The following is a 136857-nucleotide window of genomic DNA, read 5'->3' as shown; positions in this document are numbered from 1 at the left end:
TGTGCTTTTTAATCAGCTGTACCCGAAATGTCTGGCAACGCATTTTTGCGTCATCTCCAACACTATTTGAAATGTGACAAATTTTTTTTAAAGCTGGAAACAGCTGTTTTAAATTTTATTCCCGCTAAAATACATATGTATGTATATATTTTCCTGCCATTTGTTTGATTCCTGATTGATGTATGTACCTCAAAGCTGTTTTGGGCTCTATTGGCTTGAGTAAATTGATACCACGAAACCAAACTGAAAGAATATTGCCAATGCCTTGTTGAAACTGCTGAAGTTAATACAGAGGACAAACATTTTAGATGATAAAAATGATACTTCATAATGGCTGCACTGCAAAAAGTTACAGTAGTTTTAACAGGAACAAACACATTGCGGAAATTTGTATGCTCTGCAAGTTGCTTACTGTTAAGAGTAGCCCCAACCAGTTTTGATTAGCTAAATCTGTACATTAATATGCAATTATTTTTGTAAGCGGTAAGAAGCTTACTCAAAGTATTAATGTACGAACCAAAACTTCAGCATCAAACGACGTCATTGACGCTTCCCTCTACTTGAACCCTAGATTCATATAGTCTGAGTCCATATGCTCAGCTATCTTAAAAGCTATCGGGATTAAGTTATTTTTACCTGCGTGAGATCTAGTACGAAAATCGCGCCGATCGGACCACTATATCATACTGTTACGTAAGAAGAATATGTGAAGGAGCAGGAGTATTCCTATGAAATTTATTTTTTGTGATAGTTTTGTGAATAAAACATTAGATCGCACAATTTATATCCGATCGGATAAATAGAAAAAAAGAAACAGTCAATATAAATCGGCTTTGCGTCTGTGTGTGTGTGTGCATGTGCTCTGTTGATTTGATGATGACGTAGTAGGCAGCAAGCAGCGCTGCTGGCAGCGTTTGAACCGATTTATATTGAATGTAACTTGTGTTCTATATATCTGATCAGATTGAAATTTTGGGATCTGAGGTTTCATATCCAATACTATCATATTAGTAAATTTCATGGGGATACTCCAAATTTTATGAAAATGTTTCTTCTAGAGCTTTATGATATAGTGGTCCGATCCTGACAATTTTCATACTTTATTTTTTCTGGGTTATAAGTAGCTCAAATCCCAAGTTTCATCCCAATAGCTCTTAAGATAGCTGAGTAAAACGCATACGCACAGACGGACATGGCTATATCAACCCAACTTCTCATGCTGATCAAGAATATATATACTTTATGGGGTGGGAAACGTCTCCTTCTGTGCGTTGCAAGCATCTGACCAATTTTATAATACTTTCTGCAAGGGTATAAAAAGATAACGCGAGTGAATTAACTGGCCAAAAAAACAGTTAAAGATGGATAGAGTCCATCTCTTTCACTTTCGCTATACGGCGTTTCCCATCTCTTTTGCACGTCAATTGGTTGTGTGCACGCACACATATGCAGTTTATGTAGCGAGCGTCTGTATGTGTGTCTGTTCTGTTGGTTTCGAGCAATCGTGTAGTTGGCTCATGATCAAATAACTTGCAATAAGTGTAAGTGAAAAGAACATAGTATAGAGTGCGAGTGAGATGGTGATGTGATTGTTCTTGCCAGCGAGTAAACGTGCACTGAAGTTAAGTGTAGACTTCGGAACGCTTCGGCTGGCAGCGCTGTCGGCAGCATTTAGCCGAGCCGATTTATATTGACAAACATCATTCGTAAAATTGTAATCCGCACGCGGCCGCACTACTATTTAAAACACGGACGAGGATGGTTCAAATTGGAGGAAAATAGGTTTCATCTTAGCGATCGGATAAATTGTTGGCTCCTATCATTTAAAACACTGTGGCTTTTAAATAATGTAAATGCCTAACCTAACCATTTCTGCAAAACTTTCTAAAAATTATTTTTAATAATGAAGTAATCTTTAAATATAACCACAACTACAAAACAAAACACCATGGCGTGGAAGTTTATGGTGTTGAACTTCGAAAGGAACCGAGAATCGACTCCTTTCCCCGGCGCGTGCCAATATTCGCCGTTTTAGCAGACTTGCTCAATAGGCTTTCCACCTCGGCCACGTCCACTCCTCTTCTCGGCAACATCGAGAGGGGCTCCAACATGTCGTCTTGTTGGTAAATTTTTTTCTCCCTTGCTCTCTCTCGTAATGGCGCAGCGGGTCCGTAGCCAATGACTTATGACTGGCTACGTCCACAGTTCTCTTCCCGCGAAAGTGGCCGCATACGTCGCACATGGCTGTGTATCGGCCCAGTCAACGAAACACCACACATGTCACAAGGTGTTTGACCCGGTCTTTTTTGTATGCCTGGGAGCCACATAAGACGCATCGCCACTTTCTTGCGCCATTCAACTGAATGAAATACTGAGATATATAAACCTCAGTAAGGACCTCTTCTCGGAGGACTTTTTGGATTTTGCCACCATTGCTGTTATAAGTCATTAACGTTTAATTGGTAATTGAAATAAACCTCAATCTTTCAAAATATTGGTGACTTTAATGGTTCAGAGTTAAAAATGTTATCTCCATAAATTTATCCTTGCCAAAATTGTTATGGCAACATACGTGGATTTTTTGATTCTTTAATATGATATTCATCGCCATTTGCATTTGAAGTTATTAACAATATTAACCCATAATTTAGCTCGTGTATTTGAATATACATATAAGTTTCTTGAGTTTCCGATCGCGTTGTTTTTTTTCCCGCCCTCTCTTCTTAGTTATCAGGCTTGCCAAGTTGCAGATGCCATATCTGATTTCCCATCAAGCCCAGTATTCGATAAATAGGTTATGTTATCGATAACACTGCGATATGCAATAACCTGACCAAATCAACAGGGTTTAAAGTTCCTTGACTTACGGTTAATATGTCGAGCACCTTATCTGAAACTTACCGGAATAATCATTGAAAACTAGTTATTGGATATTTTCTATGAGTAATTTATTGGCCACGACAAATTTTTGCCTTATTTATATTTGAGTACTAAAATTGTCACTTGATTGTCCTTATTATGTAACATATTGACCAGGGTCTTTCTTTTTTTCACCGATTCTTGCACTCTTCTAATGTGTCTGTATCCTTAACACTTTAACTTGATCGCCTCATTTGAGCTATTACCTTCTTCTTAAAATTGCCAAGTACGGTCAGAAATAATATTAAACGATAAGATCTTGAAAAATTATTGCTAATCTATTTTCTTTTACTGTAATATTCCAAACTAAGTGCTAGGATCAATTTCGAATTAAGTCCAAAACAGCAAACCATTTTAAGCCGCGTCATAGATTTCTGTGATTATATTGAATAAGAACTTTTGTGTATTCGATATTTGAATTACATTCACATTCATGATTCCTTGAACAAAGTTGTAAATGATCACGACGTGAATTGAAATTACATCGAGGATTTCTCCTCCTATTTATTGAATTATTGCTAATCCGGTTTCTTTCATTTCGATTTCGACCTGTCAATTTTTCTTCTTAGCTGTTAATCTGCCGTCTTTGCGAATCAACTTCACCTCTGCTACTTGTATGTGTATCCAAATGAGAAATATTTTATAATAACGATAAGAAGCTAACAGTGAATTAGACACATTAGTTATTAACTAACGTATTCAGTATCCTGCAACTAAAAAACAACTCCAACTCCTTGGAATCATCATCCTAATTGGTCTTCGGTGCTACTGTAAAAGACCTAAACCAATTTCCAAATCGCGTCGGAATAGCGTGCCACAAAGAAATGGTTTGATTTCCGACCTGATGGTCGAAGAGTCTCAACATCCAAAAAAATGTGTACATTGCGCTATTTTGATACATTTGTATTCCTGGAACAATTGGTCACATTAATATTCCGTCTTGTGTTTTTTCAACTTTAGTATGTACGAGTATATAAACCAAATTTTATGTCTATATCTGTTATACTTTTTAAGAAAAACAGTTTTATGTAATTTCTTTATACATTTACATACTACACGAGTATACATACCAAATTTGGTGGCTCTATCTCTTATAGCCTCCGAGATCTGAGATCTGTTCATACGGACGGACGAACATGGCTAGATCGACTCGGTTGTTGATCCTGAACAAGAATATATATACTTTATGGGGTCGGAGAAGCTTCCTTCTGCCTGTTACATACGTTTTGGCTACTTTAATATACCATTTCCCCCTATGTTATCAAATTTGGGTTATATACTTGTTTAGTTAGCGCGCAGAAAATAATTGTTCCAACTTTTTGCCACGCCCCCTTCCGCCCTGGAATTCACATAACTCTGATTTTCTTAAAAACTATGACAGCTACCGACATTAAATTTGGTATGTAAGCCAGCCTAATAGACGCGCAGATATTAACTATTTAAAAATTTTGCCACGCCCATTTACGCCCCCGAAAATTAAACAAAACTGATTTTCTCGAAAACTAACAAAGCTAAAGTCACCAAATTTAGTATGTATATTGGCTTAGTATGCGCGCAGAATACATATATTTTAATATGTTGCCACGCCCACTTCTGCCTCCATAATTTAGAAAAAACCGACTGGCTCTTGCAATTTTTTGACCATCGCGATCAAATTTGGCAGCCTAATAAATCTTATATATTTCTATCAAACTACCAAATTTGATTGAAATCGAACTTAGAAACATGCAAAATATACGGGCAGAATTGGCCGTTGGCTAGTGGCGGCGCTAGAGTGCTCGTGTGTTTGTAGAGTGAGCGAGATAGCATATGGTTATGAGGCATGTTAAAACAATTTAATAGACATATATTTGGTTTTCGAAATTTTAAATATTTGTTTCACCTGGTGGATGGTATACCCAAGTCGGAGAGACGACTTACTTACTTCATTCATTTTGAAGTCAATAAGGAATGATAAAAATAAAATATATATAATTTTGTGCCATTGACATTTGCGACAACAATTAATAATATGATTTTGAGAAAATCGTGTGTAAATCTCAGAAGTCTCTTTAATGTGACCTTATAAATTTTGCTACATATAAATGTAATTATATATGTACATTCCGAAAACTTAAATTTCTCAAATTTATAACTTGAATTAACATTAACGAATGAATTCATTGACTAAACAACGTTTCGAAAACCTTCCAGACTATGCAAAAATGTTGAAAGAATTCAATGCAGGATCAGCAGCTGCCCGTGCTAAGTCCATCGATTTCTGCCAGCCTGACCCTGACCAGGTAGCCATTTTAATTGGCCATAAGAGAAATCAAGCATGAAACCAAACTAAACGGTAAACAAAAACCACGGGGCTACTGCTCTTTCTTTAATCACAACAACGAATGGGCAGGAGGAGGAGGAGGAGGAGGACGAGAAGTACTTAAGGACAGTTGCGGATCAGCTGTAAGTATTTCGATCAGCAAACGATAAATAAGGCATCAGCTTAGCTCATTGAAGTCGTTGAAAAACAAGAAATAAATACAAAAAGGAAACTTCACTTTCAACGCCAGCCAAGACTCTGAAACCCTGAGTCCTTGGCGAAGGATCAGATGATTGTCGGCTTGCTTTGAAAGACAACAGCATCAACTGATGCAGCAGCAGCTTGAGTATCGTTACAAAAGTATTGAGTTTCCTGCAGTTGTCATCAAACATGGTGATACTTTAATATCCTGCTCCTGTTCCTTCTGCTGTTGTTGTTGTTGTTGTTGTTGCAGTGTCTTGTCAATTTGCTAGACTATCGCGGCATGTTGCGGTATGTGGGCAATTTATTTTTAAACGATCAAATCCTTCGGACACATGATATCCTCGCTGTCGCTCTCTGTTCGCCTTGCGTCGTCTCAAATAGTTGCAATTACGACAATTTTTATGTTTCTCCTCACAAAATGGCGCTCATTAGCGTTTCCGTTTTCCCCACCTTCTCTGGCAGACAATCTGCATAATTATTTTGCTGACAACTTTTTGATGAATTAAATAATTTTTTAAGTGTTCGTAATGAACATTGCGGCTGTCAGAGCAGTCCTGGCGAAGGCCTTTGAATCGTCTGACTTGAGCGTCTGTTGAGCGGATTTAACTTGTTTAATTACCGCTGTATTCAGTCGTCGGTGGCTCATTACAGGGTTGGGTTCGTGTGTTCGGTTTCCTTGGCTCAGAAAATGTTGCCAGTTTATCAAGTGCATTGCCTTCTTTCCACCCGGACCGCTGCCCCTAGTCTAACTGTTGCCATTTTTAATACGTTCGAGTGGCAGGCCACAAATGAAATGAAATTGATTTTTCTTTTCATTTCATTGTGTTGCTGGCAATGTGCTTGATTATGTTTTATACGAAGGTGAGGATGTCTCTCCCTCTCCCTCTCTCTCTCTCTCACTTTGAATGCAAATACTCGTCACTCAATTTCATAGAGCCACACAAATACCAAACTCAAAAGGCCACTTGATAAATTTCATATATTTATAGCCCGCAGAGTGACGCTACTGCATTTGCACACTGAATGGAATGCCGTGAGTACACACACACACACACACACACCCAAGCAAGGACATTTTGGTTGGCCCAAAAGTGTACAAAGTAGATGGGGCGACTTATAAGAGTCCTTCATCCTCTTAGCGGCCCCTTTCCCATCACATCCCCATCCCGCAATTTCTCCCAATACTTATTTGGCTCCTTCTTCTTGTTGTTGTGCGCAGCTTGGCCAAACACTTGCTCAAATAAAAGATCTACTTCAACTTATTGAATTTTCGTTGATAGGAAACAAGATGTGAGAGTTACATACAAACCACATAAATATGTACATACTTATATCTACGAATTTTAACAAAAATTTCAGATACTCTTATCTTATCTTATTTGTGGGAATAATGGCGAGATACAGACAACGGATATTACAGTGTTCTAGTATTGCTAAGAATATTTACTTTGTTGATTCCGCACATTTTATCCTTTATCCAAAATTACGGACCGACAATTGAAGAAGAAAAGCATCCCCAAAACATAATGTTTTCACCTTAGTTTCTAACGGTCTTTAAAGTGTGTTTTGGATCATAACCAGTACTTTTTTGTCGTCTTACAGACACCTTGCCATCAGATCCAAACAAATTGACCTTTGTTTCATCCGAACATAGCACGTTTTTCAAATTGGCCCGAAGAACATGTTGAGTAGCAAAATCTATTCTCCGTTTTATATTTTGCTTGCTCAAGCACTGTTATTCCGGATAGTTCTACTCGTTATTGATGCATCTAGCTTGTTTTTGAGCTTTTCCGATGAAAGGAATGGGTTTTTTGCCCCTTCTCGCAAAATGACCTGGTCAATTTTCTTTTTTATATTTATAATGAATAGCTGAAAACACTTCTTTTTAGCAATTCATTAATTCTGCGATTTCTGCCATTGAAGGACCAGAGTTTTTTTTATTTTTTTGTAAAATATTAAAATAAAACCAAAAATTAACTTTTACGAGATCTAAAATGTTTTTGACGTGAAAAATACTGAGCGTTTCTATTATTTTTTCCAACCGAAACCACGTGGTAGTTCTACTAAAAAGCGTATAGAAGAAAAAGTTGCGCGAAAATAGGTGTCGAAATGAATAAAAATAATAGAACTACTATCCCACATTCTTGAACACTGGGATTTTCAGGTCGAACAATTTGTCCAACGTTGAAAAAAAAGATTTTAAAATCAAAGTAGGTTGCCGTTTCTATTATTTCTTCGAACACTGTATATCCAGAAATTACAAGTGACACAATTTATTAAGATTTGGCGAATTTTAGCAACCATAAAATGTTTTGTTTTTATACCATACAGCCATAGGGTGAAATGGTATATTAAAGTCGTATATGTATATGTATGTATATGTATATTCTTGATCTACTAAGATATGCTTGTAAAAAGCATGTGAACAGAATTTTTAAAAAATACGTAAATGCATTTATTATAAATTTGAAATATTTAGGTTACTGGTATACCTAAGTCGGCGAAACGACATACTTACTTGATTTATTTTTGAGTTTTAGTTTTTTAAATCCGAGCAAGTTACCTTGTATACGAGGTTATAATCCATTGATTACAGAAGACCCTAAAAGATTCGTATGTATGTATGTACATATATGCAAGGCATACTTAGTTGTTTATTTTTAATCTGATCTAATCCGATTTTATGGATCGGCCTCTAAGACATTAACTTAAATATATGTACAATAATATTTAAGTCGATTTCTTGGCAAAATTCATATTTCAAGTTACTATAGAAAATGCATATTAAAACTAATTTTTAAATTCTTAACTTTAATTTTACATACAACTAAAAACATTTAAAAAAAATCGTTTTTATAAAAAAATTAAAATATTATTATATATTAAACTATATTTTAACTTGTTTATTAAAAAACTTATTAAAATACCTTTTATATAAACCTAAATACCTAAAATATCTTGACTATGCTAATGAATAAAGCCACGTTATTCATATTAGCCAAATCAATGCAAGTTTGTTTAATACAAATTCAGAAATTGCTGAAAAGTTAGAGTATCTCAGCGTAACACGGAGGACAGCAGACTTTTTGCCGGATGTAATGTTCCTTTACCTCACACAAAAGATATTCATGGAAAAAAAAGGGAAGAAAAAAGTCAATTGCATATGAATTCCATTCAAAAGCTGCTTTGACAACTCTCTCGCTCTCTCTATCTCTCACTTGAGTGTCCTTCCTCCTCGTTTTTTGCAACTCTTGTCCTCTTTGCTAGCGACAAATCCGTTAAGTCGCGCATTTTGTTTCATCACTTCATAATATTAAATATGCGGTATTTGTGCAAGGAATTGCTGAATTCTGACCTGCAACGAAATGAAAATGTGTAAGTGTAATCAAATTCCCAATCCATAGTGAACGTAACAGGAACTTGACGGCGTTTTTTATTAAATTTGAGGTCCTTGCTCACAATGCATAGAACGATATCCTGCCGAGCGGTGCCGAATACTGTGCGAAATTATTAAAAAGTAATTATGGCACAAATTACGAGATATCAATATAGCATTTAGCTCCGCATGCGGCCAAGGCACTACAAAAGGACCACGAGGAAATTGCGAGTGAGACTCTCTCTCCCTCCACGGCGTGCCGTAGAGCCACCACCACTTCAATTTTTCCAATTTTTGTTGTATGTTCGAGCAAATCCTTTGGCTCACATCCTTGAGAGAGTTGCACTCGATGATGTTGGTAATGGCGATATTTCCTCTCTTACTCTTCACCCCTCCCTGTCTCTTTCACTTCTGTCTACTGTGGCACAATGTGATTTCTTCTTCTTATTATTATTGTTGTTCCCTTTCCTTTTTACCTTTTGCCTTTGCCGACGACTTCTTCTTCTCGAGTTCAGTTCTTTCACATGTTGTGCAACATTTCCTTTCTTTGCTTCTGCTTTGGAATTTGACATAATATCGAGATTATTATTCGATTGGAACTCCTTTGTTAGTCTTGCAATAGGAAGAAATCGCTAGGTCAGAGGGTAGGTACATACATTTGTCCAAACATAGGCAGCTCTGCAAAGATCACTTTCGACATAAGGAGTCATTTCGAGGTGGAAAAGGTCGAACAAAACATTGTAAACGAAGCGATTAATCGGTGGCGATGCACAGGATGTTTGCTTTATGAAGGAGAATTGAAGTGAAGTTCATCAACTCATGGAAATATCGTTAAGATTCAATTATTAGTAGATTAAAGCTGTAAATGGAATACATATATCCTTCCTTATTTTAAATCAATGTGTTATTCAATAGCTACCAGGCCTTTGAATTTCAAGAGTAACTACGTTCGTAATTTTATAATCAGGACAATAGCAAATCATATGCTCACCCTTTATAAAGATGATTTTGTCATCATTTTCGCATGAAATCGATGATATTAAAAGTTCCATCAAAATTTATGGAAGTTTCAAAGGACAAACAATTTATTTACTTTGTCGAAGTTTCTTTATTTTTACGACTAATGATAAGGGAAAAGGAAAAATAAATGTAAAACCATAAAAAATATAAATCTAACAAATAAAAATTTCACTTCAATATTTATAGAAACCAAATCAACTTGACATCCGTCATATTGGCTCTTCAAATGTCGATGTCATGCGATCTTGTTAATTTAATAGGTATTCTAATTCTTCTACTGCGTTAAGCAATGCTAATATTTTATCATTCCTGTTAATCAATCTCGATTTAAATTGCCTTTAAAACCAATAATATGAAAATACAAATTTTTTACATAGTTGTAGCCGAAGTTTTCTCTTTAATATTTATTTAGTTTTTCCAACCGGAATAACAAGTCATATAAAAACTTTAGAATTATGAAATGGAAATCTGCACAATCTAATCAGTCATGTTTAAAATTGCAATTGATTGAGATCCAGCACAATCTTAATGCGTAGAGTGCATACGCCTATCAGATTTATATTCTTTTATCTGGTTTATTCTTTTCATTATCTGTGTCATAAAAAATGAAAATGTAAAAACGGACTTCCCCGGCAATACTGAAGTTATATTAATTCGTTATAGCAATTAGGAATGCAGCGAGATGACCGGCTTCCTTATACCATGCACCAAATGAAACAACTATGCATTTTAAATTAATATGTTCATATCTATGTATTTGTGTGCAAGCATTTTTTTTCAATGGTCTATAGCAAATAAAGGGTGACTATGCAACTTCGAAATCTAATCTTTTAGTTCAGATATACTATTTCAACCTATGGGTGCATGGAATAATTATTCTTTACCTTTTAGCGACTTAATGATTCACCAACAGTCAGTCAACAATTCATTTGATTATCTTGAAGAGATTACGTGTATGTGAGGCCAGATACCAGATACTAAAATGACTTAACCAGTAAGTGAAACAGTCTGAAGTTGGTCGGCCATACGAATACCCGTTTCTCACACCCAATATTTTTTATCTTCCAATGGATACGACGGATAAAACCATTTTAAATCTGATGTTGTCCAAATTGAGTTGGCTTTCGGAAGAGTCTGAAATCAACTCGGTAAATACACATATTCAGCAAGTGTTAATATCGACACAACACTAATTATATCATTAAATATTAGATAATCGAATTATTGGACATACATTGCGAAGGAAACTGTAAGCAGAAGGTAAAATCCGTGTTGAAGGAAGCTGCTAATTCAAATGAACTGAAAGATCGCCAAATTGAATTGAAAGATCGCCAAATTGATGGTCTTATTACGACTTTGAGTAGCAAATTCGATATCAATTTTTCGGGTGGAAGTAAACCCAGCATCTTCTCAGATCTAGAACAAACAAAGACTAAAAATGAAGAAATCATGGCGCAAATAATATCAAAGTATAAAGATGAACTCAAAAATGCGAATACTTTGTTAGATGAGTCCTTTTCTTTGATAAAGAGCTTTGAGACTCAAAAACAGCAATTTGAGCTTCAAATAAAGAGTTACGAGGCGAAAATTAAGGAATTGGAGGACAAAATAAGTGCTGAAAATGAAGCCGTTGAAGATCACGACAAAGAAAGCCACCCCGACGAAGTTGAAATTTTTTTCGCTAATTATTGCTCGAAAATGTTTAAGATTGAAAACAGTTTAGCTGGTCCTGGTTGGTTAATCATACTAAACTTAAATAAATTAAATAATGGATTATGGGAGGAAAATATTATTGTTCCTCTACATCTGATTTACGAACTCGTCGTAAATCGGCCACATGAATTGTATATTCATTGCGTTCGCACGGATAAAAGCACATTTTATGCTCACTATGATAACCTCACTCTTGGTAAAAAAAAGTCTGATGATGCAGTTAATAGTCATAGTTGTGATGATGATAATGATGATGATGATGATGAAGATGAAAAGTATTTCATAGAATCGATGCATCTTTATAAAAGCTCAGTAAAAATTTATGGCGATTTCAAAGGACAATCAATCGCGGAATTTATCGCGAGCTTCGTCAAACAATGCACAAATTATCAACTGATGATAAGAGAAAAACTAAAATAAATGTAAAAATAAAATAACAAAAATTATGCAAAATTAAAAAGTTAATTAATAAAGCAATAATCGTTACTTTACAATAATCTACGTTACTATATTTCCCTCCCAATTAAAATCATCAAATATAAATCAAACCTTGCAATTTAGCCGGCTCGAGGTCAATCATTCAAAAGAATCATTATATATTATCATTGTTCATTCATTTATTTCAATATAATTTTACTTAATTTATTTTTGACACTTGCTAAACATATTTCATTTAGACTTTAGACTAAATCATATTCGCATAAGACTAATTTTGTTTTGGCCATAAGCTAAAGCTAAGGTAAATTATATCATATATTAAGTTTATACACACATATTATACAGATACAGATAAAGATCGATCCTGGGATCCCTACCCTATCATCACAAATTTGATTCTCAATCGATATTCCCAGATTTTCAATCATCACTCTTGGTCACCACGGAGACGGGAGTGGAGGCATTGCTGCTGCTGCCGCCAGCTGCACTGCCCATCAGGGGACTGCAGGGGGATTGGGCTGTGGTGGAGATCAGAGTGATGCCTGCAGCACTCGATGATGTGGGCGTCGATGGATGCGGATGAGGCACAAGCGTGTTGGGACTCTCCCTGGGACTGCTGTTACTGCACGGCGGACTGACCTGAGCTGTCGACGAACTGGAGTGCAGGGAGAGATTCTGCGGGTAGCCGCCTGCTGCGGCTGCTGCTTGAGCTGCTGCTGCCGCAGCTCCGGCACCAAAGATGCCATTGAGATTACTCAGACCCATGTACTGGGAGAGGAGAGTATGAAAGTTGGGCAACTTGTAGTGGGGCGCCATCAGTTGTTGGGGCAACAGGCCAGCAGGATTGAAATGCTGATGCAAGGCAAAGTGTGGTGGCCAGAATTCGGTGGGCAGACCAGCAGCCGGATGTCCTGGAATCGCATGGGGCGGCAGGGGAATGCCCAACGGAAACTCGGGCAGGCCTAAAAGATGAAGAGAGACGAGGGGAAGCAAAAAGGTTAATTAGGGGGGGCGTTATCAGGATTCCAAATCCCATATACACGTGGCGTGGCCATCACATAATTTCTAATTATGTTGCAATATGTGTATAATTCGGACTTACCTTGGTCGGGCAGCAGGTAACCGGCCTTATCCTGATTCATAAACTTCTCACGTTTTCGCCATTTCGCTCGACGATTCTGGAACCAGACCTGCAAAAGGTGAGAAAATTCACACAAAAGTTTCAGACTGAGTATGCAAATTTTGCGTATGTTCAATGTCTTTGATCAAAAATCTATCAAAAGTTCCTCACACTCGAAGGGTCCTTGCCATTTGTCACCCCTCAACTCGACAGATAAGTCCGAATACAATGGCATCCAATCGGAAGTTAGCCACCACCCTGTTCTCCTTTTCCCCCCACATTTGAGTCTTATGCATTTTCCATTGACACTTTGCCAACTGGCTAAGGAAAGAGGAGGCCAATGAATGGGTGGGCGAACAGTGGGCAAAAGTCAGACCAAGTCTTGGTATATTAAGAAAATTAATTGTTTGTAAATTGAAATCACTTGACAGCTGGCAGCTTAAAGAGTTGTGCAATTATAATCACCCTGTATTTTGCATAGTCCCACTAGTATCCACATTGAAGCTTTCATTTCAATCCTCATCCCCATCATCCTCATGATGAGGCAGTTTACAACAATGTGTTTAGCCGAGCGAGTAGTAAATTAGCAACGATTTCCTTGCTATAATTGCTGCCAATTATTGTCCTGTGTCTGTTTAGCACCCTCCACCACCCACGCCCCTTTTGCTGCCATCCCCCGTATCCCTTATCCATTATCCCTGTGTGTGTGTGCGTGTGTATGATTTTTAATTGTTAGTAGGCAGGCCAATTATTATTGTGGACAACTTTTTACATAATCATCGAGGCAGTAAAAGTTGAATTACGGATATCCGTTCAGCATTTATCACACATGTGCGATCAAAATGCAATGCAAAAATGTTTCCAAATATGCTTGTAAGAACAAGGACAATGGTTTTCTCTCTAATTGATGGTTTTTAACTTTACCAAAATGAAACCACAGTGTAAGAACTTCAAGTGAATTACAGATGGCAAGTATAAGTAATACATAAAATTTAATGCAAGATACTTTTATCTTCAATTACCCATTAAAGAAAAATGATTTAATATCTTAGGAAACCAAATATGATTAGGAAATATTCGCGATTCAATCAATTTTCTAGCAATTGTAACTAAAAGTCTGTCTTAGTCTTAACTATGGGGCAACTTGTAGTTTAATCTAACAATAAATGAAATTAAACCAACAAACTTCTAAAAGAAAATGAATATTTCATGCAATTTCCTTAAATCAACCCTTTAGGTTTATGTTTTATAAAATTAATTTTTTAAAATTGTAATTTGATCTAGTAGTTCCATGAGGCTTGTTCTGATTGATAAGTCGTAGCTTTAACTAAAACCTAAAGTTAGGAAACTAACTAAAGAGTTAAGAATTAGCATAAAGCCAATAAGTACCTAGATTATTCAATCTGCTAGAATCCGAATGGATTGCCAAGCTAAGTCGATACATAAATTAAAGAAGAAATAAAACTTTAATCATCTAACAATATAAAGAGTTCAATATATCAACTTATAATTTTGTCTGATTTACTCATAGAGATTTGTGGTAGAATAATTGTTATTTGTCCATGGACTTATAAATATAATTCTTGTAATATTGAATTTTTGAAAACCTTTGCACTTTATGCCCGCCAAATAAACATGACTAACCCCAAGTTAATTCCAATGCTTACTCCTTTTCCTTTTTTTTTTTTTTTGGATTTTGCATCAAACAAATCCCAAAATAATTGCCCACTCATCAACCCCGCCAAAAAAAGAAGCAACAAAAAAAAAATAAACAACAGGCGGGGATAAAGATACAGATACTTTTTCTATCTACTCATGACGGGCAACAAAAAAGTAACTGCAAATCTGTTACATGCGAGACGAGATACATATATGCGAATCAATGACCAATTACGCTTAATCTGCCAACAGATACATGAAGAACCGTGAAACGGACAATTTGTATGCAGAATCCTAGTCCCAGACCCACACCCTTTTCCAAACTCAGTCCTTGTTGGTCCTGTTGATGTGTGTGTGTGTGTGTGTGTCTGTAATCCCCTACTATGAGAAGCGATGAACGAAGTGCGCTTAGGTCAAGTTGTTTTACATTTTTCGGTATATTTTTTTTTCTTTTGTATTTTGTTCCCTGTCAACAAGCGAAATCGCTGCTCAATCAAAAGTGAAGTGTTTGAAAGCATTTTGAAACTGAAATCAAATTGCGCAAGGACACCCTAATTACATGTGCAGACGTGTGTGTGTGTGTGTGTGTGTGTGTGCCGCGTGTCCTGTGCACCCAAAGCCACTTTAATTGTTTACCCAAAAGTTGAGTTAATAAAAATACCAACACCATGTGAGCCGACGAGACCAATTTAATCATTTGGAAAATCACAATATCTAATGTCCTTGTGCCACCCTTAAATGGCAGGACAACAAAAAAAGGGACTACCAACCCTCCGCTAACTAGATCTCTAAGCTTGTTTATATACAAAGTGGGTCTTAAGTGTTTTAAAGGCTATTTTGTGCAAATTGAGATTGGGTTCAACTGATTGTTGCAGCGAGAATTTTGGAGCTAATTAAACAACTGCAATACAATAAACATTTCCATATTCTATCCCTTTCCCCTTGTGTTTGCTTCTAGTTTCTTGTTTCTAGTTTATATTTTTGGGCTGGTAGTTACCTGAACGCGTGCTTCACTCAAATCCAAACGCATGGCCAGATCCTCCCTTGTGAAAACATCAGGATATTGTGTCTTCTCGAAGGCTCGCTCCAATTGATGCAATTGAAATGTTGTAAATGTTGTGCGAGATCTATCAAATGGGAATGGAAATGGGAATGGGAATGGAAGACGGCTTATTAGCTGATGTTTTTTAATAGCCCAACAATAGGGTAAATACGATTTCATCTTATTGTCTAATGTTAAGCGGATTTCAACTCACCTACGAACTTTGCGCGGTCTCTCCATATCATTGAGATCATGACCATTGTTGAGACTGGAGGATAAGTCATCATCATTATCAACATCCAGGCCGCCTTCCTCAGTATTCGTTGGTGAGTCCTCTCGCTTTGCCTGCAATTGTTGTTGCTGGTGCAATAGATGTTGCTGCTGCTGTTGATGTTGCTGATGTGCCTGCTGCTGTTGCTGTTGCTGCTGGTGCAAATGATGTATCTGATGATGGGCATGATGGGAATGTGTAATAATAACTTCACTTGGCGTGTCTACTGCAAGAGAAGAGCGAAGAACAAAAAAGTTCAAGAGTTATAAGTTTAAAGTTCAAAAAGCCAAAAAGTTAAAAAAAAAAACCACACACACACACAAAATAAAAAAGGAATTCAACTTTTGCCAGCTGCGATAAATTGAAAAATCATTCAATTGTAACTCAAGTAGTAATATCCTGAATTTAACCCCCGATTCCCGATGAAAGAGGTAAAGGAAAAAACCGACAAAAAATACTTAAAGCTTGAAACGTTTCACATTTCGAGTGCCTCGCAAATTGATTTGGCAATCAATACACAAATAATTATATATGCACACAGAAATCCTATTTAAGTTTTTATCCTTAACGGTTAGTTGAAGAATTGGTTATCCCTTTTTCTCACTCTCTCCCACTCTGTTGCTCTCTCTCTCTCGTGTTGGGAAGCATGTAATCAAAATTTAATGAACCTCAAATTAATAATATTCACAATGCTAGCAAGGATACGCGTACGTTCGTTCGCTCAGCAGGACATTTTCCATTTTTGCCATGCTCAGCTTTTGTTATCCTTATCGTATTTCGTAACAATTCTGCCCGTTTTTGTTGTTATTGTGAGTAGTGAGTAGTGGTGCGGCGAAAAAGGTAATTTTCCCTAGCATCAAATTACCCGCGATGTCAGGAAATGTCCTGCAGTGCTTTGCACGTTGTCACCAAATTGTAACCTTTCGCTTCAGGTTGAGGTTGAGGTTGAGGATGAGATGGGTGCCCATTTTAGAGGTTCCATCTGCAATCTAATTATGGGTCTAATGACGCAAATGCTTCTCCTTCTCATTACAACCGAGTGTCCCTTCTGTATTGAGTTGTGTGATATATGTTTTGATATACTTTTTATTTCTGACTAACAAGCAACAGACCCACAACGACCTCTTTGGGTGCGGCATCATGCCAAGCTATAAACCACGCCCCTAACAAGAGTATATATATCACTACTACCGCCCATTGTGATGATGTTCCGTTCGGCTTGTCACGGCTAACTAACTATTTGGACCAGAAATTTGCATATACCCGCATAAGGTATTTGGAGAGGGCCAAATATTCGTTACTTGTTTCGCCCAGGACCTTTGAAGTGGTTTTTGTGGTCGTAATATGTAAACGATAAAGAACTTGTCATGTTTGTACACATGTTTGAAAAGTGCTTCCATCTAATGGACAGCCAAAACATTTTTAGAAAACTCATTAATATTAAAATTTAATTTACTTTTCAACTTTGCTTCGGTTTTTTTTGAAGAAAATATTAGTTTTGTAAATTAAAAGAATCCTAGACGCAATACCCAAAAGGAACGACCTTTTTTTAGCCAACAAATTTAGATTTTTAAATGTTTCTGCACATCGTTTTTTAAAAAATCCAACAACTTGATAAAATTCATAAGCATTTTCTTTTTAGAAGGATAAAAATCAATGAAAATTTACTGTATTTGATATGTAGATTGAAGTTCCTACTGAGATTTGTCTTATTTCTATCTACTATATTAGAATATCAGATCGAACTAAGTCAGAAAACACTTTTCCAGTTTAAAATTCATCGTTTGAAAAGCTAAGCCAAATAATTTTTTTTAACGAATATAATATTAAAATAGTTTGAGGTCTGGGAATAATAATTCTGGTTAGAGCATTTAGCACTTAAATTTGCTTTCTTCTATATCTTTCTGAAATTTGTTGAAACTAAAAAGTAAACTTTTTACCTATGGAGCTCTTTCAATTTTTGAAATCATTCTCATAAGTTCTGATATAAATATTAAAAATTTCCAACAATATAATGACAATAATATATATACTTATATTAATTATTTTATATTCAAATAAAACATGATCGCCGGCGGTAAAAATTGGTTTTGATTAAAGAAAAAATCCAAATTTAATTTCGATTACGATTACGATTTCGATAATATGTGTGTATAATATTTTATTATTAATTCTATATATTGATCTGACAATGTTGCACTTACCACTTCGTTTCGTTTGATTTCCCAAGATCTGATCGATGCTATAAACGGCTCTGGGCCTGGAGACAGGACTCTCTTGGACTGGACGCATGGCTGGTGGCATGATTGGATGTTGATTGTGATGATGCTGAGTTGTTGTTGTGGTCATCATAGCTTGACCAGGCTTCGATCAAATGAGCTGGCTAACTAGGCACACACACACACACACACAAGAGTCACACGATATTGATATCCCTTGTTTGGTTTTGCAAAATTAATGCACAATTAACTGAAGGGAAATTGTTTCTTTTTTTTTTAAATAATTTGTTTAAATATTGACTTAATTTGCACAAAGCACTTGGTCGACTGACTGCACGGCGACGATGACAACGACGATTAGGATGAAGAACGAAGAATAATGACGGTTATTATGGTAAGAAACGATATCGAGAACGAGAATACGAGGACGTGACGCTCGTTTCGATCAACAACCACCGACTGAGCCAGTTTTGGTATTGAGCCTGGTTGTTATATGTGTGGCAAGTGTCGTCAATGAAATGGGCGAGGCCGACAGAAACTCACTCACCAGTTTTCGCCCTTGGATATCCTTTAGTCGAATGTCTGCTATCTCGCTTGCTCGAGAGGGGTTGGTTTGCCTATCTGCGAGTGTGCGTGTGTGTGTGTGAGAGCAGGTAGCATAAGGGTGTTCCTATGACTCTCTCTCTTCCTCTGTTTCTCTCTCTCACTCACCCTCTGTGCTGATACTACTCTCTTCCTCTCTGCCTGATTTGTTGTTTTCTGTTCAATGTTGTTTTTATTCGTAAAATTAGTTTTTGTTTAACATTAGACAATTAAATTTTGTGTACAAAAACTTCAATTTATTTTCTTCTCTCTTTCTCTAGATTTTTATCGTATCTCTCTCTTTTTATCTCGCTCTCTATCTATCTAGCTCTCTCTCTCTCTCTCTCTCACTCTGTTCCTCCCCATTCTCTTTTGCTCTTCTGCCCTAATAGATGGTCTCAGCAAATCACAAAACAGGTTAGTTCCTACCTGTCCTCTAGGCAGCCATTTCCATTTCCGTTTTCCCACCTTTAAAGGCAGAAGAGTATGATCTGAGTAAGATTCATTGATTCAATCCTCGCAAAATGCTCAATGAATCCCTTTACTTAGGAAAGGTTCGAGCAAAGGAGTAAGTCTGGATTTCTACCTAGCCTAAATTCATTGATTAAACTGATCTCCATGGATTGAGAATTGAGTACAGTTGGCCCTTACCACCTGTAGGCTAGGTTGGAACAGTTTTCTCTACATCTCTAAAATTCTATATATGTATACCTACTTCATTTCAAGAACTTCTCTTCCTAATGGTCCTAATGGTTGCATAACTTAGCACTCTTGCTAAAATACAAAGGGCAGCTAAAATGTCATAGTCTCGGATAAATGGCGTATTCTGTTTTGTTGTAAGTCGTCGAGTCTCGTCGGACTCTATAACGCCGTGCTTTTGTCTCTTTTTGTATAATTTTGCATGAAAATCTTACACAATTCCTTTGTGATCTGATCTGATCTGAACCCAAACAAAGCCAACGAGAAGAATACACGTAATTTCCCGAGAACTCCGAACAAGTACACTCCGCAATCGCACTCGACAAATATGCGTTGACCAAACTCATTAATATGCCAGATGTGTGACGCCACACACCACAATACACCAATCCACACCAAAAGCAAACCGAAAAACAACAAAATATAATAATAGTGGACCAACCACTGAGCCACTGGATTAAGATCGCAGCACAACGCATTAGCGCCTAATCATATTTTCATAGGATGCGTTCCTTATGCAGATTTCATTCATTCAATCCGATTGCATGTTCGTTTAATTTAGAGCTCCTCGGCGGGGAGGAGACTTAGCCAAGGCGGAATTCTGTTCCCTATTCCCTGTACCTGCCCAGATCTCTGCCCCGTCTAATCTATGATCAAAAAGTGGGATGCCTGTCTCTCAACCATAATTTATGCACTGTCATCGATCGTAGGCACTTAGCACAGCCCAAACAAATGCTCTTCATCAATTTGTGGCCTGGATCTATTCATTTTCCTAATCACCTATTTAGTGTTTTTATCGTTGATTTCAAAACTTCTGACCATTTAAAGGAATTTAATTGCTTGATCTTAATTATTACTTTTGTTTTTATATTGGGCATCCTATGAAAACTTTGTATTCACTTATGTGTAGTGTATTCTCAAACAATCATATTATCCTAAGTTGTTATTCAGTTTAAACTCTTGAGATTTTATTTCATTAGTTAGGTACACACTTTTTATAAATTATGGTTTTCAATTGCACTATTAAGAAATTGTATTTTAAACGTTAATGACTAGCTTGACTTACTATTACAATTTTCAGATAATAAGCTCCCTTGCATATTTATAAAGTCACTTGAAAAATAGCAATATTTCCAAAACTACTAACTGTAGTTCAATACGGTATATTAAGAAAATGAAGAGGAAAAAGAAACAAAAATAATACAAAAACAATTGGCGTAATCCAAACTAACGGTACTTTGTTTATCGAATGGTCGCGAGTTTTTACTGTTGCATATTTATAAAGTCACCTTTAGAATTAGAGCTTTCTGATGCAGTTTGAGATTAGATTTGGCGGAGTTTGGACGAATTAATTAAGAAAACCATAAATTTGCGCAAATGCCTCGTGGACAATCTCTAAGTGATATTGAAAACGGCAAGATTATAGCCTTAAGCGATAGTGGTGTCAGTGGTCGTAGTCAATCCGTTGTCCGAAACTTTTTAAAAAATCCATCTTCGTATGGCTCTATAAAGAGAACTGGACGTAAAAGGCATCTCGACAAGCGAGAGGAAAGGCAAATTGTGCGAAACGCCAGTAACTCCTCAATGTCACTATCACGTTTGCGTTCGACAAATGGCCTTAATGTATCGCTTTCCACGATTTCCCGGACTCTTAAACGTTCCGGAATACTCCGGTATGAAAAAATGAAGCAAGTCCCCAATCTATTGGCACGTCATAAGACTGCCAAATTAAATTTTGCATTAGGCAATTTGAGTACAATATGGAATGAGGTAACCCCAAATCAAGGATATTTTAAACTCGACAGTTTTTAAGCAGTTTTTTTTTAGATGATTTTTTCTGACGAAAAAAAATGGAATTTGGATGGTCCAGAAGGGATGGGTGGGTTTGGATGGGTTTCGAAGCTATTGGCATGATATTCGGAAGAAACCACTTCAATGTGGCAAGGGAAATTTTGGTGGTGGAAGCATTATGGTGTGGGGAGCATTTTCCATAAGTGGTGTCCTTTCATTAGAAGTGGTATCATCACGAATGAAAAGCGTTGATTACATCCGTACTTTGGAAAGTAGTCTGGTACCATTTTTAGATGAAAATGGCTATGCACGACATACTTTTCAGCAGGACAACGCGAGAGTCCATGTCAGTCGGGAGACTAAAGCATGGTTTTCCTCCAAAGGAATCAAAGTTTTAGAGTGGCCTGCCTGTTCTCCCGATCTAAATCCCATGGAGAATCTATGGGGGATACTCACACAGAGAGTATATGCCGAAAATCGCCAGTTTTCAACTTTAAGTCATCTTAAGGATGCTCTTTTCGATGAGTGGGCGAAAATTAATGCCGGTTTGGTAGCTAACCTTATTGGAAGTATGCAAGGGCGCATAGAAAAGGTTATTGGCTCCCGAGGCGATGTTATTTGTTAATTAAAATTGTTTTTTTCAGTTAATTTTAAGCTACAGTAAAAATAAGAACAGTGACTTTATAAATATGCAACATTAAGACTTAGCTTAAGTGTATATTTAAAAATACCGTTAGTTTGGATTAAGCCAATTGTTTTTGTATTATTTTTGTTTCTTTTTCCTCTTCATTTTCTTAATATACCGTATTGAACTACAGTTAGTAGTTTTGGAAATATTGCTATTTTTCAAGTGACTTTATAAATATGCAAGGGAGCTTAGATAGATTTGCTACAATTATTTTGTAGAAATACTTCTAAAGTTATTTAAAACTTTATTTTAGTTCTTAATTAGTGCAATTAGTTCTAAGTATTAGTCCTATTGTAACAGTTAGTTTAGAAAGTGACTAGTGAAATTATCGATTGCTTTGTTTCGATTCCATAAGATGGGATCTTAAACTATATAAGGATATTACTTTTCCGTTCTCGCAATCAGATGTTTTTTTTTATAAACAAAATAGTTTGTAATTAGCTTTACTATTATATCTTACTGACCCTGTCATTTCATTTTCTAATAATTAATTTTTTCCCTAATGAGTCTTCGTTTTTTAAAAATATAATAATTTAACATAACAACATAACCTAATTTAATTTTAACGAATACATATTAGCGCATGCATGAAATTTATTGTTTTTCATTTAAATTTTTTTTTTTAATTTTTTTAATATTTATTAAGTTTTGGCTATTTAAAAATCAATTAGCCCCGTTTGTCGTACTATAAAGGATACAAAATATAAGATTTTGAAAGTAATCAAAGTAAGTTAAATAGCTTTTAATGTCCTGTAAAAATAACATAAAACACTCTCCAAAAATCGTTTAAACTAAAGCTTAATTATTTATTGTGCTAATTTTGTGTATAAATTTAGTTCAGAACACTTCAAGCAGTTGCTAATTTTAGTTAAATATTTAATTTCGTAATTTCAGTTCCGTATCCTTTTGTTCTAATAATTTCTCTAGTTGCAATTAATTTGCTTGAGAGCCTTTCACTTCATTGTTGTGTCCTCCGCCCTCCTTTTGGGTTCTCTCCCATCATCTTGCCTCTTTTGCTTTGGTCTACTTTGTTACCACTCCAAATTGACAACTTAAAAGCCAAGTGTGAAATGACAAATTGAATCAAACTCAAATTCAAACTCATTGAAGGCTGACTTGCACTTCATTGTAATTTCTAAATTAGCCCATCCAATGGACACATTGGGGGCACTGGGGGAAGAGAGAGGAGGCTACATGTATAGATGTTCTCTCAGTAACAATGTCTCTCGCATGCTCTATCTCTCGCTCTATTTCGCTCTGTATTTTTCTCTCTTTGGTGTTTGCCTTGCGCAGTTGAAGTGAAAGCTTATTGGTTAATTTCGACCTTTCACACTCATCCATGCAACTGCAGAGGGAGAGAGTAAGAGCGAGTAAGAGATAGAAAGAGAGATAGAGAGCAACTCAATCCAACGAGGTCATTATCGTGTTATCCCAGCTCCAGCTCCAGCTCCAATTCACCCTCCCCCCTCCACCCCTTCATCCCTTGCCATTGCGTGTAAACACATTGTGGCAATTCTCTCTGGTGCCATGACTGTGTTCACCTTTTAATAAGGTTAACTGCAACGACGACAACACAAACCCATTGTGTAAATGTGTGTGTGTGTGTTGGGGGTGAGGGGGTAGGTTAGGTGAATTGGCTTGGGGTGTGGTGCTATAGCTGTGGGCTAAGATTACTGGTAAGCAGTTGGAGGCAACATTTTTCTTAACCATTAAATCTAATATATCAAAGTAATAAAACGAATTTCACTGAGGATGGCAGTGTGTGAGTGTGGGTGTTGTGCGTGCGTGTGTGTGTATGTGTTGACTCTCTTTTCATCCACTCCTCCCCTCTTCTCTTAGGTAATCCAACTAACAAGTTTTCGTCTACTTGCAGTCTGCCTTCTCGTCGAACGCCCTTTCCTCTCCCCCTCAGTATCTGCTCCTGCCTGGCATTGTCTGCCGGATGTTCTTCCCTTTACGGAATGGCGGATCTGAGTCTACATTGAAGATGATAGACAGAGAGACGGTGGGAAAGAGGGAATGGGAGAGGGAGGGGATATGGCTTTTGTTATGGCATTTGGGGCAATCTATTTTCGATTTCGATACTCTTTCCTGCTGTTGCTGACAAGATTTTTGATAATTTCGCAATTAATAGCCAAACGCAGCCAAATCCTTTTTAAAGGACACCCTGTATATCCATGTATGTGGGATTGTACCAAAGTTAACTTGGTCTAAAATGTAATATGTGACAACAAGTAAGCAACTTGGCTAAAGTTGAGGTTGCCCACATGGAAAATTATTCAATATCCTTTGCTTAGTCAAACATGCGTCCCCCTCATAAGGACGATGTGTGGTATGGCATTGAGTGTAACTTGTTTGACATTTAGTTTCATAATTTAATATGCCAACAGTGACCAGGACATGAGGGTGAATGCGAGAACACACTAAATAAAGCCTTCCTTCCGTCTAGAGAAACCGCATATAAATATACCCAACTGAAGTTTCGTTTCATGGAATTTTTCTTCCTCTCCCCCTTCACATATCTTCTCTCTTTCTCTCCAATCGCCAATCGCTCTGTATCTCTATCTATATAGAATAGAAAATATATTGAAACGTTTATATTAAGCCCGGAGGCTGCTAAAGGAGAACAAATACCAGAAGGATACAGGATTGTTGGTTAGATATAGAGATATCAAGACTACATAGCACACTTCTTTCTCAGATTGATATCGTTTCGTGGTATATCCACATATATGGATATGTGCATATGCTAAGGCATTATCCTTTGGCCTACTCCTCGATAAGAAGCCACTTGAAAGTATTTTTGCCGAAACAATTTTCTAGATAATTATGCGGCACAGCTTCTGTCACCTTTTGTGCTCATCAGAGGGGAAACAGGAACAAGGATGCGTGTGTGGAATTCATTGGAAAACATAACACACACACACACACACATCTTTGCTGTGCACTTGAATTACATAAAAATGGCAAACAATGAACCAACAGTAGCAGCAGCAAAAAAAAAAAGAGAAAAAGAAAGGTGGACAAAGGAAAGATTCACATATATGCAAAACTGTAGCCAAACAAACAACAAATAACAGCCAAGTGGCCCAAAAAAGGACTCTAAGAGTCCAGGACAATAAGGCGCTTGATCGTTGTATGAACTCCTTCTGCTTATGGCCATATGTGTGAGTGTGTGAGTGTGTGGGCGTGTCTGGGCCAAGCCAAACAACAATTGTAATCACACACCTTTTGTTGTAAACTGTGTGAAAAGCGTGCCCCGAAAACGACAACGACAAAAACCAAAAAACCAAAGAGAAGAAAAATACTATAGTAGGAAATCTTGAAAGAAAAACCAAAAAGATAAATCTCACATACGTCGGCATTCGTTGTAGGTGTGAGTGTGGGTGTGGATATGTGTGTGTGTGGAGATTTTTTCGCCCTTTGTTCTAGATTGGCAAATGAAACAATTGAGAAATCATTCGGAATGATACGGAAATGAAAGGCTCATCAGCAGGCAAGAATATTGGCACCCATTCCCCTCCATCTCTCTCACTCTCCCCCACTCTCTTCTCGTCTTAATTGTGGTCTGATGGAAACTTGTTCAAAAATTTCATTAAAAACGGTTTCCATTTGTTATTGTTGCTTCGGTATCTCATAATGTAGGCGCGTAATAAAATAAAAAGTGCATATCTCAAAACCTGACATACCCTGCCCCGCCACACACCTCCTCCCCTCCTCTGCTCTCTGCTACCCTCTTAACCTCAGCCACGGAAATGTAACACACAATTGGCACCAACAAAAATAAAAAAAAAAATAGAGAAAAAACGAAGCAGAGGAAAAAATTTTTTAATATCTCAGGCAAAATTGCATTCAATTGCCACTGTCTGTGTCTGTGTGAAGAGGGGCGTGTGTGTGTGTGTGTGTGGATGTGTGTGTGAGTTTGCATAAGTGCTGTAAATTTCCTTATTTGCCTAGGCCCCCCAAAAAAATACATATATGTATATATCTACATACATATAAAAACTTGCATACAATTTTAACTCAAACAAAAACGTTGCAAAAATGAAATTTGTTACATTTTTTATTCGGTTTTGTTTTGTTTATTTATAACAATTGTGTTTAAAGGCGCTTAAATTTTGCCCAGCATGTGCAAATAACTAGAGAACCCCACTCCGACACCCACCGCCCCAAACCTCTCCCATATTCTGACACTGGCAAGTGCAATTTCTCGTTACGGTCTTTGTTTGACTTTTTCGGGCAACGAGAAAATGAAAACTAAATGCAATAAACGTTTGCGCCTAAAAGCTGCAACAAAAAACCAAAAACTGAACACAAAACTGGAAAAAAAGAACCAAAATCAACGCCCAGAGATTAGCACATACATATGCAGACGATGTGTGTATAGATGGCTTGTGCGGGCAACTGTTAGGGGAGTGGGGGCAGAAGAATCAGGGGTACAGTTCGACTCCATCTTTGTGTAGGGTAAGTGACTTTGTTTCAAGGCATATTTATGAGGTGAATCATTTGTGTTCCCAGAAACGAAATAGAAACGTTTTCATATTGACAGAAAGAAAACTGTTTCTCTCATGCTAATAAGTAGTAGCCAAGGAAAGTCTACAGGGCACGTGAAGCTCAACTGAGCTGAGATGCGTTTATTACATATCAGTCTATACTTGATGTAGCCAGCTCTTAACTGGACTTTCCCATCCCCAATGTTTGGGATTGGGAATTGAGTTCATATACTGAAAAGCTATCGAAACTTATTGTTAAAAACAGTCAAGATCATTATTAATAGGCTTCGCTATAGCACCAATACTTCGACGATCGAAGAAACAAGATTAAAATGAAAGAAATTTATAATGTCTCGCCTATAATTTTCTTAGATTACCTATTTTTAAGAAGTGGAAGGAACAAGTCAAATCATTAGCGACTTTAAAAAGCAAAAATTTAACAACTTATTCTGGAGTTCTTTGATTTCCAACTATCGCGAACTTTAATGTAGATTGAATGCAGTCGATGGACATTTAAGCAGAGCTACCCACATACATAGATGGGGTGCGGGGTGCGGTTATTTCTGTTACTTAAGTGTAAGCCAGAAGATTAAAAATAACAAGTTATGTTTATTGGGTGTAAGCATTGTCATTCGAAATTCTTACCAACATACATATGTACAGTATATACATATTCCACAATATTAATATAAATCGTTAGCATAACAAAGGTATTTAAATTTCAGTTTATTATAAAACGAATTGGACCAAAGATCTATAGTTTTCAAAGGCTTATTAAAGGGTCTTAGAGCTACCAATCGTAACCCAAGATCCCTTAATGAGAAACAAATTTGGCTATGCCTCCAACTAGTTACAGGGTATCACTAAGTCGTATTTTGGCAAACTCTATTGGTTTTTGTTGTTCCTTTTTGCCAGTTTAGCATTCATTTAATCTTTGTCTGAACTGCAGTTGTTGCCGCTTTTTTGACGTTGCATACTTTTGTGCGTCGTATTTGTTGCCTCGTTTTTTCTTTGGTTTTTATGTTTTTTTTTTGTCTCTGACAGAATTGTAATGAAATTTTTTTGGCAAAGCGGAAAGTAACAAAACGAAAGAACAAAAAAAAAATCGAAACATTGAAAATTTCATTTCAACGCAATTTGCCTGTAATTGTTTGGAAAACTGTGGTTGGTCGTCCGACTTTGGTCTTGGGTTGGGGCGGAGTAGCAACCCACCCACCGATAAAGTGAATTGGGGAACGGGCGAGCAGAAGGCTAGACATAACCCAGGGTGGACCTCATTATTGGTTTGTGAGGGAAAAACAAACGGTTCGTACGTTCAAATTTTATTAACTGTTGTAAATTTGCATTAACTTTTACAGATATCCTTCGGTTTCTGTTGGAAAAAATGTGAAAAAGTGTATAATTTAACATGGACATTTCATTTCAAGTTTTTGGTTCACATGTTTTACATGGGCAATTAAGTCACAACTCCATTTGTTTTTCAGAAATACTTGTACGGATTTAATGTCAGTTCCAAATGAGAGATTGAAGTTTTAATTACAAGAAGAACATACAACGCTTTTCTGCAAGAACAAATTTTAGTTATATTTTAATTCAAAAATGTCTCTACAAATTTCTCTCTATAATTTGCTGCAGAAATCTTCGAGTCTTTAGATGTTTATAAGAGGAAAACAAATAAATGGCAAATAATTCCGTTGCATAGAAATTGCTCGTAATTTTCTTAAACCATGCCTAAGCGATTCGTAACACTAAGATGGAAAGTTTTTAATTAATTATAAAATTTAATTATACATTTGAAATAAGTTTCAAATGATAATGTTAAGAAAAGCATTGTTTGACCATCCTCTTCCCTCCGAATTGCGTTACGTAATACTCATTCTCCTACTGAAAATACTAAACTACATTAAAGGAAGCTAAATTTTTTGCTCTATTTCACTTTCAAAACGGAAAAACACATTGGGATTTGATTAGTCAGTTTCCAGGTTTACCTTTAAAAAGTATTCCTTTTTTGGTTTATTATTTTGTGCCTTTAAAAATAAGTATTATTCAAAATGTTTCAGTACTCCACAAGTTTTCCAGAGTTTTCATAATTTGCGTAGCAATTCCTATATCCATTCACAACTAACAACCTTTTAATGTTGATGACATTTGACATCAGAATTTGCAAATATGTAAATGCCTTATAAAAAACTATACCTAAATTTGTTTTTGCGACTATTAAGGCAAAGGTTTTTGGGAAGATTTTATTTCCCATCCCCAAACATACTGTTATGACTAATGTCGTCCTTTACTCTCCCTCGATTTGAATCTCTCGAATTAATTGTAGGGCTAATCAAACTCATAAAAACTGTGTACAAACACATATTGGGTAAATCTTCTCTTAATCAAGATGGCCAAAGCTACGAGTAAACCCAAATCCCAATACCCTGGCCTTTTTTGATGGGCCCTTTCTAAGCCCAGGATTCGTAGTTCGTTTAAATTGAAAAAAATAACATGACCGCAGGCCACGCAGCAAAGAGAAGAGAAGAGAAGGACCAGGACGAACAGGCAGGATGATGCTTAGAGGTCCTGGCTGGTGTTTTTTTTTTGCACTGGATTTACTGCGGGTTGCTGCTTAGTTAAGTCGTCCTCGTTCTCGTCCTTAGTCGTCCTTGCTGTCTGCTGTCTATATTGACACAACATGCCAATTTTCTCGTGGCAGGTGGCGATGATGGCGGTGGCCTTGTGGCCTGCGGCTTTGTTGGTGTCACAGGCGGCAAAAAACGCCAAAAAGAATCCTCGGAAAAGGCAAGGCAAAGAAAGGAAAAGAAAAAACGAAATATGGGAGGGGCCAGTTAACTGCTGGGGGTGAGTGTGTGTGTGTGTGTGTGTGTGTTGGTGTGTGGCCATATCAACTGACAAAATAATTAATTTTATTCGAGTTTCGAGTTTAGCCAAAGGAGTCCTGCTTCTGCTCCTGCTCCTGCTCCTGCTCCTTCTCCTGCCGCCTGGCATACGCAATTAAATGCGCCTTACGCTTAATGTGCGAAAAAAAGCAACGTGAGAAAGAAAGAAAAGACATATCCCAATTGGATGACGGCACGGGGGCGCCTGACACGCCCACATTTGGGAAGTAGCAGTTTCAGTTTAGCTTTTTGGGTTGTAATTAGTTTTTGCGAAAAGTTTGTTTTCCTTTCTTTCTTTCTTTTTTTTGATTTGGATTTGTATTTGTATTTGCTGGTCCTTTTCTTTTCTTTTCCTTCTTTTTTATCATCATCGAATTCGTCTCTCGCATTTTATTGAATTTTCTTTTCATTTGTTTGTTGATTTTTGGGATTTGGCGCATTTCGTATGCACAACGGATAGACAGAGAGCCAAGGAGCTCCAGGACGAGATAAAGCTTCGGAAGCTTTCGGAACGTGAAAGATGGGGGAAAGATTTCTGTCATTGAGACAAGCCTCTTGTTTATCTAGCTTCTTCTTCATCATGTTGTCGTCGACTGAGGCTTCTGGTTGCCATTGCCTGTTTTTCCAATAAATTACTTAGTAATCAAGTGAATTCAAGTGCAAAAACGAGGAAAAAACCCAAGGACGAAATCCAATGGCAGCGGCGGCAGGAAATGTTCCATTTGGCTTTTCCAATGATAACTGCAATTTCGTGCTTGTTCTCTTCATTTAAATGGAATTCATACTTATTATTTTACCTACAGCACAAAATATCTAAAATGTGTTGCCTGTTGGAAAAAGAAAAGGTGACAAGTCACAAGAAAGTCTTAGATACTCCGGAAAAGAGCAAATAAAAGCTTTACAACTGATTAGGTCGGTTTCGACACGTCGACATTTTGATTCCCTCAACTAATAGAATGAAGCGATAAAGATTTCACTTTTCTGCACAAAACTCGGAAGAAGTAGTTGAACCACAGAAGATCCTAATATCAGCCCTTTACATCTTCTTTAGTTCTTTTGGCTTAAAATTCATATTTTAAGTGTATAGTTAAATACAAATAATTAGTGCTATTTATATTAAAGGAAGAATAAACAGATTATAAAAATAATTATTGTTCTTCTGAATAAACAGGAAATCAAAGACTATTAACACAATTTGAATTTCTGTACGAAAAAATTTAATGGCATATACACTAATGATAAAAATAATAGGTACACCCCTTAAAATTTAACTTTTTGAACTTTAGATTAACACAACTTTTTTTCTATTGCATTGATCAACAAAATATAAATGCACCTTTCTTTATTGAACATTTGTTTATAAAAACACATTGAATTGGTAAAGAAAAATAAATTTATTTAATCCTTACAACAAAAAACATGAAATTGCTGAATTTCGTGCTAGATGAAAATAATAGGTACACTTGAACTTCCTTTGTACCTATTATTTTCATCATGAGTGTACGTATATCATTAACATCAGTTTATATGTACATATGTATAATTAGCAACCAGCCATCACATTATTGGTTCTTTTCCGGGAGACTTACCGGACTGTCTTTTTCAATCACTTTACAGTGACAATCAAATCTATTTTGGATTTTTTTTAATACCTATTTAAACGTCTCAGTTAAAGTTTAAACGATAGTGCAAGGTATGAATAAGGGCGTTAAATACTTATTCGTCTACAAATTACTTCTAATCGCATATCCGACTACTATGTCCTTAGTTAATAGTTTCTAAGTTTAGCGACAAATTCTCAACGTCAATGTTAATACTTATTAAAAGCGCAAGCATTTTTAGCCAATAATTTTTAAAGAGAGTACGCATTTAGTATTGGAACAAATGGATTTCTGTATTTGAATATGATACTCATTAATGGGTATAGGGGCATGCTGTTTTAGAAATACCATCTTATATTCTGAAATGTACATATGTACATGTTAGGACTGGTCAATTTTTCGGATTCTACGAGAATTCTGAGATACTTTCACAAGAAATCATGTCTAAAATGAATTCCAGCCCACGCTGAGAAGCCTGAAGGGGAATATTTTGTTATTTTTATGTATTTAAGTTATTTAAAGAAAAAAAAAAAAGAATTAAAAATACCAATGAAATTTGTTGTTAAAATATGAATCAGAATTAAGTCTAACATATTTCAAAAATACGTTACTTTTCAAAATCTTTCAACAATTAAAGGCATAAAGGGCCCAAAAAGTTTCAAAATCTCTCCAAACGAGATACGTAACCCGCTTGATTCGAAAGCTGTAACTTTAAATTGAGGTTGATTAAATCTTCAAAAAACTAATCCTAAACCTTAATTAGAGCAGTTCCACAACTTTTTATACATTTTTTTTTGGCACGATATAACTATTAGCTTAAACATGACCACAAAATCACGAGTTTAACAACCTTAAAGTAGTAATGAAATGTGTGAAACCGTGAAACTAGTGATCTAATAAGTTGATTAAAGTATGTTTATTGTACATACTATGGTAGGTAATATGAGACTTTCTTATCAACTGTGTAAACAATTTAAAATATGATGGCCAAATGGTAGACAAAAACTGATACTCATTGTAGGTACATATATCTATGCCAGGATCACATAAATTACATTTCAATTACAATTTTAAAAAGGAAACTCGTTTTTTTATGTTCGTGTAAATACGAAATCTTTAATCAGATTTTAAATCTTTTATTGATTAGAAAGAAGAGAGATTCTTTTACCAAAACTGACAAACTTCTGTACACAAAGTTTTGTAAAACAGCGTTAAATTTAATAGTTTATTCAGTCACAGAATTAAGTATATTGTTTATAAACAAACTTCAAATAAGAAAAATGTGTAAAATGGAATTTGCAGTTCGGACAATTTTTGATCAAAAATTTACAGAAAATATCTTATTCAATGGAAAATCATCACCATTTTTATGGAGTAACTTTAAAATATGCCATTAAATTAAATAAGATTTGTAAAATTTAAAAATGTTTATGAAAAATTAAGATTTCCTGTTACTTTAGCTGTTGCTACGACAGTTATGATTTTGAAAGAATGAGTGATATATCGTTAAAAAGAAATATAGTAATATTCTTGTTTACCACAATCTTAATGTATGATGCAAATGTAAGAAAGGATAATGTTTAATAAGAGTAAAAGTAGAATTAGGAAGATGAAGGAGCAGAATAAGCAAGTTGGGAGGACAGAAGAGATGGGGAGTTGGGGGAAGGACTAACTAATCTGTCAGCGACAGATGCGGGCGCAATGATAAAATTAAAATTGCCCAGCTAGCATTGCAATTACCCTCAAATAAAAAGGCACAAGGATGTGCTATAGAAGACCCCCAGCAGAGAGAGAGAGAGAGAGAGAGAGAGCGGGAGCTGAAGAAAAGAGACTGGTGGAGAGTAGGTTTTGCCCGCTTTTAATGAAATAAAATAAATGCTACTCACACACACACACACATAGAGAGAGAGAGAGAGAGAGAGAGAGATGGAGGAGAAGAGGTAGAGAAACTCGAAGCAGAAGCAACAGCAGGTCGCCAGCATCAGCCGCAAGGACAAAAGGCAGTTGACATTATGGCATTGTTAGGAATGACCCCTTCCCGCTCCCCTCCACCACTACCCCTCGATCGTTTGCTTTTGCTGTATGCTGTTGATATTATATTACATTTTATAAATTACATTTTATGCGGCAGGCAAAGCTGATTTCGTCCTTAGCTTTTGTGCCATTTGCCTTTTGGTTTTCGTTTCGTTTTGTTTCGTTTCGTTTCGTTTGGTTGCATGCAGCAGGAGGACAAGTTGACATTTATTGTTGCTAGATGTATGTACATTAGTCCCGAGTCCTTGGCTCGAGTTTGACTTCAATTGCACAACGGAAATGCATTAAAAATCCCATCCCCACCCCTTTGTGTGTGTGTCCTTCAGGTGCATTGAACGCTTTTAAAAACGAACTGAAAGCTAATGCAATGTCTAGCCAATATTTTGTAAATGAAAATAATAATTAGTTCGAATGGGATTTCAGCTAATGGCTTACCATACAAACGAACACATAGATGACATTTTCATAAGTTTCACTCACTGGAAAATTTTAGATTGGAAAATCTATTCATAGCCCTATTTGTTGGTCCCTTTAACTGGCTAATAATATCAATTCCATTCAATACATGTATATGAATTTATTTCTGTTTATTTTTTTTCCTTTTTTATGACAAGTAATCCGCTTTCACAGCAATTGATGTCGGAAGGAGGAAAAATCGTTGTCACAAAATGAAAGTTAATACCCAACAACGGGCCTATACGACAATCAATATCATTATTATCATCATCATCATTATCATCCTCATGATGATAAGACTCAAGCACTCAACACTGGCATTAATATCACCAAATATATCTATGTACATACATATATAAAGGTCGTATTTGATGTTGTCGCTGGCAAAAATATATATTCATTATGATTGTATTACTCCAACACATATTTCGGCTTTAGCTTTAATATAGCCTCCACTTAGAATGAATGAGTGGGGAGACCCTGTCAGGTCTCTTATCATTAGTTGATGATGATGATGGCTGTTTGATTTTGTATTAAATTAGTGTCATAAACATAAACCAGCGAACAGGTAAGAGAGAACAGAGTACATGGACAACTGTTTGGTTTCCCACAGCTCTTTTATCAATGGAATTTTATTTACAATCTGGTATTAACAACTTATTAAACAATTTTATGGTGTTATACTCTATAACCATTTGATACAACGAAACCAGCACGGTCATTCTCCTACCCGAACTCCATCAGTATTCGAATGCTATGACATTTCCATTTTCATTTCCCTGATTTACAGTTGTAATGTAATTTCCGTTATGCATTTCCTCATGTCTACCAAATTGAGCGTAATTTTATTTATATAACGCAGTTTGCCATCATCATCATCATCATTATCATCATTATCATCATGAGCATCATCAGCATCATCATGACGACAGAATGTATTGACCGAGTTGGCAGTTGGCCAGTTAATTTCCGTTGCCAATTTGCATTGTTCGAGTGTTAATCCAATGATTGTCGGTCTCGTATTCCTGCACATTCTGACAGACATTTTCAACTGAATTTCTGTTTAAAATAAATAACCAAAAATATATATTCAATTGTGTTGAAGTTTATATACCCTTGACTCTCTTTGATCATTGAATGAAATTATGTTTTAAGGATGGCGTATTTAGGTACGTAAAATAAGGGGACATTTGCCCCCCAAAGTATGCAATGGGAAGTTGAAAAATGCGATTTTTCTAAAACTTTAAGAAACTTTCGGATTCTGTAATATTTATTTATAACTAATTAAGTCAGGATTGCTTCTGTTTCATTTCTCTCAATTGGATTATACCCTCTGAAAGTGTATGTAGAATACAAACATATATGTATGTATATTCCATCAACTTATTCACTAACGCCCAAAAGTAGGCCACAGAATTTTCAGCATATTGCATTCGAAGTGAAATTACCTGGGCAATATGATTGCAAAATGGATTTCTGGCTACCTCCCTCTCCAGTTCCAATTTCCAGTCACCTTCTCGTTCTTCGTCTTCTTTTGGCGCATTGTCCTGATTATGAACGGGTGGAAAATTGGCTTCAATTATGGCACAGTATGATGAAATTACGAAAGTAAGTAGCTGCTTTTGCTTTTGCGCTCACTTCAGCCAAATGTAATTGCCGCAATTTGCAGTCGCTGGCAGTCGCTAATAACGTTTATTAAAACCACAACAACATGCAACAAGAGGAGAATCCCTCACACACATACACACACACACACACACACACACAGATGAAGAGGTAGGGAAAAAGGATTGGAAGCTATGGATGGATGGGATGCATTCGCATGTGTAACGTTGGCAAATTATGCAAATCCTTGTGAAGCGCATTATCCGCACAATGACAATTAATCGCTGCAAATTAAAATGATGACAATGTGCTAGATTTTCTGTTCCGTCTCCCTCAGCCTGCAGCCGCTCGCCGCTGACTACTGACTATGCCCTGGCAAAAGGATTAGGCTTAACGAAATGAAATATAAATTACATTTTTTCATCTTTATCATTATTATTAAATATTATACAGCGTACTTGTAGTAGTTTAACAACGAAAAAAAAACCATATGGCATAAGTTTGTATACATATTTAAACAGGTGGAGGAGGATAATTAACATTATGTTCCCCATTCAAGCGACCCAAATCACGTTCGCCCTGCTCCTTGCGACGCTCCTCGTGATAGCCATCGAGTCCCACGCCTAAACGTTCAATGAATTTTGAAGAACGGAAACCGTTTTTCTGCAAATCAAATAAGAATTAGACAAAAACCTATCTGGCCTGTATCTGGATGTTCTTCATATTACCAACCTCAAAGTATATGGCACGCGCCTTTTTGGCAGCCTCCGGATCGAAATTCCACTCAGTCCGCTCGTGTGTTATGGGCTCGCCGGCTACATTATTTTGCAGAGTCTCTGTTATGAGTCTCAGGATGAAGCCATCAGCGGGTTGAGACGTCTGCAGGATTAACAGAATGCTGCACTAGAGAAGAGAGATTTAGTTCATACTACATCATTAATCAGTTACATCTTGAGATACATTTTACATTTCCCTATCTTCAATTAATAAAAGAACTAACGATCTGTTTACGATTTCTTCTCTAGTTTATGTGAACGCCAGGACCGCATTTTAGAAAACGTTAATCTTAGACTATAACCAATAACTTATAACACTTGTGTAATAAGGAAATTTAAATTATTAGCTCTTAAATGTGAAATTATCAACAACTACAGAGTGCGGAAAATTTGAAAAAATTTCAGAAACTTAGTTTGAGACAGAGATTTTTAGATATATGTAGTCTAATTTTGAGACTGCCAGAGGAATCAGAATTATAGTTTATTATGTGAATCTGTTAAGAACTCATTAAACTAGATAGTATCCTAATTTTGTTTTCTGATCTAAACGTTTGGGTAATTTTTTTAAATTTATTCCATACTTGTTGTGAATTGATGAAAAACAATCTAAAAATGAGAATGATATTAACTTTTAAAATTTTTATTTTGTATACTATGTAAAATTATATTGTGGAAAAAATGTTAAACAAAAAACATTCCCTTATTAAGTATTATAGTTAACTTAAGAAAAACCAAAACATATATTCGTATGTATATAAATTTACAGGCCTTTAAAATTCGACTTTAGCATCTTGCCTTTTTTTCTTATAATCTGGAAGCTCGTTCTAGAATGTCAAAATCAACTGTCCCAAATTAAATCTCTAGACATAATCCTTGTTCTATAATATACAATACAAATGCCAGGCACATTTTTTATATAAGTATTTATAATGTTTCATTGTCCGACTTAACTTTTTACATTTGATTTAACTATTAAATGTTAATATACATATATAAGCAGGCCCGGACTGGCCCACCGTGCAACCGGGCGAATGCCCGGTAGGCCCTCAAGGTAGGAGGGCCCTTATTTGAAAGATACGTTTGAAATTATATTATTTTTATTTTATTCACATAAACAATCATATTGATGTAAAACCTAAAAATGTGTACCTTTCATTTTCCTTGGAAATAATTTTTCAAGCATATAGTTTAGGGGGCCCTTCAACTTGTATGCCCGGTGTCCGTCCCTGTATATAAGACCCATGTATACACCCAGAAAGTGTTTCTTATTTGATACATGAAAGGCGTAATTCTTTATTTTGCCCAGGGGGACGTTTTAAAAGAAATCTGGCCCTGAGAAAAGCTGGACCAAATATATTGTAAAAAAGCTTAAATATGCTTTTAATTTCACTTTTGAGTTTTTACTTCATATTCCATCTCAATGTCTTTGGCCGTCAGTTAACCAGATTACCAGATTAATTGCAAGATTTTTGTGAAAATCGTTTGAAAAGGTTTACTTAAATTAAAGTAAAAACATGTCCAAAATTTACATAAAATTGACCCGCCTCAACACCAAATTAGAATCTAATCTAATTGTTGGATCTTCAAATCTAAAAAGCCTTTTTTACATAAAGCCCCAGAAAAATGCATAACATTTTTGCAGGAAATGTAATGTCTTGCTCATATTCCGAAACTTTGCAACTTGTATTTTGTTTTCTAAACTTACACAAGAACAAAATATTCGGTAATCCTAGATGTCTTAAAATGTCTTTTTTTATTTAAGATATAAAGTGAGATTTTGAATGCTAACAGACACTTTATTAAATCATTTAAGCTCCACAACAAGTATTGAGACTACACAAAATATTGTTCCATGTTTAACTTGGAACTTGGTCAGAGACATCCAAACAAAATATGACTTCAAGAGAGTTGACACTTGTCAGTCAAGTTGACAGGGCCGTTATTATTTGAACGCACACTATGGCCACACTGGCAAAATAATTGAGTTTGAAGCATTTGAGCAAAGATCACTTGGAAATATTTTGAGACTTACAGTCAAGATAAACACAACTCGCACTTGTAACATTTTGTTAAATTTATTTTGTTAACTTGTCCGCAACAAATTTGTAAAGCGTCGCCGTCAGCCGTTCGAGTCACTGGACCATTGATCACTGAAATCGGTGGATATAGAAACACAATCACATTGGAGAAGTTGCACAAAGCGCAGCCAACCGACAAGTTAAAAACAAAATATCAAAAATATGGCAATCCAAACATTTTGAGAGAGAGCGACAACGAGAGAAGAGTGGGATGAATGGAAGAGCAATAAGCAAGCAAATAATCCGTTAAATTTGACTTACAAATCTTTAACAAACATCAAAACGAACAAAATGTTGCTAAAACAGTGTTTGTTTGAATTTCCCCAAAAATGATGATGATACACACGATCTTTGACTTCAATGATGACCTTGAGTGAGTAATACATTTTTTGTTCGTTTAAAGTACTTTTGGAAGCCTTGTGATAGACATACATGCAAAACTAATTGTACGTTTGTTTGTTTTATTTTGTTATCTTTTTATGGCCATATTTAATGTCTTACCAAATTGGTTTTCATAGCAGACGGAACTAAAAGCCGCATATTTGTTAAAGGTTAGTGGCACTTGGCTTACAAAACCAAAAACCAAAACAAAAGAAAAGACGAGGAGGAAAAATTGTCGTGTCGTAAAGAAAGTGCGCTGGAGTTCAATAGAAATGGCACAACTGGCAGGCAAAAACTGGTTGGTTAAACGTTTGGTTTATTGTGGCAAAAGTTACATAATTCCCACCAACATCATCATCATCGTCATCAACGTCATTGCCATCTCCATCTCTTCAGCGGGCGTCATCGGGCCAAAAGCAGGCTGCTTCTCCACTTCCACTTTAGCAATTTGGCCTCAATTCGCCAGTTGGCTTATTTACTCTTCCGACAAACTCTTAAAGACCAAAGCCTACGTGAGCTGGCTCATGTCAAAAAAGAAAACTCAAATTTCCGGCAACTTTTGGGAAAAGACAGAAAGCTCTACGGAACAGCTGACTCCAACAGGACTTTCACTTTCACAAAAAGAAAACAATTAAAAAATTGTCTAGTATTTATTTTTGCAAAAACATTTTGCATAAACTCGGGAAGACTTAAAAGATAAACTCCACTTTGGGCCAAAAAATAAGTTTCAAAACTCTTAAGAGAGTGAAGAAGAGAAAAAGACCAAGCCAAGCTTGCGAAAGCTCTGGGCTTCAAGTCAAGACGAGCTTTTTGTGGAGTCTCTTTAAACCTCTGCAAAGTCAAATGCATTGCATTTCAGTTACCAATCCAAACGCCTAGAGCCAACAACTAACACCCCGCTTAACTAAAGTTACCGTTAATTTCGTTTTGAAATTTAACAAATAAATTCAAAGAAAATAAACAAACGCACATAGTTGAAAAATCATGGCAAAGTTGAATGCTCTGTTACTAGTGCCCGTGAGTTTAGTCGTTTCGATTTTCACTTAAAGATCTCAACAACTAAATATTTATACCCTCAATTAACATGGCCCAAGAAAAAGTCGCACGTTCCAAACGACGGACCACAGAGGTTGACACAATTTCACACTAAAACAGAAAAAGACGCAAAAGGAATGAAAAGAAAACTGTGAACGATCGTTGCAGTAGTGACTTGAATTCTCAATGAACTAGCTTCTTCTTCTATTTTGTTTTTGAGTTTGGTCTGTTTGGTATTGGATTTGTTTTTTTCAAATTTGTGCCAAATTTCAAGTGAAAGAGACCTTGAAATTATGAGCACTCTTAAACTGTCGCTCTCTCTTTCGATCTCTTTCTCTTTGGCCAAACAAATTGTGTCATAATCTTTGAGCCACAATAGCAGCAGGTTGTAATCAAGTGTTGTTGTTGTTGTTGCTGATGTTGCTGCATTGCATAACTAGCGGGGCAAGTCAAGCGTCCGTTAAAATCACGAAATTGCTCATACCACACACACACACACTTGAGAGCCTTTATTACAAATTCATGTCTTATGCCTGACACACTGAACTAATGAGCCGGCATTACCTTTGATTATTTATTTATATACTTGCAGATTTTATTTTTGTTAATTGCATTTATTGCCCACTCTGCATTTGCCACCGTACAGCCGAAAGCTCCAAATTTTCAATATTTTGAAAGGTAGTAATTTACTTATAAACCTTTTTTCTTGACTAAATATTTTCGTTTATTGTTTTAGACCCAAATATCGTTATCCCTACTATGATGAACATGGACGAGGAAAACTTCTTTATGGCTACGGCGGTCCCGAACTATATCAATATAAAACATACACTCCCCTAGAGGGAATACACTAAAAAACAGAAACTATAAGCTTTAAATATCTCTATCTGTATGTAATTTAGTAACCTATATAATTTATGTCAATTTTCAAATATAACAGTAATCATAAAAAAAATATGTGTTAATTACCCTATCAATAGACAGATGAAAGAAAAATGTGCTGTTCAATGTCTGAAGCAAAAGTTTATTTCAGTACAAACATCAAATATTTGATTATGTTTGAATGGAAAACAATAAAGTTGTTGAAAGTGATTGATCTTCGGTCGTTTTAGTAATATTAATTTGTGCCAAAATACAGTGTGTAATGTTTTTCTTCAATATATTATTAAAGGTACACATATGCATATACTTTACAGCATTATTGTTTTTTTTTTAACTTTTGTTGTACACTTGCCAGAATTAATGTTAAATAAATGCATTTATTAGATTCAACAATTGATAAAAAAAAGGAATATTATGCTTCTTCTTCTTGAATTTTCAAATATGAAAAGTAAGCGGGAATAACAAGGGCAGCACTGCCAACCGTACACAAAATAAAGTCAAGTTGGCAGTACTTGACTGCAAAAAAGTCGCCGTAAACAAAAATGTCAATTTCGCATCTCTATTCCTAGCCATAAAACGGCCAAAACGTCAGCAGCCATAAAAGTGTTGATAAGTTTGTTTTTGCCACCAATTTAGACAAAAATAATAAAAATAAAATGTCTCGCAAGGAAGCGCTCTCACAATTTATTAACCAAATCCACGGTCGTCCTGTGGCAGTCAAGCTGAATAATGGAGTGGACTATCGAGGTAAAGTATTATTTCATTCAAGTTGATCAAGCTAACCTTGCCAAAAAGAGAGATGGATTGCTAGGCTTTTGACCAGGAGATTGCATCTTAAAGAAGTAACAATTTAGACTATATAAACGTTCATTCGGGATGCTTTGAATAGTCCAGTCAGTATATGTGTCTGTTGGAATCCAAATTTGAAACCTAGTTTAATATAGAAACATTGTGTACAAACTGGTTATCCGGTTAGTCATCCCACTAAGTCCTTACCGGCATGGACCTAAAAAGATGTTTATCTCTTTAAGAACAGCATAAATAAACAGTGGGACGCACTTGCAGGGATTAAGAACAGAAAACAACCCAATTTGACCTATTTGGCTAATTCGAATTTTAAATGTTACAGGTGTTCTGGCGTGTTTGGATGGCTATATGAACATTTGCCTCGAGCAGACGGAGGAATATGTTAATGGACAGCTCAAGAATAAATATGGCGATGCCTTCATCCGCGGCAACAATGTGCTCTATATATCGACGCAGAAGCGAAGGGTTTAATATCTAAGATTATACCATAAAATAAATACAACAAACAAATCACTTTCTAATCCAATAATTCTCTTTGTAATCTCAACCTCAACTGGGATAGAGAGGATTGCCCGTGCCATACTCTCTTGGTATCGCACCGAAATAACGCAATTCCTTGATAGAATATCCCGAGCCCAGGGCAGCTATTAGACGCTCGCCACGGTGGCCAAATTTGCGCTCATAGGTGGGCTGCCATGCTCTTCCGAAATGCGGATCGAAAGGTATCTCGCTGGGCTGCTGGAATGGTGAGTTGCCCAAGAACAGACGTTCGATATAATCCAATACGGCTTTCTTCTTCTGAAAGTGCACGATTATGGGATTGGCCTGGGCACCAGTACGCGGATCCTGTGAGTCAAGATTCTTAAAGTACTCGAAGTTCACCAAATCCAAATTGGAAAAGTCAAAGACCTCATGGAAGTCGTGAAATGTAGCACGGACTGTGGGCGGCACTTGGCTAAGGCACTGGAATCAAGGGCAATGTTAATGTGGTAATTATTTGGATAATTTAATTGATTCCACACTACCATTATGGCCATTGCAATTAAGACAAATTTGCACATTGCAAATGCGTTTTCGAACCGACAACACGGACTCTTCCGACTCGTCACCAACTCAAATGAAGTTCAACTGATTTCGGCTGAGTATATTTTCGGCTCTTGTAACTCGGTGCCCAAATAATGTCGTCCAGTAATCAAAAGCCCAGCTCTTGTATATTTTTGTAATACCCCATTACCCAATCAATCCCGCATGACACACAGCCGCTGCACACACTCTCCACAGGTCGCTACATAGGTAATTAATTGATATTCATGTCGCATAGGCGTTCCAATCGAAGCACCCGTCGGCGTCTGGTCTGCTTCGGCAACGGCAAGCATTTCCACCTAGCTGACCACGACCCATTGTCGAGATCTGCAATCTTAATGAAGCCTCTTTGTTTTCTCGAAATGGGGCGAAACTTGAAAAGAAATATAACATTTTCATATTAAAAACATAAGTTTGAAAATTTTGCAATTTACAAAATGCAACTGAGTTGCATATTAGTAACCGGTTTCCGACTCTCTCTCTCTCTCACTTTCTGTTGGTTCTTGCCCTTATGGAAATTTAATATTGAATCCAAACGACGCTTGTCAATCATCTCTGAATTTTATGGAATTGAAATTATATGCTAATATATATATGGATATGTATGGATACATGATCAGGGGAGGAATCCACATGTGCTGTAATCCAAATTTAAGCATATAAAGAGACTATTTGGCATCGAACCAAATCATAAGTCATGTTGTCGCAAGGGCCAAATGACAAATGGTTTATATAATTTACAAATTGACTGTTCCAGGAAGTTAATTCAAGGTCGTTGGATAACATTAATGGCAACATGAAATAAAAATTAATTTAACTTTCTTTGAATAATGTAGGCCTTTGTACCTTTAAATAAAAATAATAATAACATTAAGACTAGAAAAAACTCATCAAAACGAGTTTTAATGCTTTTAAGAAATGACAAATCTAATTAAATTAGACACCGAATACATTCAATAAATTGAGTTGATATAGTCCTTCTCAACATAGGATTTTTTATCTGAACTAGCCGGAAATTACAAGATTACATCTTTATGGAAAGAAAATTCTATTTCTTGATCAGATAAATAAGACAATCAATAAGACTTGAATAATAAGCCATCCTGTTTCTTAAGACAAGTAGTCGCTGAATTTTTTAAGCTTTAAAGATTAAATTAAATAAGTATTTTTATTTTGATATGGACTAATTTTGTCCACATGGAACGATCAGATTTAATAATGTCTTATTTATATCAATCTAATCTAATTAAATCAATCAAATTGATCAAATTTTATTATAATAAATCCGTTAAAATCAGACTTACATAGAACTGTTTAAAATGTGTTGAAACTGTTAAAAGAATTAAAAGTCCGAGGTATAAAAGAGAAAAGCTCAATTTTAAATAAGGTAAATATTTCTAAAAACTTGCTCGATTCCAACATTTTTTAATATTATCATTCTACGAGCGTTTTTAATTCAAACATTCGTTGGGAACTTAACAATTTTTTAGTGGTAAAAATTAATCGTAAATGCATCGTTGATGTTGTAATGTAATATTTAAATAGAATAAAATTTAATTACCAATCAATTAAATGTATTACCCATTAATAGGGCAATATTTTTAAAACTTTTAATGATATCATTTCTTTTAACGTTGTAGAAATTACTTGAAATACTTTTTTAACTAGGTGACTGGGTCTACCATAGCAGCTATTTGAGTTCAAGAAGATATAATCCAAACTAAAGGTCATAACGTTACATGGATCAGTTGAATGGGTTTGGCAAAAAAAAAAAAAGATTGGGTAGTAGTTTTAATATTTTATTTTTGAATACTTGCAATTTCTTAATGTGAAATCTCTTCCAGGTGTTCAAGTACACTATGGTGTAGTATAGGGAAAAGGATGGTTTTGAACATCATCATTTTGCTAGCTATAGAAATAATCAGTGTCCTGTGGGGGTCCAGCTATTAGTTCTCTTCTTGTTGATGTATTTCCATCTATTTCCCCAGAAAACCTTTTAATATAATCACCGAATAATTATTTATTTTGAAATATGTGCCAGATTTTGTCGAAGTCAACTTCAATTCCAGAGTTACTAGTCCAAGAGAGTGTTAAATTAATTTGTAATAAGTTTCTTAGATTTATCTTTAGTTAAGGCCAGCTCTGACGTCGTAATGATCTGGGAATACGACATTGTACGTTTCTAGGTGAGCAAGAAGTTAACTTTAATTAGGTAATACCTATTTATCTAAATGGACTACAATAGACTTAATTGTCACTACTGTCCAATTATCAGATATCCAGATCAGATCTACGTCAATAAAATCACGACCAACAAAATAGATTTTATTCTAAAAACTAAAAGGTCCAGTGGTGCATTAATGGTACGTAATCCGATTAGGTATATTTGCTTAAATCTCGATAATCTGTACAATTGCTGCTTACAAACAGGACATTTTCCAATACGGTGGAAAATAGCTTCATTTATTCCAAATCGTTATAATGAAAAACCTCCTTACAAGCCCATTAGCCTAATTAAGCAGTTTCTCCAAAATATTTAATAAACTTAATTACAAACAATACAATTTTAAAAGGCGATTTATAAATCGGTTGAAACCGAATTGTAAATTGTACAATTCAATGACTTTTATCAATTATTTTTCAATTGAATAGTTTGTTGTTAATAAGTGAAACCCTTCTTATATTCCTTGTAAATAAAATATTCAAGTTTTTTTATTTTTTGGTATTTGTAATTTCGGCAAAACAAATCGGGAAAAACTCAAACTAAACTATTGCAAAAATACTTCGAAAAATATCAGAATATAATATATCAGTGAATGTTAAACATATTCAATTCTCTCTATTTTACTGCAAGTGGCCTGACTTTTATTTATTATTTATTTGTTAAATCACATTCCTATTTATATGTTTGTATGTAGCATTTGATAATTTCCTCGATATCGGAACTAAAAATGTTTGTTTTTTTGTTTTGTTGTTTTTTTTTTATATATATATACTTATTCCATAGTATTTGCATATTTAATTTAAAAACAAAACACAGGGCAACTTTGCAAAAGTGACGACGTTGGTGAAGTAAGAGGAGGAAGGGAGCAGCAGAAAGGAGGGAGATTTCATTATTTAATTGGCCCAGGACAAAAGCTGCTTCATGTCGGGATCATCTGCAAGGAGAGTTTTCGGTTAGTGGGAAATTCGGGAGAAAATTTATTAATTAACTAACCGTCCACTTCAGGGTCTGATACTTTTGCTGGTGTCTTCTTCTTCTCCTTGGCCTTTTCGGGCAAGTCCTCTGTAGGTGCCTCTGGTAGCGTGTGCGTTGGCTCTGGAATGCCAATAATTTCCTTATCAAAGTTCTCCTGTTCCAGCTCATCGAGTTCACGCTCAAGATCCTCATCATCCAGATCCGCGCCAAAGGCCACGGGATTTGAAATGGCATCGGATATCTCGCGAGCCACATCTTGTTGCTCAGCAATGTCATCCATCATGTCGTGAACCTTGTCCACATCCCTAGAATCGAACGAACAATCATGATCAATGATCAAATGGATAAAGTTAACTAAGATCAAAGGACGTACATATTTTGGTGCGCCGATTTGAGGGCATCGGCAGCATTCTTCATTGTGGTCAAGACGGCAGTATTCGTGTTGGCACTCTCCAGAGCCTCCCTCTGCATTTCAATGGTGGATAAGGTGCCATCGATCTGTTGTAGCTGTTTCTCCAGGCGCTTCTTCTTTTTCAGAGCTTGTAATGCCACTAAAAAGGGAGGAGTAGATGAGATTAAGAAAAAAAAAGAATGTATATATATTAATAATCTAACAATAAGCAAAACTAGCAAATTGTGCAAAATGTGACAAGGAATTAAATTTTGTTTAGCTCTCATTTTTGGTTTCCAATTACTTTGACAAATTGCAATAACATTATAAGTGAATTGTTTATATTACGTTCTGAGCATGGGGTTACGTCCAGGCATTGAGGCATCGAATATGGATTGATGGCAGGAAGAGAGTCGAAGAAATACAAATTGTTTTAATGGACAAAATTCTATTCAAGCGTTATCACTTATTAATTTATGGCAAGGCCTAAATCTAATGCTACAACAAAAGCAAAAACAACAGCAACAAACAATGAGTCATAATTTTTCCCCAACACACACATCTTAAGCCTCTATTAAGGCGGGGGATGAAGAATGTTATTACGGCGACTAGTGACCACACAGATTAGCGAGGATTGCTTACTGCATCCAACTCACCTCTTTTGTTTTTCGATGCATTCTTGCGTGCCGTGTTCAGTTCTTCCTCGATTTTGGACTCGAGGAACTCCTGCTTCTTGATAAGCATATTTTCTGTCTCTCGCAGTTTTTGTATAGCCTCGCCTGTGGATGGAGCCACCTCCTTCTTGCCCCCAAACATTTTGCCAAAGAAACTCATCCTGTTGATTCTGTTTTGTTGGATGTTGCACACCTGGTAATGAACTAGAATTTGAGATTTTCCTAATTGCGTGCTCCGCTCGTTCCTCTTCTGTTTTCTTTCTGTCTGGACTAGTGTGCGTCACCTTCACTCTTACACACACACAACACACACTCAGTTTTCTTTATGTCTGGGCTGTTTTTTTTTTATTATGTTAGTGTTGCTTAATTTTGAAATATGCAGTGTGACAAAATACTCTTGGAAATTAGAGGTGGCACCAATGCGAAGACGTTTACAACAATCGTGATCATGTATCATCACTATTATAAACAAATAACAACTGATTACTAAATTTCTGATCTTATTAATTTTGGATATATATAAGATTTGAGAATACATAAATAAAACTTTATTTTCCACATTTCTTAGTCTAAAAATATAAAATACAATGAAATTTTTAAAAATCGGTTACACTACCCAAATGGCGTTGACTGAGAAAACGACACTCCTCTCGTTTTATCTCGCCAGATTTCGTAGTTTTGTTAAAGAATTTGGTAAGTTTGGCTCCAGCGTATTTGGGTTTCTCCGAGTCTGGTTCATCGAACTCCATTTCATAGGCCTTATCCACCAGGGCATTCTCAGCTGTGGACCAACTGAACCTTACGAGACGCGGAAATCCAAATACCAAATCAATATTTTCGACAAGAAAACGTTTTGTCACAGGATCACCGGGATAACCACTGCCAAAAGCATTGTCCTTTATCACCAGCCCTTCTGGAAATTTCCAAACTTTTAGGGCATGATCACGAGTAACCTTGGCACAGATACTGGCTGCAGAAACAATTGGATATGTCGAATCGGCTTTTTTGGCCACTGTTATTTTAAAATTGGGAAATCTTCGCAACAATTTCTCCTGATACTTTTCCGGCGGTCCCACTGTATCTACATAGACTTCGGCTATTTGGACACCGGCGTCAATAGCCTGTTGAATAAGGCCCATAGCCGAGTCCATGGACACCTCGTTGAGGGAACACTTTGAGCGGCGATACATGCTTGAACTAATGACATTCGGAGAAATGATTTCAACAGCCCAGCCAATGCATTCGGTGGCATAGTCCAGAGTGTTCAACTCATTGAATATAATGTCGCGCTTCTCCTCGGTCAGCTGCTTGGAATCGGCGCAACCGAGATCAATTAAAGCCTGCTTGCTTTCCAATGGACAGTATGAGATGCCGTAGACCATGGGGCCCAGGACTGGACCACGACCGGCCTCATCAACTCCTAGCATACAGGGCTGCTCTTTGCAAATGTCAGGGACATCGCTGACATAAATTGTATTTTTACTGTTTTCACGGGCCGATATGAAGGGACCCAAAGACTTTAAGGATGTAATTTTATTGACATTTTCCTCCGTTTGATGCTTTTCTTCATCTTTTTCTATTTTAACTTCTAATTCCTCCTCAGACATTTTACGCGCGTTTTTGCACTACTCGGCAAGTGGGACTAGTGTTGCTTAACTCACAAGGGGCAAAAGAATTACCAAACACTATGCGAAACATTTTTGGTCTATCGGTTATTTTAAATATTTTAAATGTGGACTTGTGCCTCTAAAAAAAGTTAAATTAAATGATAAACAAAGATTTTTCAAATTAATGGACAAAAACAACTTACAAACTCAACTCTTAGTCATATTTGCGAAATTAAATTGAAATTTAAATGTTTAATTCGCAACTGACATCAGCAGACTTTGCAAATAAAGAGCCGCCAAATAAAAATAGTAATTTCTACAGCTTTTTCATTTAGTCTGTTTCTGTAGTTCAACGAGTTGCAAACAGGAATTGTTGCTGGGCTAACTGTTATCTATCATAGAGTTAAAATTATATGATAAAGATTCAATTATGGTGAACATTACTGATGATGAGCACTTAGCCACCAACTCAGATGATGCAACATACTCCGGACAATGGAATGCATTAACGCCACCTGCCGAAGAAGAGGAACCTTATCGTTATTTCATCTTAGAGCCCGCAGTATTCTTAATCTTTCTTGCCAAATATTTATCTGGTAAACAAAAAACAAATACCAATCTAGAAATAAAATGATTAATTTATATGCTCCTAGGGACTGTTTATCAAAATCAAATCCTTTACCAAACCTGTCTCACAATTTTGGAGGTCAATGCAACTGAATGTGAAGCTCTGAAGGGTCTTAATCGGGAGTCTGATGAGATTAAAGTAAGTTGTTTGAATGCATTTCTTCTTGATTATTAAATTGTTTCATAAAATAGTTAAGGTTTAATGAGCTTATTTTATTGTAAGTCGAATATGACTCATTGAAGAAATGACATGTGACGAATGCAAAAACATATGTGCATTGTTCTTAAAATAATTTGAGTTTATATTTTCAGAAGCTAGAGGTTAAAGTGCAGGAATACTCGGCAGACATTATGATGACTAACTCCTTATTTGATAGCATTATACCAGCCGTTATCATTCTATTCCTGGGACCCTGGTCGGATAAGTTTGGTCGTCGACCCATTTTGTTGACCACATTCTCTGGCTATCTGATTAGCTGCATCGCGTTAATTGTTCTTAGCTTCATAACTGAAACCACTAACATCAGTCCTTGGTGGTTTACTCTATACTCAGTGCCTTCTATTTTTTGTGGAGGAACTTGTGCCTTGATAACTGGCATCTATTGCTACATATGTGATGTGGCCAAAGAGAGGAATAGAGCTCTAAGGTAACTAGACTAGTGAGCTTTCTTAATTGATACTCATTTGCAATATGTTCATACAGAATGGTGCTAAATGAGGCGGCATTGTGTTCAGGAATGATGATGGGCAATGTGGCGAGTGGATATATTTATGCCGCAACAAGTGCGCTGACCCTTTTCATCATTGCTGGTTGCCTTATGCTGCTATCCCTAATCTATATAGTATTTTTTGTTCCAGAGAGTTTAAAGCCTGAGGATATTCAAACAGGGGTATGTTTGATCCTTTTACAATAATTATTATTTACATTTTCTATGTATGTGTTTTATAGTCCCGAATTCGCGAATTCTTTCGCTTCGATTTGGTAAAGGATCTAATTCGTACATGCTTTAAAACTCGACCGAATTATGATCGAGCTATTATCTGGATGACGATGATCGTATTGACCATTATGATTTTTGATATGGGTACACATTTACGAGGCATTGCCACATACAATCAAATCTCAATTTCTGAACTTTCTAGAGGGTCTAACCACTATAAACTATATGTTTGTTCGAGAAAAATTCAATTGGACCGTTAAGGATTTTAGCTTATTCAATGCAGCACGCATAGTTGTCCAAATTGTGGGCAGTATTGTGGGCACAATTATGCTACGCCGGCTCTTCAAACTGTCAATCATAACAATGGCTATGCTCGCGTTGGCCTGCTGTGTCCTGGAAAGTACGGTAAGAGCCACCGCTCAATATTGGCAGGAAATGTATTTTGGCATGTCTTTGGGAAATATGCGCGGGGTTTTGGGGCCCATGGGTCGAGCCATTATATCGCATATAGTCCCAATATCGGAACTAGGTAAGCAATCAGGGTTTTGTGTCTCGTCATAGCAACTATTTATATATCTGAACAATTTAGGAAAACTATACGCTCTTACCACATCTGTAGAATTTTTGTCACCATTAGTGGCTGCTCCTTTATACACGACCGTTTATAAGGCCACAGTAAACAGTTATCCGGGGGCGTTCAATTTCATCAGCGCAGGATTATACTTCTTCAGTTATATACTAGTCGCGTGAGAAAATTAAATAATAATCCAAGACGTTTATAGAGAAACCAAAAAATATACCTTATTTTCTTACAGAATCATTTTTGGAATTCAGAAGTCAATGGATTACGATGGTGTCTATCAAGCTATTGGCAGCTAAATACACAAACCCCATCCTGTTAGGAGGGAAATACATATAAACTTATTTAGTAGGTAAATTTCATATATAATTTTCCAATGCATTAGAATTTTGAATTATATGTTATCGATTAACAAATAAAAAGTTATCGATTGTCAGTTGCCACATCTGAAAACATATCGGATTTCTGGTTTGTGTTGTTTTCATTTTCGGCATCTCGTGGAAAAATAAGTAAAACTGAATGCCGGAAGATGGCAAATCGCACGGTTAAGGAAGCGAAGAATGTGCACGGCACAAATCCACAATATTTGATAGAAAAGATCATCCGTTCCCGCATCTACGACTCGAAATACTGGAAGGAACAATGCTTCGCCTTGACTGCCGAGCTTCTAGTGGATAAAGCCATGGAGCTGCGATTCGTTGGTGGCGTCTTTGGTGGTAATATTAAGCCAACTCAGTTCCTATGCCTCACTCTAAAGATGTTGCAAATCCAGCCGGAGAAGGACATAGTGGTGGAATTTATTAAAAACGAGGAGTTCAAATACGTTCGAGCACTGGGCGCCTTCTACTTGCGTTTGACCGGTGCTGCCCTCGACTGCTACAAATATCTGGAGCCTCTTTATATAGACAATCGCAAGTTGCGACGGCAGAATCGATCTGGCCAGTTTGAAATTGTCTACATGGACGAGTACATTGATGAACTGTTGCGAAATGATCGTGTCTGTGACATTATACTGCCGCGTATCCAAAAGCGCACCATTCTGGAGGAAAACAATGAAATTGAGCCAAAAGTATCTGTACTAGACGAGGACCTGGACGACGAGGTGCCCAGTGACGATGAGAAGCAAGTCGACGATCGAAGGTCTCGTAGTCGTGAAAGGGACAGGCAACCGGCGGCTACTCAAGGAAATTCCAGCACCAGCAACAACCGTTCAAAGGACTACTATGACGAACTGGAGGAGTACGACCGCCAACGTAATCGAGTGAGAAACCGAGACGATCGGAGGCATGCACCATCAGGAGGACGTCATGACAGGGATCGGGACAGAGAACGTGAACGTGAGAGAACGGATCGAGAAAGAGAGAGGGAGCGGGAACGGGAAAGAGATCGAGAACGTGCACGAGATCGGGAGAGGGAACGGGATAGAGATCGAGATCGTGCAAGAGAACGGGAAAGGGAACGTGATAGAGATCGTGCAAGAGAACGGGAGAGGGAACGGGATAGAGACCGTGGCAGAGAACGGGATCGACCGATACGGAGATAAATTAGGCCAATTTAAAAAATGGTCTTGGCGTAGATCCTCAAGATATCCAATGCTCCTTGTATAATCCCAGATCCTGACGCATCAGTGATCTGGAAGAGGAGGTGACGGCCAGCATCTTGAAGATTCCTTGCGGAAAAATTACTGTGTCGAATTTCGTTAGCGATTGTCTCCCGAAGTCTACATACCAAATTTATTGACTCTATCTTACGTTAGTCGTTAAGATCTAGAATATGTGAAACGAGAAAAAATAAAGTGACTGTATTTATATTTACATATATGATGCGCAAAGAATATTCAGCTCCATTTGTTTTTCAACTCATATTTTAACTAATATCCCTTAACTAGGTCTAATGACAAATTACAAGGTACATGTGTACTAATTAAAGTTTATAAATATTAGACACTTAAAAGAATACAATTAACACTTAAAAATCCATAAATAAGCAAGCCTTAATGTATCTATCTCTGAATACTTCAAATCAAGTAGAATTTAAACACTAGCTCTGCCATCTAAAATAGGTTGTAGGAGCATGGCTACCAGTCCATAGCCATTTCCTTCCAGGCTTTGCCGTCGATCCTTATCGCTAATTCGTCTAGTAATCCTAGTAAAAGTTTTTTCATGGCTGTTAAGGGTATGCGCCTGGTTTGTAAGTTTTGCCAATCTTTTTTCCCTTCATTAAGTTGCAATTTTTAACCAGTTTTAGAGTTGAAGATATGGTATGGTCATTCCAATTTCGGAGTTCTTTAACAAAGTCTAATGATGAGTTTCAAAAAGGTCGTTGTCTAAACAGAAATTATTATAAAGATGAAGAAAGATCTTACTAAGTCATTCTTGAGAGTAAATGCTTAATTATAATACATTTTGAAATTCAATAACGGAAATTGTTAACTTATTGGCACAATAAATATCAAACATACATATTTCGTCTGTCTTTATCGCTAGTATGAACCAAATAACTCCAACGACAGTAATATCGTTCTTGACTAATTAAAATCTACTTTAAAAACATTCTTTCTGCCAGGCTACTAAATAATCATATCCTAATAACCCCGAGTTGGGCATAGACGTGGAGAACAGTTAATAGTCGGCGCCATCAATAGCAATCGATAATCAACTACCGTGGCTTCGGCTCTATCGATAGTCGTTAAAAACAATTTTTCATTAAATACCAAAACAAAACAGAAATCAAAGTTTAGTATTTTTTGTTTTAAATTGCAACAGGTTGGCAGCTTCACAGCTGGTTCGTTGGTAAACAAATAAATAAACTTTCCAAAACTGCAAGTGCAAGTGAGATAGTCGTAAAACACTGATTTTAATCACCCAGCGAAACAGTGTTTTAATCGTTTTTGTTATTGCAAATATAGCAAAGCTTTGTTTGGTTTAGTGTCTTACTCGAGCTGAAAGCGTGAGGGAGTGAAATTGCTCGCTGACTTTTCCAAGAGAATGAATTGCAATTGTTCTTTACATCAGTATTAGATTCTTTGTTTGCCCCTAATCAAGATACAGATACGGATAAAAAATGCCACGACGTGACGATGGAGAGGAGCCCCTGGTTGATGACATGGAGGATGCTACCATTGCATTTGCAAGTCCGGAACAGCAGGAAGTTCCATTGCCCCCTCCACCTGCTCCTGCTGTAGAAGAAAATGGCTATCGCTGGTTCATCTTGGAGCCAGCAGTTTTTCTCATATTCTTTGCTAGATATTTAATAGGTATGATGATGAGAGGATTCCCTTCCATAACGAGTATCTTTATCATATTTGGCTTTTAATTTTTTATTTTTAGGGGCGGTTTTACAAAGTCAAATACTTTATCAAACATGCGTAACCATCATGGAACTAAATGCCACAGAATGCGAACCATTCAAAGGCATTAATCGGGAAACGGATGAAGCGAAAGTAAGAGTTATTATATAAAATATTTCTGTGTATACATATGTAGTATACGTATGATAATTCTGTCTGGTAGTAATATTTTGACATTGTTTTTATTGTGTTTTGCGTATGACTTATGTTTTGCAAACGTTCAATGAGCGGAACAAAACCAGAACTCAGGGAAAGGCGAGAGTGAGGGGCTGAGATTAGGTGTAATTCAATCTAACAATAAGTAGGCTATGCATATGACTTTTATTGTTTTCGGTCTAACCGATAAGACTCTATATAGAACAGCCTTGCTAAGCTTATAAGCAAATTCGAAGATTATGGATTACGATTAGGAATTAAGGTTTAATCAATACAACTTTCTCAAGTAAGAACTATAGGAGGCGAATAAGTTTAGATTAAGACTAAATTAGACAGAGTTTATCAGTAAACGATTATATTAATATTATCATTTAATAAGCTAAATTTATGTTCAGTTTGTCAGTTAAATCCAATTTAACTATTTACCATGCCATGAGTAATTTAAAATGCACATTCAAATTTTCAGAAAATTGAGGACAAAGTTCAGGAATACTCGGCTGATATAATGATGACTACCTCTCTGCTTGAGAGTATAATTCCAGCTTTTGTTAGTTTATTTCTTGGACCTTGGTCGGATAAGTTTGGCAGACGACCCATTTTATTGACCACATTCTCCGGTTATCTAACTGGTGCCATTATCCTGATTGTTATCACTAAGATAACAGACACCACGAATATAAGTCCTTGGTTCTATTTGCTTGTGTCGGTGCCTGCAGTTTTAAGTGGCGGAACTTGTGCCTTAATAACTGGCATCTATTGCTATATATCCGATGTGGCCAAAGAGCGTAAGCGAGCCTTGAGGTAAGTAACAGGTTTAAACGTATTTAATAGCATTAGTTGAGACAAACTTTATTGCAGAATGGTTCTTAATGAAGCCTCTCTTTGCTCGGGCATGATGGCTGGAAATGTGGCCAGTGGTTATATCTATGCGGCAACCAATGCGCTTACGCTTTTCATCATTGCCGGCTCCCTAATGACTTTAGCTTTAATCTATGTCTTCTTCTTTGTACCAGAGAGTCTCAAGCCTGAAAATATCCATACGGGGGTAAGATAAGAGGGTTTCTTATATATCTGTGATTACAACTAATCGCTTTGCTCTAAATAGTCTCGCATTCGCGAGTTCTTCCGCTTCGACTTGGTTAAGGATTTGGTTCGCACTTGCTTCCAAAGGCGTCCGAACTTTGATCGGACTATTATCTGGTTAACAATGATCGCCCTGACACTTGCCATATTCGATATGGGTGAGTTTGGATTTGAGTTTCTTCTTATTCAAAGCATTATCTAATATGTGATTCGATGTTTCAGAGGGCGAGAACACTGTCAATTATATGTTCATGCGCGAACAATTCAACTGGACCATCAAGGATTTCAGTTTGTTTAATGCTGCTCGCATTGTGATTCAAATTGTGGGCAGTATTCTGGGCATGATTGTGCTGCGTCGTTTCTTCAAGCTATCCATCATAACAATGGCAATGCTATCGCTGGCCGCTTGTGTCCTGGAAAGTACAGTGAGGGCCACAGCTCAACACTGGGAGGAGATGTATGTGGGCATGACGCTAGGCATGATGCGTGGCGTTATGGGACCAATGTGTAGGGCCATCCTATCGCATGTGGCACCTCCCACAGAAGTGGGTAAGTATTAACACAAACGCCTACGATGCCAGCAAATTTAATCCCAACTACTTGGCACTATTTAGGTAAAATTTTTGCTCTAACCACATCGATGGAATCCCTCTCACCATTGGGCGCTGCTCCATTATACACTGCCGTATATAAGGCGACTGTTGAAGTTTATCCCGGGGCTTTTAATTTCATCAGCGCTGGCTTATATTTTATTTGTTATATTTTGATTGCGTATGTTTTCCAACATTGAATTCAAATTAGTGGAAAGTTAACTAAAATGTTGCTCTTTCTTCTTTCAGAATTATATTCGGCATCCAAAAATCAATGGGCAGCAGCAGTGTCTATAAGGCTATTGGCAGCTAACCATTCTCCGAAACTATCTCTTAGCCTAATTTGACTTTGTTTTTGGATACGGCTTATTCAAGTATTAAACCGATTATTATCTTTATAAATGTTTTATCTCAGACAATGTACAGATCTTTAATAAATTGTAAATACATAAATATATTGAATCATACAAAAATCTCTGTTTATCCAACTGAAAACATTCAATGTTTGTTGTTTGTTTTGGTTAGCCTCACTTTCTAATCAGTAATGACTACCAGATAAGAATGCCATATAAGGGGCTTGGTTCGGGCTGGGGCAGGGGCAGTGCCAGAGGCGTGCTTTATGGTTTCGTTTACATCGCGAATATCAACAGCTGTTGGCGTTTAGTGTATCGCCTGAGTTCGACGGGTTCGGCAGTTCTCTGGCGCGCAATACATACATATCTATCGAGAAACAATGCATTGTTTAGTTTAACAAGAACAAGCAATCGTGATTCGCTAATTTCTTTGTTGTCAGTGAGAGCAATTAAAATAAATTATACTGGCCTGAAACCCGCATTCTTTGATTAAAATCGAGTACAATGCCGAGTAACGATGAGGCGCTTTTGGTGACTGACAATGCACAAGAAACGGAAACTGAAATTCTACAACCATCATCATCATCATCATCATCTTTGCCTAAACTTAGTCTCAAATGTCGTTTACAGCGATTTGCATTAGAACCAGCCATTTTTATGGTGCTATTCGCCAGATACTTAATGGGTATACATACATCTAATTGTTTATTAAGAAAGAAACTTGTTTTACATATGTATATTCATTTTGCTTAACAGATGCGGTTTATCAGAATCAAATTCTATATCAGACCTGTGTCACCATCATGGAGTATAATGCATCTGTTTGTAGGCCATTTCTCGGCATTGAGCCTGGAACGGAAGACTCGAAGGTTTGTAACTACTCAACCAATTGATCTTAATCAACCAAATTAAATAAAATTAACCTTATGAAGTTATCAGTGGAATGCAAGCAAAAGCACTTCCAAATGACTCATGTCTGATAAGGAAATGCGTGTTAATAATTTCGGTATATACATATGTACATAGATATGTAAGGTAGAACCCCCAACCCGATTAGTTTTCCTGACTCATATTAGATATTGAAACGTGACTTTGTGTCTTTTTTGTTATTGCAGAAAATCGAAGTCAAAGTGCAGACATATTCGGCAAACATAATGCTGGCATCTTCACTCCTAGAGAGCTGTCTGCCGGCAGTATTAAGTCTATTTCTGGGACCTTGGTCAGACAAATTTGGCAGACGTCCAATATTGATCTCGATATTCATAGGTTAGTAATACGCATGCAATCGATCCGATCTCTAGAGACTTATTGGTTAATCCCTCTCTCTCTCTCTCTCTCTAGGTTATCTCTCAAGCTCTATAATCCTAATCATACTCACTGGGATAACATCCAGCACGAATATCAGTCCCTGGTTGTATTTGCTCTCTGCAGTGCCTTCAGTTTTAAGTGGAGGCACTTGCACACTCATTACCATTATGTATTGCTATGTATCCGACGTGGCCACTGACGATAAAAGACCCATGAGGTGAGTGTAAACAAACAAAGCCCCCAAAAAGTGTTTATTATTTATTTGTTTTCTTTATTTAGAATGGTTCTCATGGAAGCAATGTTGGGCTTGGGCATTCTCGGTGGCCTTATGTCCAGTGGTTATATCTATGCTGCCACAAATGCCATGATCATCTATACCATTAGCTGCTCCATACTCCTCTTGGGCTTGCTGCATTTAGTATTTTTTGTACCCGAAAGTATTAAGCCAGAGAATATACACACTGGAGTAAGTTTCAAATTGGATCAAACTTATATTATACATCCTAATGGAATCTTTCTCACTCTAGTCACGAATTCGTGAGTTTTTCCGCCTGGATCTGGTCAAGGATCTGATCAATACTTCACTTAAAAAACGAGAGAACTACGATCGTCTTATCATCTGGCTAACTATAATCGCTCTGACAGTCTCGATATTTAGTTTAGGTAAATCTACATACATATCACTCAAGTGTGAATCGAAATAACACTAACCGATTTGTTTATTTACTATATATAGAGGGCGAAAGTACTCTCACCTACATGTTTATGCGTCAGAAGTTCGATTGGACTGTCAAAGATTACAGTGTCTATAATGTGGCTCGCATTGTCATCCAAGTGGTGGGCAGCATTCTGGCTATGGTGATCCTACGTCGTTTCATGAAGATCTCTGTCGTCAGCATGGCCATGGTGGCCTTGGCCTGCAGTGTCCTAGAGAGTACCGTGCGGGGAACAGCTGTATATGCTTGGGAAATGTATTTGGCCCTCTTTCTGGGCATGATGCGTGGCGTTTTGGGGCCCATGTGTAAGGCCATTCTATCGCATGTGACGCCAAGTTCGGAATTTGGTAAGTGCTTTCGAAATAAGTGGAGCGTGTAGAGAAAATTGACATGAACATCATCACTGGTTTAGGTAAAATATTCGCTCTGGCCACATCATTGCAATCGCTGTCCCCGGTGGCCGCTTCCCCTCTATACACCTCGGTTTATAAGGCCACCGTTGGGGTTTATTCCGGAGCATTTAACTTTATTAGTGTGGGACTTTACTTCTTGGGCTACATTCTAATGGCGTAAGTTACTGTGCATATCCAAAGCGAATACTTTTTGATGTTTTAATCGTTTTCTTTCAATTACAGTATAATTTTTGGCATCCCGAAATCAACAAGTCCCAGCAATGTATATCAGGCAATAGGTTAATCTTTAGTTCTAGCTATTATACCAATTTTGTACATGTTTGTTAATTATAAGAAACTGTTTTATAGTATTATGAATTAGTATCCGATATACACAATTTTTATAGTATTAATATTATTGTTTTCAAATTCTATGGCGCAACTAATTTCTGTGGGAATCAGTATAGTTTTAGTGCTTGACGAGCTCGGAAGTTTTTTATTGTAATGCATTGAAGTTGATATCAGTCAGCATTACGTATACGACCATGTCGGACCTTGACAATGAACCCATGCTGATTACGAATAAAATAGAGGAGGCGAACGCGGAACCCAATGGAAATGCAATCCATCCACACAGTAACGGACGACTGGGCGGATACGTGTTGGAGCCTGCAGTTTTTCTAGTCTTATTTGCCAGATGTTTGATTGGTAAGCCAACTGTGGGTCAGATGTGAAAATTTCTACAAGTTTTCAACTCTCTCAGATGCGGTTTATCAGAATCAAATACTTTATCAAACTTGCCTCCAGGCATTGCATTATAATTCCACACAATGTGATCCGTTTTTGGGCATTGATCGCAGCTCTGAAGAGTCCAAGGTAGGTTTACTTTGCTATATATATAAGTATGTATATGGAAATTGCGTTTCGGATGCCTTTGGCAACGTAGAGACCTCATCAAATTGGCACACGATGTGTTGACGCAGTTGTAGCTCATTATTGAATTTGAGAGATAACAAAGTCGACACCCCAAACGAATGGAAATAAAATATATTTTTTTAAATGACTAACTATATAACTATAGGCAATCCCATATATATATTAGTTAATATTTTAGGGCCTTTATTATGACCATTTACAATCGATTATATTACCGTTTAAGCTTACATCTCTAAAGCTTTCTAACAATAAGAATATATAGTATATGTATGTAGATAGGTCAGGTTTGTTTTTGCCAGGTAAACAATTTTATATACCTATTTATAAGCTGAACATAATAGTTGGGAGTTACCGGAAAAATTGAAAGTAAAAGTTTATTAACTGACTTTTCATTTTACATTACATAAGTATAATAACTATATAAGTAAGTATAAGTATTATACTTACATATTCTCTAGGGCTGTATACTGTTTAGGAATTTGATTATTATAGGGATGTTTTCAGGGGTTGGGTTTAAGAGGATTGCTATAGGATATTCTTTATTAAATATTTGATTCCTGAGTAAATATAGTATGTGGCAGAACAGTTTTTGAAAATGTGTTCTAAATTTGGGTTATTTATATATTTGATTTAATTGCAACCAATAAGATTAAACGTTAGTTATAACTCTCAGATCTGAAGTAATTGGGCGACTTTGTATTTAGACTATTTCTTGTATGAAGTCTAGACCATTTTCGAATATTGTAAAGTCATTTATTCCTTGCCATGTCCTTTATTCGAAAATTTTTAATAATCAAAAAGCGAAAGAGTTAAAAACAATCCAATTAAATATACAGATTATCCTAATAATCTTTTTATTTCAATGTGCAACTTTTAATTCATTGTGTTTAAGACCTATTTATAGTTTAACAACTAAATAAAAAAGTCTTCAACGATTAGATGGCATCATAAAGTTTTTTAATAGTATTATCTGCCAACTATTTGAGTAGAACAATATATTCTGTGTATATTGTAGACTGAATGTTGATTTTTATCAAGTTTGTTTAAATACTTGTTTTTTTTCCATTTCCAATTATAATTTTTTTTAGAGACTGCATTTTACCCCTTCACCCTTTCTTCCCTTTCATACTTACAACTGTAACCAAAGTCATAGAGTAAGCTTAGTTTCCTAGGGAAGGTGACCTCTCCCGTCTTGCTCTAAGTCCGGCACTGGTCGTATCTAACTTAGCAGTAACTTTCACAAGACAAAAGTTAATCAAAACCGGTTAAAACTTCTCGTCAACTTGTTAGTTTGTCTTAAATAAATCCCACTACTTTGTAACGAAAGTTTGTTTGGGCACTTTGTAAAGTCTTCCATTATGTTTGTTAAAGAATTCATCAACCTTTTTCACTTTTTGCTCATTGGATATCTTTTTTCATTACAATGTTACATTGAAGAAGTTTTAAATTCAAAATTAATTGAATTTCGAAAAGAGAACGAGCTCATATTGACATGAGAATAAAAGGAATATATTGACAAAGTAAGGTATTTTTTTTATTAGTAAATTTTAAGTTTTATATAAAATTTGATGTATGTATGTATGTATACGGTTTTGTCTTAGAGATATCTTTTCAACAAACATCATAATTATGAATACTGATATGGTCAATCAACTTGACATTTATATGATAAAGGCAAATATTCAAACTTGGGCGATCTGACACAATGTTATCAGTTTTCTATATCTGTCTATGTAAACACAGTGGCGGATCTTGAGCTGTGAAAAGGGGGAAACTCGCCCCTGAAGTATACAAAATCCAGACAATGAATTATACAAGGTGGCGCAAAAGAAGTCATCCGATGTTGTTTGGATCTTTTTTTTTTATAAATGAAAAACTTCGATTCTGTTTTTTGATTATGTTTATTTATACCTTTAGAATTAATTGTGTTAAGTCGAGAAGATGATATCGGACAAATGGGCGCCGTCACAAGGTATTGCCAAACGGGCTCGTTTTGCCATTTTCCATAACTTCGGCGAGCGTTTCGGGCGATAAACTCTCACATTCGTGTCAGATATTTTCCTTGAGGGCTTCCAAGGTCTCAGGCTTGTTGATGTAAACACGGGACTTCAAAAAATCCCATAAAAAGTAAGCGACCCGAAACCGCGTCCTTTACAATTATTCCGCGTTCTTGGAGAGTGTATCGCTCCATGGCTTATTCACTTGTATTCTGTATTCAGATTTGATATTGGCGGCCATTTGCAAAAATGAGAGCATCTTCCAATAGGGTGATTTCTTTTGCCCCACATAAATTGAACATTGTTGAAAACAGTGTATACTTTTCCAGGCAATTGTATACTTTAAGGGGCAAAGGTTCCTCCTTTTCGCATTTCATTAAATTTTGAATAAGAAATGATTATTTTCAAAATTTATTAAAACACGATTTAAAAATGACTCTAAAATGGCTTAAAATTTATATAAAGTACAAAAAAATGTATTGAAAATATAACTCATCAAGAGACGTCGTGCCTAAAGTATTCTTTTCTCCCGATAGTCATTCAAAAAAATGTCTTATATGGTGAGAAATTCATTTATATTATATACTATCCTATCATATCTTTTAATGCTTGTGACTTTGCAGAGAATTGAGGTACAAGTTCAGGAATATGCGGCAAACATTATAATGGTTAGTTCCCTAATGGAGAGCTTTTTCCCAGCTGTGGTGAGCCTCTTTTTCGGGCCTTGGTCCGATAAATTTGGCAGACGACCCATTTTGTTGGCTGCATTTGTGGGCAAGTTAAAAGTGATTTGTTTTAAAAGTTGATAAAAATTAACTGCCATTTCAGGTTACTTGTCCAGCAGCATTATTTTGACCGCCATCACACAGATAAGTTTGCGAGAAAATATCAGTCCCTGGTGGTATATTCTATACTCGGTGCCATCGATCTTCAGTGGGGGATTTTGCTCGGTGTGCGCCGTGTCTTTTTGTTATATATCCGATGTGACAACTGCCAAGACAAGACCCATGAGGTGAGTCGATTTCACCTGAATATATAGTGGCTATAAATCTTCCCTTTTTAAGGATGGTGCTGATGGATGCTGCTATTTCAGTTGGATTGATAGGTGGCAGTGTGACTAGTGGTTATATCTATGAACTGACCACAGCTGCTCCATTATTCATGATTTCGGGTTCTCTAATGGCTATATCACTGATATATTTAATTATCTGGGTGCCAGAAAGCTTAAGGCATGAGCATTTATCCCATAGTGTAAGGTAAAAGTCCTAAATTAGGAAGTCTTTATAATTTCCATGGTCTTTCATTTTAGCACCGCCTACATGAACTTTTTCGCATGGATTTGCTGAAAGATCTGTGGCACACATGTTGCCAAAGTCGAGGGCATTCAGAGAATTTGATTATCTGGCTGACTATGCTGGCCCTGACCATACACATCTTTGCGGCGGAGGGAGACAATAGTGTGAATCTCTTGTTTATACGCGAGCAATTCGATTGGACTGTCAAGGATTTTAGTATTTTCTATGTCGCCCGTCTGTTTATTCAAATTCTTGGGAGTATTCTCGTTCTGTCCGTCCTACGGCGCTTCGTAAAGTTATCCATTCATGGCATGGCCATTCTGTGCCTCGGCTGCATCGTCCTCGAAAGTACAACACGGGCCACAGCTCAGTACTCCTACGAGATATATCTAGGTCTGGTTCTGGGCATTATGCGCGGTGTTTTGGGGCCCATGAGCAAGACTATTCTATCGGAAGTGACGCCCAGCTCCGAAGTGGGCAAGATATTTGCATTATCCAGTTCACTACAAGCAGTTACTCCCAGTCTAGCAGTGCCTCTCTATACAACAGTTTACAAAACAACCGTGGAAAATTATCCAGGGGCCTTTAATGTGATTAGCCTGGGATTGAACTTCCTGGGTTTCATCCTAATGAAGTAAGTATAAGATGGAGTACAAATATTGCGAAATAATTGCATAACCATACAAAAACATTTAGCCAATCAATCATCGGGATGGGAAATTAGACAAATATCGTCGTCGTATTGGCGATACAGATTTTTCCTCTAAAATTACCAGTTTTAGTACTCAAGACTTGCATTTAGATCCGCCATTTATTCATTTACTAAAATTGTGGTTGACATTTTATCAGCAAATTCATGGAATAGTCTAATTTAAAATCAGAAAAGTAGATATTTCGATATCTTGTTCCTAAAAGTATAAGAACAATTAAACAAAACACAGTTAAGTCACTAAGCTTTTGGCTAAAAGTACTTCTTTTTGCAGTTCCTTTTTCTTAGAGTCAAAGACAGCTTTTCGAAATAAATCACATAAATTTTTAACCCCTCAGTGGCTACCAGTCAATGTCGATCGAATTATTTTACAATTCTTTTTAGGAAAAAGTCTAGTCTTCGAATAATAGTTATAGTATGTAAAATATACATATTTTTCGTTTCACCACAGATCAAGATGAAAATCTAATACATTTCAAAGGTTCTGTGTTCTAAACTTGTTTAATTGTTAAAGCGCGATTATCCTTTTTAACTTTAACACACCACAAAGGTTTCTTTAAAGTGTTCGAAATATCTAATAGGATATGTTATATATACCTTGTAGTTACAAATTTTTTACACATGTTCTGTTTTAATTTTTGATTTTTCTGTTTTCATTTTCAAATTGAAATTTTCTAAAAAATTTAATTTTTTTCATTGTGTAATTGAAGAAATCTTCCTTTCATTTAATATTTTAGAATTGTAACTATATTACATATTATATTGTCATTGTTTTCTAAGTACAACATTAAGGAAAACTAAAATTGACGCAAATACTGAATATTTTGATGAATACCTGTTTATAAAGGCATATATGTATAGGGGAGAGTGGGGCAACCCGGCGCAGTCGAGTTATCTTGTGTGATAGTGATAAGTGTCCTTAGATCGCATTTGGATGATAAACTTAGACGTATCCAATTCGTAGTATCCGAAATATCTGGGATTATGTAATTTTTAATGATTTTGAATAGTTTTAAAAACATTGGTTAAATTTTTAATTTTTATCGATGATAACTAAAACAGGTTCCGACATGTATTAACTAATGATGTGTAATTCTTTTATTTAAAAAAATTCACAGTTTTCAAATTTTTAGTCTAAAATTCTAAAACTAATGGTGGGGCAAAATAGCACACTAGTAGAAATTTAAATATGGCGTTTTAAAATCATAACTATATTTGAATAAAAGTCAGATATATAAACTAGTAAAAACAGTACATGTGCCAGAATCAGACAGATCAGAATACTATATCATATAGCTGCCACTCGAACAAGGAAATTAACAGTCATCAATGAAAGTCTAAGCGAGGATACGAGCTCCCCAGGAAATATGAACGATTAAAAAGGAAATACGCCGATTAGCCCCACTCTCCCCTATGCAGTAAATGATTTTTTTTGTGCTTCTTACTTTTATACTTTTCTCAATCAATATGAGAAATCAAATTTTTAATAGAGGTACTCTAGTCAAATTTGTTTATCTGTTTATAAATATAGCCAGTATAATTCAATTTCAACGTGACACCTATTCCTGTTTAGCATTATAATGCGATCTCTCAGATTCTTAGAAAATGTTCTCAAATATTTTTCTGGTTGAATGACATATGTTAAATTGTATCAGTTGGCATTATTACATATGTAGCTCTCATAAGAGCAGACTATCGAGAATTAAAAACTGTAACTCTTCACTTAAATGTCTTCTCTCGTGCATTCATCAAAAACTTTCTATTCCGGGCCTTCAACCCTCATAGAGGCATGTAAAATTTTTTAAATTTTTCCCCAAGTCCGAAAACGAATGTTCTATTATTAACTGATTCCGTTCACATTCACTTTACACATTCCATTACGAAAGTCAAAATTATCCATTTCATTTTAGAATCGTTTTAGATCAAGATACATAGAAATTATCCCAAGTTTACAATATTCCCTAGGTTTACATTAAAACAGTTTGCCATTTCATTATCTAATATTCCCCATCATTCAATTTCAGTTTTATATAACACTAATCGACAATTATTCAATTACAGCGTTGTCTATTGCATTCAAAAATCAACGGAATGAAACACAACACAAAACAAGGCAAATTGCCGCCATGTTCAAGTATTATTATGATCTTTATCGCAAGAGTGGAATGAATTATATGTACATATTTATATTAGCTACTACAAGTTAACATTTATTAATTAAGGGCTGGATGCATCACAAAATAAATAGTTACTACGCTTACAGGCTGCTCGAATTCCTTTGGAATCACTTCAGGACTTTGGCATAATGATCCTTATGCATGAACTTAATGCGCAAGACACATCTGAAAAGGCACAAATGGGGCAAATAGTTAGTACTAATATTGCTCTAATTACTAACATTGAGTTTAATAGTTTACCCCATAAACACAAACGAGAGCAAATATAACGAGGAGCTAACAAAATTGAATAGCCCCGGATATGTGGTTAGGGAACGTTTGTAGATCAACGTGTAGAGGGGGGCGGCCACTATAGTTCGAAAACAAAAATTCGCTAATTAATAATGCAAAAAAATATTTAAAAATTTACAAATTTTATTGCTTACCGAAAGGTGCAAACGATTGCAAAACATTTTTTATGGAGAAGATTTTACCTAGAAAAGTAATGAATGGAAAATTGTTGAAGCCTTTTTGTATGGAATTACTTACCCAAATCGGAGGGCGGCACGATGTTGGACACAATGGTGCGACACATGGGACCCGAAATGGAACGAAAGACACCCAAGGCCACCGATAGATACATATGCCAGGGCAAAGTGGAGAAACCCTTGGCCAAATTGTTGAGTATTTCCGAAAAGAAGGCCAGCAAGGCCAAAGTAACCACCGAGAGACGAAAGACCTTTAAAAATCAAATAATTTTAGAATCAAATAACCTAAATCATTCACTTAAATCAACCTTTCTCAGTATTAGGAAACCAATAAGAGCTCCCACCATAGGCACCAGGTGGCTAACTGTCTCGAAGAAAGTGTAATCCCTGACAGTCCAATGAAATTTCTCGCGGACAAACAAATACATGACAGTCATCACGCCATCTGACAAAAACAAAAAGAGGAAATTATCATTACATTCGACAAGAAACACGCGCCAATCGACTGAAACCCACCGAACACAAAGATGGACAGGAACATGGCCAATGTCACAAGCCAAATAATTGCACGAGCATGATTTTCGCGTGGCTTGAAGCAGGTGCTAATCATGTCTTTGATGTGGACCACACTGAATAGGCCAGCCTTCTCCTTGGGCCCCGCAGCCACCTCCAGCTCTCTGGCCCGTTGTTCGGCCTTCTCTGGCAACCTTTCCACATATTTGGCCAGCAGATCTTCGTCGAAAGTCATGGCTGGTGTGGCCGGAGTGGGCAGTTCCTGACCCGTCTGCTTGTGCAGTACGGGACCCATGAAATTGCATTCAGTCATTGGCATATTCTTGTCCAATTCCTTTTCCTTTTCCATGGCCATTTTCTTTTCCAGTTTCGCATCTTGCTCCTGGCGAAAGTGGAGACTTTCGGGCACAAAGAATATGATGAATGTTGTGGCAATTGTGACTATACACCCGGACAGGCCAATGGTTACGGCCGCACTAGTCGCTGCATATACAAAACTGGAGAGTAGGGATCCACTGGTCAGGCCAATGAAGAACAGCGATTCCATGAAGATCATGCGATAGGGTCTCGTCTTGCAGTCGGTTATATCCGATATAAAGCAAAAAGCGGCTACCGAAAAGACGCAATTGCCCCCGAGAAGTGAATGAGGCACTGCAGCTAAAATGTACCACCAAGGATTCACAACGTAGTAACTGGACAATTGGCATATCAGAGCCATTAGCCAGAAGGAGGCGGAAAAACCTTAGAATTTAAAGAAAAACTCAATTTAGCTCGGTAAAAAGTGAGTGAGTAAGCACGTTCTTATTTGACTTACTCAATTGTTCACTCATTTGATCACTTATTCACTTACTCTAACTTATCATTCACTTGTTTAGTTGATCTTTGGCTTAAATCCACTTGTGAAATGAAATATTCTTCTGATAGAGTTCAGCATGTTTTTATTTGAACAAATGAGTGAGCAAATGAATAAGTGATCAAGTGAGTGAAAAGGTACGAACAAAAAATGTTTACCTACCGATCATGGAAACCACAAGCAGAGGCTTCCTTCCATAATGATCGGACCAGGATCCAATGAAGAGTCCACAAAAAGCCGGCACTATACTCTCTAAAAGGGTCCGAGTGAGAAACAAATTGGCCACATACGGTTGCAACTCCGTTTCAATGGCCTAAATGGCGAAAATAAGAACAGAATTTATTTCAAAATAAAATATTCTTCTGTTTGAAATGTCAAAAAGTTGGCAACTGATATGGGATTTCATTCCTACTCATCTTCATAAGATAGAAAGTCGAATCTAACTGTAAACTATCCTATCCTATCCTTTCTTTCGTAGGGACTTAATCAAAAAGTTATCAAATGTTTATTCAAAGTGAAAAAATAGTACAGTATAGTAGATAATATAGTATATTATAATAGCTTCTAACTGGTTTATAATTCCATCACAAAATGCAATAGTTAAGTAACGCGAATCCATTCTAATAGTTGAAATATTTAAATATCTAAGTCTGATGTACCGCCTATGGAAGCTATGTAATACATACTATAATATAATATATATGTATATAGTATTAACACTGTAATATAATGATATAATATTGTTACAAATTGTTTATATTAAAGGAAGACGTAATGTATTAAATCAATGATATTGCGCCTCTATGTGGGAATACAAAAATTTAACACCAATTTTTATATTGAACCTTGAGCAGGCAATAGTAAAATAGTTGGTAAAAAAGATAAAAATAAGACGAATGAGTTCAAACTTGAAGCACTTAAATATTTTTAATATTTTTGTTGCAGGAAGAACTAGATCCGATCGTGTATATATATATAACACATGGTCCAAATTACTTATAACGGAGACACTCTCAAAAAAAATTAAAATTGCCCACACATTGTTCGATAAAAATAACTTAAGTTACCATATTAAGTAATATCAAACATGAAAATTAGGCAAAAAATTGTTTAAAGTTTCAAATTCAAATTTAATTATTCCCATATTTTTAGAATAGCTGAAATTTAAAACTGAACAAACGAATTTGTAGATAATAATATTAATAACTTTGTAATAGATTAACACTGTTAACAATTTAGGCTTTAGGGGTCAATAAAATAATCTACAATAATCTTTTACTTAAACTGTAATAAAATATTTTTAGATTTCATCAACTGAAAATTCGCGAGACACTTTTATAAGCAATTGAAATTTAAAAATTCACAAACTACACACAAACTGCGAATTCCGGCTATGATAATTGAAGCTTCTCTGTCTGGCTATTCTATGCTAAATAGTTGTCTAACTAACTCATTGTATTTACAGTCCAGCTCAATAGCTAACTGGCTAATACACATGCATTGAATGTGGCTTTTGTTTGGACGGAAATGGAACTGAAATTTCTTTTGGCACAACTTCATTCGAATCTCATACCCACATTTATTTCAGCGCTAGCATTTTTATTATCCAACTGTTTGCAGTCGCTTTCGTTGTAATGGAAAATCACTGTGCACGTCTGATAGATGACCTGGTTACGTTGGATTGTGCCTGTATTGGGTTTTTTTTTTGTTTTCGTAGATGGAAAACCAAATAAAATTTGAAAGTGTTAGCATCTAGACACGATGAGCCGTTGTCGATAAAGTCACTCACCCGATAGTGTGTGCGAGAAGAGTAACATGAAGACAACCGGTTCTATATAGAACATATGGAAAATCTTGTGCCATTGCAGATTTTTCAGACGCTCGAGTGTCAAGGTGGGCGAGGCCTTCTCAACCATATTTTCAGGTCAAATATTTGTTAACCGAAAATGTATTATTTTTTATTAATTCTTGTTTTGTTCAGTTTGATCAGTTTCACTTAATTTTAGCTGGACATTATTAAATTTATCACGTAAGCAAAAATTGAGTTATGAAGGCACTTTATAGTTCAAGCTCAAGTTCGATTTATAAATGTTTTTTTTTTTATTATTATTATTATTTATCTATTTATTTATCTATTCGTATGTATGTTTGCCATGCATATTAGCCAAGATCCAAAACTAGATAGATTCACTACGGCGACATGAAACCGGCAAACGACAAACGACAACCAACAACCGATCAACCGATCGACCGACCAACCAAGCGACTGGCGACAATTATTTGCAATTAGAGTTTGATTCTCAAAATGAGAAGCTCTCGCTCCGTCCCAGCGTTTTTATACCCCACGTATTCACAGAATACAACAACGTGAACGGCGTCGAAACAGTTGTTCATCAACAAAAAAAAAAACAAGAGAAAAATAATAGTAATAGTAGAAAAAAAGTTTAAAAAAATACAAAAAAAATTCGATAGCTTGTGGCAATTCATTTGAAAATTACATTACATCCAATGCCACCCCTCACGGCAGGCACCCCCCAAATTCATATAGGGAAAAGGTGTTCCGATGCATTACGATTACCATTACTGGATGCCAGACAGACTGATAGAGAAGTGGCAGAGAATGAGAAAGTGAGAATAATCTCAACGATTTTCTGAGACTTATCAGTAATCTCTTGTCTATTTCTTGTTCTGGACCCTGCATATAATTTAACAAAAGCCTAATGTCATCTTTTAATATTATCCGATGGATCTGGTTACCTGTTGACCATTTGTTAATATATCAAAATTGTTTGTTTTCTGGAAAATTAGAAGCACGAATCGAAGTTGGTCATAATTATATGTAGGTAAATAAATACATATGTATATATAGATTACATATGTTTGTATATCAGCTTAGTATTAAGGTGGCTCAAAACAAAGATTATCAAATATAGACATTTTTATAATAAGATCATATTTATTATATAGTTTAAGGAAAGTTCATGGAGTAAATCAAATTCAATATTTAAAATAGTTTCATAGTTCACATTATGTGTATACAAGTGTGAATGTTATGTTAGTATGGAAGGAACCTTAGATTATATAGATTATGTAGTATAATGTTCATATTCCGATAATATAACACATATGAATGTACATAACCTACATTACATAGATTCATAATCTTAAATATTTGCAAAAATTACATTTATCCATCAATTTTTATATTTAACTTTTACACTTCGGTCTAATTTTTTGTAGAAATTTAGGGTACCCATATTTAAAATCTATTGAAGGAAAAAAATTACATTAATTAAAAAAAAAACCATCTAATGCAGGTATTTTAGCTGATATGTTCTAGAAGAACGAATATTGTGAAGAATGATGTCCTTTTTTTCAATTTCCAAATACACATAACTTTCAAAAAAGTGATTCAGGCCTTTTCTCTTAGATACAAGGCCTAATATCCCAGAAGTGTCGAAATTTCGAATTTTCATTGATTATAATAATTAATTATTCGAGGGCTAATACAATTATTTCAGGCAAGACAAATGGATAAATACATTTATTTTTATAAATTTTTTCGAAAACAGATCGGGGAAGAGATATTAACTTCAGATTCTCAATCTGAGAAATTCGTAGAACAGAAAACGCAATTTGCGAAAGAAATATTCAGGCCTTGGGTCTACGAAAACGATTATATTTATATATATGTATTATACTTATTTTAAATAGAAATTTACGTTCCGTAGAAAAAGTGAAGGAGTGAAGTGGAGCGAAAAGCTTTAGAACTCTTTGCCTTCTATATTTTTTTTAATGTAGACATACATATAACTACATTAGTGCCTACATTTGTATTGATTTCATTCAGTTAATTTAAATGTTTTTAAAAACTAATCTAAAATTTATATATTGATTGAAAAGAAAAAGAAATAATAAAATTCAAGCGCTGAGTAAATACTTTAATACTGTCTTTTACTATTTTTTTTCTTCTAGTTCAAAAATCCATTTCAAATTTTTAATTTCATTGGTCGAATATTGAAAATGAAATGAATATATTTAGGTGTTTCGATTTGAAAAAATAAATAAATTCTTGAGAAAACTTAAATCTGCTATATAGAAAGTAAATATAAATTGTTTTATTTTTTGATCAGAACATTTAAAAAACTTAACTAAAGTTTAAAAAACTTCACCTACGATATGTTAACGTGTTGAAACATCAAATAATTCCACTAATCACTAGATTATTAAATTCAATTACACATGACAGATAACTAACTAGATGATCATCATTTCGTTATGCTCCGTTGAGGCATAAAATTTGAGCAGACAGAACGAAAAGAGGAAAAAAAGTGTGTTATTATAACTTTTTCTTAATTTGTTGTTTTCTTTATTTTTTTGTTTAATCAAGGGTGTAAAACAAAAACATTTGAAATTAGCAAGAAAAATTAGCATTCAATTTAAATCGGCAGTTAACACCAATCAATAGGACTTGCGCTTTGATATACCTACAAATATATTTACAAACATATATCGCAAAATTTGTCAAGTGACTGCGCACACGCCAAATGATGAAAAATAACAAAATGATGAAACTGAAATAGAGAACAACATTGTTAAAAAGAAAGTTCTTTAGCGGATGTTGATCCATTGAAATCTAGTTTGAGGTTTTTGGCTGTTTACATGGGCCAACCACAAAATACATTCATATGTGATTTATTATTTATCATTTATGCAAATAAGTTTATACATTTTACATACAAACTTAATAAGGGAAGTACCCAAAGTCGCAACCAATTCGTTTTGAATAGTCATGCTTGTGGTTGATTTTGATCATCTGAAAACCGGGTCGTAGTGTTCCGATTGTTGTGTTGATTTTAAGCGCCAAACCACACTGTAAAATATGTACAGACTATATAGTGATTCCATCTAAATCATAATTATATGCGACTTACAGCAACAGAGCAATGGCCAGTCCATAGAAATTAGCACTGAACAAATTAAACAGACTTGGGGCACTGCTCAATGTTAAGCTATAGATGACAATGTACACACTCGAGGATACAAACGGGGTGAGATTCCGTACTACGTCCAATAGGGCAAATATTTTGCCTAAAATAGAATTTTTTGTTAGGCAATTAGCAGAGGACTGGAAATTGACAATCTCCTAACAATAACAAACCTCGCTCATCTGCTGGCAATAGACTGGTTATTGCCGTTCGACACATGGGATTCACCAGAGATTTGAGAGCTCCCAGTCCAATGGCCACATAGATCTGCCAATCCACAAAGGCAAAAGCTCGCATTAGACTGCTACTCACATGACTCAGCAGCGAAATGAAGGCCAGCCAAAGTATAGCCGAATTCCTGGTGCACTGATTGGCCATGAAACGAAAGAGAAACAATTAAATTTTAAACGAATCGAGCAGTTAGTTTGCATGACTAGAATACGAGTGTTATGTAAGCCATTTTTCAAGTGGTATAATCAGTTTTCACAGCTCTTTGAAATAACATAAACAATTTTTTGATCTGTTCACTCATTGCTTTCTATTTTGCAATGGGTATTTAATGGGCAATTCTTATGTACTATATAGAAGGAAGCAGCATAGATAAGTTAAGATTAACTTTTACCTGTAGTAGACAATCCGAACTTATTTAGTATTGTCATTCTTTTGCCATCTTTTGCCATCTTTATCATGTTATAAAAAATTAAAACCATAGTTTAGTTTCTTGTAATTTTGACATACCCCAATCAAAGTTAGGATTCTGTATGTTATAAAACTCATACTAAGCTTAATCGTATGACTATATGGGAGAACCCGGGTAAGCAATAACCCTTTTTAAACGATTGCACAAAAAGGTAGAACGAAACATTTTTAGGAAATCTATAGGAAATTTGATCAAAATTGGAGGAATATCCATAGATGACTATAGGAAATTTGACCAAAATTGGAAGAATAGCGATAGATCAGGTCGAAATTTTGATTTATACTTATTTTTGGCTCCCATAAAAATCTTTAATGTTAAAGGGTAACATAAGTTATATTATTATGTCAAAATCGGTTGGCTATTTCACATATTTTGTATGTAGCTGTCATTCCAAAATTGAATGTGTTGCATACATAATTAACATACAGTGGTGGCCATAAGATTAAGACGTTTAGTGTTTTCGGAATTTTGTCCTGTTTTTTTTTCGACCCACAAGATATTTGGTTATAATTTCTTGGTTATTGGATTGAAATTATAAAGAAGTAATTGTGCTCATTTCACCTTAAGTCGTTTTTTCTATTGGTGCTTTTCAAAAAGCATTCCCCCACCATATTAGGGTACATTAATATTTAAGACTTTTTTTTTCAATTTTGAGCTCTTCAAAAAAGTTGTATATTTAGTAGAATTAAGAACAAAGCAAAATGTAAACAACAAATATCAAATTTAGCACCAGAATCCGTTTTGTGGACGAATGAAATTCATTGTTGTTTGTAGTTTTAAGTACTTTCGACTCTTTGTTTGTTAATACTTTCTTAATACTTAAAGCCATTTAATATTTATCAAATTTTAATCTAAAATAACTCTTTGACGGGGAATTTTATACATAATCTTTCGTGGTTGAAGTGGTTCAGTATTAATAATGTCATAGAACTAAAACACTCCGAAACATTAAACATCCAAAAAACCAAATTTCAATGAGAACTCATTGTAAGACCCAATTTAAAATTTGTGGTGTACAGTTTTTTATATCTTAAAAAGGCCCACATCTTTTTTGAAGATTTCCATGGATCTGTGTTTGTAATAATCGTCTAACACTAAAAGTCTTAAAATCTTAGCCACCACTGTAAGCACACAATTTTGCTATATTATATTATTTTTAATTTAGTATGTATCTTTTGGACAGGCAGGTCGTTGATATAATAATCCATCTAATATTAATCAAACCGTCTAATATAATCGAAGTTAAACTCACTAATACTAAACAAAAAGATATAATATATTAGCAGATTTCCAGGAGGATTGTTAAAGTGGGGATTTTTGTTTTCAACTTTCAAGTGCACCTTGAACAAAATGTGAAAATTAAAATAACTGACAATAAGATGACAAAAGACTGAAAAAAGGAAAGTTGACTTTGTCATACCAAGGGAAAATACGCCCGTAAATTAAATGAAGTAAGTAAGTCGTCTCTCCGAATTCGGTATACCATGCAGCAGGTGAAAAAATATTTAAAATTTCAATGTATGACTTTTTAATTCTTTTTTCGTACCCCATAGCATTCGCTATCTCCCTCACTCCTACCAAAATACAAGCACTCCAGATTCGCCACTAGCCTACGACCAACTCCCCTCTTTTGACCGCCTAGTAAAACCCGTTTATACGAATATTTTACGTGTTTTTAGTCCGAGTAAAAATTAAGAAGGCTAATAATAATATTAAAAAAAAAACGTGATCAGAGTACGACCTAAACTAGTCTACAGCAATTACTTGGTGTATTTAGTTTTTATAGTTTCCGATATCCAAATAATAACAATAAAAAATGACTTTTTAAAAAACTCATAGGGATTAGGGATTACTTTAAAAAGTTTGGAGATTTCAAAGTTCTCCTTTTGATGACTTACCTTTCTAAGGGACCAGAGAAAGAGCATGCCACCAGATCCAGCTAAAGCCGGCACCAAAATGCTGACAGATTCATAGTTTGTAAACTCCTTGACTGTCCAATGAAACTGAGCTCTCATGAACAAGTAGAACACAGAATTGCTGCCATCTTTAATAAAGGGACATTTGTATGAAACCTGAGCTACTTATGTTGACAATCTTACCGGCGACAAAAGCAGTCAACAGCAATATACACATAAGTAATATGATAATCGAGCGATCCTTGAATTGTCGAGGCTTGCAGCAGCTTCTCCCCATGTCCTTGAGCAAGCCAGTCAAAGACGTTGTCGGTGTCACTTGTGGTTGGGTAGGTAAACTCTCGGGCAGGAACAGCATCATAATGAACAATCCGACAAGTATAGAGACAGAAGAAATTGCAAAGACGATGTAAGACTGGGAATTGAGATCCTCGTAAACGTATCCAGAGGCAAAACTACCTAAGAGCAAGCCTACATAAATGGACATTTCATAGGCAATCAGTCTGAAAGAGTAAAATAATATATATTGACATAACTTAAAAAGTTTTTTAATATGTTGTTCTAATCAATTTTCTTATAAGAATATAAGATCAAAAGCCGTTAGAAGAAAAACATTTGCCCAAAGGATTGCCAAAAACCTGTTTCCCTTTTTCCAATCGATTTCAAACGCAAATCGAGAGCGATTCTTGCCGTTTTTAAACATGTTGTTCGCAATTCCGAGTGAAATCTGAATCGTTTTCGTTTTCGAAGCATTTCCACTTTCAATTTTTTGATTGCCTGCTAAGAATAATACCCGTTAATAATGGTTAGAACGAAATTATCCACTAATACACTGCAATGTTTTAAGCATATTACTGATTAATATAAAAATATTTAAAAGCTGTAATATTTATAAATTTATAAGAAAATTTGCAATTACTTTTCATTCCAACGGCAAACGATTTAAAACCGAATTATTGGCTCGCAATCGGAAGAAGTGATTCTTCGATTTGACGAAGTGTTGACAATATTTATTTTTGTTCTAGGGATTTCTGTAGGTCAATATATTTCATATGAAACCTGGCAATTTAGCCGCCTCGAGGTCAATCTTGCAAAAGAAGATTATTTCAAACATAGCACAAAAAGGTGAGCAGGTTGTCTAAATAGCTCTTTCATGAACCACCAAGTTCTATCATTAGCAGACTTTGCTAAAGAACTCCAGAATTGCATTAGCCATACCATGTCTTCAATGCTAAAACTAGTTCGGAATTGCAACTAAATGAAGCGAAAAAAGTTGGCAAAGCCTACAATACCGAAGACCACCCTTTTGTGTATACCGTTAGGCGGTATGAAAAATTAGTGTAAGAGCTTCGCCCCCTAACAAACTAATTCCAAAGGAAGATTACCTCGAGCCGGCTAAATTGCAAGGTTTGATTTAAATTTCGAATAGGTCGTAATCTAACCATATAATGCATATTTCATATGTCAATAATTGTGATACTCTTTTAAAAGATGTTTGTCATTTAAAATCAGAATTTGGGAATGACTTGTACACAGTTCTTCTTAGTTTTAGTGTACCCTAGAAATTCTTAAAATCTTGAACCAAACACACAAAATACGCAGCGTTTTTGATTTTCTTAAACCAATTGGGTATACCTCATGAAGGTATTTAGGCCTTTTTGAATTTATATTTCTGTCGACCTTTTGTAACAAACAGTTCTTGGTAGAGTAGACTTAACAGGCCAGTGAATGGATGTAGTTTTCGTCTAACAATAAGTCTAACAATTAGTTACCAGTGCTTGTAAAATATAGATAGGTTGATAGTTTACACCCATATCCCATACTAATAATAATAATTTCATCTTTAACAGTCTACGGAAATTGAGACTCTGGCGTACCCACTACAAATAGGACTAGATTATTTCATCTACTTGTTCATTTAATATCTATTCATATAGGTCCACACTTACCTATAGGATCTCATTTTTTCCGAAGATACATCGCCAATGAAACAGACAGCAGCAGCGGAATAGGTTACACTACTACCCATCAGGCTGAGAGGGATTATGGTGAGTATGTAAAGCCAGGGAGTAATCATACCGTGATTTTCCATGGCCAAATAGGCAATGATCGATGAAATTAAGTACTGCATCGAATAGCCTAGGATATTTTAATTATTAGCCAAAGAAGTAAGGTGTTGACTCGATATACTTGCCCAAAAAGGAGGCCATTAGTAGCGGTTTGCGTCCATAGCGATCTGCCCAGGCCCCGGCAAAGAGGCCACAAAATGCTGGAACTAGACACTCCACCAATTTGATTGTCAGCATAACACGAGCTGCATATGGCTGAACCTCGGCTTCAATTTTCTGAGAATGATTCATTTTGGGTGTGATCATATTGTTGAAATTTCATTCACTTGCCTTTGTCTCATTCGTCGAGTTTTTTGTGCCCAAGAGTAGACACACTGCATCTGGATAACCCAAGCCCGCAGTGCAGCTTTGATATATTACTTGATTCTTAAATATGGTGGCTGCAAGGACAAAAATTGTGATTTTGCATACCAAATCTACATCGAACTTACATGAGAAATTGTAGGCAAATAAGAGTATCAATATCAAGGGCTCAATCAGATAGATCCCCCAACGAGCAGTCGGTGCAGTATCATTTGCTACTATGGGATTACTGCTCCTTTGGCTGGCCAAGCTTTCCTCACTAATGCTAGTGCTGCATGAATTGCCGGTACTTGCCTCAGGATCATTTCGATTTGGTTTGATTTTGGCGACCAAATTCTCATGGGTATACGGTTCCTCGTTCATTGTGCGACTGAGTAGTCCAATCCAATTAATGCATAATTATTCACTCCAGAAATCGACGGATGAAGGCACGATTTTAGATAAAGTACCGACTTATATGTGTGTAAATGACATGCTTGTTCTCTTAAATGGGATTTCCATTTGCTCCATAGCTACACTCAGAAAAACTATGAATATTTCTTTTTTTCCACTAGAATTAGTTCAAGTTACTGACGATCTTCTCTTGGGACTGCGATTGGACTCAACTTCGCAGTGTACGTAGATTGTCGCCATTATCATTCATTAAAAAAACAATCAACTTTTATTTAAAGTAAATACACTTGTAGACGAAGTTCTCAATCAAAAAATTGTTGACAACCTAACTAAAGTTAAATCTAAAACTTGTATTATTAAGTTAATATAGTAAAACCAATTTGTTTTAAAAGTGCAAATAGCTATTAACTTTAAAGTTCACCAAAATTCAAACTTGTGTCAAGTATTTGAATTTAGTTGAAAAACAAAAAGAAATGTATTATTTAGCATAAATAAATTAAACTTGCTTCTATGATTTATTAAAAGTTATTTATTAAAATTTTATTTCAAGTTTCCGTGATAATTCATTCTCACTGTAACAAATAATAATGAGGCAGACAGCCAACTGCTGGGGACTTTTTATTTCAATAACGTGCCTTATCTTTTTATTTAAACAGACTTAATGTAAATCTGAACAATTTTCTTAAATGTGCATAGAACCTAGAATACTCAAATAAAAAATATATTTAACATACATACTTCATTGAAATCAAAATATTTTTCAACATTTGAAATTGGCGCCAAAATAAAACATTGATCGAAATTCTTCCTCTTTCTGGTACGGCGAATTATACAATTGCGGCAAATTGAATTTGCAATTTAATTCGAAGTTTTTAAGTTTTTTATACTAATGGATCTGAGAAATTTTTTAAAACAAACTTTACGAGGCAAAGAACTAACCGAATATCAATATAATTTGTTAGCCAAGAATGACATCGAAACGGTTCAGGAGTTTTTAAAGGCAGATTTGCCAAAGCTGCAAATCCTGCTGGACATTAAGAAGCCTCACAGTGTTTATGACATAAAAGTGGAACTGATCGATTTGCTGGGAAAGGAAAAAAAGTGCACATTCGCTACTTTGTATGAGGAGGAAAAACAGAACAACTTGGACCATGGGACAGGCATAGAAGAGTAAGTACACCCACTATTATCACGATCATATGTAATCAGTTGAAGCCGTATTCAAGACTAGATAAATTACTCGAAGCAATTGGGCAGCCCTTCCCTCGAGTCTGGGAGATCTATGGCGAAGCAGGCGTGGGAAAAACTGAGATGATGTACACCTTTGCAATCAATTTTGTATGCCAGCAGAGGGAACAGCCACGACACGTTCTCTTCATCGACTGCAAGGGCGATTTCGAATCAAAGCGAATCCTTCAAATATTGCAGGAGCTGAAGTATCCTCAACCGGATGAGGCCATGAAGGCCATAAAAGTGGTTAATGTTTTCTCCGATGAACATATAATTGCCGTCTTACAAGCCCTGCTAAAGCAGCGGCTAGAGAAGCTGGAGGAAGCATTGGCCATTGGACTATTGCTAATTGATTGTCTGCCCGCTTGTTTCCTTCACTTGCGTAGCAAAAATGAGAGGATGCTAGCCAATTCCCAGTTAACAACTGTCGCATCCCTGCTGAGAAGATTGAATGCAAGTGGGGTGGGCTGTATTGTGGGTAACGCATCATTCCCTAGGGATGAATTGGGTAAATATCAACGCATTTGTCTTTTGGATAAATAGAATTCTTTACTGAAGATTTTCTTTTACATTATGTTTAGGAAAAATCATTGAAGAGCAAGGGGATATGATCTCAGAAGATTCCGGCGGTACAGGGCCATATGAACCCCTATTGGGTGTCTACTGGAAGTCTGTGTGTACGTTGCGCATGTCCCTGGAGCTTCCAAACCCAGAGTACGATGATTGCAACATTGACACAGTAGTTGATGATGGCCTGAGAGTGCTGAATGTGATAAACAATACTTATGGGCCGGCTGGAGGTAGCTGCCACTTGTGCGTCTCACAAGCTGGAATCGTTTAGCGTCGCTGTGATTGCTGGTAAGATTTCATCACACGTTTTCCGGGCTCTAGTCCATCTCCCAAACCGGGTCGCTTGCGTTTGCTATTATTGGAATGAGCAGGTTCTGCATTCTTTAACATTTGAGCCGGCTCCTGGTTAGCTTCCTTCTCCTCATTTACGGACAAGTCCGAATCGTGGGCATATTGGCAGCTAGTACCAAAGCGACAGCGTCCTTTTCTATAATTCCAGCAGATTTTCCGCCCATTCTTTAGCTGCAGATGGGTATCGTTATTGACCATCTTAACGTGCCGCTCCAGTGAGGCAGTCTTGTGTAATTCTGCCTCCAGGAAGGGATTACTGAAAACTTCTCCTGTTTTCTTGCTTGCCTTTGACAAAGCCGAGCTGGCACTGGGCAAAGTAATGGGCGGGGGAGGTAACTTTTGGGTTAGGGGCTTCCCAGGAGGTGAACTATTAAAATAAAAATTGTAATAATAAATTCAGCTTATTAGAGGAATCGGTACCCACTTATTATCAGACTTCTGACTGCTGGTTTCCTCTTCGTCCTCTTCAGAAGAATCGCTATAATCTGCAACCAACGACATGATTCCAAGATAGTTTATTATGCTGCTCAATAGAGATGAGGCACTGTCACGAGTACAAATTGTTGTTTACAAATCATACAAAAAAACATGGAACACCAAAAACAATCTTTATTTTGTTAATTAATAAAGTTATTTTTGATGAAAACAAATTCATGTAAAAGAAAACATAACTAATGTGTCCATTTCTATTCGATAGTGGTTTGGAATAGTTAATCGATAACACAATCGATTCATAAGTTTTATAAGAGGCGGGAATATTCAAATTATTTATTTTGGTTTTGGCATTAACACAGCTTTTAAATTAAAAAACAGTGATATTAGTTATTTCATTTGTAATGAATTTGCTTTCTGCTTTATTCCATAATCATAATATTTATATAATCACTTTATGCATGCTCTAGCGGATGTGTGGTTGTGTGTTATGTATCTAATATATGTGTGTGGTGTGTATATAAACTATTAACTAAGTATTTATACAATATTTATAAATATAAAAAATTCAACTTTGTTACAGTTTTCCATATAATATGCTGATGTGGTAAAAAATATGTAAACGTTTAATACAATAAAGGGAAAACCTATGGTCCATGCCAAAAGTCCATGGCAAACGACAATTCCAAATCATAAACGCGGCTTTGCCTTGTTCTGGCGAAGCACAAGCCGTTAGTCAATGGCTGGTGGACGAGCCGAAGGATCGTCACGATCCATGGGCGGTGGTGAGGTTAGTACTTCGACGCTTTGAGCAGGGCCCGCAGTCAGATAGCCAGCAGTTGGATTAATACCTAAAAATTTAAGTGGGAATGATGGGTGAAATTTAAAATTAAGATTTGCTTTGCTCACCAGTCAAATAGCCACGTATATTGGTATCGGCGATAAAGAGGTCATGACGTTGATCCTTGAATTCTGCCCATACAGGATGCTTGAGCAATATCTGCGTCACCCGATCACCGTAGTTGAGATTGTGTGTCATGCCCTTGAGAGCAGCGACAATTTGTGCTTTAACCGCCGATGGATTGTCCACAAATTCCAGGCGACTGTCCAAGAGGCCCAGAAGAAAAGGTATGAGACCCACTTCCAACGATTGACTGATCAGAGAGTCCTGTCACGAAATGTATACCACATTATGCTTACTGTATAAAAGTTACAAAGATCAAGGACTCACGTGTTGATGCTTGAAAAGGCGACTCAAAGCCTCGCAGGCTTTCTCAATGCAATCCCGATTATGTTCCATGCACTTTTTCAGCGGAGATACGCATTCCGTTTGGGAAATGGCTGATACACAGAACTGCAGAAAAATGGAGGGATTGGATTAATGGGCCCTTTCAGTCAGTCTGATAAAACCAACACACCTCGGACAGCGATAGCTGATGTAATACTGAAAGCGTGTTCTTTGGCTGCACGGAGAGTAGATTGAACAGCTTTGGTATGTGGCCAAGGACGGGAATGTCATCCGCTAGATTTGGCTGCGAACGCAATAGTTCCACCAAGGCCGTCGTCGATAAGTCGAGAACATCCTGCTCTGATGAACTTTTACTAATCTGCTCCACAACAAAGTCGAGAAGGTCGGACAGGAATTGCTTTGGCTTGCGTAATGTCCATGCAGGGTTGGCCACAAATAGACGCAGGTAGACTCCGGCTACGACAATTTCATTTGACACAATGTCCTTAAGGATTTCCGGATCCTTCCATATATGGCGGGAGTTGGACTTTTGCAGTTGATAGAATCTATACAATATTATTAAATGATATTGATAAGCATCTCAGTCCAGTTTATAACATTTAAATGGATTTCTTACCTGTCACAAACTTCGGCTACAGCATCGCAGACATTCGAGCGTGTATTGTCGTTCCAAATCAATTCTGGATGCTCATGAATTGATTCGAACAGTTGCACCGATGTGGCCGGCGATTCTACCATGGCGTCAATAAACAACATTGGTAAGAATTTTGATATGGTAATCCGCACTTTGGGTCCACTCAGTCGATCCGCTGTCATTTTGGCCAAAATCTCAGCGCACATTTCCCGAATTTGAGGATTTCTTGAGTTGCAGAACATGTCAAGCAGATAAATTGCAGCACCTTTGGCCTGGGCCTCTTTAATCATCTCCTGGACATTCATCAAGCCCGACAGAGTCTCCAAGACCTTTACTTGGCTAGCACGAAGCTCGGGATCTTTGAGGGCAACCAAATAGTTGCCGAGAATTTCACAAGCGGCCACCTCAGAGACGCATTCCTTGTTGCGAGAGACAAGGGCTACCACCTCAAGGGCAGCTGCTTTAACAATGGAATTCTGCAAAGCGATAGAAATGATTAATGTAAAGTAAATCTATTATTTCATACTGCACTCACATCTGGGAAAATATTGTTGGCCAGAAAACCGAAAATCATATCGAAATTTCCTATGCACTGAATTTCCACCTCCTCATTGGACTTGACTACTGCAATAAGAGCTCGGAGTACCATGGTTATGTGCGCCTCCAATTGGCTATCGCTGGCGAAATCATATTTGCATTGCTGCATGGCCAATTGCTGTTCCGCCGACGCATCGGATTCCAGTTTCTTGCGGCTCTTGGAACGGTTGTAAGCATTGAGCACCTCATCAAATGTGGTGCCTGGTGCCCTCTGTTGTTGTTGCTGCTGCTGCAGCTGAGGATGATTGGGTGCTAGTGTGGGAGTCAGAATGCCATCGGTGCCCATTTTCGGCGTTGGCGCTGCAGCTGCAGCAGCAGCTGAAGGATTTCTCTTTTGGTTTAGGAACTGATAGGCATGCTTTAAGTAATCTAACAAATCCATAATAAACTGCTTGGGCTGCAGAATCGGATGGGTGGGCATGTCGTTATAGATTCTTATAAAAATGCCACCAATCTGTAGTTCATCTCTGTAAGCAGAATAAAGGATTATGCCTAAAATTGACAGAAAATTGAAGTTCACTTACTTGTGGGCATCAAACTCGAAACTGGAAACCAGTTCATACACCTGAGCAACATCCTCATGTGTCTCCTTGGCGGATGCTAATCGTTGCTGCTCTAGGAAATCCTTCAACTGAGCTCTTGTTCCATTATCCCAGATGAGGTAGGGATTCCGAGTATTAGCCGTGAGCAATTTCAGAATTTCACTATCCCGTGCGGTGGCCAATTGATTTGCTATATACTTAGTGAGCAGACGATCCAGAACTTGCTTGATCAACGAATTCTTAGCTTCTCCTGTCACAGTGTATTTCTGCTGAATGGCAGCACTCGAGGGTTTAGTTAGCTGTTGCTGCTCACTATCAGTGGGCGTTGAGCTGGAGGTGTCGGAGCTGCTTCCTCCGTTACCACCGCCACCACCACCATTTCCACTACTCGATGAATCTATTGATTCCTTTTCCGTCTTGCCCATAGTAATGGCTGCTTGCTTACCCTGAAGAGGATTATGTGCATTCTGTGTGTAGGCAGAGTTGGTGGCTGAATTGGATGAGTTGATTGCCGGCTTTGGTTTAATCGGGGGCGCCTGGGCCGGCGAATTCGATTCGCTGCCTGTGATGGGCTTGTGGCGCAGCTCCATTTGGTAGCCGGCTAAAGCAATGCAGCCCAGAACAGCCATTTTGGCCAAATTGTTTGCCAACTGCTGTTGATTGGACTTATCGCTAACCTCGACTCCGCTCTCATCCAGCGTGTAGTCGTACTCAAAGATGAACAGTAACAGCGACCACAGGACTCCGTTCCTCGACAGATTGCATTGCAGATCATAGTTATTGGCAGCCAGACTTGTGACCAAGCTGACAGACAAAGTGTGCTTGAAGTAAACCACTCGACACACATCCGAAAGAAGTTGAGGCAACTGAATGATCTTCTGTTTGCACTTCTCAAAGTTGCAGGCCACCTCAAAGCAACGTGTGACATTCGAAATGACTTGATAATGCAGAGAATCGGGCTTGGAATCGACACCCAATATGGACACGCAACGGGAGTAGGCCTCCAGCAGGGCTTCAATTCCTTCTTCCCGACGCAGCTCCTCCGCATTGAGAGCTGAGCAATGTACGGTGTGATAACACAACTCCGAAGCAGCTGTTAACAATTGTGCCTCCTTGGAGAAGAGTTCATCGTCACGTGTCTCCAAGCGTATGGTCTTAATCAGCTGCGGATAACCAGCATATTTGTACGGACGCAGAACTGAAATAATCAAAGTAATTAATTATTAAACTGTTAGATATCAAATTGTTTTGTCGAATCGAATTAGATAACGGATCTACAGATTGAAGCCTAATTGCTAATTTTCTCATTAACCCTTAAATTCATTTATTAGGATTGGAATCAACAATTTGATTACAACAAATGTTCTCTTTTGATGGGAAAAAAGTGCAGTTTTTTGGTTTATACATAAGAAAAAGGTCGCCAATATGATTTAGTCTCGTAAAACGTCATCAAAAGCAAAAAAAAATTGAACAACACTTTTAAAAATCCAAGTTGTTTTGGCTGTAGCTTTAACAGGTTTTGGTATAGGGGAAAGTACATTTTTTGATGGGGTGATATTTCCACTATCCAACCCCTAAAATAAAGATTAGATCAACGATTTTCAAGGTATGCCTATTTATTTACATGACCTCCTAAAGATCTCTTAGGTTTTTAACCAAATTGAACCGATTTTGAAAGTTTAGTTGCAGTGTGTTATTAAAAATTATATTTGTCAATTTTTGAAAGTTCCACGTACAATATTCATTGACTTTCAGCTATTTAAATGACACGAATTGTTTATGAAAGCGAATTCAGTTAGAAAAACATTTAAGAGAAATGCAAATGCAATTAACCTTTTTCTGTTTTTGAACGTTCTGTATCGAAATGCTTGGATTTTGTATGCCATTAACATATAAATTCGATGTACAATTTATGTTTAAAAGAGCTTTTAAGTTAATATTATTAATTTTCGAAATTGGTCTGTGTTAGTTTTGTGAGGTTTTAACCACAAAAAAAAGTACCAAAATAATTGTAAACATCGGAAACTATATAAGCCGTGACGGAGTCGGCGAAACTAAAATGTTTCCAACACAACTTCCAATAGAAAATTAAGTAAAATTTCGCTGGGAATTCAGAAAACAAAGTTTAAAAACCCCATGTAATTTCTGTCGATTGTCGTTTAACACCGATTTCTAGGATAATTTGACTCACCATCTGGGTAGCGTTCAAATAAAATGCTCTGAGTGCGTAATATCAACACGATATTATTGGGATCTGGTCCACCGGAGCTCCATACATTGCGAGAGCAGAGGAATTCATAAGCCTGTAATAAGAAAAAAGATTATAATTTTCAATGATTCTTCAAATTGAATTTCCTTGCTTACTTGGTTGACTTTCTCAAAGATCTCGCGTCCATTGGGATTCTTATCGGGATGATACATCTGAGCCAGTTTGTAATAACTCTTCCTTATCATCGACTCATCTGGCTTGAGGTCGGGAGTTTTGGTTAAATCGATTCCCAAATCTTGATAGGCTTGCTGGATGGTCATCTGTGGTGGCTTCTTTTCCACCTCTTTACGCCAGGCGTCTAGAGTGTGTTTGAGCAATTGCACTGGATCCGAAATAGGCCAATTGGGAAACTTTTGTGTATCACACAAATGGCGCAGGTAATAAATGTGACAGAAGAGCTCATGCTCCAATTGGGGATAACTAATCACGGGTATGGCCAGATAGGGATAACGAGCCATTGTATGGCCACGTAAACGAGGTGTAAAGTCAGCTATATGGGCAGCAATCTTCTCAATCAGGAGACGTCTCATCTCCGAACTCCATATCACTTCAGGCGTATCGAATTCTCCTAAGAATATTTCGGCAAACTTATCGGCACTGTAGTTCTCCAGGAAACAAACCATGGCCTCGGGCAAAAGTTGACCCAAAATGCTGCGATGCATGATTCCCGACTGGGAGGTCTCCTCACTGCGGAATCCCTGCTTCATGTGGGTCATTTTCAGGAATCTAGTAATGGGTAAGATATTACTGCCCGTGTACATGAGCATGAAATAAAAGACACCCGTCAAATAGACTTTGGGCATCTCCGGATTGTCTTCCATTATTTGGCACAGCAGAGTGGCCACACGTTCCAGGAGTCCCGGATCATGGGTGAGACACACTTGCACCACATGCGGCAGACAAATGAATTCGGAAAGTTTCCTCGATAGCTTTGGACCTGGAATGAGCACTGCCACACCATTTTGTGTGCGACTTGGGAAAAAGCTGGTGCACTTGATCAAAATGTCAAGGATTTTAGAGGCCAGCTCCGTTTCGTCGTACAGTGGCGTCCCCTTGGCAATAAGACACCATTTGAGTTGGGGTATCTGTTGCAGGGAACGCCAACCATCCATGCCAATGGCCCAGCAACGGGTCTTGGGCGTTATCTGGCCCTTTTGCCAAAGATCTTTCAAATCGGAGTAGGTAATGGGCCCTTGCCGCTCTGGTTTCTGACCGTCTTTCTCAATGTTATAGTACCAATCCTTCTCCTCATAATTTGACATATTGGGACCAGCTTCAATCACATTCGTTTTGGTATTTAGCTGGGCACGTCCTTTATGTAAATGGGCTAAGGTGATTAAATCCACCAGACACTGAACATGATCAATGAGAGCTCGACAATTGGATTTCTCCAAAACTAGGCAAGATATCAAATTGATCAAGGCATCACGCATCGACGGGGAAAGGCACTGTAATGATACATATTACGAATTAATTCGAAAATGCTTCTTATGAGGGGACTCACTCGATCGCTCAATTGGAGAATGTAGGACATATCATTGAATCTACCAATTTCCTTGTGATAACGTCTATAAACCTTGGCAAGTGCTTGCAAAGAGAACACAGTCATTTGGTCATCATTTACACGCTGTCGGCACAAGACTCGTCGATACAGCGCATTAAATAACTCAACACTAAAAAGGTAAATATTTTAAAATGATTTCAGACAAGCATTCAAATGTTTCCTTACGGATCCTTCACTAAATTCTGCGGCCAATCATCCTTCTCCAGTATCAAACGAATGTAGTAATCACCAATTTTGATTTCCTCAGCTAAACATTGATAGGCAACTTCGAATTCCTGATAGTTCCAGGCCACAATCATTTGGCCAGCCAAGTCCCGATCGTTGAGGAACTGCCTCAACTCATTCTCCAGGCACATGCGCAATTCTTCGCGGGTCTTGTGATTCCATATGAGATTGGGCAAACTGTGATCTTTGGCAAAATTGTAAAAGAAATAAGGTAAATTCACTACAACATCGGAAGTCTTTTTCTTTTGGCGTCTATTGCGTAGGACAACTGGACGATTCTTTAGAGCCTGGGCCGCCGGATCCTGAGCCTCAATTAGATTCATGCCCCAATGCTTAATGCCTTGTAAATGCTTTTCTATCACATTCTTGCGAGTTTTATTGGAATGTTGTATGGCGAATTTGAGATTGTCGCGAAAATTTAATTTGTCCTCTTCGATGTCCGTTTCTGGCACTGTTTCCTCGGACTCCAGGAAAGTCAAAAGTCCAGCGGGCTAAACAAATGGAAAGCGAAGATTACAATCAACGTTCTATGCAGTTGATCAAGAATTTGCAACTTACGAATATTCTTTTAAACAACTCCATAGCCTCCTCGCTATCGGTAAGCCACAGACCAATGAGGTGGCGAGACAACTGACGATGGGTGGTCAATGTTGGGTCATTGGATGGTGTATATAACGCCACCAAGAGATGACGACATAAGGCCGCCTCATCCAAAGCCAATGCCTGCATCTGCTGAGCTACATGCAGTTCGCCCTCCTCGATAATGGCGCGCAACACCAGACCAGCTCCCTTTACAATGGCCAGCGAGGGGTGCTGAAACAGTTTATACAAATAGCGACCGCGTTCCGCAACCAACTCCAACAGAGTATCAAATTGCTTGCCATCTGTGGTCTCACTGTAAGGCACACACAGGGCAAAGGTGAGAAAATCCAACATTGCAGACAAGACCAAGGCGCCGCTACCATGACTCTAGAAAAGGGCAAAATGATTTTGGAAACATTTCTCCAGGATATGCTACATTAATCAACTCACCACATGATTAGTCCACATATTGAGCAACGTTTCTAAAAACGATTTCGATGATAAAATGGAAGATTTGTTTAGCTGCTCCTGCTTGAGATCATGATCAGTGTGAACAGAATGCATTAACGAGTTAATCATGTCAATGGCCGAGTAGGTAACTGCCAAATCCTTGCGTCTCAAAGCAGCCACCACCTTGGTGCCAATAATCTCCCGAAATCTGGTATGCATAACAGCTTAATGAAGTTGGGCAAGAGTAAAGTACTGAAGTGTAGCTTACCCAGAGAGATTGGTAAAGGCGGCATAGCCCACTTTGCTGGCCAGCAGACGTGTCAAGGCATGGAATATGGCCTCCAATTCTAAATTGGATAACTGAGCTGTTGGGCTATCTAATTCTTTTTGAGCCAAAGCCTGCAGGGCGCTTGAGATCAATTTCTCCTTGTTCTCAGCAAACAAACTCTGTAAAAAATTATATTTAGATTGCTTGATGATCTATATATTGGTATCTACTTACATCCTGGGTAACACTATAGTTGAGACCACTGTGCGGCACATTGGCATTGAAACGCTCTAGTATCTCATAACGTTTCGAGGGATTTTGGAAATTATTAATAACCAAACGCAGAAGATTCGCTTCAGTCTCCTCATCCACTGAGCTACTCAATGGGACATATCTCTTGCCCCTGGGTGTATTGCCTATACGTATGTGAACATCTTGATTGCCACTTGAGCGAACTGCATCCAGAACTGTCGCCAGCAGTGAGTCCCTATCATTGGTGGTGTAACTACGAACGATGCCGTTCTTGTATTCAATGCTGAAGCGTTGCAAATTGTCCTTATCGCGCACCAGGGCAAACACATCGGCAAGTGGCCGCAGTGTGCAGACGCTATAAGTTTGAGGATCCCTTTCCAGCAAGGTGACCTCGGTGAGGCAAAGAATACGCTTTACAGGATCCGGATGGCGAGGTGTTAACTTTTGCACTGTGAATTCGGTCATTGATGTTTGAAATTGATCGCCACTGTAAAAAGAAACTTTCAGTTACAATTTCAATTTTTAATTTCTATAGAAAGAGACTCACCTAAACTTGCCAAATCTTTGTCTTTCGAATTGCTCCAATGTTATCTGACTTTTGAGTATTTTGGTCTCAATGCCCAGATATTGGGAAGATTTTTGGGCTATATTTTGTACGATCTCATGATGATTTAATGCTTTGAACAAATGCAGACGACTGAAGCCGCCATAGGCCATTACAATCCCTCCTTCATAGTCGGAGATGCCTGCTTCAAAAATGTGCCACAAAAAGGAGGTGAGTATAAGAGTTGGATAATAAAAGAAACAAATGGATTAAAAGTGCAAATGTGAGATTCCTCTCCTTGCCCATTCCATCTATAGGTACCTATTATGCCCTCAATATCCTTGTACATGTAACTGGCCAGCACATCGTTGGTGGTCGGATCCAATTGATCCAACGAGCACGGTGTTACCTCCAGCACAGTGGGCAAACTGATGCCAGACCAATGATATTTGTAGGCATTAAAGCGTTGAGTATTCTTCGGCTTATCAGCAAACTCTTTATAATATTTCAGTATGGAACTGAGTATTTCGTGGCGATACTCCGATGACAATTTAATTGTATCCAATTTCTTGTCCTTCTTAATAGTCAGCAAAAACTCATTTGGTATCTAAATGAAACAGAAATAAAAGTCAATTATCCATTATACATATGCATATACAACCCAACTACGTCTTACATTTGTTCCCTTTGAGGGGGCGGCAGCAACAATATCTGAGTATGACCAACGATTAGTCAATTCCAATCTATCCGGGTTGTAGGTGGATATGCCAACTGTTCCAATCGAGAGTATTCGCTTATACCTCCCCTTCCACGAATGCTTCATGACCAGGAAACACTCCAGATCCACATTTTCCCTGGCCGACATCTTATCTTGCATTTGAGTACCAACTGAATAGTCAAAACTCTATATAGAAGATACAAAGAAGAAGAGAATCTAAATTGTTTTTTTTTTCGTTTTTATCAATGTTAATTATAGGCGGTAACGCTCAGCTGATTCACCAATGGGGGCTGCCAAACATTTCCAATTGGACACTTGCACTGATTAATTAAATGGAAATGTTATCTCCTGAGCAGAAGCAGCTTTGTGTGCCAACAAAGAGCACCCAGACGTCATCAACCTAAATGCAGTTACAACGACCATTTGCCTCCTTTGGGTGAAGCACTTACTTACATTATATATCTCACCTTTACTATTTAATGCATTTTTTCTTGTCAAATGGGAAAGAATTGAGTTTAATCTGCAAATTTTCGCAATAAACAATCTTCAGCAACAGCAACACCGCGAATAAACCGAGCAGGGATGCAAACACATATCGATGACTAATCGAGTATGTATCGATTGTCACGACAAATTTGGATGTATTTCGACAGCTGATGCAAAAACGTGTGAAATTTTTAACCGGCATCGGCATTTAACGAAAATAAAACAAAAATCCCACAAAATACTAATACAAATACCATATAGTAACCAGTAGGTTGCAACCATAAGAAGTAAAGAAATGACGAACGATTTGAAATCCCGCGTGGAAGGCTGCGTACGCACAGCAGAGGATTTTACACGCATTTATTATGCCTCCTTCGATTCACGACGCCATCAGATTGGACGACTTTATATAGACACCGCCATCTTCAGTTATAATGGTAACGGAGCAACTGGACGCGAAATGATCGAGCGTTACTTTTTGGAATTGCCCACATCCAACCATCAGTTGACCACCCTGGACGCCCAACCGATTCTTGATGCAGCTGTGGCAAATCAAATGACCTATCTAATCCTAGCCAGTGGCACTGTCAAATATGCCTCACAACCGATTAAAAATTTTCAACAATCGTTTGTTATAACGGCACAAAATGACAAGTGGAAAATTGCCTCCGATTGCTACCGCTTGCAGGAGGTGTTACTGTGAGGCAGTTCCAATCACCACCAAATCCATATTTTAGGCTTTAACTTTAATCCCAAGCTGATAGTTATAATAAATATCGCCATAAATATACCTTGGCAGCAGCAAATTGTGTCTATTACATTTGGTATTTGTAAATAAATATGATAATCCCTTGAAGAAAACAGAGTTACTTGTCCATAATGCTTGCAGTCTACGGATTCTTTGTCTTGTTGTACTGTATTGTATTGTGGTTGTGTATTGTTTTCAAATGCTGGAATATACAAGCATTAGCAACTTGGTTTTCGGATTAGGCAAAAGTGTGCAACGCATAGAAGGAAGCATCTCCGACCATATAAAGTATATATATTCTTGATCAGCATGACGAGACGAGTTCATATACATATGTTCGTCCGTCTGGATCAACGCAAACTCCTCCTACCCCGTTAGAGCTACAGATATATACAGCTACAGCTTGTACATACTGCAGGGGTGGTATATCTCGGATTCATTGGACCACTATATCATATAGCTCCCATACAAACGGCAAAGTCACGAACAGTGAATAACTTCGTTATTTTCTGAGCTATTTAATATTGGTGAGTATATTATACCAATAAGCGAGTCTGCAAAATTTGATCGAGATCGGGTGACTATATCATATAGCTCCCATAGGAACGATCGGTCGAAAACAGTGACTTTGTTCAAAAACTTCGTTATTTCCTATGCTAAGAATGTGGGCCATTCTTTCGCAAACTTTAGACTTTTTAGATAAAACGTTTTTCCTATTTGATGGCTATAGGTAAGGAAAGAGTTACCAAAAGAGTTGCAAGGGTATACAAACTTTGACGTGGTCAAAGTTAGCCCCGGCCCTCTGGTTTTTACTTAACTAAGCATTTGAAAGTTTCTAGATAAACATGATATTTATAAGCATCTTAATTGTTTGGAACAGGTTATTCTTTACCGAATTTATGTCCATATATTTAATACTCTAGTTGGCAAATCAAATATTCAATCTACAGAATTTCACTTACATTTCAGAGAAAAAAAATTTCCACCGACATTTAAGATTCGTTCCGGATTTCACTTCCGACAAATGTACGTATTTTTCCCGTTTTGGAATGGTTTTTATGTACATATGTATATTTTGTAGTATACAGTTTATCTTAGTTTTAATAGATCTAATTGTAAAACTTTTTCTTAGGGTCCGAATATATAAGATAATTACAAAATTTAAAAATGTGTCTTGTTTTTGCCAGGTCAAAGTTTGAACCTTTGGGCTATTTATCAAAATTGATTTTAACAAAACCGTTAGAGTTACGCCCACGAAATTTACAGTACACCATCTCAGTAGAATGACCAGCTCAACGTTATAAATTAACAAATCAAAACATTTCACTAACATTATATAAATTATAGGTTAAAATCAGAATTTAAGGTCAACAAATTTGTGACTCAAATTTTTTGCCGGCACTGTATGTATCCTAACTTAAACTGAAATTACAATTTTTATTGGGTTTACCTCTCTTTCAATTATAAGCTGACAATAAAACATTCACCACCTTGACTTAACTACAATTAAAAACTTTATTTTTTTTATATTGCATAAAAAGTACGTACATTTTTATCTAAATGCAAATAAAGATGGCAATGTGTGTATGTGTATGCATGTGTGTGTGTGTGTGTGTGTAAAGATATCTAAGATAAAAAAACAATCTCATCGCGCCTACCAAAGCAAATAAAAAACAAACAAAAAATAAACTACACGAACGCCATTCGGATTCCCATACAAATATTAAAAATGTGGAATAAGAACGGGGTCTCAGATGGACCTCTGATTATAATATGTATATGCATATGTGGGAATAGCATGAGATAAGTTTATGTAGGCGTGGGTCCACAAGGGACTCATAAATTCACGCACTGCTCCTGATAAGCTGACGATGATCTTAAAAACGTAGATGACGGATGGCAGGGGGATGAATGCTAAGTCTTAGACAAATATTACATAAAAAATCATCTTAAGGCATCAATGTGTACATGCTCTCAGACTGGGAATTTGGTATGAAGGCTAATAGGGCCATGCAGTTGGTTAGACTCGGCTCATTGGTCAGCAGGAACACTTGTTCTTGGCCTCCTGGCCATTTGGATCATTGGAGCTGCTCAAATTGAATTTATCTCCATCATCCAAGTCGGCAGTAATTAATTTATCATTGATTAGTATCTAAGTAACAAGGGGAAAACAAAAACAATTAATTTTCAATTAAATTTAAAGTTAAGAGGCTCAATATGCAACTGCTTACTTTATTCACCAGGGCACGAGCCGCCTCATCAATGTTGATATTCTCCTTGGCAGATGTCTCAAACCAGCCGGCAAAACCATTTTCCCTCACATACTCATCCATTTTTTCTGGCTGCGTGACTATACCCTGCTTCTCTTGATCGCACTGCAGGGGAAACAGGACAAATTAATTTCTTTCCTATTTTTTGTGCTCACTAGAGCTCTCTCTCACCTTATTTGCCAGCAATATGCAGGGTATGGCACTTCCGTCAGGCAGCTGTACTTTGGAATCCAAATCCTCTTTCCATTTGCTTACACAATCAAAGGTGCCACTTCGTGTCACATCAAAGACAATGAAAGCTCCCACTGCCTCCTTGTAGTAGACTCGCGTCATATTGCCAAATCTCTCCTGTCCGGCAATATCCCAGAGCTGCAGACGCACTATCGTATTGGCATCCCAGTGAAGGACTTTCAAGGCGAAATCCACACCAATGGTGGCTCGATAATTTTGGCTAAAAAACTGATGGACATAACGCTTAATGAACGACGTCTTGCCAGTTCCTAATTCACCAATGACTAGAATTTTGTATAAATGTTCTCGTTTGTCGCTGGTGGAAGTCATGATGGCCTGAAAGACATAACCAAAATATTGTTAATTAGAATTGAAATAAAGTGAAGATCCTTTCAGATCGTTTATTGATAAGTAATATTGGCGAACCAATTTGGTTAAAGTAGTTTTCGATTAGGATATCCCTACTACAATAGACTAAAATTTTCCTGTCAACTAATTTTGCATTCGAAAGCAACTGGGGAAAATAATCGCAGGAAATCAAGTACAGTCTCACACTTTGTTTATATGAAAAACTCTTAAGTAAATTTCCATTTCCGGTACTCTCAAGCTGTAAGTATGTGATAATCTTGATTATAGATTGCTAAGCTAAGGATTTTGTATTATTCAGTCTTTGCGGCACTTGGACCAATTAAATTTTCCCTTTTAAACGCCATTCGCTACCTAGTTGAATGACTGACATACAACGCACACAACGAGGGGTGGTAAGATGATTGGGCCCCACCCCGTCGACACGACATGACACTTTTGCGGCTTCGCTGTTAGAGCGAGGTAAACACTTGGAGGCAACACCTTACCGGTTCCATTTCCATTGTCAGGTCACCAAAGGCCGGCATGGATTGTTGCAGCTCCTGCTGTGGTTCTTTTTCCTTGTCGTCAGTACTATCCTCAGAAGAGCCGGAGACCTGATATTCGCTGGCTACTGACTGATAGCGCAATGTCTCCCGTCTACCTTCTATACTATCGTGATCTCCCAAGAGAAGATGCTGTTGTTGTTGGGCAAAGTTGAGTCTTTTTCTGAGGCTGGAATCGCTTGGCTCTTCCCCAGAACTAGGCTGTTGAGCGGCTGCAGCAGCCAAGGCTTCTTCGTAGGCACTGAGAGGACTTCGCACTGCACTACCAACAGCGAAACGAACCACGGGAATGCTTTGGTGATGCGTCTGGACACTTTCTGCCGAAGATATGCCGTCCAAGTCACCGTCGCCGACGTTGGCGTCACCGCTGCCGTCTCCTGGCTGTTCGTCTAGTGCTGGCAGAGGTGGGGGAGGATATGAGGGTGCTAATGGCTCTAGAGCCTGATCTGGTGTCACCGGATTGGCCACTGTTAATGTCGCTGGTCTTGTAGGGATGACTCGATGACCACGTTGCTGCTGCTGTTGCATCAATTCCAGCTTCTTGCTGGACTTGCTCGATTTGCTGCTACCGCTGGACTTGCGTACTGCCCCAGTGCCTAGTGAAGACTGAACTGGCGACTGTGACTGGGACTGCGATTGCGACTGCGACTGATTGACGCGACTCGGCTTGGCTGGTGCTCGCTCTCGAGGTGGCGTGTCTCGTATGCTCTCGGTGATAACGATTTTCTCTTCGCCGGCCGTGGCTGACAGCGGTTGCCTCTTCTTGGCCACAATTAGCTTGGTGGTGCTCGTCGTTGTTGTCGTCTTTGTCGTCGTGTTCGTTGTGTCTTTTGTTGTCACCTTTGTCGCCGCCTTCTTCTTCTTCAGCTTTCCACTACTCCCACTCACCTTGCCCTCCTCTGCTATCGCTTCAGGTGTCAGGTAATCCCCAGTGGTTTCCGTTTCGCTGGCTGCTGAGCTGCGACTCTGATTCTTGCTGCCAACTGTCTTGCCAAGTGGCTCAATTTTCTTGCCACTTATAGTTATCTGCAATGTGCTACTGCTGGTGGATGGTGTCGGAGAGAGAGTGCCCGCTGTGCCCAGGCTAATATCATCGCTGGTGGCCAGACTGTGTGGCCGCACTCTGGCCGATTTACGCAAACTGCCCAAGAGTAAACGACGGGTTAGGCTTTTCTTTTTCTCTTTTGGCTCTATGCCAGCAAGATCCTCAATGCCGTCACTGCTTTTGTAGCCCTTCTCTTTGCTCTTATCACGTTCCAAGCGTTCTTTATCCTTCTTGGGTTTGCTCTTCGAAAGACTGCGAAAGGCCGACGAAAAGCGTGAACGGGTCTTCACTTCCTCCCCCTTGTCTCTGGGCGGAGAGATTTCTTGGCTAGGCACTCGTTCTGAATCTTCTTCTAAGTTTTCCTCTAGTTCCTCTTTCTCTGTGGTTTTGGTTACTTTTTCAGCGTTTTGCATATCGTCGGTTTTTTGTCAAAGGGAATACAGGGTGCGGTTGGGGCTATAGGGCTTCCATTTGGCTATAGGAAGCTACAGTTATCCTGCTCTCCCAGCGAATTAAATTCGAAATATGCAGCAACCGCAATGCAATGAAAACGAACGCGCACTGAAATCTAAAATGTTGACGTCTAGGCTTTTATAACTTAACCCCCTCCCCCTTCCACACTACCCACTACCCACCACCCACCATCCATGGAGAGCATCGGTGGGACGTGGGTCTGCGGTAAATCCAAATGGGTAGGGTATTGCATTACAGTTACAAGCTCTGTATGCACTTACCAACACTGGCTCGCAATTAATATTGCGAAATAAACGTGAGAAGACCAAAGACGTCGGCGGCGTTGGCTTTTGACTGCCCCGTTCGAGTCCAAGACAGTCCCTTATCAAGCAATCTTCGACCACAATCTGTGGCCAGTGTCTGTTTCTTGACCAAGCCCCGACTAAGAATGCAGCTGAATTGTATTTTATTGGCCCTGCTCTCGTAATCAATCGACTTTGTCAATAGGATCAAGGTTACGTTAGTTATGGATACACTACCTATGCAATTGATAACCTGTGTCCGAGGTAATGTGCGACCAATCGAGCGGCACATCTATGCATCTCTTTATTTGTAGCATCTGAATGACCTGCCCCTGTCCCAGTCCAAGTTTCAGTCTCACAATCAGTCTCAGTCCATGAAAAGCCATTCAAGCTGCAAAAGCTGTTTGACACGCATTTCACTGGCTTCCTTTAAACTGAGGATTTGACGCATCTCAAACTTGCCCCAAAAGCTTCAAAGTGGAAGACATGAATGAGGTGGTTCAGTGGGCGGTTTGCCTATGTCGTCTCTACGTGACTATATAGAATTACGTTTATTACAAAACGTGGTTAACATTAGCCACAATCCAACTAGAGTGACTTAAAGAGCGAGTGAGTGAATGATTAAAAATGCGCAAGGGAGAGAGAGAGGAGGAAAGAAAAATATAAGATTACCTCAAATCTAGGTTGGTTGTCTCCAAGTTAAATATTTATAGCCAACATACGTACATACGGAAGTTAGAATTGTTGTTATTTCACTAATGCGATCAATCTAAATAATTATTATGCAATTTTGTTTAGTTGGAGGTTTTTGCGGTGAAATCAAAATGCAAAACTTTTGTAATCGACACTTGTGTACTGCAATTCCTCCTCAACACATGAATTCTATAACAACTGCCTTTATTTTTTTTTGTGTTTGATTTGAGTAAAACAACAAATCAGTTCATTTTTTAAATATACAAAGACGTTCTTTAAGAATAAATCGAGATAGCGCATCTCGAATTGAGCCAGTTTAATCATAAGACAGTTAAATTAAAGCTTTTATTTTCTTTATGGTGGTATACCATATCAGCCCATAAACACACCCTTTACTCATTTTAGAGCAAGCTTTGAATGTCTTTATTAAAAACCAAGCTCAACAGAGAGAAGATTACACCTTGGACCACCTCAATCTTGATCAGGTGTTGAAAGACAGCGGTAATGCATATTGTCATCAAAGGATAGTCCAACGAGAAAATACTTTACTTTATTAACTTGGCCCAAAACTGTTAACGAATTTGACTGTTAGCGAAATGATCTATAATAACTTTCAAAAATTATAGTAACATCCTGTTCAAAAAAGAGACGAGAGTTTCAATCTTTGGCGGAGTTAACTCAGTTGGAAGTTAACTACGAGTGTGTTAGCAGTAAAGATCGAATAAGACATGATTACCTCGTTATTTTAGTTTAGGACTTGCCGGGTCGGTAGGAATCTGTCCACCACCAATTGCTGTAGCGAACGAAACTGGAGTTCCTAGAGATTTGCAACTTTGGGATCCGAGTTTCGACTCTACAAGAGACTGTAGGCGAAGCCGTGAGATGGTAAAAATAATAGTTGACAAAGTCAACTCCAATTAGTTAATTATAAAATCAAGTGGATAAATGATTATATCTTTATGGATTCGAGATTTTAACAGTACTTTGAACCTCTAGGAACAGAAGTAATTTGGGGAGAGAGGATGCGCCGATAAACGGAAACAAAAGCGAATGCTTTTTGCCTTACTCTATTCCTTGGTCCCCAGATTGTCCATGTTTGGTGGAAAATTTTTAAATCGTTCTCAAATAAGTGAGAACGAGATAATCGAGGTTCTCCTGCAGATAAATAACAAAACAAAGTTATGATGTTTACTTTTTCAGAATAACTAGGACTTTTGAGACAAGTAATTAAGTCCGAAGTAAAATAAATCCCAATCTTTGAAACCGTCAAGTATAAGTATCTCAGTAATAACCGGCGCAACCTTATGAATTAATTCTTTCGTTCAATATCAATATCAATAGTCATATTTGCTATGATGAACAAAACTTAAAAATATAAATTTAAATCCAATTTCAAATGTAAGAAGACAAGAACCAACAAAATTTTCAAAAACACCTTTTCAGTCAAAAGAATGCCTAATAAACCTTTATCTAAAAAAATGTAAAACATTTCAAAAGGTCTAGAAATAATTAATTTGTTGCTTTGAATTAATAAATATTGAAGAGAAATGACCTGAGGTCATCTGAGTTGATATTTCAGAAAAAATATTTGAAGTAAAAAAAACACAAACTAATCTAATATAAACCATGCTTTGTTTTATAACTTTATTGCCTTTTGGTATCATGATTCATTTGAAAATACCATTAATTTGGCATTGAATTAGACTTTCAACATGATTATTATATTATAGCCTTTACCTTACCACATACACACTGATATAATTACTTAAAGGTTCAAATTCGAAAATTGAGATTAATGTAATTTCAGACTTGATCTATTATTAAATTTATTTATGCTTACAACTTTAGTTGTAAAAGCCTTAAAAGCTATTTGACTTCCAATTTATATTAAAGAGTTTACGGTATAAGCTCAACTATTTCCTGTTGGACTCCAAATACGAGTGAAAATCCTTGTTCTCGATTTTAATGTATACCATTACAAATTCACTTTTCTCCCAGCCTCATACACACACACACGCACACGTTCGGAGTCTTGGATGTGAAAGGGTTCTTTTGTGCCAACAAATGTTTGCACGCAATGGTCTAGATACAAAAAGAAAGTGGGCCTAAAGAGCATGGCGAGAATATTTCCTGTAAACGTTTGCAATTACAACAAACGACCCCGTTTGAAAACAAAAAGCCTGAAAGGATACGTACGGATACAAATGTGAGACGAACCATCACCTGATGGAGTTGGTTCTAAAACACGTTCCGATTGTGTGCATGTGGCACGAAAAGTTTTTTAAATTTATAGCAACACTTGGATAGATTTAAAATGGATTGAAACGGATTTCGTTGTGGGCGGATTTGGTTTAGGTTGAATTTCATTTTATATAGCATACTTTTTGGCTGGCTCAGCATTATTTCCCTTTAGCCTTATCTAATCTCATTGCAGTCACTTTTAGGGTATCGCAACTATATCTATTTTATATATATATGTTTGTATATATTAATCAGGTAATACATGACACTTGTGACCTTGCATGCTATGCAAATGTATGTGTAAATTCAGAGATTTCTTCATCTGACTCGTGGTATTATGTGGATTATATATACAATTATCAGTCATATGCAATTGTCATGTTAATTTAAACAGCAAAATAAACCCAAAGTGCATTGTCTTAATCAGCGATGCGAATAGAGTGTCTCCGGCAAAGTCTGAACGGAGATTATATTAAAGCATACTCTATAGTTCGATCCACCATATATGTATGTACGTACATTCGTACTATGTATTCATAGGTATTTATGTACATATATTTATAGTAAACGCTCAATGAACTAAGCAAACTCCGCTACACTTTGCTTTTTCTCTATCTTATCATTTTGAAAAGTCATCAGCGCCCAAAACAGAAAAAAAGAAATAGCTGAAATTTGTGTGAAATGATTAGATTGTCCTCGAATTGCAGCCATGAGACCTTGTGTAATGTATTTTTAGTGATTCATCAATATATTGACGACGAACGACAACAATTTGTATGGCATGCATTTAAAATAGGGCTTGAGTCTCTCTATCTTCTTCATTCATTCACTTTCGCTTGTTTGACCTCAAAACGTGTCTCTGGTGTCCACAGAACGGGTAGCTAGCGCCAAAATACACCCACAAGTGTGTATCCACACCAAGGGACAGACGCATGGAATGTATATCTAGCTAACAATCGTTTAAGTATCCAACCAACCACACCCACTCACTCGAATCACATGGAGAGTGAAATTTGTCGATGGCCATAACAAGGGGCTTTATTATAGTCAGTAGCGACAGGGGTCGATTCGGCACTTAATTTCACATTTAATTTGTCAATATCAAAGTTAGAGATGAACTATTCAAGATATCGTAAGCTATGACTGACTTGACGAAGTCTGAGTACTCTATAATGCATTTTAGTTGCTACATTTTGAGGTTTGATTTAAATTAGTTTCTACCTGTTTGTCTTAAAAACACAACTAATTAGGCTTTTTGTGTAAATGAAACTAAAGTTTAAGTTATGAAACTAAATATATATTAGCAGAAAAGAAACATTCCCAGATGATACGAGAAGGACTATTGACTGCATTCCTTGTAATGTGAAACAAAATCAAAATCTGATCTTAAAATATTGAGTGATTTCATTAATGAAATGAATACCCGATAAAAATCTCTTGTAGGAAACTGAATAAAGCAATTTTTCATTTGAATTCAATTAATAGATGGCCAATTGGAAATCATTTTAAAATGATTGGCTACAAATGTCGTGCCACATGATCAAAATAATGATTAAATTACAAAAAAATTGTTGATGCAAGAGATTTTTTTGCGTAATGTAAACAATTAATGTGCAATGATCTCATTTTGTTGAAAATGTTTCAGGCCTTATGTTATGAATTCATATTCTAGATGAATTCAAACTAATCTAAAATTGCATATAATTATTTTTAAACAAATTGAATATTCAAGTTGATTAACAAACAAACTTGATATGTCTTTTTGCTTGCCAGAAATGATATTATACGATATCAATCAGACCTTATTCGTTTATTTATGCATAAATTGTTATGCCTTCTGATTCTACTAAAATCGAATCTTATTAAGGGCATTGTGTATTGTTTAATGTAGTAATTTGATTGACTTTTTCCCCTGGTTGTTAATACCTGGAAAACCCCCACCTCTTGACGTTGTGAAAATTCTAGGCAGGTGTGCTTGATTTACATTTCCAGCTGCTTTGCTGTTTATAAACACACTTACATATACAAATATGTATGTATATGTAACTGGGAAGGGAGAAATCATTTTACTTACTCCATTTTGAAGATAGCCATTATTCCTATTGATATCCATGTTGTTACGTGGGGAAGATGCGGGCATTTTGGGGATTTCCTCTGTTTCCGTTATAAGCGCCTCGATGGCACTGAGATCGAGTTCTGGTTGAGGATTGACACTGCGCAGGGAGAATTGCGACGAGCAGGAGGATTGGGAGGAGGAGGCGGGGACAGGCAACTGAAGTTGCTGTCGTCGAATGAATATGGGTGACTCTTTGGCACTGAGGGCGCCCAGGGAAATGGCACTCAAGGGCTGATGTTTGTGTTCCACGGGCAACGTGTCGTCAGATGAGCAGTGGGTGGACTGTGACCTTCTGACCTTATTGGTCAGATACTGACAGCGAAGGCAGGCACAGGTGCTTGGCTCACCTAAATTGCTCACCGATTTGGATTTCGATTGTGTCAGCGATGGCGTGGCAAACTCAGCACAGATATTTCGGCGTCCGACGGAGGTTGAGACCACGCTCGAAATGACGCTAGTTGCCATGCACTCACCGAACTCCGGAACCTAAGACCAGACACAACAAACACTATATATGTATGCGAGTTTGCTACGGAGTTTGTTGCTCTTTCGACTTTGACAAATGGCTTCGACTAGAGATTGTTGGTCGCTCTGTTTATCACACTCCCACAACTACCAGCTGAGACTCCTCTCTCTCCGGCAGCCTCCTTCACCCGCAGCTTCAACTTTAACAGTTCCACTCAAGGTCATTCGCACGGGTTTTATCTAATTTTGGCTGTGTGTTTTGTTTTCTCGAAGAGTTTCTGTTTGCCTGTATGTTTGTATGTACGTAAACTTTTGTTCAGTTTATTCATATGCCAATCGGCAACATGTGGTTTTTCTTCACATTTATCATTATCACCCTCTTTTTGTGCGGTATTTATTGCACGCGCTTTAGCTCAATTCGAAACGGCAATTAAAGCTTTGTCTATGCACTTGAACCGAATCCGTATTTTGTGCAATTTGGCTAGATTTCAAAAATTCCTGCGCAATTCGGTTTTTGGAATTTTTATGGTGAACCAAAAGGTTATCTAGCTCTCCGGACAGGTTTATTGAACTCTTGTTTTTGCCCAATGCACTTTTTCGGACGCGAATTAAACTGGTTTTGCATTAAACCCTCTAAAGCCAAAAGCGAAAGATATGTAGAGCACTTTGTCACAGAGCTTCAAGCTTATTTATTGCATAAGTTTTAAATGGTTTGTATATTGTTGTTGTTGCCTTTCAGCATGAGAATTCAATTCACACACGTATATGTACATTTATATGGAGTGGAGTCTTAACACGCAAAAATACGTAAAAACCAACAATAACATATGTGGACGAGATATAATAACAAAGATCGACAACGAACAAACGCGGCGCGATAACGTCTTAACGCCAAAAGGTTTTTTTGAAAACTGACAGTTAAAAAAACAATTCGCCCTTGCGAGTTGAATTCGCCGTGGCAAGTGGGATTCGCCGCGTCGATTGCAGTTCGTCGTTGTGAGTGGTGAATAAATTGAACATAATTTTATGTATTTTTGCTAGTCCTTTCGCATTTCAAATAAAAGTTTTATAACTTTAAAATAAAGTAATTAAACAAAATAATAAAAAAAAAATTTTTTATTTAATTAAATAAAGAAAGAAGAGCTATCGGTCAAATTGACGTTAAGTAAGAAATTAGTACTAAAACGAAAAGTAAAATTGAAATATAAGAAAATAAGTTAATTTGAAAAATAATGTTACCAGTTAATTAATCTGAATGTTAGACGATTTAAAAACGCAAATTATTTGTTTTTTAAAAATCTTACCAAAATCATATCCAACATAACATATCCAAAAAGGAAGTTTTTAAAATGTGGCAAATTTGAAATTGAACTAACTAAACGTTTTGTAATATAATTTAAAACTGAAAATTTTGGTCTCTTAACTGCAATCACAAATAACTTCCAGAGTCTCAAATTTCTAGAAAAAATATCGAAACTAGTCGCACTACACAGTAACCCACATTAAAAAAAACAAAACTTTAATTGAAGTGATCAGTTGAAATTAAATATATACCAAAGTTATCAATCAATACAAAGTTATTTTTTTTGTTCAACAGTTTTTTAGTTTATTCTTTAAAAGAAGTTATTTACAAATGATAATTTAAACTACGATTATTCCTCACGGGTTGTACTTGTACACAGATCCGATTAAGAATTTTAAACAATTTCCAACTTAATCTTTTTCAATAAGTTGGAATCGAAAAGTAAGCCGTTTATAAACAACATTATATCTTGAGATATATCACTGGTAAAATTATCAACTTTCAAATGTAACGTCTAATAATTTGATCAAGGAACTAAAAACCTTATATTAATTTATCATTTAGTGTAAAACATGACCAATGCTCAGCATTATCGAAAATTTTACAAGGTATGTGTTCAGAGGTAGAAAATATATACACTTTGCATATGTTTGGAGTTGACTATCGAATCGAATCTTAATAACTATTTATAAACACGGAAATTTCCTTAATTTTTAGTCGGCTTTGGTGGCTCTAATTGCTGATTTTTGTCCAGACCAGATTGAGTGGCTTGGTTTTTAATTTGAGAGGCGTCCTTTCGTCGCGCCAGCATGAAATGCGATACGTTCTCGTAAACCAGAAATGTGATCATACAGGCTGGGACCACACGCACAAGACTGGCTTGCAATCCCTTATAGAAGCCGGGCATGCCCTCAAACCTGCAAGCAAAGCAAAAGAAGAAGGCAATTAATACAATTCTGTACGAGGAAAACTACCATTACGAGACTTACGACGACGACGTTTCAGATTAGCAAAGAGATTCTGCAGAATTTTGGAAAAGGGGGAAAAGGGAACTACTTACAACACAACAAATAGGTGAGTGAGGAAGCTGCCCTTTTGGCCCGTTTCGTTTTTGATTTTGGTTTTTTGTTGGTAAAGGTGTAAATGAAAAGACTCGTCTTGCAAGCGGAGACTTTAAGATAGTTTTTTCTTTCTTTCTTGTTTTTGCCTTCCTGGCATTTTAATAGTTAAGCATAATTGTAATTAAGTAATTCTCTTTTCTTTTTTGTTAGGATTCAATTTGCTGTCACTTGTTTCATTTGTTTTTTGCTTGGTTTTTCGTATTTGTTCACAATGCGATTTGATTTACTTTTATGCTTATTTACATAAATATTGTATGTCAAGTTTATAAAAATTATAAAACCATATGCAAAATTATGAAGAATCTTTTTGCCAAAATGAAATTTTTTTCTTTTCTTATTGTTTTGTGTAACAATTTCATTATTAAATAAATAATTTAACTAAACTATAAACTAAATGTTGTGTGCGTGTTTTTTGTTTTTGTTGTTTTCGTTTGTTAATGAAGAAATGCATCTTTGAAATTAGATTTCATAACTTTTGCAATTGCTAGTGCAGCTATCACAACAATCACTTTCAAGTTTAGATATACACATATATATGGAATACACTTAATTTAAATATTATAATTAAAACAAAACTAGTCAAATCCATCGAACTTGTAACAATAATTCATAAGATAATGTTGGTTTTCTTTTGTCATTTTCTTGCTGATAGACTTATACTATGTTTTCTTTTTTGTATGTTTAAAAAAAATAGAGGGTCGAAAACTATATAGAATAAATTGATTGATAGATAGATTCATGTATTCTAGGTGCTTAAATTCTGCCGCAGATTCATCTGGTTAATACTATTCTGCATTTTGGACTTCCTCTAACTGGTCAGTTTCTCCCATATGAGCATGACCATGCAAATGTTGGGCGTGACGTGGACCAAATAGGGAACCAAGCCCTTATAGAAACCTCTCATACGTTCGTACCTCCAAGTCTGTTTGATGCAGTCCCAGGTGCCATTGTAGCGATGATGATGATCCTGCAGACGGGCGCGTACCACCTGATACGGATAAGTGGCCGCGGCAGCTATCAATTTGGATATAGCGGCAAAGGCCAAATATTCTGTAGTAGCCTAAAGAGAGCGAGGGAAACAAAATTTGAAATTCGGTTAGAGAAATAATGTTGAACAAGTGCCAAATCCCACGCCACACCGACGTCACCGCCAACCAGATACGGCCGGATATATGCAAATATCATATATATAGCCACGCGCGTTGGTCATGTGATTCGTTTTTGGCTACACCCACTCACCAGCTTGGTATCGATGGGCAGCTTGCGGTAATCATTGTAAGCATTCTTCAATTCCTCGTAGGTCATGAATTGTATGGCTCCATGGGAGACACCCAACATGCCGGGAACAAAGCCTCTGTATAGACCCCGAATACCCTCCTCTTTGTAGATTTGGGCCAGGGCATGGATCATGCCACGATATTCAGCACTCGAAGTTGCATCGCACTGCAGGCACAAACGCGTTTTCACCACCCAAATGGGATTAGTTAGGAGCAACGTTAGGGCACCAGACTCAGCAGCAGCCAGCATATGCATAGTAGGACCCAAGGGCATGGTCGTATTACCACCCTGAATAAACGTCTTGATGGTATTATAGCTAAAGATTAAGAGAAATAAATCTATTAATACATTAATTCATAAATTTAACTTAATTCCTAGTACTTACAACATGAAGTAAAGTCCCCATGAGGAGCCCGAGCCCCAAACATTGGGCGTGACGCCTTTGTAGAGACCACGGAAACCCTCTTGACGAAAGATAGTGGTGAAGGCGCTGCCCAGGCCTCGATATTGCGGCACTGCAGCTGTGCGTCCATCATTAACTAAAAATAAAAATTGATTATTAAAATTAATAACTATGTCTAGACTAGTTGGCCTTGCCAAGTCATATGAGAGAAATGAAGAAAAAGGGTTGGGTTGATTGTTTGGGTTTGTCTGGGTCTACGTCATCTCCACAATTTGCTTATTCAGATATCACCTCGACAACTGTACGGCGAATCGAATCAGTTGTTGACTCCATCCAGGCCCTGGCTAGAGTTGTTTTCGCCAAAAAAAAAAAAAACATGTCAAAAAAACACGAAAACAGATAGCGTTAATTGCCAACGGATGCGATAAGACAACAACGAAACATCTAGCTCTCTAGTCTTTGCTGGGCCATTAGCATCTATTTATAAGTGTATCAGAGCAAATAATAATTGCCTGGCCTGACAACAGCTCTAAATTCTAGAAAAAGAGGGGCTCGTCTCTAGATGTTGTTATAAAACTTTTTTCTTTTCTTTTTTCATATTTTTCCCAAGCAAAACTTATTTTTAGTTCACCTTGAGTAAAGTTCAATTCCAGGCAAAACAACGTCTATATGGAGAGAGGGTGAGGGGTATCAAAAGTGAACTCATTGCATCGATCAGAATTCGTTATTTAACGCAGAAACTGATAACACAAACTAAAGGGGAGCGCGGGCAGGCAAGCGGGGTTAATTGTGGTTATGCCTTGCTTTTATATTATGGCCTATTATTATAGCGACTGCTTTCATCACTACCATTTTAGCCAAGTGATCTAGACTTATCAATATACCTTTTTAATGGCAATACGATGGGATATTTCTGTGGATACATGATATGAGTCAGCACTTGAGTTTGCGCGCTTGGCAACAAGTGAATGAGCTTACAAATGGAACCAGTTTGGGGGCGACGCGGCACTGAAAGTTGCCGTTACACACATGCACGCAAAATGTACAGTCGACGTTCTGCTGGTCAACAACAACATTTTGTTGGTCACGTGAGGCAACAACAACAACCTCAGGGAGAGGAGAATGCCAACAACGAACGAAAACAAGTTTCTAAACGAAAATGCGTCAGCCAAAAGACCTTGCGCAAGTTCCAAGAAACAAAAAGCGAAAAGACTGGGAGAGAAGCAAAGAAAACAGCTGTTCCCTCCAGTAGAAGATGCCAAATTTTATGGTCATTGGGGGCGCTGCTTAGCCAGTTAACCAAGTAGCAAGCAAAATGGCTGTATTATTTATTTTAGACCTTTTATCAGCCCGAAAATGTGTGGTGTGATTTTTCTTCTTCTTTTTGCTTGTGCCATTTCGCATAAACAACTTAATTTTGTTGTTGTTATTGACTTTTACGCTGAAGCTTAACGACAACAAAAACAATCGAATGAATTAACAAAAAACAAGCTTTGAATTTACTTTATTTTTTGTTATTGTTAACTTGTTCCCCTCCTCCTTCTCCTTCACTCTTGTTAAACAACATACGGAAATATTGTCCAAGTAAAGCAAATCGAGGACAAAACTATGCGGGGAAAAAACAAAAAGAATTGCAAAATAAGCTACGAAAAAACATAAACAAATTGCTGAGTCAGCTGATAAAGCATGAATCAAACAGCTGATAATTGTCTTGCCCTCAAAAGTGGTTACTAAGGCGAAATTTGATAGTTTTCTTACAATTAGTTTACAATTGTTAATAACAAACTTTGATCGAGAACAATACAGATAAATACACAGGGGCAAAGAATGTTGCCGGGGAAAAGGAATTTGTCAACAAATCCATAAATTTACGCCAGTTATCGTTCACATTAAGCAGCCATAACAAACGTATGACGCAGAACAGCGTATGGGGGAAAAAGTAAACAACTAATAAAAAACTAAATTATAGAAGTCCCCACGTGCCAGCAATTAAGGAGTAGTTTGTAGCCGCTATTGTGGGTGGGTATTGCATTTCGCCCAGACAGACGACAAACACTCGGGCGGCGGCAATTGCACTAAACTTTCCATGGAAAATTTTTGCCTGATAGCATTCGAAACTGCACGTGCTGTCAAGCTACAGTGAAACCTGATGATGGAGACCCCTGCATTCCCTTCACTTACTCTATGTATATGTACTTTGAAACTTACCAGCAAAACGGATTTTAATCAAATCCAGTGGATGCAATATTAGGGTAGAGGCCACTCCGCCGGAAACACCCGCCACCATATGCTCATACTTAAGATGGGCAAAGACATTGAATTTCTTGGGACTTCCTGCAACTACAGCAGCTACGGCTCCGGGTCCAGTGGTAGAATTCATTTTGCTCATTTTTATTTTTTCCAACACTTTGTTGCTCTTTGTTGTATTATTGTTATCTTAACTCGATGGATTTGTTGCTGTTTTCTTGTTTTTGTTGTGCGTGAAATTCAAGCTACAATTTTATTGTATTTCGTATTTCTCTCTTTGTTCTAATTTCTTTACTTCTATTTACACTCTTTGGTTTTAAATTGTGCGAGAAACATTAACGCAAAATCAAAGAAAATCGTTTGCTAAATTTATCTTGTTTCTAGGCGCAGACTTTTTGCCGTTTTTGTTGCTGCTGCTGCTATTCACAAATTTCTGCCTTTGTTTTGTTGTTGGCCAGCTCATATTTTCTATCTCTTTTATTTTGATTTATTTATTGTTGTATTTGTCGACAAGTTTTTTTTATTTTGCCTTATTATTTCTTTTCTTTAATGCGCTGTGGGGTTGTCTCTATTCCTCTCCCACTTTTGGCTGATGAAATCTGTTTGATTTTCGTCAATATGTCAATTCAAATTATTTTTGCCATTCGCTGATTATGTAACTTAAACGCCAAATGCATTTCTTTTAACAACAAGCGCACCTTTGCCTATAAATTTTCTTAATTTCTCTATTTCACTACTACAGAATTGTCCGTGCCAGCACGTGTGGTTTCAATTGAAAATTAAGTAATAATAATTAGAGATGGCAAATTTTTTTGTGATGTAAAAAAACATTGCGATGTTTCTCGATGTTTTTGTCGATGTCGATGTTCAGCGATGTATCGATGTTTCACCAAAACATCGGTTCTACTTATCAAATTTTATTATATAATTAAATAAAGCTGCCTTTACAAAGCCCTTTCAAACCTTACTTAAACCTTTAACGCCTAAGAGTGCCTCGAGGCACATATCGATACTTTATAAAACCTTTAATACTGACCCTTCCTTAATTCATTTGAACAATTCATTTATGTTAACAAGTTTCATTTGTTTATTTCCAAGCTAAAATACATTTTTAAATTTTGAAAACAGTATTAGTTTTCATTGTTTGTTACATATTATTATATTCGATGTTTTTATTGAAATTTACATCACTATGGCAAATCCATTGATGGCATCGATATATTGTGTTTATTTATCGCTTTTATCGAGTAAGGACTCGATAGAGCTAGGAAATTAATCGATACTATCGATTGCACTGATATTAGCGATAGATAAATGCTATTTTTATCGCTTTTGCCTACATTTTTAAAACGATTTACATTTTTCTGCTTCAAGGTGGCACCTCCACAAAATTTGGTATCAACCGAAAGAGAAAAATTCCACGAGTACGCCCTCAGGTGCGCCTTTGCGATTTATGTAGTTTTTGTGTAATTAAGAAAAGAAAAATTAAGTTGCTAGCGGGTTTATAGCTAAAAGTAGGTATTTCCGGCTAAAATAAGCTGTCAAATTTTTAGATAGTGTTGCCAGATGCCAAATTTCGGATCCTGGAATACGCGCGCTTTTTGAAACTTTTGTTCGCACTATTGTCAACAATCGAAAATATTGTTGAGTTTACATTATTTCTTGATTTTAGAAAACAAATATAGTTCAGAATACAATATTCGGCTGCCAGAGCAGCGGAATATTCCTTAATTTTATAATTTAGAGTAAAATATTTAGCTGAAAATAAAAAATACCAAAAAAAAAAGCATTTGCCAACACTGAAATCTAGCTTTAGCCGATTTTTTCACTTTTCAACACTGAAATCTCGAGTAGCTTAAGTAAATATTAACCCACTACGTAGTTTTATTTTGAGTTGCCACATAACTGTCATATAGCTTTAAAGGTAAATTAGCTGGTTATCGATAAAACGCTATATTCGATAGGTGATAGGTGACAATTTGATAGAACTGGCATCAAGTAGGCTTTGAGTTAAAATTGCATAAATACTCAAAGAGCTCTTGCAAGTCCTTCATTCAAGTTTCTTGTCGTCTTAAAAGCAACATCTTCCAACCATTTTTTCGTTTTAATTTTTTTTAAACTTAAATTTTGGTATAAACGATGGCTCAATGGTGGGGTGCTTAAAAGGTGGAGCACTTTATCTGCAACTCACCATTATCCAACAATAATATTTTAAATCATAGAAATTCTGCTAAATATTGTATATTTTCTATGTTTTTTCTTACTTATTACAAATAGTTTGAGGGTCAACGTCTTCCTCTTTTAGTGATTGTCGTACTCTTCTAATGTGTCCGAGTCCTTGACACTTTTAATATTTTTTGATTGCCAATCGATCCCTGCATTCAAGCTACTTCTGGTAGTATTATCTTTCTTATAATCGCGACATTTTGCTGTAGGTATGGGCATTCGGTTTTCAATCTTCAGGGGCCAAAATACAATATACATATGTATATATATGTCGGGGCGACCACTTTGGATCAGTAAGCTCCAAAAGTCATTGAAGTTTAATTGAAATTAACATTAATCTTTCAAAATATTGGTTCAGAGATAAAATCGTCGTGCAAATCGTTCATTCAAGTTCCTTGTCGTCTTAGAAGCACCGTCTCTACTATTTTTCCGTTTTAATTTTTTTAAATTGAATTTTTATTTTAAACGATGGCTTAATGGTTGGGCACTTAATATCTCAAATATATAACAGTTGTATGTTTTGTATTAGCAAAGTTATTGCTCTCACAAATGCATTTTTCCTTATTTATTACTTGATTACTCAAACGCCAGATGTCTGATGATGGTCCTTCTGAAGTAATGACACGACCAGTGTCTTTCACTTCTTCGCCAATTGTCGCATTGTTCTAATGTGTCTGAATCCTTGACACTCTTACCGGTCCACCATTCTGTTGATGGAAAAGTTTACTCAAATGCGAGTATTCTGCCATTATCTGTACGATTTGAATCGTGTCTTTCGGACCCTTTGCCTCAATGAAAGAAATCATGGTGGTCACAAATTTTCCCTCCTCGCTGCCTTCAAGTAAGTTATTTAATTACACTCTTAAGGGAAGGAACTTCACACCAGTATTGCTCTTTTGTACTTAGTGTCCCACCAGTTTTGGCACTACAATCTTTTTTAAATTGTCTCTTAATTTACGGTTATCCGAATCTGTCATCTGTTATGTCTGCCATTCCTTACTCTCCTGTATTCTACTTAATTTCGAATCAACAGAACTTTGATCTAAAAATTTATTCTCAAACAGTTTTAACTAACTTCTTTCTAAACATCTTGATCCTGAGCGGCGTTGCTAATCTTTTAATGTGATCATCGTCTTGTTCCAAATACTCGATCTAATTGGTAAATTTCAAAGGTCACTCGTAAGGCCTTGGGAAATTCCCTTTTACTTCCACTTATTGCTTGATTTGCTGCTTGATCACTTTTTGAATGATTGATATAAGCAATACCCTTACAATTTAGAGAATGCATTTAAACAAGTTGTAGTGAATTCTTGAAAAAGTAATGCTATTCACATTTTGTTCACAAGCACTGGAAATGAAACGTAATAAACACTTTTGTTTGGCACATTACATAATTATTAACAATGCTTATTTTCTTATTTGATGCAACTCTTTGGAAATAGATTTCCATTAAATATTTCTCTGCCGCAGCCGGTAATGCGTTTGGTGATAATATACCATTCTGTCTTGCAGATACCACCTGTGAAGCCGTCCAACCGTTACTAAGTTCTTTAAAGTGGCAATGACTAGTTTCATAGAAGAAACTTCTCTGCCATTTTCCCGTTTTAATTTTGTTTAAATTGAGATTTGGATATAAACAATGGTTCAATGGTTGGTTGCTTATTATGTCGAGCAGCTTATCTGAAACTTGCAAATCCGGTTCCTTTCATTTCGATTTCGACCTGTCAAAGTCCTCTAGAATTTGCATTATCAAGCTTAACTCTTCTCCCAGTTGGTTTTATTTTCTTCGAGATCTCGCGAAGTCTCGAATGCGCCTTTGTTTGCTGCTACGTTCTACACTTTCTTTTTGTCCGTATGTGTTGTAAAATTAACAATTTATTTCGCATGAGAGGAACAATGCCTACAGAATATCTAATTTTTATGCTTGTGCGAGGGCTATTAAGACCCTTGAAAGTGGGTAAAATTTTTATTCATTCTTAGCTGTTAATGAGATAGAAATTTCTCACGAATTATAATATAATAATAAAAAGGGGTAGACATAAATCCATTAAAAGTAGTCGAACCTTCTAGTATTTTGTAGTTGAATATACAAACGGTAAGAAGAAAAGGACTTTTCTGATCCCGTAATTCACTCATGAGCTCTCCAAGTCCAATGACCCACGGTATTTAGGACCTCACATGCTGACAGTTATCGTACATATTATCATCTTCCAGGATCGTCGTTCTTATCCAACATAAAGAGCCAAACCGATCTGGCCGTCTTTGCGAATCAGCTTCACCTCTGCTACTTGTATGTGTATCCAAATGAGAAATATTTTATAATATCGATAAAAAGCTAATATTGGATGCACTAAAGTTCAGATAGGAGTTTTTTTTTTGAGTAATCTCGTAATCCGCGTTGGAATAGCGTGCCACAAAGAAATGGTTTTATTTCCGACCTGATGGTCGAAGAATGTCAACACCAGGCCCTTATGGATCGCGTAGTAAAATCCGTTCATACGCATATTTTAAACGTTTCTAGTCCGATTTCAATAAAATATAGTTCGATAGTTAAATTTAGTTAGTTTGGTAGAAATATATAAGATTAATTGGTCTGCCGAATTTGGTCAAAAAACTGCAGCTAGCAATCCATTTTTTCTAAATTATGGAGGCGGAAATGAGCGTGGCAAAATATTAAAGTGTACTAATCCTTCGCGCATACTAAGAAAATCTACATTTTAAATTTGGTTTAGCTTTGTTAGTTTTCGAGACCAGTTTTATTTCATTTTCGGGGCGGAAGTGGGCGTGCCAAAATTTTGAAATAGTCAATATATGCGCGTCTATTAAGTTAGCTTACATACCAAATTTAATGTCGGTAGCTGTCATAGTTCTTAAGAAAATCAGTTTTATGTAAATTCCGGCGGCGTAAGAGGGCGTGGCCAAAATTCCAATTAACTCTATACGTTTACATACTACACGAGTATACATACCAAATTCGGTGGCTCTAGCTCTTATAGCTTCCGAGATCTGCGTGTTCATACAGACGGATGGACGGACGGACGGACATGGCTAGATCGACTCGGCTGTTGATCCTGATCAAGAATATATATACTTTATGGGGTCGGAGAAGCTTCCTTCTGCCTGTTACATACATTTTGGCGACTTTAATATACCATTTCACCCTATGTGTATGGTATAACCAGAGGGCTAGGGGTAACTTCGACCGCGCCAAAGTTGTATACCCTTGCAAGTTGTTGGTTACTATTTCCCTATCTATAGCTGTCAAAGTGGAAAAACGTTTTAAAAGTCTAATGTAAGGAAAGAACAGCTTACAATTTTAGCATAGGAAATAACGAGGGTTTTAAACAAAGTCACTGGTATGGTAGCTTATAATATAGTCATCCGATATTGATCAAATTGAGCAGAGGCATTAAAAGCTATGTTTAACTGAGAAATATAAATTTTTACGTCTACTTCTTTAAAAGGAACGAAGTAATTGACATTGAAAGTCACTGTTTTCGACCGATCGCAAGAGGGCAAGATTTATAAAAAAATTGGCCAAATCACGAAAATAACCAAAACACAGTCGATGACATCGTCCGCAGATTAAAAATGAAAAAACGCCCCAAATAAAACAAACAAAAAACATAAAATATTCAATTGAGAAGAATCCGAAATGGAGAAAAAAGTAGACGAAGATTCTCGACTTAGTGCTCCGGAATTGAAGGCTCAGCTCTTTACCGAACACGGGAAGACCGTACCATTAAAAAAGGAGGGTACAACGGTCGAGTCCTCGCAAAAAGCCTTTACTTTCTGACCACAATCGGGAACTAGCTTTGCAGCGGTTGCAGGGTGACAGCTAGGATGTATCATCTCCAGATCTAGAGTTTGCAGGCATCTTTGCCTAAGCAACATGTTTCTGGATAAATGTTACTAAAGAATGAGAACTCTCATCAGGCGTGGTTTTGTTATAAGGATAGCCTATCCTTAGTGGGCTTAGAGAGCTTATTAAATAAATCTGAGGGGAACTCGCCATACAGCGCCTTTAAGTTAAAAGTGAAGTGACTAGTTAAAAAGGTGTTAATAAAATAAAATAATGTGTGACCAAAGTCTAGGCTTTATTCTTGAGGAAACTCTGAGTTCCAGTCGTACATTACTTTGGAAACTAACGAGTTCCAGTCGTTTGAAAGTAGCGACAACCCTTTTGGACTCTAAAAATTGCAAATCGGAAACTCATATCCAAAGCAGAATGTTTAAGAAGGCCAACTTCTATTTAGGTGATAAATGATAATTATGTTTTCGAGCACCGCGATTATAAGAAAGATAATACTCGCATAATTAGTAAACTATTCCATCGCAAACAGAAGATTGCCAGTAGAACATTAAATGCAAGAATCAATTGGTAATCAAAAAGGATCTATTTAAAGTGTAAAGGACACAGACACATTAGAAAAGAGCGACAATCTGTCGAAAATAATGACAATTTAACTTGAGTTCTGGGCACAGAGCAACAGCAAGACCAGAACAAAGAAACCTATATACATTAATAATAAATATGCAATGTGTTTACAACATTTCATTTCCAATGCTTGTGAACAAAATGTGAGTAGCATCACTTTTTCAAGAATTCATTAAAATTTGTTTTTTCAATAATAGAGTTCCAACAATTGCAGCTCCAACAATTGGTATCGCAGGTAGTTCCAAACAATGTGACACACTCCAAAACATTAGGGGTACTTTGTCCAAAAAAGATTAAATTCCAGTGCTATAGCCTGAAGGATGACACACCTTTCTGAGTGTTCATAAAAACATACACTAATATCGGACACTAAACAACTAAAACAGGAACTTATGAACCGGAAGCACAAAGTCCTAAATATCTGAAATTATCCTGAGTAATACTCGGACTTGAGTAAAGTTTTCCAACAACAGAAGACCGGTGGTAGAATGTGGGGATCGATTGGAGAGGAAAAAAGGATTAAGAGTGTAAAGGACACAGACACATTAGAACTGTGCGACAATTGACGAATAAGTGGAAGACGCTGGTCGTGGCACTTCAGAAGGACCATCATCCTACATCTGGCGTTTATGAGTAATCAAGTAATAAATAAGGAAAAACACATTTGAAGCAAAAATTTGTGGGAGCATTAAAATAGCTATTACAAAATATACAATTAATATACATCAGAGGTAGGCGCCCATAGCCCGTGCGGGCACTTTTGCTCGGCAATTGCTCGTGTGGCCGTCTGTGTGCATGCCGATGTGAGCACGAAGTACAAGTTGAGTGCATAAAAAAACAGCTAGTGTCGCACAGACTTTTGACGAAAGCAGTACTATGTCGCTTTGTTACGCAGCTACACGCAGAAAAATTAATGCTTCACTTTCTTACATGGCAACAACAAAAATATTTTGCCATTATTTATATTTTGTCCCAATAGGGTAAAAAGTATATTACAATATAAGCGAATCCACATTTTCGACAATGAAATTAATTAAAGATTCAATTCGAAATAGTCTTACTGATAGCTATTTAGAAGATCTCCTTCGTATAAAAAGTTATCCAAACAATATAGAAGTAAAGGAAATAGTTGAGTTTCTGAACAACAATTAGGTCGGAATTATTATTTTTCACTTGCAGTTTAATTTTTTTATTCGTTTCTTCACATACGATTCGCGCAGTGTAAAGCAGCTTACGTACACAAGCAAGCGCACGCATACATTGACAGTTTGAGCTGGCTCTCTTTGTGCCTACCCCTGATATACATACATATGTATGTAAAGACGAGATGGGCACACTGATCTGAGATTACCCCTATTTTGATGAGGCGTGTAGCAGCTGAGAGTGTGAGGCATCTAAGAGAGAGAGTCGAGAGTCGAAGGGCAGTCGTCGTCGAGAACGGGCAAGATATAAACGGGTTACGAGAGCGTTCGGCAGTTGGGAAATCAATTATTCTAAAATAAATATATGTACTACACCTCAATTTAAACATTTTAGTCAATATTATGTACAATAAACTATTACACATATAATGTTGACCTCACATTTATGTATACATATTTGACACTTAAAGCACGCGAACGCGAACATAATTCAGCGCTTCCAGAGCAAGCGGCTCCGCAGAATAGTTGGTGCGCCTTCATTCGTTCGCAACTCGGTCATCCACAGAGACCTGAACGTCCCATCAGTAAGCAGCGAAATTAAAAGATACGGTACTCGACACTGCTCCAGGTTGGAGACGCATGACAATATTCTGGCACTCGCCCTGCTAGATAACAGCACCCAAACAAGGCGGCTCAAAAGATGTCACCCCCTGGACCTACCCTTCAGGCAAGAACAGGACTGGTGAACCCCATTTAGCTGGACATGAAATTTTTGAAATTTTGAATCTTTGTAACATGCCATAACCACCCAATATCTCCTCTTTTTTTATTTTTCTATCTCTTTTCCTCCCATATATATACTACTACACCTCAAGTTATTGTTAACCCCCCTTACTTAATTTGCTTATTATCCTTCTAGGATAGATTGCAAATAAATATAGAACAAAAAATAAAAAAAAATAAAAAAAATTTAAAGCACCCAACCATTGAACCATCTTTTAAACAAAAAAAAAATTAAAACTGGAAACAAAGTTGGATGTTGCTTCTAAGATGGCATGAAACTTAAATGAAGGACTTGCAAGAGCTTTTTGAGTATTTATTTAATTTTAGCTCAAGGCCTACTTGATGCCAAAACTATAAAATGACATTTAAGAATTTCAAATCCTGTTGATTTGGTCAGGCTATTGCATATCGCAGTGTTATCGATAACATAACCTATTAATCAAATATTTGTGGGAAAATGCGATATGACATCTGCAACTTGGCAAGCCTGATAACTAAGTAGAGCGGGCGGGAAATTAAAACTTGGAGCTTATTCATCCAAAACGGTTGAAGAATTTTTAAGCGGTCAACTCACCCCTTTTTTTGGGGTGTATGAGAGAAAATCTACTAATTACTTTAAAAAAAAGGTGTACCTAGATTGGGTTATACCATCGGGAGCCACAGATATATATCATACAATACAAAAAAGCAAGTTCGCGAAGTGACAGTATGAATTGTCCAGAAACTGTTTTATAGAAAACCGTGTTGAATTTTGCACCAAAGAAGATCACGTCATGCATGAAAATACTCGCCAGAATCATATCTTCGTTTCAGTGGATGGATCCATATCTTCCCCTTCCATTCTTTGCTAAAAATTCTTAATACTCATTTTTAGAAAGTAAATTTATAAAATAAATTAAAATTTAAAACAGCATTGCAGAGCTCGACTAGAGCAAAAATACATTAATACAGGCACTGGAATATACATAAAACGAACAAGAAATCAAAGTAAAAATAGAGATATTCTCCCAATTTTCTTTCTTTTTATATGTATCCATATGTATTTTATTTCTGCTGCTGAAAACCGACAGCAAAATGTCGCGATTATAAGAAAGATAATACTGCCAGAAGTAGCTTCAATGCGGGGATCGATTGGTAAACAAAAAATAATAAATTAATTGTGTCAAGGACACGGACACATTAGAAGAGTTCGATAATCAGTAAAAGAGGAAGACGCTGGGCGTCAAACTACTTAAACCATCATATGATGTTTTAAATATATCTAGTCAAGTAATAAGTAAGAGAAAACATAGAAAATATTCAATAAATATATATTTAAGAGAATTTTAAAGAATTTTGAATAAAGGAAAAAGTATTAAGAAATTGCACAACCTGAGGCAAGCAAACAAATATAAGAATTTTAAGACTTCTTGGAGTATTGGAAAATCAGAGTGAGATCACTGCCATAAATCTGAAGCTGAGACGAGATTAGACGTAGGTTGAATATTTTCACTTATGGAACTTTTTTTAAGTCGGGAACTTCCTACATGTTCAGTTCGGGACAACATCTTCATTTGAATTTTCTTGACCCTCCAATCTTTAGTCCTTGTAGCCGTCAGCAACAGTTTTTGGTTAGCACCCTCCAAATAACACCTCTTTCTCAAGGGCATCTGAATGTCCCATCTGAATTCATCAAAAAGGTTTTGAAGGTCAACGTTAAAACATACTACACGATCTTGAATTTAACTGTTTATTACAAATTGTTTTAAAACTCTTGAGATTAATAAAAAAAAAAACCTTTTAAATATCACGTGCAAGACTTTCAAATCTTGTTTAAACCTTTCCAAGAACTCAAAACGGACAAGAACAAAAACTGCTTTTCAGCCTTCAGTATTTACAAACTAAGTTTTTTCTATAATATTATAAAATATTAAAAATTTTGCGAACTTAATGTGCTTTGAATAAAAAACAATTGTTTTTCGACAGACAGCGTCGTCTGAAAATGTTGCCAATCATTTGCTGAAATTATATTTGAAGGACCAGACCATATCGCAATTTGGAAGGAAATTAAAAGTGCAAAAGAGTCCGACACATTAGAAGAGTTCGACAATCGGTAAAAGAGGAAGACGTTGGCCGTCAAACTATTTGTAATAAGTAAGAAAAAACATAGAAAATATACAATATTTAGCAGAATTTTTATGATTTAAAATATTATTGATGGATAATGGTGAGTTGCAGATAAAGTGCTCCACCTTTTAAGCATCCAACCATTGAACCATCGTTTATACCAAAATTGAAGTTTAAAAAAAATTAAAACGGAAAAATGGTTGGGAGATGTTGCTTTCAAGTCGACAAGAAACTTGAATGAATGACTTGCAAGAGCTCTTTGAGTTTTTATGCGATTTTAACTCAAAGCCTACATGATGCCAAATCTATCAAATTGTCACCTATCACCTATCGAATCTAGCGTTTTATCGATAACCAGCTAATTTAGCTTTAAAGCTATATGACAGTTATGTGGCAACTCATAATAAAACTACGTAGCTTTAGTGTGTGAAAAATTCAAAAATTCCAAGAGAACTTTAAGGGGGATGAAATTTAGCCGACTTATATTAGGCAACAAATAGCTGGCATGAGTTCCGAATCATAATCCCGGAAAGAAAAGACACAAATTGCACACTGATTATATTTACTTACGCTACTCGAGATTTCAGTGTTGAAAAGTGGAAAAATTGGCTAAAGCTAGATTTCAGTGTTGGCAAACGCTATTTTTATGGATTATAGTGTTGCCAGTCTGTAGTTTTATTTGACGCGTTGTGTGCTCTGACAGTCAATTATTTTTACTCTGAATTACAAAATCGAGGAATACTGTATTTTCAACTGCTCTATAAAATAAAGAAATATTGTAAACTCAACTCAACTAGTGAAAACAAATTTTTCAAAATGCCCGCTTAGTCGAGTATCCGAAATTTGGCATCTGGCAACACTATCTCAAAACTAATAATCCCGCTAAAAACATAATTATTCTTCACAATTACACAAAAACTACATAATAAATCGCCAAGGAGCAATCGTACTCGTTTTTCTCTTTCGTTTGATACCAAATTTATTTTTGGCCCGAGTAGCTTCAGAAAATATTTGCCCCCTTTATGATTCCTTCTCATATTTGCTGACTGCGGATAAGAGAGGTCGGTATGCTGATAGAGACTCTGGCGATTTATTTGGCTTTTTAATTTGGACAACTTTAGATGCTTTCGAAATTTGTGGAAAATAGCCAAGTCACGCGCTGATTCAATTGAAAATACTCTGTCAAATATTCCAAAATTTTAATTTTGTCAAACTTGCCAAACAGTAGTTTGCGACGAAAGAGATCGACGTAATGCCATGGCCAGCTTGTTCCCCAGATCTAAACCCAATTGAAAACTTATAAAAGGACGTCAAACGAAATGTGTTCAAGGCGAATCCTTTAAATAAAGCATATCTTTGGCAAGAATTATTATTATTAATATTTTGAACATGACAATTTTGACATTGTTATCATTTTTCACTTAAATTTACAGTTGAAGAAACACGGTAATTCTGTATGAAATAAAATAAAAATACTAAATTGAAAAAAAATGTTGGTCAGTATGGTACATGGTTATCAATCTTAAAATCATAGCTTGTATGACCTGCTATTATTTTGATCACAATTGTATATTTTTCTTTATTTAAATCATGTATGTATGTATGTTTGTACGCCGTTATATTCGACATTTTACATAAAATTTGCTTATGTCGAGATCAATTCCTTCTAAATTGTAAGTTAATATCTTTTCGAGTTTTTCCAATGCATCTTAATCACATTATTCTAATGCTAATTACAGCTTTCACATTGATATTAAATCATAGCTTATTAATATTTTCGGATGAATTGATATTGCACTTGGTAAAACTTGTATTTGAAAAGCTTTAAATTAGATATTGTATAAAGTGCAGATGACACATTATATACATAGGTAATTGTGGATGTTGAAAGAAGAATGAGTGCAAAGAAATAAGATTGGGGACAATTTTGAGTGAGTTGAATTTATTAGTTGAGTTTTATTTTGCCCCATTTAAATTTGGTTTCTTATCTTAATTATGGCATGTTCTTCATGATGATTGTGCAACCTCTCACCTGGTGTCTCCCTCTCTTCGCTGTCTCACTTTCAGAAGATGTCACTTCGCTTTCGCCTATTTGACGAAGCTCTTCAAGTTCACTACTCTTCAGAGTCGGTACAAGTGGACTCTCTTCAAAGTGCTTCTTCACGCGCAGACACAAATATTGGCAAAAATACAATAAAATGAAATAGATAGAAGGGGTCTTTCCGCAATTTTTAGTTTGTATCTCAAAAAAAGTGTTACGTCAGTGCTAAACGGAAAGCGCAATTTGTAGAGGACAACCTGATGAAGACAAAGTTCAAATTGATGTCTGAAAGAAAAATCGTTCACATACTTTGTGGTAGGTTTGAGTGGGGTGATAAGATGGGTTAAACGGATGGGCCAGACATACATACTGCAGATGACTGATCGCCGTAGATAGTGCTGGGTGAAAATTTAATTGAGTGCACAAACCACTTGGGAGTTGGTATAAAAGCTTACTGATATCGCATCAAACCGCACAGTGAACCATCAACCGTTCCAGCTAGCAAAATGAAATTAATTTTCCTTCTTGGCCTACTGCCTTTGGCAGTCCTGGCCATGTCGACGGCCGATCGTAAGCTTCCGGCGGTGCGATATGACAATTTTAGGATCTACAAGGTCTACATAGAGAATCATTTACAATTGGTGGAGTTCCAGAAAATCGAAAAGCATACCCAGGTAACAAAGAAAGTGATTTGCAGACTGAATGGATTTCTAACTGTTGATTTGATCTCCATAAAAGCTTCATATCCTCAATGAAATTGCTGGTACTGGACGCAGTTACGATGTTATTGTTGGACCTCTGCTTCACCGGGTTTGGGAAAGGACTCTAGACTTTCTTTCGATTGCCTACAAAGTGATTGTTGACGATTTGCAAAAGTGAGTGAAATCCTAAACTGAAAATGGGAATCGCATCCATAATCAATCATGTTTTTGCTAGACTTCTGGATGAATCCACTGTTGACAAGGACACGGAATCCGCTATGGAATGGGAATCCTATCATTCCCTTGAAGTGATCTACGATTGGCTGGATCAAGAGTGTGCCGCCCACGATTATCTCGAGTGCAAAGTGATCGGCAAATCGTACGAGGGACGCAATATTAAAAGCATAAAATTGTCCAAACGGGAGGGCAACAAGGCCATCTTATTAGAAGGCAACATCCATGCTATGGAATGGATCTCATCGGCCACAGTGACCTACATCCTGAACCAGTTGATCAACTCCAAGGATCCAGAGATTCAGCGTTTGAGCGAGGAATACGATTGGATTGTTGTACCAATGGTTAATCCCGATGGTTTTGTCTACACCCACGAAGTGGAGCGCTTGTGGCGCAAGAACCGTCGCCCCAATGGCCATACTAACGTCACCGGCGATTGCTATGGCATTGACATGAATCGCAATTTCGATTACCATTGGGGTGGTGCTGGCTGGAACATCGATGATCCCTGCGATCATTGGTTCGGTGGCGAAACTCCCAACACTGAAGTGGAGATCCTTGCTCTGCAAGACTTTGTCAGCTCCTTTGCCGATGGATATATCCGCTCCTACATGGCATTCCATGCCTACGGACAATACGTTCTTCTGCCCTATGGCCACAGCAACACCGAGTTCCCTCCCAACTATGATCAAATGATGCGCATTGCTGCCGCCTTTGCCGAGGGAGCTGTGGAACCATACGGTTCACCCTTCACCTATGGTGCTAGTGGTCTCCTGAATTGTAAGTACAATGTCGCAGACACAACAGACAACAATTAATTGATTGTTTTTTTGTTAACTCTTAGATGTGGTATCTGGCGCTGCCAAGGATTGGGCTTATGGTGTAAAGAATATTCCATTTACTTGCACCGTGGAGCTGCGCGACAAGGGCACTTTCGGTTTCTTCCTGCCCTCGAACCAAATCACTGAAGTCGGTGTGGAGGTCACCGCCGGTCTGGTAGCTCTAGTCAACAAAGCTGCCGATGAGGGCATCTTCAGTTAAGCATAGGAAGATATGAAAATTGTGACATTTAAAATAAACTTAACAATTTTCAATGGAACATTACCAAGATACAGCTGTCTAAATTGTTTTCTAGAATGGTCTTCAAACGGCGCCTTACATTATATAAAAGTTATTTTGATATGCATGTATGTTTATTAGCGAAAAATATATACATATGTATGTGCTCTATATTTGCAGAACTGGTTCAAGAGCTTCGTTATCATGGCAAAGAATGACAGCGTTCTATAGTTCTAAACTTCTAAAAAATTAAGTAAGTCGTTTCTCCGACTTAGGTATACCGTACACCAGTTAAGCAAGTATTTAAAATTTATTAAACAAATGCAATTTCACATGCTTTTGACAAGCGCATCTTAGTATCGCGCTCACTCAAGCATACGAGCACCCTAGCGCCCCCACCAGCCAACGGCCAACTCCAGCCTTATGGAAAAACGTTTATATGCATAACTTGGCTATTTTTTGTCCAATTTTAATCAAATTTGGTATTTTGCTGGATATTAATTAAGTGTGCCAAATAGGGTAGAAAATTACGGGAGATGATCGAGTTTTTTCCAATTCCGGGGGCGAAAAGAGGCGTGCCAAAATCTTTACACATACATAATGTTCGCATTTACTAAGCAAATGTACATACCAAATATGGTGTCTCTAGCTAGAATAGTTTTTGAGATAAACGTTTTGTTTAAATGGCGGAGTCGTAAAAGGGGCGTGGCAAAAATTTGAAATAAACTTGACCACTTTACATACTACACGAGTCTATATACCAAATTTGGTAGTTGTAGCTTTCATAGTCTCCGAGATCTGCGTGTCCATACGGACATGGCTAGATCGACTCGGCTGTTGATCCTGATCAAGAATATACGTACATATATACTTTATGGGCTCGGAAAAGCTTCCGTCTGCCTGTTACATACATTTTGGCGACATTAATATACCATTTCACCCTATTGGTGTATGGTATACAAACATACATATGCTGGTACCCAAGGTTTAGTATAAATTCTATTAGATCAAAATATTGCCAAATATTTTTTAAATAGTCCATGATAAAATGCAAATGATAAAATTGGCTTGATAAAATGCATAAATGCAGTTTCTTTTGAAAATAAATTTGATTAATTAACAAATTTAATCGTTGACTAAATTCTAATGAAACTTATGGTTGGAAAGTCAAAACAATTAAATACCACGAATATTATTCATTTTTAACTACATTATGTAGCCAATTTTGTAAAACTTTTATGGGGTCGGGTTGGTAACGCCGAACGGCCAGACCACCTCAGAGTAGCTGTTAAACGACGACGTGGCAAGTGATCCATAAGAGACGAGGTGGCAATGCTAAAACACGACGCCGAAGAACACTTTTTAAGACGAGAAGACGTGTAGAAAAAGTAAAGAAGTTTTAAGAACGAAAGACGTGTAAAGACGAATGAGAAACGACGCTCTCATTAAAAACCTAAAGACGAAACAATTACCATTCAATGCAATCATTTTTATAGTTACTAAAACCTAATTATAATCTAAAATAAAACCTAATACCATATAACTAAATATAAACCTCAACGGGAATACTTATTTCTACGGAATCAGAACCCACAATCACATTTATGATACCTGTTGGAGTATTTATCCGTTATACAATATTGGAGTGAAATTTACAAACGGAATTAACGGTAATTATAGCAATTTACATCCCTGTCCAAACAGTGTTGTGTAACATTATGAGTTGAATGAGTGTTCTGCAACGTTTTGTTACTACTTAATTGAAATTTTTGCGTATCGTTAAAGTCAACCGTAATGTCCATGGGCAGCATCTGGAGCAGAAATTACTTGGCCCAACATAGAACAGCCACATATATGTATGTATGTGTGTGTGTGTGTGTGTGTGTGTATGCCAGGCCACAGTTCAGCAGTATCAATAAATATTTATTTTTCGCCTTTAAAGCCAAAACTTTTGCGCCTCGTAGGAAAACTTTGGCCAAATGCAGCAGGAGCAGCAGCAGCAGTAGCAGCAACAGAAGCCGATGCATGAAAAGAGGAAGCAAGGATGAATAATGGGAATGGAAGAGGAGGAGAAAGAGCGAGCCATCAACACCAACCGGTAGCAGAGTAACATAAAATTTCCTACTACAAAGTGGTTATTTTGTTTGAAGTAATCCGCAAGAAGTCGTTAAAACTGTCGTTGCCAGAGTAGATTGATGATGGTTTCACGTGTCCGCCGCAGAGTCAGATACCGAGTACACAGAGCTGCGGAAAGGATGCGCTCCTTCAGTTCGAGGTGTTTATGATATGGAATGCACTTGAAGATGCATTTGCACCATGGCAACTGGGTCGCCATATCAGCAAACGATTTCACCTCTCCTCCCTATTTTTCCTCACCCATTCGCATTTACTTTACTCCCCTTTCTCTGCCAGTCAATGATTTTCACTTTGACATGGAAATGCGAAAAGAGAAAATGTCTTGAAAAGTCTTTGACACCTGATATGAGTGGTTTGGAGCGGGGATATCTGTAATCAAATATGCAGAGCAAATAAAATGCCAAAGGTGCTGACGTTTGTGTTAACGCATCCTGAGACAGAGAAAGAGAGAGCGCTAAGCGAGATTCCATTACAGTTCTCCCCCCAAAATGTCGACACAATTTTCAATTAACTTTGCCTCGCAGGCATTTTCCTTGGCATTTTATGTCACGTGGGCAGGAACAAACAACAACAACAGCCAGCCAAACATTCGAAACAACCCCAAAGGTTAAGGTTATTTGAGCAAGTGACTTGACTTGGGCAGTGGAGGGCTCCATGGTGGCTCATAAAAGCACCAATAACGGGTCTACGACCAGGACCAAAAGTCATTATGTAAATGCCTAGCCTTGAAGTGTTATGTTATGTTTTATATGACCCAATCATATTGCAGATGATTTCTATGCAAAGTGTTGCCTTTTATTCTTTGCCCTCCTCCCTCCAGTCATCTGCACGCCCTCTTGGCCAACTCAATCGCCCACATTAAGCATTAATGGCATCGGAAATCAATTTATTGGGACCCATCAAAATCAAAATCCGCATCTAGCCATTGTTATTGTAATCGCACGTAATTACAAATTCCGAAATTGCCGACGAACGAGTAAAATTAACGTACACGAGGTGAGCCACATGAGACTTGTTTTTGGCCATAATTCGCCAAATCGTTAAATCGATTAGAAGTCATAAATTGGCCAAGTCAAATTCGAATGTTTGTTCCATTATTGCCAGCCAACTTAGAGTTTAAATTTGTTTGGAAAATTCGTTAAATATTTAGTTTAATTTAATGCTTAGTTTATAAACGATCCGCATTCGCATTTTATATTGGTTAAGGAAAAATTGTTTCCTTTTGCTTGCAATAATTTGCCGATAAAAGAGATAAACTATGAAAAAGATTTTAGTATCTTTTTTTAGATATTAAAGCTGTAATTTAATGCATTTTGGCCAAAATTAATCACCAGTTGGAGTTCTTAATTATTAGGTAGACTTAAAATGAGTCGTGTCTTGTCCATTTAAATATATACTTATCAAATTGTACAGTAAATACCATAATACTATGTATCCAGATTGTTATATGGGATAGCTATAAAGTTTCTCGGTTGTATTGAAGAAATATTAAAATTAAATTGGTCACGAGCTTATGCAAACAATTTTTTTTATTGTAATAACTATTAAAAATGATTTCAGAAAATACAAAAATATTTATTTATTTTTTACTTAATTATTTTTTTCAGACTTAGCCCTTATAACAGTAAAAATAACCGTGAGTAATTTGTGCAATTTACCTCTTTAAATTAATGAAGTGCGATTCGAATCTTATCAGAGCTTCATGTTTTAGTATTTAATTGTGTAAATATATTGATTACGAACTACTTATTTCAAATTGATAAGATCAACAAAATAAATTAAGTCGACTCCGGTATACCGTGCAATGAGCACCGAACGCCACCAGCCAACCTACGGTCAACTCCGGCCTTAGGTTCCATCTATGCATAACTTCGCTATTTTCAGTTTGATTTTAATAAAATTTGGTGCCAAATTTGATAGTCAAAATATTGAGCAAGGCAAATATATCATATAATATCCATAAGAGCTATCAAATAATAATTTTGATTGGAAAAATTTTTTTATTTCTCAAACAGTAATCGCCAAACAGAATCACAGTTAAAGCACTGCCAAATCTGATTAAAATGGAAAGACCATATTATATACACATAGATCAAATATATAACAAAAGGGAATGCTATATGGGCCGCATTGTACCAGGTCAAGTTGAAATACCATTCATTCGCAGTATTTTGATCTTTTAGATGAAAATGTTTAAAATATGCAGAACATCAATATAGCCCTTTAGTTATGACTTAATTAATCACCAATGAGTTAATTGGTGATTAGTAAACATTCCAACTTTTCAAGGGAAGAGAAAAAAAAGGGAATCGTTAATAACCTACTATCTGTTAAAGTTGAAATGAACAGAACCAAATAGGGAATGTAAATGGGAACTATTCCACGGTGTCCGTTACGACTTTACAGCTGTGCACATGACCTTAAGGTTTTGAAATCTGTATATGTATATAAAATATTGAGACTAAACCATACTTCTTTGGTAGCTTTTGGTGCGATAGTCACAAACTTTTGGCACTTTACACGAAAATAGGTGCTTGGTAAGGGTAAATGGAAGAATGTTTGTAATGTTTGCCAAACTTGGTTTGATTTACTAAAAAGGAATGTAGGTATTAAGTGTAGTCTTCCGAATAAGCAAGCTCGAGGTCATTTTTGGGAATAAACAATTAATGGGCAGGTTGTTTATCGCTATTTCAAGAACTATAGTAACGACCATCTAAAGTATATATATTTTTGATAAGCACGACGAGACGAGTTCCAATAGCCATGTCCGCCTGTTCGCCGGATCTCGGATTCAGCTGTATCGGATCACTATATCATACAGCACCCATACAAAAGGCAAGTCACGAACAGTCCGTTTACCAATAACTTTGTTTTGTTATAAGCTTTATTAGTACATGTCAGTTTAAAATACATATATCTAATTAATGACTGTGCCAAATTCGATATCGGGTTACTATATTATATAGCAGTCATATAAACATTCTTAGATTGTTGGCCGTTCTTTAGCGGAAATTAGACTTTTAAGATAAAATGGTTTTCCACTTTGACAACTCTAGGTATGGAAAAAGTAACGAAAAAACTTGCAAGGGTGTACGAACTTTGGCTGTCCCGACCCTGTGGTTTGTGTATTATATTTTGTATGTATATTTAATTAAAATTTTGTGAAAGCTTAATCCGCTACAAAATATATTTAACACCTTTTTATTTAGCATTTTTATTTATTTATTAGTTCTTTTAAATATTATAGCATTGGATAAATTTCGTTTGCAATTAATTTTCATTTTGCATTTTCCTTATCATCAGCTGGTAAAATACACAATTATGATTGAAACTTTCGGCTATATCTTTAAATGTTCGTCCTTCAAAACTTCCATAAATTTTCATTGAGCTGTTGAGAAGTTCCATCGATCGTATGCGATAGTTATCGTCACGATAATCATTAGAAACTTTATAGTAACAACAGAAGTTTTTATAATGAGCATAATGTACGGTTCCATCTGCACGAACAATGTGAATATAAAATTCGGTAGGCTGATCTTTGACGATATCGTACACAAATTTTGAAGGAACAATAATTTTCTTAGTCCAAGACCCATTATCCATTTTAAATTGAGTTATAATTAACCAACCAGAACCAGATATTTTATTTTCTATTTGAAACACCTGTGGTTTATGAAGAGCAAAAAATATTTCTACTTGGGTCGGTTTTTCTTCCTTAGAGTCTTCGCCTTCAATTCTTATTTTGTTTTCCAATTCCTTAATTTTCGATTCGTAACTCTTTATTTGAAGATCGTGTTCAAAAGTTTTTGCAGCCAATTGTTCCTCTAATTGCAGATTTTGAATTTCGTTGCTTTTTACCAAAGAAAAAGACTCCTGTAAAAGTTTATTGGCCTCTTCGAGTTTGGTTTTATACCTCGATACGATATCCGCGATATTTTTATCTTCATCACTTTCAGTTTCTTCTAGATGTAGAGGAATATCGCGTTTATTTTCAATAGAATCATTCATATCAGATTTTTTATTCAAAGCCATAATAAGGCTATCAATTTGGCCATCTTTCGCTTTAATTAGGCTATCCTTCAATTCAATTTGGCTATCTTTTAATTTAATTGTTTTAACCGCTTGTTGCAATAAGGACTTCACTTTCAGATTACAATCTCCTTCGCAACGTATGTCTATTAACTCGATTATCTAAAATATAAAGCAGTAATTTATTTATGTTCACTTGCCTCATTTGTTTATTTACCGAATCCATCTTTTTGTTAGATTCACAATCTTCCAAAGAACCATCCAGATTACGCAGCATTAGATTTATTATGGTTTCATCCATGTTGGCTGGCCAATTGAAAACTTTGTCTGAAACCGTGTAGATCTATGTCCAACCAACAGAAGACTGTATTATCAAATGGCTAAGCCAAATTGCACTACGTGCCATGCACCACACGATAATACATATGTGTAAATTACATTACGTATACGTAATCTGCTCCACACATAGAAATGAAAATAATAAAGTGTTTACTTATTGTTAATATTAATCGGACCACAACACTTGGCGAATTGAGACAAACATTGCAAAAAATTCGGGTATGATGTTTGAAAATGATGTACAACTCAAGTCAGTTCATGCCAATGCATCAGAGAAACTTTAGTTTAGGCTCTACTCATGACTCAGCAACATTTTGTTTGGTGTCTTTTAATTGTAAGAATGAGAACTTCATTTAATGGTCAGGCTTGAAAGGGTATATAAACTTCGATGTAGCCGGGATAGCTTTTTGAAATTTGTATCTTTATCTTATCGGAACAATGAGTCATAAAAGTATGGCGCTTTTTGCTCGATAGAAGTTTGTATAGTTTTGTTTTCCCTTAAAAGTTTGATACCAAATGCAGGTGGCCATTGCATTATGGTCAAAAACTCCATTTCTTAGTCATAAAGTCAAATTTTTTATGAAATGCTTTGGTAGTTTTGGAAATTAAAATTGATATTTTGTCGGTACAAAAAATATTTACAAGGGCCTCATAATTGAAAAGGCTGTCAATCCATTTTTAGTTGTGCCAAATTCAAAGTTCAAAGCGTTATGTTTTGTAGACTTATGTCTTATAGCAAAGATATTCAGTGACCTATGATTAAATCTAATTAAATTTGAGATCATCTATTTTCTATTTTATACCTGATAATTTTTTTTTTTTAAATTTATAAACTTGTTTGAAACTGCTTTATTTGGAGTCGAAATAAATTTTAGTTCGTGAATATTTTCTTGCCTCGGGAATTATAATTTTAAGTTTGTGCCTCATAAAACACATTCGTTAAATTGAATGGTTTTTCATAAGAAATTTTTATCTCAAGATCAATTTTATGAATCCATTAATATTAATATAATCATGAATTAATATAATAATTAGAATGTTTGTCAGATTAGATTCGATTGCATAAAGTACGTATACCATAAACCGGCTGCAAAATGATTACTTATAAATATTGCTTATGAAATTAACCATACTTCCTTTATAAGCAAATATATTATTATAAGAAAATCTTATTAAGAATATAAAAAGAAATAATATATTAATATAATGTGCATATTATATTTATTTTTGAATGTAATTCAAGTTTTAAATAGCACTTCATAAGAGCTAAGCCTAATTTCATTGCCGCCATAAGGCACATAGAGGCATCCATGCGATGGATGTACCTTTCCGACGATCAATGAATTGGCATGGAAACCACGGCCTATATACAGAGGTTCGCCGTCCCTAGTGTTACCAGTGGTTACTGCCTTGCTTGGAATACGGCCATTATCGCATGGAGCCCAAGCGAATGAGTTTCCAACCAGCAGTTCGTATTTTGTGATCTTATGCACCTTACCGTTCAGCGATATAGAAGCAGCTCGTTTACTTGGAATCACTTTGACTGGAAGCTGATTCCCCTTGTAGGAACAGCGACCCACATAAATCGGAGTTCCATCATTGTCAAAGCCACCGCGTACGGCATTGTCAGGCACAGATGAATTTACAGACGAGCTTACCCATTCTGGAAAAAGGATAGTTGTTTCATTATATTATTTTTGGGTTATCCTTAACGTTTTATGCCCTTACGACCCATTTTTGAGCTTCTAGTGATCAGTTCGGTGTTCAATTTAGAACTGAGAGCTTTTCAGACCGTCCATTCAAATAAAAAATATCAAAAAAGCAAACTTCGGCTTTGCCGAAGTTTATATACCCTTGCAGTCCTTGGCAATAATATTTTTACTTTTTGAAATTTCTTTCCCTGCAACTTAATTCATCAATACACAAATATTCGTAAATTTCATGGCGATACTCCAATTTTTGTAAAAATTTTTCTTCTAGACCTATATGATATAGTGGTACGATCCTAAAGATTTTCATACTTTATTTTTCCCGGGTAAAAAAATTGCATCCCGATAGCTCTTAAGATGGCTGAGTAAAACGCATACGCACAGACGGACGGTCAGACGGACATGGCTATATCAACTCAGCTTCTCATGCTGATCAAGAATATATATACTTTATTATACTGTGCGTTACAAACATCTGACCAATTTTATAATACCCTCTGCAAGGGTATAATAAAGTTTAAGGGGCAGGAACAGCCGAATCGCTTTTAGGGTTGGAGTGGCTTCTCTTTTATCTTTAATGCGCTCTTTAATCAGAGCGCCGCGAGTAACTTTGCATTGCCATTGCAAGCTTTTTTTTAACAATCTGACATTCCATATAGCAGTTAGACATCTGCATGGCTCCATTCACTCAATACGCAAAACTGAGTACATTCGAATGGAATAGAATTGAGTGAGTGAGAAGCACACAATGAATGAATTTGTATAGAGTGGTAGTATATTTAAACACTCATGCAAAGCGAATTGATTTAGAATGAGACATGCTGAGAACACACATTGTATTTCGAAAACACTCACTCATTTATACTCATTCCGGTCTAATGCTAGAAAAAAAAGGTCAAAGGTCTAATGCTAGAATCTAACGCGAAAACGGCCTACAATCTTAGGCTGGAGCAAAGCGGAGCATACAGCATGCCATTTCTGTTTTTATGAGATATTGAGAAAAGACACTGTTCATGACTTTGTCATTTGTATATATAGTGTTATTATCCAATACAAATTATAGATAATATATAAAATGCGCGAAATTGATTTTTAACAATTTTATTGTTCACCTCGTCGATCAGCAGCTTCGAGATATGTACCATATTATCTCCGGCATTATGGACCGCCCAGTAAAACACGTTTATACGTCTTTTTGGAATGTTTCTAGACTGATTTTAATAAAATTTGGTAGGTTGGTACAAATAAATAACACTCATTGGTCTGCTTGCGGGAAGCAATCGGTTCATTCCAAATTATGGGGGCGGAAAGAGTCGTGGTAAAAATTAAAATCTCCATAATCTGCACGCAGTCTACATATACAAATTGGTGACTTTAATTCTGTTAGTCTTTGAGAAAATCAGTTGTATTTAATTTGCAGGGGAGGAAATCAAGGCGTTCGTACGTATATGTATACTCGTTCATATATGTATACTCCATGGAGCGAAGAGCTTTCTATCGCCTGTTATACCATTTCACCCCATGAATGCATGATAAAAAAAACTTTTATATTCGTACAGTAAGCATTGGATCACTTTTTATACCCTTGCAAAAAGGGTATATTAATTTTGGTCAAAAGTGTGCAACGCATAGAAGGAAGCATTTCCGACCATATAAAGTATATATATTCTTGATCAGCACGACGAGACGAGTTCAAATAGCCATGTCCGTCCGTCCGTCCGTCCGTCCGTCTGGATCAACGCAAACTCCTCCTAGACCGTAAGAGCTACAGAGCTCTTGCATGTTGGCTTGTATAAACTGCAGGCGTTGTATATCTCGGATTCAGCCGGACCGGACCACTATATCATATAGCTCCCATACAAACGGCAAAGTCACGAACAGTGACTTTTCTCAATAACTTCGTTATTTTCTGAGCTATTGTCGTGAAATTTAATATTGATGAGTTTATTATACATATAAACGACTATGCCACATTTGATCATGATCGGGTGACTATATCATATATCTCCCATAGGAACGATCTTTCGAAAACAGTGACTTTTGTCAATAACTTCGTTACTTTTACCGCGATTGCTTTCAAATTAATTATTTGTTAGTTTAATATATCTGTTAATGACTGTGCCAAATTTGATAAGGATCGGGTAACTATATCATATATCCCATAGGAACGATCAGTGAAAAACAGTGACTTTGATCAATATTTTCGTTATTTCCACTTTTATGGCTAGAGGTAAGGAAAAAGTTACCAAAAAAGTTGAAAGGGTATACAAATTTTGACGCGGTCGAAGTTAGCCCCGGCCATCTGGTTTTAAATTACGAATTTGATTTTGTAGTGCTTATAGAAAGATTGACAATGCTTTTATTGTACATATACATACACATTAAAAAAATTTGGATAAATATATTCTTACTGTTTTTTTTTTCGAACTGAAATAAAAAATTACCAGAGGGCCGGGGCTAACTTCGACCGCGTCAAAGTTTGTATACCCTTGCAACATTTTTGGTAACTCTTTCCTTACCTACAGCCATCAAAAGTGGAAAAACGTTTAAGCTAAAAAGGCTAATGTTTGCGAAAGAACGGCCTACATAGGAAATAACTAAGTTATTGATGAAAGTCACTGTTTTCCACCGATTGTTCCTATGGGAGCTATATGATATAGTTACCCGATCCTTATCAAATTTGGCACAATCATTAACAGATATATTAAACTAACAAATGTTTAATTTGAAAGCAATCGCGTCAAAAGTAACGAAGTTATTCACCAAAGTCACTGTTTTCGAAAGATCGTTCCTATGGGAGCTATATGATATAGTCACCCGATCTTGATCAAATTTGGCATAGTCGTTTATATGTGTAATTAACTCACCAATATTAAATTTCACGACAATAGCTCAAAAAATAACGAAGTTATTAAGAAAAGTCACTGTTCGTGACTTTGGCGTTTGTATGGGAGCTATATGATATAGTGATCCGATCCGGCTGAATCCGAGATATACAACGCCTGCAGTATATACAAGCCTACATGCAAAATTTCAGCTCTGTAGCTCTTACGGTCTAGGAGGAGTTTGCGTTGATCCAGACGGACGGACGGACGGACGGACGGACGGACGGACGGACGGACGGACGGACGGACGGACGGACGGACATGGCTATTTGAACTCGTCTCGTCGAGCTGATCAAGAATATATATACTTTATATGGTCGGAGATGCTTCCTTCTATGCGTTGCACACTTTTGACCAAAATTAATATACCCTTTTTGCAAGGGTATAATAAAATGTTTTCCCTGTGTGTAAAAACTTTCTTGCCAAACTGTATGTATAGGGTCCAAAAATTTCTCTTCAGAGTGTTATATATGTATACTACTTTTCGCTATAAAAAGCTGGAATATCCAATTTTACAAAAGTTGTATGGTTGGAGCAGTTAGTATAAGTCATAGGTAGGTACATTGCACATCGTTGAGACCTTTTATGCCATAACATTTGATATAATTAATTTACTTTCGACGACTTATGCTTCTTTCCTTTGCCGTTTGTTTTGTCTTGTATATTGCATTAATGATCGGCACGCAGACAATAAAAATATATGCATCTTTCTGCCTGTTTGCAATTTTCACAAATAAAGCTGCAAAAGAAACCAACATTTTTATCTTATACAAACTGTTTGTTTGGTTAATAAGTAGACATAGTGGTCGATCGGGTTCAAGTCCTAGAAGTACAATTTCTGCACTACATATTTCAGCAGGACGAGTTTTTGTAGAAACAGTCGTGTCATGTTCATCAAGAATAAATACATATTTTTTTTTTATTTATGGTCGAAGTTGCTGTCTTCTTATCTAAGTTTAATAAATATATATGAAAACCGTTGCAAGACACTTGAAAAGTAAAGTTATCAGTCGAAATTGTTAGATTAACAGACAATCAAATATTTTTGACGACAATTGGCTCCATTTAAAGCAAATCGTGCAAAGAAAATAATTTTTGAATCCGCAACAAGTTATTAGAAAGGAATTATATTACAAATTGTTCAAATGGTTGTGGTTTTTTATTAAGTAAAAGATTACAATGAACTTTATAAAATAAAAGACACTCTAAACCGCAATTGAAAATTGATTAAATACATTTGGTCGATATATAGGTACATAGTATATTAAGACAAACCAATTTATAAGATCTTGAAATATGTGATAATATATATTTAGGATTAATATCGTTCAAGAGATTGTCGTTATTATAACTCAATGTTCATGACGTTAACTTTTGCGATTTTAGTAATTGCACATTGTAAAGTCATTTTTGATTAGTTCTAAATTTAAAATATATATTTATCTATCAAATGAACCCATGTTCATACTTGATTTGGGAATGACAGTTTAACTGCATCTCGGTTAGATTGGCTGCAATTAGTCGAGGTGGCTCTGATTTATATATATGGAAATATATGTATCGTAATAGTATATCTAATGGGATTTAATTGTTTGTGCTGTCACATTACAAGCGTTTATGTGTTCATGCGGCTATGCCCAAGCGTAATCCTTGCCTAACCAAAAAGTTGTACATAATTAAACGATGACAAAAAAGCAAAGTGTGGGATGGTCTGGGCTGCTGGGATGGGATGGGATGGTGGCATGGGGGACTGGGGAAAGAGAATGTGAGTAAGTGGGGGAGTGTCAAACCGCAGACAAATAGCCGACAGCAGCTGCGGCAAGGGACAAAACAGAAAAACACAGAGAAACAGAAAATGTGGGAAGAACAGGAGGGCGAGAGAGTGAGAGAGAGCGCACACAAACTGAAAGTTGCTTGTCATTGAACCATGAACTGGACGCCAACGCCATCAACTGGCAACTCTTCACTCACTCACTCAACCAGTCAGTCAGTCAGTCTGCCAGTCAGCCAGTTGGTCAAAGGAAGGTGGGAAGATGGGGCGATTGGGAGAAGGGATTTAGGGTAAGGACGAACAAAAAGAAAACACTAACGTCACGTGTTTGTGAATTGCGCGTGTATTTGCTTATGCAAAAGGCCACAGTCAGAATGGAGCCAGGACAGGATGGGGGAGGGGATGGGACCAGGATGGGCATGGGACAACAGAGAGACACAGCGAAACAGTTTGATTTAAGACTGAAATGGGAAAATGCAGTTAAAAATGAGCATGTTGCAAATACTTAAATATTTATTTTGAATTCACATGCAACGTGTGCAACTCGAACTCGAATATCACTTGTAAAAGAGAGACAAAAAAATGTAAAAACTGAAAAATACTGTGAAATATTCGTGCATTTGAAATTGTTTAAATGATTAATGTTAATTGAATTGAACAGCATGTCATTGATCTATTTGCATGAATTGATTGATGTCCACCAACGTCAGCAGAAGGGACATGTGGGTTGGGAGGGTTTGATGCATCAACATTTTCTTTAATTAGTTTGCCTCGCGGTCAGTGTTTATCTGGTTATCTAAATTACATTTTCGCTCAATGAAATTATGCAGAATGCAAATATCAAAAGTCCTCCATCACACACACACACACACACACACACAGACACACACGCCTAAAGCACACCCAGAAACAGTCCCAGAGAAGTGGCTATTATTAAAAGCGCACTTATATAATGGACTCAACAGACTCA

At 36.7% G+C, this 136857-nt stretch overlaps 24 protein-coding genes across 27 annotated transcripts; 11 read left to right on the top strand and 13 right to left on the bottom strand.

Moving 5' to 3' along the window:
- Window positions 1-10854: 10854 nt before the first annotated feature.
- On the top strand, window positions 10855-11977 carry LOC124459872. Its single transcript, XM_047009643.1, has 2 exons — window positions 10855-10969; window positions 11034-11977. The coding sequence occupies exons 1-2, from the start codon at window positions 10889-10891 to the stop codon at window positions 11952-11954; spliced, it is 1002 nt and encodes a 333-aa protein (XP_046865599.1). The 5' UTR covers window positions 10855-10888; the 3' UTR covers window positions 11955-11977.
- A 199-nt stretch (window positions 11978-12176) lies between these two features.
- On the bottom strand, window positions 12177-18640 carry LOC6652081 (retinal homeobox protein Rx2). The gene is made up of 5 exons (XM_023181140.2): window positions 18269-18640; window positions 16008-16290; window positions 15749-15878; window positions 13075-13162; window positions 12177-12934 (listed from the first exon to the last, which is right to left on the bottom strand). Exons 1-5 carry the CDS (start codon window positions 18414-18416, stop codon window positions 12393-12395), a joined length of 1191 nt encoding a protein of 396 aa, XP_023036908.1. The 5' UTR covers window positions 18417-18640; the 3' UTR covers window positions 12177-12392.
- Window positions 18641-35560: 16920 nt separating this feature from the next.
- Window positions 35561-38018, bottom strand: LOC6652082. The gene is made up of 3 exons (XM_002074927.4): window positions 37926-38018; window positions 35850-36020; window positions 35561-35780 (listed from the first exon to the last, which is right to left on the bottom strand). Exons 1-3 carry the CDS (start codon window positions 37956-37958, stop codon window positions 35631-35633), a joined length of 354 nt encoding a protein of 117 aa, XP_002074963.2. The 5' UTR covers window positions 37959-38018; the 3' UTR covers window positions 35561-35630.
- A 1113-nt stretch (window positions 38019-39131) lies between these two features.
- Window positions 39132-40336, top strand: LOC26529090. The gene is made up of 3 exons (XM_015176579.3): window positions 39132-39369; window positions 39980-40065; window positions 40124-40336. The coding sequence occupies exons 1-3, from the start codon at window positions 39337-39339 to the stop codon at window positions 40239-40241; spliced, it is 237 nt and encodes a 78-aa protein (XP_015032065.1). The 5' UTR covers window positions 39132-39336; the 3' UTR covers window positions 40242-40336.
- A 520-nt stretch (window positions 40337-40856) lies between these two features.
- LOC6652083 (U6 snRNA-associated Sm-like protein LSm6) lies at window positions 40857-41597 on the top strand. Its single transcript, XM_002074928.4, has 2 exons — window positions 40857-41016; window positions 41399-41597. The coding sequence occupies exons 1-2, from the start codon at window positions 40926-40928 to the stop codon at window positions 41545-41547; spliced, it is 240 nt and encodes a 79-aa protein (XP_002074964.1). The 5' UTR covers window positions 40857-40925; the 3' UTR covers window positions 41548-41597.
- A 28-nt stretch (window positions 41598-41625) lies between these two features.
- On the bottom strand, window positions 41626-42712 carry LOC6652084. Its single transcript, XM_023181216.2, has 2 exons — window positions 42650-42712; window positions 41626-42039 (listed from the first exon to the last, which is right to left on the bottom strand). Exons 1-2 carry the CDS (start codon window positions 42710-42712, stop codon window positions 41626-41628), a joined length of 477 nt encoding a protein of 158 aa, XP_023036984.1.
- Window positions 42713-44842: 2130 nt separating this feature from the next.
- LOC6652085 (charged multivesicular body protein 4b) lies at window positions 44843-46749 on the bottom strand. The gene is made up of 4 exons (XM_002074930.4): window positions 46406-46749; window positions 45732-45909; window positions 45377-45663; window positions 44843-45317 (listed from the first exon to the last, which is right to left on the bottom strand). Exons 1-4 carry the CDS (start codon window positions 46581-46583, stop codon window positions 45277-45279), a joined length of 684 nt encoding a protein of 227 aa, XP_002074966.1. The 5' UTR covers window positions 46584-46749; the 3' UTR covers window positions 44843-45276.
- Window positions 46750-46948: 199 nt separating this feature from the next.
- LOC6652086 (ribonuclease H2 subunit A) lies at window positions 46949-48074 on the bottom strand. The gene has a single exon (XM_002074931.4). It carries the CDS (start codon window positions 48028-48030, stop codon window positions 47020-47022), a length of 1011 nt encoding a protein of 336 aa, XP_002074967.1. The 5' UTR covers window positions 48031-48074; the 3' UTR covers window positions 46949-47019.
- Window positions 48075-48326: 252 nt separating this feature from the next.
- On the top strand, window positions 48327-50635 carry LOC6652087 (proton-coupled folate transporter). The gene is made up of 8 exons (XM_002074932.3): window positions 48327-48626; window positions 48684-48796; window positions 48970-49304; window positions 49361-49547; window positions 49607-49742; window positions 49801-50127; window positions 50188-50344; window positions 50414-50635. Exons 1-8 carry the CDS (start codon window positions 48461-48463, stop codon window positions 50475-50477), a joined length of 1485 nt encoding a protein of 494 aa, XP_002074968.1. The 5' UTR covers window positions 48327-48460; the 3' UTR covers window positions 50478-50635.
- Window positions 50636-50651: 16 nt separating this feature from the next.
- On the top strand, window positions 50652-51994 carry LOC6652155 (pre-mRNA-splicing factor 38). Its single transcript, XM_002074933.4, has one exon. The coding sequence runs from the start codon at window positions 50708-50710 to the stop codon at window positions 51719-51721; it is 1014 nt and encodes a 337-aa protein (XP_002074969.1). The 5' UTR covers window positions 50652-50707; the 3' UTR covers window positions 51722-51994.
- Window positions 51995-52970: 976 nt separating this feature from the next.
- Window positions 52971-55829, top strand: LOC6652156 (proton-coupled folate transporter). The gene is made up of 8 exons (XM_002074934.4): window positions 52971-53434; window positions 53508-53620; window positions 54150-54484; window positions 54542-54728; window positions 54789-54924; window positions 54989-55315; window positions 55381-55537; window positions 55606-55829. The coding sequence occupies exons 1-8, from the start codon at window positions 53242-53244 to the stop codon at window positions 55667-55669; spliced, it is 1512 nt and encodes a 503-aa protein (XP_002074970.1). The 5' UTR covers window positions 52971-53241; the 3' UTR covers window positions 55670-55829.
- A 198-nt stretch (window positions 55830-56027) lies between these two features.
- Window positions 56028-58538, top strand: LOC26529931 (proton-coupled folate transporter). The gene is made up of 9 exons (XM_015176581.3): window positions 56028-56394; window positions 56466-56578; window positions 56825-56975; window positions 57051-57234; window positions 57297-57483; window positions 57545-57680; window positions 57754-58080; window positions 58146-58302; window positions 58369-58538. Exons 1-9 carry the CDS (start codon window positions 56214-56216, stop codon window positions 58427-58429), a joined length of 1497 nt encoding a protein of 498 aa, XP_015032067.1. The 5' UTR covers window positions 56028-56213; the 3' UTR covers window positions 58430-58538.
- A 101-nt stretch (window positions 58539-58639) lies between these two features.
- On the top strand, window positions 58640-65198 carry LOC6652157 (proton-coupled folate transporter). Of its 2 annotated transcripts, none has more exons than XM_023181055.2 (7): window positions 58640-58833; window positions 58889-59001; window positions 61682-61832; window positions 61887-62070; window positions 62123-62309; window positions 62368-62987; window positions 65124-65198. In XM_023181055.2, exons 1-7 carry the CDS (start codon window positions 58671-58673, stop codon window positions 65155-65157), a joined length of 1452 nt encoding a protein of 483 aa, XP_023036823.1. In that variant the 5' UTR covers window positions 58640-58670; the 3' UTR covers window positions 65158-65198. The 2 variants fall into 2 exon arrangements, with proteins under 2 accessions (XP_023036823.1, XP_046865770.1); XM_047009814.1 differs by having other exon boundaries at window positions 58819-58833; window positions 58933-59001.
- LOC6652158 lies at window positions 65192-69358 on the bottom strand. The gene is made up of 9 exons (XM_002074936.4): window positions 68862-69358; window positions 68650-68759; window positions 67235-67385; window positions 66223-66960; window positions 66015-66151; window positions 65768-65957; window positions 65665-65712; window positions 65480-65588; window positions 65192-65404 (listed from the first exon to the last, which is right to left on the bottom strand). Exons 1-9 carry the CDS (start codon window positions 68986-68988, stop codon window positions 65347-65349), a joined length of 1668 nt encoding a protein of 555 aa, XP_002074972.1. The 5' UTR covers window positions 68989-69358; the 3' UTR covers window positions 65192-65346.
- A 2339-nt stretch (window positions 69359-71697) lies between these two features.
- Window positions 71698-77469, bottom strand: LOC6652159 (proton-coupled folate transporter). The gene is made up of 9 exons (XM_002074937.3): window positions 77234-77469; window positions 77073-77182; window positions 76868-77018; window positions 76623-76812; window positions 74860-75176; window positions 74659-74804; window positions 72234-72426; window positions 72007-72163; window positions 71698-71945 (listed from the first exon to the last, which is right to left on the bottom strand). The coding sequence occupies exons 1-9, from the start codon at window positions 77466-77468 to the stop codon at window positions 71885-71887; spliced, it is 1560 nt and encodes a 519-aa protein (XP_002074973.2). The 5' UTR covers window position 77469; the 3' UTR covers window positions 71698-71884.
- A 903-nt stretch (window positions 77470-78372) lies between these two features.
- Window positions 78373-80778, top strand: LOC6652160 (DNA repair protein RAD51 homolog 4). Of its 2 annotated transcripts, XM_002074938.4 has the most exons (4): window positions 78373-78668; window positions 78725-79236; window positions 79310-79586; window positions 80665-80778. In XM_002074938.4, the coding sequence occupies exons 1-3, from the start codon at window positions 78388-78390 to the stop codon at window positions 79567-79569; spliced, it is 1053 nt and encodes a 350-aa protein (XP_002074974.3). In that variant the 5' UTR covers window positions 78373-78387; the 3' UTR covers window positions 79570-79586; window positions 80665-80778. The 2 variants fall into 2 exon arrangements, with proteins under 2 accessions (XP_002074974.3, XP_046865769.1); XM_047009813.1 differs by lacking the exon at window positions 80665-80778 and having other exon boundaries at window positions 79310-80252.
- On the bottom strand, window positions 80475-90568 carry LOC6652162 (dnaJ homolog subfamily C member 13). Of its 2 annotated transcripts, none has more exons than XM_002074940.4 (19): window positions 90443-90568; window positions 89934-90161; window positions 89579-89864; window positions 89261-89462; window positions 88696-89200; window positions 88462-88640; window positions 88194-88401; window positions 87720-88130; window positions 87102-87652; window positions 86877-87045; window positions 85468-86820; window positions 85295-85406; window positions 83086-84301; window positions 82500-83028; window positions 81947-82440; window positions 81500-81875; window positions 81313-81435; window positions 80991-81249; window positions 80475-80932 (listed from the first exon to the last, which is right to left on the bottom strand). In XM_002074940.4, exons 2-19 carry the CDS (start codon window positions 90132-90134, stop codon window positions 80814-80816), a joined length of 7293 nt encoding a protein of 2430 aa, XP_002074976.2. In that variant the 5' UTR covers window positions 90135-90161; window positions 90443-90568; the 3' UTR covers window positions 80475-80813. The 2 variants fall into 2 exon arrangements, with proteins under 2 accessions (XP_002074976.2, XP_023036916.1); XM_023181148.2 differs by having other exon boundaries at window positions 89261-89459.
- Window positions 90569-90605: 37 nt separating this feature from the next.
- LOC6652230 (NTF2-related export protein) lies at window positions 90606-91326 on the top strand. Its single transcript, XM_002074941.4, has one exon. The coding sequence runs from the start codon at window positions 90757-90759 to the stop codon at window positions 91162-91164; it is 408 nt and encodes a 135-aa protein (XP_002074977.1). The 5' UTR covers window positions 90606-90756; the 3' UTR covers window positions 91165-91326.
- Window positions 91327-92705: 1379 nt separating this feature from the next.
- LOC6652231 lies at window positions 92706-96190 on the bottom strand. The gene is made up of 4 exons (XM_002074942.4): window positions 94565-96190; window positions 93651-94046; window positions 93441-93584; window positions 92706-93361 (listed from the first exon to the last, which is right to left on the bottom strand). The coding sequence occupies exons 1-4, from the start codon at window positions 96077-96079 to the stop codon at window positions 93248-93250; spliced, it is 2169 nt and encodes a 722-aa protein (XP_002074978.2). The 5' UTR covers window positions 96080-96190; the 3' UTR covers window positions 92706-93247.
- A 3588-nt stretch (window positions 96191-99778) lies between these two features.
- LOC124459838 lies at window positions 99779-101936 on the bottom strand. The gene is made up of 2 exons (XM_047009586.1): window positions 101430-101936; window positions 99779-99811 (listed from the first exon to the last, which is right to left on the bottom strand). The coding sequence occupies exons 1-2, from the start codon at window positions 101934-101936 to the stop codon at window positions 99779-99781; spliced, it is 540 nt and encodes a 179-aa protein (XP_046865542.1).
- A 1824-nt stretch (window positions 101937-103760) lies between these two features.
- Window positions 103761-109071, bottom strand: LOC6652232 (mitochondrial folate transporter/carrier). The gene is made up of 5 exons (XM_002074943.4): window positions 108250-109071; window positions 106024-106177; window positions 105600-105954; window positions 105275-105420; window positions 103761-104156 (listed from the first exon to the last, which is right to left on the bottom strand). Exons 1-5 carry the CDS (start codon window positions 108428-108430, stop codon window positions 103946-103948), a joined length of 1047 nt encoding a protein of 348 aa, XP_002074979.2. The 5' UTR covers window positions 108431-109071; the 3' UTR covers window positions 103761-103945.
- Window positions 109072-121508: 12437 nt separating this feature from the next.
- LOC6652233 (zinc carboxypeptidase) lies at window positions 121509-123067 on the top strand. Its single transcript, XM_002074944.4, has 4 exons — window positions 121509-121698; window positions 121763-121899; window positions 121961-122739; window positions 122804-123067. Exons 1-4 carry the CDS (start codon window positions 121531-121533, stop codon window positions 122998-123000), a joined length of 1281 nt encoding a protein of 426 aa, XP_002074980.1. The 5' UTR covers window positions 121509-121530; the 3' UTR covers window positions 123001-123067.
- A 5304-nt stretch (window positions 123068-128371) lies between these two features.
- On the bottom strand, window positions 128372-129556 carry LOC111519595. The gene is made up of 2 exons (XM_023181177.2): window positions 129401-129556; window positions 128372-129345 (listed from the first exon to the last, which is right to left on the bottom strand). Exons 1-2 carry the CDS (start codon window positions 129482-129484, stop codon window positions 128425-128427), a joined length of 1005 nt encoding a protein of 334 aa, XP_023036945.2. The 5' UTR covers window positions 129485-129556; the 3' UTR covers window positions 128372-128424.
- Window positions 129557-130726: 1170 nt separating this feature from the next.
- On the bottom strand, window positions 130727-131278 carry LOC111519609. The gene is made up of 2 exons (XM_023181218.2): window positions 131251-131278; window positions 130727-131185 (listed from the first exon to the last, which is right to left on the bottom strand). Exons 1-2 carry the CDS (start codon window positions 131255-131257, stop codon window positions 130761-130763), a joined length of 432 nt encoding a protein of 143 aa, XP_023036986.1. The 5' UTR covers window positions 131258-131278; the 3' UTR covers window positions 130727-130760.
- Between the last annotated feature and the right edge of the window lie 5579 nt (window positions 131279-136857).

This window comes from Drosophila willistoni (assembly GCF_018902025.1).
Source record: "Drosophila willistoni isolate 14030-0811.24 chromosome 2L unlocalized genomic scaffold, UCI_dwil_1.1 Seg168, whole genome shotgun sequence".
NCBI classification, from domain to species: Eukaryota; Metazoa; Arthropoda; class Insecta; order Diptera; family Drosophilidae; genus Drosophila; species Drosophila willistoni.
Note: the sequence above shows the minus strand (reverse complement) of the source record. Positions and strands in the feature narration are given on the sequence as shown.

Excerpts from the sequence above, each read along its gene's own strand:
- LOC6652231 (XM_002074942.4), bottom strand. The coding sequence starts at position 96,079 with ATGCAAAACGCTGAAAAAGTAACCAAAACCACAGAGAAAGAGGAACTA. Across the intron at positions 94,047-94,564 it reads TGACAATGGAAATGGAACCG|GCCATCATGACTTCCACCAG; the intron begins GTAAGGTGTTGC and ends TATGTCTTTCAG. Across the intron at positions 93,585-93,650 it reads GCATATTGCTGGCAAATAAG|TGCGATCAAGAGAAGCAGGG; the intron begins GTGAGAGAGAGC and ends TTTCCCCTGCAG.
- LOC6652082 (XM_002074927.4), bottom strand. The coding sequence starts at position 37,958 with ATGTTACAAGTGCGAGTTGTGTTTATCTTGACT. Across the intron at positions 36,021-37,925 it reads GAGTTGTGTTTATCTTGACT|TGCAGCATTCTGTTAATCCT; the intron begins GTAAGTCTCAAA and ends TCTCTTCTCTAG. Across the intron at positions 35,781-35,849 it reads CGCGTGCCATATACTTTGAG|AAAAACGGTTTCCGTTCTTC; the intron begins GTTGGTAATATG and ends TTTGATTTGCAG.
- LOC26529931 (XM_015176581.3), top strand. The coding sequence starts at position 56,214 with ATGCCGAGTAACGATGAGGCGCTTTTGGTGACTGACAATGCACAAGAA. Across the intron at positions 58,081-58,145 it reads GACGCCAAGTTCGGAATTTG|GTAAAATATTCGCTCTGGCC; the intron begins GTAAGTGCTTTC and ends TCACTGGTTTAG. Across the intron at positions 58,303-58,368 it reads TTGGGCTACATTCTAATGGC|TATAATTTTTGGCATCCCGA; the intron begins GTAAGTTACTGT and ends TTTCAATTACAG.
- LOC6652159 (XM_002074937.3), bottom strand. The coding sequence starts at position 77,468 with ATGAACGAGGAACCGTATACCCATGAGAATTTGGTCGCCAAAATCAAA. Across the intron at positions 77,183-77,233 it reads ATTTGCCTACAATTTCTCAT|CCACCATATTTAAGAATCAA; the intron begins GTAAGTTCGATG and ends TTGTCCTTGCAG. Across the intron at positions 72,427-74,658 it reads TTCTCTGGTCCCTTAGAAAG|TGCACCAGGAATTCGGCTAT; the intron begins GTAAGTCATCAA and ends ATGGCCAATCAG.
- LOC6652087 (XM_002074932.3), top strand. The coding sequence starts at position 48,461 with ATGGTGAACATTACTGATGATGAGCACTTAGCCACCAACTCAGATGAT. Across the intron at positions 49,548-49,606 it reads CTGAGGATATTCAAACAGGG|TCCCGAATTCGCGAATTCTT; the intron begins GTATGTTTGATC and ends TGTGTTTTATAG. Across the intron at positions 50,345-50,413 it reads TTCAGTTATATACTAGTCGC|AATCATTTTTGGAATTCAGA; the intron begins GTGAGAAAATTA and ends ATTTTCTTACAG.
- LOC6652232 (XM_002074943.4), bottom strand. The coding sequence starts at position 108,430 with ATGAGCAAAATGAATTCTACCACTGGACCCGGAGCCGTAGCTGCTGTA. Across the intron at positions 105,955-106,023 it reads TGGGGACTTTACTTCATGTT|CTATAATACCATCAAGACGT; the intron begins GTAAGTACTAGG and ends CTTAATCTTTAG. Across the intron at positions 105,421-105,599 it reads TGCCCATCGATACCAAGCTG|GCTACTACAGAATATTTGGC; the intron begins GTGAGTGGGTGT and ends CGCTCTCTTTAG.
- LOC6652081 (XM_023181140.2), bottom strand. The coding sequence starts at position 18,416 with ATGATGACCACAACAACAACTCAGCATCATCACAATCAACATCCAATC. Across the intron at positions 13,163-15,748 it reads TGAGTGAAGCACGCGTTCAG|GTCTGGTTCCAGAATCGTCG; the intron begins GTAACTACCAGC and ends CACCTTTTGCAG. Across the intron at positions 12,935-13,074 it reads TTACCTGCTGCCCGACCAAG|GCCTGCCCGAGTTTCCGTTG; the intron begins GTAAGTCCGAAT and ends TTCATCTTTTAG.
- LOC6652086 (XM_002074931.4), bottom strand. The coding sequence starts at position 48,030 with ATGTCTGAGGAGGAATTAGAAGTTAAAATAGAAAAAGATGAAGAAAAG.
- LOC124459872 (XM_047009643.1), top strand. The coding sequence starts at position 10,889 with ATGGATACGACGGATAAAACCATTTTAAATCTGATGTTGTCCAAATTG. Across the intron at positions 10,970-11,033 it reads AAGAGTCTGAAATCAACTCG|ATAATCGAATTATTGGACAT; the intron begins GTAAATACACAT and ends ATTAAATATTAG.
- LOC6652155 (XM_002074933.4), top strand. The coding sequence starts at position 50,708 with ATGGCAAATCGCACGGTTAAGGAAGCGAAGAATGTGCACGGCACAAAT.
- LOC6652085 (XM_002074930.4), bottom strand. The coding sequence starts at position 46,583 with ATGAGTTTCTTTGGCAAAATGTTTGGGGGCAAGAAGGAGGTGGCTCCA. Across the intron at positions 45,910-46,405 it reads TGCATCGAAAAACAAAAGAG|TGGCATTACAAGCTCTGAAA; the intron begins GTGAGTTGGATG and ends CTCCCTTTTTAG. Across the intron at positions 45,664-45,731 it reads AAATCGGCGCACCAAAATAT|GGATGTGGACAAGGTTCACG; the intron begins GTACGTCCTTTG and ends GTTCGATTCTAG.
- LOC6652083 (XM_002074928.4), top strand. The coding sequence starts at position 40,926 with ATGTCTCGCAAGGAAGCGCTCTCACAATTTATTAACCAAATCCACGGT. Across the intron at positions 41,017-41,398 it reads TAATGGAGTGGACTATCGAG|GTGTTCTGGCGTGTTTGGAT; the intron begins GTAAAGTATTAT and ends TAAATGTTACAG.
- LOC6652162 (XM_002074940.4), bottom strand. The coding sequence starts at position 90,134 with ATGCAAGATAAGATGTCGGCCAGGGAAAATGTGGATCTGGAGTGTTTC. Across the intron at positions 81,250-81,312 it reads GCCTTTTCAAGCATCAACAC|GACTCTCTGATCAGTCAATC; the intron begins GTGAGTCCTTGA and ends ATTTCGTGACAG. Across the intron at positions 80,933-80,990 it reads TATACGTGGCTATTTGACTG|GTATTAATCCAACTGCTGGC; the intron begins GTGAGCAAAGCA and ends TTAAATTTTTAG.
- LOC26529090 (XM_015176579.3), top strand. The coding sequence starts at position 39,337 with ATGGCAAAGTTGAATGCTCTGTTACTAGTGCCC. Across the intron at positions 39,370-39,979 it reads ATGCTCTGTTACTAGTGCCC|ATTTTATTTTTGTTAATTGC; the intron begins GTGAGTTTAGTC and ends ATATACTTGCAG. Across the intron at positions 40,066-40,123 it reads AATTTTCAATATTTTGAAAG|ACCCAAATATCGTTATCCCT; the intron begins GTAGTAATTTAC and ends TTATTGTTTTAG.
- LOC6652158 (XM_002074936.4), bottom strand. The coding sequence starts at position 68,988 with ATGGTTGAGAAGGCCTCGCCCACCTTGACACTCGAGCGTCTGAAAAAT. Across the intron at positions 68,760-68,861 it reads CTTCTCGCACACACTATCGG|GCACAATCCAACGTAACCAG; the intron begins GTGAGTGACTTT and ends AACCCAATACAG. Across the intron at positions 65,713-65,767 it reads CGTGCCGCCCTCCGATTTGG|GTAAAATCTTCTCCATAAAA; the intron begins GTAAGTAATTCC and ends TTACTTTTCTAG.
- LOC111519595 (XM_023181177.2), bottom strand. The coding sequence starts at position 129,484 with ATGGATGAAACCATAATAAATCTAATGCTGCGTAATCTGGATGGTTCT. Across the intron at positions 129,346-129,400 it reads CTAACAAAAAGATGGATTCG|ATAATCGAGTTAATAGACAT; the intron begins GTAAATAAACAA and ends TTTATATTTTAG.
- LOC6652156 (XM_002074934.4), top strand. The coding sequence starts at position 53,242 with ATGCCACGACGTGACGATGGAGAGGAGCCCCTGGTTGATGACATGGAG. Across the intron at positions 54,485-54,541 it reads GAGCGTAAGCGAGCCTTGAG|AATGGTTCTTAATGAAGCCT; the intron begins GTAAGTAACAGG and ends ACTTTATTGCAG. Across the intron at positions 54,729-54,788 it reads CTGAAAATATCCATACGGGG|TCTCGCATTCGCGAGTTCTT; the intron begins GTAAGATAAGAG and ends TGCTCTAAATAG.
- LOC6652084 (XM_023181216.2), bottom strand. The coding sequence starts at position 42,712 with ATGATTGACAAGCGTCGTTTGGATTCAATATTAAATTTCCATAAGGGC. Across the intron at positions 42,040-42,649 it reads AGGGCAAGAACCAACAGAAA|TGCCTTAGCCAAGTGCCGCC; the intron begins GTGAGAGAGAGA and ends CCTTGATTCCAG.
- LOC6652160 (XM_002074938.4), top strand. The coding sequence starts at position 78,388 with ATGGATCTGAGAAATTTTTTAAAACAAACTTTACGAGGCAAAGAACTA. Across the intron at positions 78,669-78,724 it reads CATGGGACAGGCATAGAAGA|ACTAGATAAATTACTCGAAG; the intron begins GTAAGTACACCC and ends GCCGTATTCAAG. Across the intron at positions 79,237-79,309 it reads ATTCCCTAGGGATGAATTGG|GAAAAATCATTGAAGAGCAA; the intron begins GTAAATATCAAC and ends CATTATGTTTAG.
- LOC6652230 (XM_002074941.4), top strand. The coding sequence starts at position 90,757 with ATGACGAACGATTTGAAATCCCGCGTGGAAGGCTGCGTACGCACAGCA.
- LOC6652157 (XM_023181055.2), top strand. The coding sequence starts at position 58,671 with ATGTCGGACCTTGACAATGAACCCATGCTGATTACGAATAAAATAGAG. Across the intron at positions 61,833-61,886 it reads TTTGTTGGCTGCATTTGTGG|GTTACTTGTCCAGCAGCATT; the intron begins GCAAGTTAAAAG and ends CTGCCATTTCAG. Across the intron at positions 62,071-62,122 it reads GCCAAGACAAGACCCATGAG|GATGGTGCTGATGGATGCTG; the intron begins GTGAGTCGATTT and ends TCCCTTTTTAAG.
- LOC6652233 (XM_002074944.4), top strand. The coding sequence starts at position 121,531 with ATGAAATTAATTTTCCTTCTTGGCCTACTGCCTTTGGCAGTCCTGGCC. Across the intron at positions 121,699-121,762 it reads AAATCGAAAAGCATACCCAG|CTTCATATCCTCAATGAAAT; the intron begins GTAACAAAGAAA and ends TCTCCATAAAAG. Across the intron at positions 121,900-121,960 it reads ATTGTTGACGATTTGCAAAA|ACTTCTGGATGAATCCACTG; the intron begins GTGAGTGAAATC and ends TGTTTTTGCTAG.
- LOC124459838 (XM_047009586.1), bottom strand. The coding sequence starts at position 101,936 with ATGGCAACTAGCGTCATTTCGAGCGTGGTCTCAACCTCCGTCGGACGC. Across the intron at positions 99,812-101,429 it reads ATGGCTATCTTCAAAATGGA|ACTTTGCCGGAGACACTCTA; the intron begins GTAAGTAAAATG and ends ATCTCCGTTCAG.